At 36.3% G+C, this 144,179-nt stretch overlaps 2 protein-coding genes across 5 annotated transcripts; both read left to right on the top strand.

The window, feature by feature from the left end:
* Positions 1-34,896: 34,896 nt before the first annotated feature.
* CHD1 (chromodomain helicase DNA binding protein 1) lies at positions 34,897-115,165 on the top strand. 3 transcript variants are annotated; one of them, XM_060093195.1, is made up of 37 exons: positions 34,897-35,380; positions 37,441-37,639; positions 61,827-62,028; positions 63,059-63,163; positions 64,400-64,464; positions 66,401-66,550; positions 66,689-66,963; positions 68,334-68,559; positions 68,730-68,830; positions 69,280-69,458; positions 70,700-70,827; positions 71,513-71,729; positions 72,393-72,482; positions 73,355-73,545; positions 74,263-74,451; positions 75,768-75,930; positions 76,791-76,943; positions 78,648-78,719; positions 79,175-79,324; positions 81,907-82,055; positions 82,427-82,523; positions 82,643-82,738; positions 84,440-84,616; positions 87,128-87,288; positions 88,818-88,859; positions 89,774-89,904; positions 90,846-90,984; positions 91,213-91,363; positions 96,109-96,231; positions 97,282-97,410; positions 97,868-98,131; positions 98,497-98,637; positions 102,894-103,072; positions 110,259-110,355; positions 111,320-111,371; positions 111,887-112,097; positions 113,641-115,165. In XM_060093195.1, the coding sequence occupies exons 2-37, from the start codon at positions 37,587-37,589 to the stop codon at positions 113,984-113,986; spliced, it is 5,394 nt and encodes a 1,797-aa protein (XP_059949178.1). In that variant the 5' UTR covers positions 34,897-35,380; positions 37,441-37,586; the 3' UTR covers positions 113,987-115,165. The 3 variants fall into 3 exon arrangements, with proteins under 3 accessions (XP_059949178.1, XP_059949179.1, XP_059949180.1); XM_060093196.1 differs by lacking the exon at positions 97,868-98,131; XM_060093197.1 differs by lacking the exons at positions 97,282-97,410; positions 97,868-98,131.
* On the top strand, positions 91,636-93,196 carry LOC132486260 (heterogeneous nuclear ribonucleoprotein A3-like). Of its 2 annotated transcripts, XM_060093199.1 has the most exons (2): positions 91,636-91,674; positions 91,744-93,196. In XM_060093199.1, exons 1-2 carry the CDS (start codon positions 91,669-91,671, stop codon positions 92,806-92,808), a joined length of 1,071 nt encoding a protein of 356 aa, XP_059949182.1. In that variant the 5' UTR covers positions 91,636-91,668; the 3' UTR covers positions 92,809-93,196. The 2 variants fall into 2 exon arrangements, with proteins under 2 accessions (XP_059949182.1, XP_059949181.1); XM_060093198.1 differs by having other exon boundaries at positions 91,669-93,196.
* Positions 115,166-144,179: the final 29,014 nt, after the last annotated feature.

Genomic DNA, 144,179 nt, shown 5'->3' with positions numbered 1-144,179 from the left:
ATGGCATGTTATCTGAGAAAAACTTAGGAAATCAATGATGTCATAAGCATATGAACCATAGCATACAAACTATTCCTCCTTGTCCCCTGCAATAGTTCAAATGAAATCTACATTTCTCATTAACACTTCAGTGTGAGTTAATTTTTATGTGAAGGATCTGAGTCCTATATCTTGGATGAGACAAAATAACATAGGTTTTTGTTTTCAGAATAAATACTATTCCTAGCTGCGTAGCTTCAAACTAACTTCCCATTATATTATTCTTTATGTACAATATCCATTAGGAAAAAAAAGCTTCTAATGCTTCTTCCTTCTTAATGTCTCATGTATTATTCTTTTTTTCCTTTTTCTATTGACACATCCTAGTGGGCTAGGTACTGATACCTTTAGTATGACTAAAGTAGATTCCAAATTATTCTCTCTCTCTCAAAAACTCTAATATCTTCTGTACATACTGGCCTTACTACTTTTCCTAAAATTATTCCATTAGATCATTCTCTTATTCAATAACCTGCTATTTTTGGCCAAAATATTGATAGTAATTTCTTTTTCAATTATATCTTCCTCATTTTTGTAACCCCTGCTCCTATACTAAATCATTTTTTTAAATTAATGGCTTCAGGGACTTCCCTGGCGGTCTAGTGGTTAAGACTTAGTGCCTCCACTGCAGGGGGCACGGGTTCAATCCCTGGCCCGGGAATTAAGATCCTGCATGCCACACAGCAGGGAAAAATAATGAAATGAAATGAAATGACATGAAATAAAATAAATAAAATAGAATAAAGGCTTCAAAATTATTCCATGTGGGTGCTAGAGGAGTATATAACAGAAAACAATACTACAAGGAAAAAGGAAAGCCAAGAAAAATATGTGATGAACTCTTACCATATCATCTTATGTATTCCCCCAACAGCCTGTGAGTTCGATATCATTATTCTCATTTCACAGATGAGAAACTAAGGCTAAAAAGTTAAGTGATGACCAAGCATACACAGCTCGAAAGTGGCAAGTCAAGAGTTAATGACAAGTCTGAACTTTTTGCCTCTTTCTCTGGCCTCAGGTGGGTGCCATCTACTATGTTTTGAATCACGAGTACTGGTTTCACAGCTGGGAGAGAAGGGGGAATTCTATGATAGGCAGAGGAAACAGTATGAACAAATAGATACTCATATACGTGGGACATTCAGGAAAATTAGAGTTGTCAACAATTGTTGGAGCACAGTTTCACCACCACTTCCATTGCCAGGTTGGGTAGGCAGAATGGAGAACCTGCCAGTGGTCTGGAGCAAGACTTGGGGTAGAAGGTAGAATCACTCACTAAACAGTTAGCCATGAGAGTATGTGTGTTACTAGAGGTATTCTAGATCAAGATGGAGCTATCTGCTGTCCCATCCTCAAAACTAACCACTATTCTAACTTCTAAAATTTAGTTTCTGAAGCTTGTATTAATAGAATCATGCAGTTTTGTTATTTGATGTCTGGTTTCTTTCAGTCAGCATATTTGTGAGATACATCCACACTGTGTATGTAGCTATAGAATCTGTTCACTTTCACTGCTGAATGGGGTTCTATTTTATGACTATGCCACACACTATTTATTCATTTTTTATTATTATTTTATTGGTAAGAACACTTAACATGAGATCCACTCTCTTAACCAATTTTAAGTGGACAGTGTAGTATTGTTGACTATAAGTACAATGTTGTACAGCAGATCTCTAGAGCTTATTCATCTTACTTAACTGAAACGTTATGCCTGTTGATTAATAACTCCCCGTTTCCACTCTACCCAGCCACTGGTAACTACCATTCCAACCTTTGATTTTATGAATTCTACTACTTAAGAAGCTTCATATAGGTGGAATCACTTCTATACCTGATTTATGTCATTTAGCAAAATGTCCTCAAAATCCATCCATGTTGTCACATACTGCAGAATCTCCTTCTCTTTTTAAGGTTGAATAGTATTCATATATATATATACACACACACCATATTTTCTTTCTTTGGAATGACCTAAGGAAAAGCTGGCATGCATTCAGGGGCAGCCTTGGTATAGGAGGCTGGGTTGCAGCACACAAGGTCACCAGGGCACTGCTTCCGCTGTGTACTCTGATTCCCTACCTGAAGCTGCAGGCCCTAGATGTGGAGCAGTGTGTACGTCAGACAGACTTGGCATGAAGGAATTAAATATAGCATAGATGAGCATGAGTAAATATAGGAGGAAATACTAAAGGGTTGGTTAATTCAATGAATTATCTTAAAGAACCTTATCAGTTGTCCTCCAACAGGTGTAAATGTAAATGTCTATAAAGTAGGGAGAACTGTCCAGTGTTTCCCATATGGCCTGACTGCCGTGATGTTTAGTATAGGTTTCTATGTACTTTATATTGCTCCTTGCATATTGGCAGAGTATATTACTCAGTTTTCTCATTTTTAAGAGTCAAACTGTCTTCTGAAAAAAGACAGGAAGTGGAGAGAAATTTGTTTAATTGAAAAAATATCCTGAAGTTCATGATTTCAGGCATGACTACATCCAGGGACTCAAAAACAAAGTGGATCTCAGTCCTTCTCTCTCAATCTCTCTCTCTCTCTGAAGTTTGTGTATTTATTCCCAACAGCATATATTGAGGTAGTGTAACATACTGGTAATAAACACAGGTTCTACATCCAGACTGTGTAGGTTGAAATTCAGCTTTACCATTGGCTGTAAAACTTAGGGCAAGACAGTTAGCTTCATTTACCTCATCTCTAGAGTGGGGATGAAAAATGTCAACCCTGTCCCTAAGGGCTATTGTAGGATTAAATGATTAAATGCATGGTTAATTAATACATAGTAATTGCTCAACTAATCTTGATTCTAACCATACCTTGATTCTCTTTCTTTGCATTAACTTCAATCTCAGATAGGCTCTCCTCAGACAGGCTCTCCACAAATGGTAACAAAATTGCTATCATCAGCTCAAGATTTTTATTATTAGGTTTAAATCTGTTGTAAAGGAAGCTTTTTTGTACCCCGATTCCAACATATAGTTCAGAAATTATCTTCCTGTCTTCTATTGTGTAGTTATCCATGACCCAAGCACTGTGGCTAGGCTAATGTGATTCTCTGACTGGATCACATAATCACTCCTGGATCAAATTGGTGGCATCAGTCCCAACCTAACAATGTGGGTTGACAATAGAAGAGAGGCAATGCCCTAAAAAAAAAAAAAAAAAAGCTGATGCCTTTATTATAAGAAAGGAGAATGTGCTGTTCTGGCTAAGCTAAAACAACAAATGTCCAACAGCAGAGGGGATCCTGTAGGTTTCCTTGAGCAGCTCATCCAGGTATTAATCAGAGGCTTGTTAATGGAGGGGCAAAAAATGGGGAAGTAGGGATGGAAGCTGTGATGAAAATGAATGTTGTGATTAGCTGAATGGGTACAGCAATATACTCTTTGAAATTTCCACTGTAGTGGATTATTCCTTGGGCCTGTATGGTATGTACGTGGAAGTGATCTTCTATAAATGATCTTTTAGAACATGTTTGGTGAGTTAATTGGTCTAAGATGGTGGGTGTTGGACAAGTGGATATGAGGATTTAAAATTGTAAGCAGTGACCGCTGGAAGCATGAGGAGAAAAGGGCTCAATGGTAAGATATCAGTGCTAAGCAATTTTTCTTTAGTCATATGACAATGACAGGGGATTAGAGTTCAGTAAAGAGAATGAAGTCTGGAATTTTGGTGAGTGCATCTACCAAGACTGTGATGTGATCTTTGGAAAGATGCAAGTATTTTATGAAATCCACGGTGATGGTTTTTCAGAGGGGCTAGGGACTTGGAGTGAATGAAGAAAGTCTTCCAGGATCTCCTGATCCCAAAGAAGTACATGACTGGGTGGTGCAATAGTGTAGGGCATTGTGTTGGAAGAGGGAGCATGTGAAATTTCTATGAGCAACATTGCAGGAGGACACAATTAAGATTCATGTTTATGTTTCCTCATTTGAAACATGGGGCAAGGTGTTTTTGTCTAGTTTAGGACCTGATCGGGTCTGTGTCTGGCTCACTACCAGACACTTAAAGGTATCATCTCCACTTGTTGTTTCTGCCTAATTATCTCAGTTATTGCCAATTGTGGCCAACTAGTGGGCTCACGGTTTGGGCCAGCTTCTCAGTCAGTGCTCTCTTGTGGTCCTCCTGATCTAAGCCATAAGCATGGGCCAGTTTCAGATCACCTGCTGCTAGAAGAACCTTAATTCTATATCCATACTGTCCAAAAGAGATGTGCTAACTTGTTCTATTAGGGTAGGTTGGATACTTCAAACACAGACTAGGAGATGGCCAGAACCGCCCCCCATAATTCCCCAAAGGGGAACTGCCAGTTTATATAAATAAAATTAACCATTCATCTATCCCTCATTAGCAAGAGAATAAAAATGTTGCTTTTGTAGACTCCATATTTATTTATTAAAAATATTTATTGAGCACTTACTATGTGTCAGGAAACTTTTTAATAGCTGGGAATGTTTCTGTAAATGTAGCAGATAAAAATCACCGTCCTCATCTAGTGTACTTGCTAGTAAGATAAGACAGACAGTAAACAAAATAAGCAAAACACAGGAAGGAAATGCCAAAATGTCTGAGATTTGCTTTAAAATACAGTAGAAAAAAAGTAGTTGGAGTATAGGTTAAATAAAATTGGTAAAATATTGATAATTATTGAAGCTTGGTATTGGGAACATGGCATTCATTATACCATTCACACATGTGCACGCACACACACAATTGTTCATTTGTGATAAATGCTATATAAAAAAGTAAAGCAGAATAGGAGAATGAGTAGTAGGGGTACAATTACAAACAGAGTGGTCAGGGAAGGCCTGCTGAAAGGTGATATGTGAACAAAGATCATAAGGATAGGGTTACACATTTACTCACTACACCCAGATGTATGACAATGAGGGCTTTGCATTTTCTATAGCTTATCTGATCCTCCTTGTGAGACCCTACCATTTTGGGAAGGAAGAAAAAAATTTAAATTTAATCCAACTCAGGAAAATCTCACCCTAATGTACTTGTTGCCTCAAAAGTGTAGGATGGGGCACACTGATAAGGCAATGTAGAGACATAAACGTCTACCATCTATAGTGAATGCAACCTTGTCACTTAATTATAACAGGTCTAAGGCACCCAAGTATATTCTAAGTATGCAAGTCTGTACATTTTTATGTCTAACTCAAGTTTATAATTTTTACTTTCTCATCTTTCTTGGACTCCCCTCCCCCTCACCCCCTCAAATGCTCCTTAGTTTTTCCTTAAGGAGACACTAACTAGACCACAGGTTTAGCAATTCATTTATTTTATTTTCTTATTAAAATGTCAGTATCAAGAAGAGGGGTTTGATTGCCCAGGCCATCAGGAGTAGGGTCTATACATTGTAACATCAGTTACAGTCTGTCCTTCTTTTGCTCAAACTCCTGTGCTTATCATCATAAGAATGGAAACATTTTGCAGCTGCATCATCCTTATCTGTTTTTCTCAGTGTCTTGATGACCTTACAATTCTCTCTGAATTCAGGGACTTCATACATTCTGCTTTTTATAACCTACATTACTACAATTCCATTCTCCAATATAAGGTGTTTTCCCTCTGATCAATTCTACTCAACACCAGGAATTTGAACAATCCAGATCGTCAGATTCTCTCCCTCAGCGCTGGCCCCCAACCCCATCATCCCCTCCAGAAGCCGACTTAACCTCTCTCCTTTTTCTGACTCTTTGAATCCTCCCTTTCGAAAAACCCTAGGCAAGTTATTTTTTTTTTCAATGTATCATGAATAGTGGATTAAAAAGAAATGAAATTGTAATTTGTAATGGACATAGACTATATCAAAATGCACTGCAAGTAATAAAAGTAAGTTTTTTATGCGAAACTCTTGTTTCTGTAACATATATATATATATACACTGAATATTATACATATATGTGAACTGTGTCATAACACAATGTTTCCTATTATGGTTAGTGGTGCTTTGAAAGTCTGGTAGCTATCAGGCCTAGCTTTTGATATGTTAAATGCAAGTAAAAAAAAGATTGGGAAAACCTTTTCACCCTCCAGGTTTGCAAGACAATTATCTTCCGAGAGAGGTCAGGAAAGTCAGCTTTTGAGTCTAAAGCTCATCTGTGTCTTTTTTGGTATAGCTTCCTTTGTGTAATAGCCTTGGGATCCTTTTGTGTAATAAGCCTCAAACCCAGGGGGAGGAAGGATGCAAAGAAGCACTAAGTTTTAACAGTATAATATTATAAAATAAAATATCACCGTATTAAACGTGCCAATTTTAAGTCTTGGGTTTCCATATGGATTTGCAGTTGCTTAAGTAAGAAAGGCAGTTTTGGGAATTCCAAGGCGGTCCATTGGTTAGGACTCCATGCTGGTCGGGGAACTAAGATCCCACAAGTTGCTCAGCACAGCCAAAAAAAGGCAGTTTTTCTTAGTGACCCCAAGACATATTTGAGGAGAAGAAGCAGTGACGGCTTGCAGATCCCTTAGACAGCTGTGGGAGGAGCTGCTGATACCTGAAGGACAAGCAGTTTCTCTTTTTAAGCCAAGTGGGTGTGTATAACTATTGTGGTCAGCGTTCCCTTCCCTCATATCTGAGCTTCAACAGATGCACTTACCCCATTAGAATGTAAGGATTTTTGTTGACTGCTCTATCATTAGTAATCAGAATAGCATTTAGCATACAGTGTGGGTTCAAAAAATATTTGTTGAAAAAATTGCTGATTTAAAGTGTATTTTTTGCATATATCTTTTAAAAGACTATGTTCCTAGAATCAACAGTTAGCAGCAAAATATCCATTGTCTCCACACAGGGACTGGGAATTAGGCTTGCCTGGGCTGCAGACCACTGGGCATGAGCATGACTATGGTGACTAAATTACCTGCAAAGGTCCAGAATAGAGAAAGCCAACTCACAGTCCCAAATTCAAGATTAAGGGCCAGAACTTGCACATAAATGCCAAGGTTAGGAAGTAGAAGAGATAGAATGAGGGATCACAATATGTATAAGAAATGGACCAGAACCAAGGAAGTGGAGGCCAGAATGGTTTCTGCAAACACCAATGGGTAGTTTCTTTTATAGCCTACAGGTAAGTGGCATGGTGAGTAACACTCCTTAAGAGATGCAAGGTTGAAAGAGAAAATGGAGGATGATTAAAGAAATAAGATTAAAGAAATAAGATATGTAGGTATGGTTTGGGGCAATAAAAGAAAAAATAGTGAGAGCCTGAATAAAGCAGAGGGAAAAATAGATTTTAGATACTCTTCTGATTAGAATTTTCAAGACTTGGTGACCTGTACAATAGAGGGAATATAGCCAAAATTTTATAATAACTACAAATGGAGTAAAACCTTTAAAAATTGTGAATCAGTATATTTGTACAACTGTAACTTACATAATATCATACAACTGTACTTCAATTAAAAAAAAAACACTTGGTGACCAATTGTTAGTATGATATAAAGGAAGAATAACAATGATTAAGGTAATTTACTTGGGAAACTGGGAAGGTAGGGAACCTGGGAAGGTAGTGATTGTATAAGAAGAGATGGAGACTCTGTGAGGGAGCAGTTTTGTTCCTCCATAAACTCAGTACCTTTATGAGTTTAATTTTGAACATGATAAATTTGAAGTGCCTGTAGAAAATTCAAGTTGAGAGGTCAAAAAGGCCTTTGGAAATTTTCATCTAGATCTCAGAAAAAAGGTTAGAGTTGGCCAAAACAATCTTGAGAAGGAAGAACAGAGCTGAAGGTATCAGGCTCCCTGACTTAAGACTATACTACAAAGCTATAGTAATCAAGACAATATGGTACTGGCACAAAAACAGAAATATAGATCAATGGAACACGATAGAAAGCCCAGAGATAAAGCCACTCACATATGGTCAACTAATCTATGACACAGGAGGCAAGGATATTCAATGGAGAAAAGACAGTCTCTTCAATAAGTGGTGCTGGGAAAACTGGACAGCTATATGTAAAAGAATGAAATTAGAACATACCCTAACACCATATACAAAAATAAGCTCAAAATGGATTAAAGACCTAAATTTAAGACTGGAAACCATAAAAATCCTAGAAGAGAACATAGGCAGACACACTTTGACATATATCATAGCAATATATTTTTTGACCTGTCTCCTAAGGCAAAGGAAACAAAAGCAAAAATAAATAAGTGGGACCCAATTAAACTTAAAAGCTTCTGCTCAGCAAAGGAAACCACTGACAAAATGAAAAGTCAACCTACTGAATGGGAGAAAATACTTGCAAATGATCTGAGTGATAAGGGGTTAACATCCAAAATATATAAACAGCTCATACAACTCAATATCAAAAAAAAAACCCAATTAAAAAATGGGCAGAAGACTTGATAGACATTTTTCTGAAGAAGATACACAGATGGCCAACAGGTACATGAAAAGGTACATGAAAAGGCCAACAGGTACATCAGTATCACTAATGATCAGAAAAATGCAAATCAAAACCACAATGAGGTATCATCTCACACCAGTCAGAATTGTCATCATCAAAAAGTCTACAAATAATAAATGCTGGAGAGGGTGTGGAGAAAAGGGAACCCTCCTACACTGTTGGTGGGAATGTAAATTGGTGCAGCCACTATGGAGAACAGTATAGAGGTTCCTTAAAAAACTAAAAATAGAACTGTCATATGATCCAGCAATCCCACTACTAGGCATATATATAGAAAAGACAAAATCTCTCATTTGAAAAGATACATGCACCTCAGTGTTCATAGCAGCACTATTTACAATAGTCAAGACATGGAAGCAACCTAAGTGTCCAACAACAGATGAATGGATAAAGAAGATGTGGTATGTATATATACATATATAATGGAATATTACTCAACCATAAAAAATGAAATTTTGCCATTTGCAGCAACATGGACAGACCTAGAGACTATCACACTGAGTGAAGTAAGTCAGATGGAGAAAGATAAATCTTATATGATACCACTTATATGTAGAATTTAAGAAAGAATACAAATGAATTTATTAACAGAACAGAAGCAGACTCACAGACATGGAAAACAAATTTGTGTTTACCAAAGGGGATAGTGGTGGGGGTGGGATAGGCAGGGGAGGGAGGGAGGGATAAATTAGAAGTATGGGATTAATACATGCATACCACTATATATAAAATAGATAACCAACAAGAATTTACTGTAGAGCACAGGGAACTACATTCAGTTTCTTGTAATAGACTATAATGAAAAAGAATCTGAAATATATATATATATATATGTGTGTGTGTGTGTGTGTGTGTGTGTATAACTGAATTGCTCTGCTGTATACCTGAAACTGATACAATACTGTAAATCACCTATACTTCAATTTAAAAAAATGAGAGAGTTAGACAATTACTAAGGACCCCTCATGTCTAAGAAAGGCAACCAATGTATAAACGATTCATCAGCAATGAGTTTAGATAGCATGAAGCACCTGTTACTGAAGCAAGAGTTTTTAAAGCAGAATTACAGGATTTTGCCTCTGAAATATACATAAGCTATAGAATTTCTGAAAGTAGTCTATGACTGCCCTCTTCTGTTAATTATATGGTGAAGATAACAAACCAAATACACAGTGCTTTATTTTAAACTAACTTATAAGATTCCTACCACCCATCCTGACAAATACTCACTTACTCAGAAAGGAGGAAATATGTTAAAATACTACATTCATGTGGGTTTGATTGTAAAATTTTACAGTGAATGAGAAAGCCCATGGCTATCATTGCATTAAGAAATTTACCCAAGAAAATAATATGCAACATGTTAGGCATCATGAATTCATGTCATTAAATGTAAGTGTAATACTTACAAAGCATAAAAACATTTTTATGCCAAAAAAGGAGCAGAGTTGATCTAGTCACAATTTTGCCTCTGAAAAGGCAGCAAAGAAATTTGTATTTTATATATGCTTGCCAAATCTCAAAGTTTAAGGATGTATCCCACGTATCCTTAATGTCTCCTGACAACTAATTGTGCTATTTAGATATTTGATTTAAATTTCCTTCGTTTTTATCTTGTGTTATTTATTTGTTTTTTTGTTTTGGTTATTGCTATCGTTTTATTCCAAGCATCAGAAATCAGCATTTTAAAACTGCAATGAATTCTCTTACTTCTACATTCAAAATACAACTATTTTATTCATTCAACAACTTTTTTAAAAATTGAGGTTTAACTCACATATCATAAAATTCACTCTTTAAAAGTGTACAATTCAGTGGTTTTTAGCCACAAGGGACAGCAACTATTTATTGAAGGCCTATTATGTACTAGGTTTCTGTTCAATTTGATATTCATGTACTAGAATTCAGAATTTTCTAATTACAATATGAACATTTCATAGCTATGCCAGATAAACCAGGCAATGTTGGAATAATCACTGGTTCCTGACCAGAGATGAATTTAGCCAATGTGAAAAATAGAATAAGCTTCCAAAGTTAAAAACAATACAATGTGCAGAGTCAAGAACTGTTTCCCCTTTGCATAGCCTGGCCTGCTCGTGAGCATAGACTAAATCTCTGATATTAGCTGGACAGATGAGGAATGATTTGTCACCAGGTAGAAGAGAAGATCATAGAATTTTAGAACTGGGTGATGCCTTAGAGATAATTTATATCCTATATCTCCACTGTACAGATCAGGAAAGCAAAGACCATAAGAGAGTTAGTGTCCAGCTCAATTCTTACCTAATGCTTTCAGATTCTTACCTAATGCTTGTTCCTCTAGAATAGTTTGCAAACTATATTTCTCAGGGACCCAGGATTCTTGGAGAAACCTACAGGGCTTCTAGGATGATAGAGGGGTGGCTAAGTAGAAGAACCTCTGCATCTCTCCCTAACTTACTCTAACAGCTTTGACTTCATAAGATTCTAAGCAAGCTTGTTTTAAAATAGCTTCACTGCTAAAAAAAAAAAACACATTTAAAATTTTTGGCATTTGCTAAACTACTCCACAGTGTCCAGAGGAGGTACATACCTAGTACTGCACACACAGTTTAAATATCCTGCCTAGAAAACTGCTCAACACCACCTAAACACTAAACTGGTTTCTTAGTACATGGTATATGTTTTAGGAATTTCTGTTTTTTTCATGCAAGATTTTTTAAAATATATTGTCCATGTTTGAAAGCCCCCTGAAGAAAGCATTTTTCATTTACTGACCTCAAGTTCAGGTTCTGAAATTACAGAGAAAAAAACAAAAAACCCACACATGGGTAGATGACTATATTTATTAACTGAATGCAAATCTATCCACATTCAAAAATGTATTTCTGACATAGTTTCTGTAATATTAATCTGAATTGAAAATAGAATAGCATCTTCCCTAGAGTACTTCATTTTTAAAAACAAAGTATTTATAAAGTGTTTGAAGCCAAATTATGTCTAAAGAAGTAATAAAGATGCTTTGCTAAAAAGTCTATTCAAATACATATTCTAGTACTAGCATAGTTCTACTACTAGGATAGCAAGTATTTGTTTATTTCCTAAGGCAAGTGATAGCAAGTATTTGTTTATTTCCTAAGGCAAGTGGCCTTCAAGGAGTACGAAAGGCTGACTTGGCACCTGGAGTACCCAACATGTGTACTAAGTGTCACCAAAATGTGTTGGAGTAAAAAGAGTGGAGTGTAGACACTCACTAGATCAAAGCTCTTTGAAAGTCATCTCAATAAATTTACTTCTGTAGAAACTTTAATGCTTTCTTGGGTCACTCACTATATTCTAGGGCTGCCATTACTAAGTGCCACAGACTGGGTGGCTTAGACAAAAGAAATATATTTTCTCAGCGTCCTTTGATGCTAGAAGCCTGAGATCAGGGTGTCAGCAGGGTAGACTTCTGAAGCCTCTCTCCTAGGCTTGCTGATGGCCATCTTCTCCCCAACTCTTCACGTGGTCTTGCCTCTGTATCTGTTTCTAAATTTCTTCTTATAAGGACACCAGTTATATTGGAGTAGGGCCTACCCTAATGATTTCATTTTAACTGAATTACCTCTTTAAAGACCTTATCTCCAAATGCAGTCACATTCTGAGGTCCTGGGGGTTATGACTTCAATAAATGAATTTTGGGAAGACACAATTCAGTCCATAGTGCTCACCATGCAGCAATAAATGCTGCTGGTAAATGTTTAATAAGCAGCTCTCCAAAAAGAAAATGCCCTGAATTTTAGCATTTACTTATTTCTTTGGCAATAAGTCTCCTATTTCAGCCAATGTCAGCTACCAACATGATTCCTCTGAGTGCAGAGTTGGGAAGAGATAGGCGGCAGCACAGCATTTTATAGTATTTCTACCAAAGAAATAAAGCAGACTTAAAAAACTTAAGAACAGAGGTCAGGAGTCAGCAAACTTTTCTGTATATGGCCAGGTACTAAGTGTTTTCAATTTGCTCAACTCTGTGTCATAGCAAGAAAGCAGCCATAAATATGTAAATAGATGGGCATGGCTATGTTCCAATGAAACTTCAGTTTGCAGTTGGCCTTTGCCCAGTGATAAGAAGTTGGGGACATCTAGCATTCTCATTTTTTCTTCAGCAGCTTTCAACCAGCCTTCATGAAGGTCCATTCCCCCGATCAAGTTCTCTTGCTCCAGTTGCTGGTACCCGCTGAACCTTCTCAGGCTAGATCAATAGGGCAGCCATGAAAGTGCACTTCGTCGATCTCCCTTCAAGATATAACTTTGCCATTCAGCTGCCATGAATGCTAATAAGCTAACTGCCTCCAACTGCAGCAATTTTAAGATATGCTACAGACTTCCAGTTGAGGCCATCTCTTCCCTAGCAGCCCTCAGCCAGTGACTGAGCATGTGATGGTACTAGGGTCGAGCCATTTCTGCCCACTGTAGGATTTCCATGCCAGGCAATATTTGCTCCAGAGCTCCACATAGTGTTGACTGAGCTTTTGTCATATCTGTAGCACAATCTGAAGATGTTTCCCATTCCTGCCTTCTCCCTCTTTTTCTTTTTTACAGTAGACTTCTTGCACTCCTAACTTCATGTTATCTTCTATTTCTTAGAACACCCAGAGTGACATAGTGGGTAAAAGGAGTAGTCCAGGAAAGCAGGCAGTAAGATAGGGGTTGGGCTAGATCAGAACTGTCCCACTATCAATGAACCTCATTCCATATGGTGTTTGGGGCACAGATAGTCCCTGGAAGAATGTGGTGGCCTGATTACTAAAACTCTCACCAGTTATGACTTGGAAGATCATTCTGATATGGAGGAATGCCCTGGCTGGGGAAAAATGCAGGCAGTTCAAAACTTTGTGTATGTGTATGGAACAATGGATACAGGCTATTATTGGCTAGCCATTATTAACTTGCATTGAGGCCTACAGGAAGTTAATAAAAAACCTGAAAGCAGTTAACAAACAAGTGAAAACTCATTGCCTGATGGCTTCTTTAGTAGCTTCCAGAGAAGGCCTTATCTCTGGAAAAACAGAAAATTGAACACCAAACTCAGAACTTAATCATCAAGATGCTTTAAAGGTCATTAAAGCCAAGGATAGATAACTTGTTGGAAAACTTGGTACCCTGACACACAGAATGGGGACAGCTGGGTGGATGCCCCCAAAGATTCTGGGTCCTGAGACTCCTCTGAACACTCGGAGCCTGCAGAGGTCACCCACCTTCCTTATTAAAAGCTAGCACTCCCCCTAAGCAGAAAAGCCACTGCAGTTAGTGTTTCTGAGCAAGACAACAGAAGGCCTCTCAAAAAACTACCCCACCTCCTCTCAGGGCTGCCACACCAACAACTAGTGGCAAATCACAGCATAACCCACATAGGAATGTGCTAGGTCTGATCTATACCCCAAAGAAACTGCAAGAATTAGTCAGCATATACTGGCAGAAAACAGGGGAGTATTTGGGACTGGATTTTGAGGGTGCTTGATCAAGAGAGCTAGAAGGTGAGACTGGATAAGGGTGAACTTATTGAGTTGGAAGCATTTTTGGAATATGGGATTTATTACCCTGACACTAGGGGATGGTGCCAACTTCCTGTTAGGATGGTTCCTAAAAGTTTGCACAAAGTAATAGTCTGTGCTGAGATGCTGAAATGCTTGAATCGCAGACAGTGGAGAGTGGGATTAAAAAGCTCAGAGAAGTGGGCAGGCTGGACTGAATATATTATGGGAGGCCAGAAGCCCACAGGGAAGATTATGTTCTATGGGAGGGGCCAGAGGGTACACACTTCACCAAGGTCATCAGGAGTGCCCTGCTAAGAGAGATAACTACCCTCACTAAGAAGCTCAGTGACAGCTCACCTCTGAGGGTCAAGGCTCACAGTAGGAGATGCTATCACAGGCTTGGTGTATTAAATTGCAATGGAAATGATGGGGCCTAGAAGCATAGTAGATCCAGGAGGCAGAACTTAATGCCAAAAATCAGGACAGTCACAATTATCATAATGACTAACAAAACTGGACTGACAGTTAAGGGAGCTTGACCTGGAACTAGTTGAGATGTTTTGTAGACACCAGTATTAACGAGGAGAAAAACCGGTGGGCAGGCAACAAGAGTACTGCCTACCATTCATAACCAAAGAAAGCAAGAGTGGATGAGGAGACTGAAGGTAGTTACTACAATAAGAGAATGTCATGATCTGTTGCCCATTTCCCAGATCTGAGCCAAGGTTCAGACCCAGAACGTGCTGACTGTAGAAGTGGCCAGGTCCTGGAGGAAAGTACCCCACAAGACTACGGCAAGTGTATATTGTAATAATTCTTCTAGTCCTTCCCTAAAGGCATCTAGGCCATTTTCTCAGGTGACTGCATACTGAGAAACAGGGAATATCCAGACAGTTCATGGAAAATCAGACACAGGGTCTGAGTTGACATTGATACTTAAGAGATCTGGAGTATCATCATCTTGGCCTCCCCATTAAGGGTAGAACCAAGAACCACTCAGGGGCCAGGAAATAAATGTAGTCTTGGCTAAATCCTGGCTCACAGTGGGTACTGGGTCCATGGAAATAGCTAGTGGGTCATTTCCTCAGTCCCTGAAGGTTACAATTGTGATTGACACACTTGGCAGTTGGAGTAATCCCCACACTGGGTTTTAGCTCCTGAAGTAAGAGCTATCATAGTGGGGAAGGCCAAGCAGAAGTCTGGGAAACTTATACCCAGCCCACTTCAGACAAAATAAACCAAAAGCAACATATAGTTTAGGTGAGGATGGTGGAGATCAGTGCCACTCAAAAATCACAAGGGTCATCTGTGATGGTTAATTTTATGTGTCAACTTCAGTGGGTCACAGGGTGCCAAATATTTGGTTAAACATTCTGGGTGTGTTTATGAGGGTGTTTCTGAATGAGATTAACATTTGAATTGTTTGACTGAGCAAAATGCCCTCCCTGGTGTGGGTGAGACTTACGCAATCTGTTGAAGGCCTGAATAGAGCAAAAAGGCCGAGTAAGGGAGAATTTGCTCTCTCCCAGACTGTCTTTGAACTGGGACATCAGTCTTCTCCTGCCTTCAGACTCAGACTCTAACTAGAACTTACACCATCAGCGTTCCTGGTTCTCAGGTCTTGGGACTTGGACTGGAACTATACCATGGGCTCTCCTGGGTCTCCAGCTTGCCAACTGCAGATCTTGGGACACCTCAGTCTATACAATTGCATGAGCCAATTCCTTACAATATATCTCTATTTATAGATATCCTATTGTTTCTGTTTCTCTGGAGATTCCTGACTAGTATGGTCCCTATCATATCTCTATTTGTTTTTAATAAATTTATTTATTTATTTTTGGCTACGTTGGGTCTTTGTTGCTGTGTGCGGGCTTTCTCTAGTTGCGGCAAGTGGAGCTACTCTTCACTGCGGTGCGCGGGCTTCTCATTGCGGTGGCTTCTCTTGTTGCAGAGCACGGGCTCTAGGCGCACGGGGCTTCAGTAGGTGTGGCTCGCGGGCTCTAGAGTGCAGGCTCAGTAGTTGTGGTGCACGGGCTTTGTTGCTCCATGGCATGTGGAATCTTCCCGGACCAGGGCTCTCAAACCCGTGTCCCTTGCATTGGCAGGCGGATTCTTAACCGCTGTGCCAGCAGGGAAGTCCCTATCATACATATCCCTATTTAATTCACCTGTCTCCTACAAAAACTGGATGAATCCTGGAGAATGACCATAGACAACAGCAAGCCCAACCAAGTAGCAGCCCTAATTGTAGGTGGCAACCTTGAATTGTCTCTTTACTCAAGCATATTAACATGGCTTCAGGTATACAGTATGTGAAAAAGCAAACTGAGCACAGAACGTCCTGAATGTTTATGCTATTTTCCTGTTTTTGTTTCTTGTTGTTGTTGTTTTTATAGTTGTTTCATCCACACCTCACTTATCTGAATATTTTTCGTCAGTTGCCTTTGGTTTTTAAAAAGCATTCCACAAAAATTTCATGGAAAGAACCGTTTGCCTTCTTAGTTCATCAGTTTACATAATTTTTTTCAATTACATAATTGCAATAACAAGTACAAGTAGCAAAAATAGCCTTAAGAACAAAAACATAATCTCTTAAAATACACAATTCAATTTATAGGAGCAGAAATGTATGTGGTACTAGAGTAGTTTACCACCTGTAAGCATTTAGAAATTCAGCATTCCAGTGACAGCAGTGTGTTTTGCAGATGGAGAGGATCTGTTATTCATTCCAAGGAGTCAGAGTAGATTTAAAGATTAAGTGGAGCTCAGTTATGAGTGTATTTACATTCAGAAAGGACATGATTCTCATCTCTTTCTCCCTTCCCCCATGTGTGGGAGGAGCATGGAGAATAGTGGTAGGGGAATGTACTTTTGCTCTTTTTCAATGCTAAAAAGATCTGATCTTATCATTTGCCTGCTTCCAAACCACCATCAGTCCCCAATGCCTTCAAGAAAAATAAACTCCTTAAAAGCAGTGTATCAGGCCCATCACCGGCTCAGACTCCCTATCATTTCAGTCATTTCTACCTCATGCCATTTCCCCCCCCAACCTCCCTGTCATGCCAAACCAGAGAATATCATGCTTTTTCACTTACTCATGACTTTGCTGCTCTGTCTAGAATGACTTTTTTTCTTCTTTTTAGGGTGACTTACATAATTTACTGTCCAAACTGGTGCACATTTGAGAGTGAAAGGGGACATTAATCAGGTGGGACAATGAGAAAACAGGTATGAACTGGGGTAGCACTATGCAGACAGGTCTATGGTTCCCCTACTCATTATGGGCCCACCAATTGCTTCATTAATGTCATCTCAGTGCCTAACACTCAGCCTGTGCTCCAAAAAGCTTAGGTGAAATTGATTATATATTCTATGACCTTCTCCTATTGCTGTTTTTATTTCCCTCTCCAACCTTGTTCACCACTAATACATACAGAAACTTGGTGTGAATGACAAAATGTGCCCTTTCTTCCTGGAAGCAAAATCCAGACTGCACAGTGTGTGGACACAGGCTGGATTTCAGCCACTGCTTTCCCCTCATGTGGACACTTCTGTGTGTACTGAAAAAAATTACTCAATGTGTCTCCAACTATTTAGACTGCATAAAAATTAAGTGGTTGTGGAAGATACTGAAACACTCCACTAAAATATATGTCAGATGACATTTGAAATCTGGATGAGAAAAGACACAAAGTGAATTTGTAGTAGGAGGAGGAAAGTATCAAACATTATCTGAAATTTTATGTAGAGGGAACACGAGAGCACTGTGAACATCTACTGGGGAGTAATAAATTTGCTTTACATAAAAAAGTATTTTACAAGAGGAACATGGGCCATAATATTATGTAGGGAAAGTGTATTATCAATATCACCCTAAGAAAAAGAAAAGCTGATATTCTTACCAGTCAGAAACAGGCTATGATAACCATAAATATAAAATGTCCATTTCATTTTAAGAAATCTGTCTTAATAAACAAGCATTCAGTACTTTTTCGGTTGTTCAACACTTTCACAGCATAGTGCATATATTTAAAGATATTGGCCATTAGGCACTTAAACAAAGACAGCTTCAAACTTCTTTATCCTTTTTACATCTAGAACACCAAATATTTTAATCTTTAAACTGCCTTATTAAAATAGTAATTAAAGGGAATTCTCTGGTGGTCCAGTGGTTAGGACTCCACGCTTTCACTGCCGAGAGCCTGGGTTCAATCCCTAGTTCCCTGACTAGATTCCACAAGCCACGCGGCAGGACCAAAAAAAAAAAAAAAAAAAAAGTAATTAAAGAAATAATTTTTTAAATGGACTCAATTTAAAATTCTAAACTTCATTAGGTTCTTTTTGAAAAATCTAAATAATTAAGGTACATGTTTAAGAAATCAAATAGTTTTGTAAGGCGAACAATGAAAAAGAATAGCCTGGGGCTCATTTCCCTTCCCTCCATCTCTCTACCCTGTTTCCAAGAAGAAAACACTTCAACTATTTAAAGCTATTTCTTCTGTTAGCAGGCTCCACTTTTCTAAATAATGCATATTAACATATATACATATAATTTACATATTTTAAATCTCTTGACTTAAGAGAGAGTTGGATTTTGTCAGTTAGGATGCCTCAATTTCTAGTAATCCCAATCACACTTGGCTTAAGAAATTAAGAAATGCACTGATTTCCACAATTAGAAGCCCAGAGTTTGCAATGAACCTGAGTCAGCTTCATTCAGTGGCTCTAGCTCCAGTTCTCTGTCATTTCCTCAGTTCTATTCTCCTCTGGGTGACATCCCATCCTTAGACTGCTTCTCCTGTAGGGGCAAAGACCTATAACAGCTCCTGGTTTCACACTGACACACCCAAAATCCAGAGGAAGAGGTTCATTCTCTGATCTTTCACATTGGAATAAGGAAATCTCTTTTTTTCTGAATTCCTAGACAGCTTTATACTACAAACTGGGTCACAGCTCATTCCTGAATCATCCCCTATGGCCTAAGGAATGTCATGAATTTTTTGGCTTACACCTGCCCACCTATACATTTATTAGAGTGCCACGGGTATTGGATTACATGAGTCAATTAGGATTAATCAGGCCCACTTCTAAAGCTGAAGTACATGGCCACTATGCAGGGGGGAAAGGTGGAAGGGATGTTGAATGGCAATGCTGACTTCCACTGTGGTCATCTAGCACTCACACACCCCTCCCACCCCAACCACAGAGAGAATTACATCATCATATTTATCTAAAACAGTAACAGTGTTAACTTTATCATGACCATGGAAAAGATGGCCATAAGGTACTAGGATTTTATTTCCTTTCTGTAGAACTTTTACTTTACCTGTAACTTTTTAATTACTTTAAAGAAAATCCTACAAAATTTACTTTCCACATATCCTTTACTTTTCCAGATGTTTCACTGTAGCAGTCTATCAAGGAGCTCACCTTCTTGGTAAGAAGGGGAGAAAGCAATGGGCAAGTAAGACAAGTAAAATGAAGTCACTGTAAATCATGATCATTACTATGAAGAAAACAAAGTAACTAGAAAAGTCACTGAGGAAGGCCCCTTTAGAGTATGTTGTTTAGAAGACCTCTGTAAGGAAGTGACATCTGGCCTGAGACCCAAAGGATAACGAATAGCCTGCATGAGAAGAGCTGAAAGAAGCATTCCACGCCTAGAAACAACCAAAGCAAAAGCTAGTGAGTGGAAAACAATTTGGCAGGCATGAGGATAGAAAGGAGGCCAAGTAGCTGGAACATAATGAGTAGGGGGGAGAATGATGGGGGTAAGACTTTGGAGAGCTAGATTGAAGTGAGATCATGCAGGCTCTTGGAAGACCATGGAAAGGAGTTTGGCTTTTTCTGAAAGGGTGTTCAACAGTAGAGTGATATGATTTGCTTTATGTTTTTAAAAGACCCCTCTGGTTTCTATATTGAGAGTGGATGGAAGGTAGGGGGCAGGGTAAGGCAGAAATGGAAGTATGAAAATCAAGCAGGGTACTACCGCCACTCTCTTCCTCATAGCAATTCTACTGGACTGTACTTTTTGTCCTATAAATGCAGTTTTTAAAAAAGAGGGTTTTTAAACGTCTTTATTGGACTATAATTGCTTTACAATGGTGTTAGTTTCTGCTTTATAACAAAGTGAATCAGCTATAAATATACATATATCCCCATATCTCCTCCTTCTTGCATCTCCCTCCCACCCTCCTTATCCCACCCCTCTAGGTGGTCACAAAGCACCGAGCTGATCTCCTTGTGCTATGCAGCTGCTTCCCACTAGCTATCTATTTTATGTTTGGTAGTGTATATAAGCCCATGCCACTCTCTCACTTCGTCCCAGCTTACCCTTCCCCTTCCCCGAGTCCTCAAGTCCATTCTCTACATCTGCGTCTTTATTCCCGTCCTGCCCTTAGGTTCTTCAGAACTTTTTTTTTTTTTTTGGTTCCATATATATGTGTTAGCATACAGTATTTATTTTTCTCTTTCTGACTTACTTCACTCTGTATGACAGTCTCTAGGTCCATCTACCTCACTACAAATAACTCAATTTCGTTTCTTTTTAAGGCTGAGTAATATTCTATTGTATATATGTGCCACATCTTCTTTAACCATTCATCTATTGATGGACACTTAGGTTGCTTCCATGTCCTGGCTATTGTAAATAGAGCTGCAATGAAACATTGTGGTACATGACTCTTTTCGAATTATGGTTTTGAACAGTTTTGAAAATGTCTAATCAGCTTTATTTAATAAAGTATTGTCACTTTAAATTAAATGTTAATTTTAACTATGAAGACCCACAGGACATCAAACTTAAACAAGGTACTCACACTTATTTTTCCTTCCGTTCAAATATGTCTATTTGTCTTGGCTAATTATTTCAGATGAATCATGTAGGCTCACTTACTCTGAAAGTTTTGCTAGTGATACATATGAATTGATAGTTTCATGTAATTTTTACTTACATTTCTCTAATTAAACTGATATTAACTGAACAGAGGAAAAAATAGGTGATCCATAGTTACAAATAATACTAAGAAACCATAGAATCAAACTGATTTTTTTAAAATAAAGCATTTATGCTTTATTATAACTGTTATACCAAGTCTCCAAATACTTCAAATTTCAGGTTGAAAAATTAAAATCTATGGAAAATTTAAAATATGAAGAGAAGCTTCTAGCTAAATAAGCATTCTTACTTCCTAAAATTTGTCTTAACACAAAAATTAGTATAAATGCAAACAATTTTTTAAAATTAGTATGAGTGCTCATGCTACTGAAATCACATAAGATTCCTTGCTGTTCCATAAACATAATAAGCCCACTCTAGTCTATGGCTTTCTCTCACTCTTCTACATGATGGAATGCCCCTGCCCTTGCCCCTGCCCCTGAAATATATCTGCAAGTCTCTCTTCTTTATTCAGGTGTTGGCTCACATATTTATTACCTTTTCAGGGAAGCTCTCTGTGATTCTGTTTAAAATACCATCCCCATCTCTCTCTCTATATATATGTGTGTGTGTGTGTGTGTGTGTGTGTGTGTACACACACACACACACACACGCATATGATTCTTTTCTTCATAGCACTTACCACTATTAGGTATAACATATGTTTATTTTCTGGCTCCCCTCACAGGAATATAAGCCCCAAACAATGCAGGGACTATTTTTGGTTGTTGTTGATTGCTGTATCTCAAACACTTAAAACAAAAAGCACAACACACAGATGTTCAACACATAGTTGTTGAATAATAGTGTGTCCTTTTCAAATTAAGACCTATATTCTTAACATTAACTGAGTCTAGGCTGTCTTAAACTCATAATGATTCAACTATATCCTTTTCAAGTGAAGACTTTCTTTGCTCCTGTATTATGAATCTCAGGGTTAGGATCTGGGAACACTATTCTTTCTCCAAGAATATATGCTCCCTTGAAGCTAATGTTATCAGCTTTACCACTGATCAGTCCTCTGTAGCTGTCCATTCTGGTTACTCTCTTATTATCAACTTTAGTTCCTGGTTTACTATCATACTTTCCCTTTTCAAGACTATATACAGTCATTCCCAGTGACTTTCAAAAATATATGTAGATGGCCCATCCAACAGCACAGTCTCTTAATTTTCTTTTTTTAAAAATTTATTTATTTTTGGCTGCACTGGGTCTTCGTTGCTGCGTGCAGGCTTTCCCTAGTTGGGGTGAGCAGGCGTCTCATTGCAGTGGCTTCTCTTGTTGCGGAGCACGGGCTCTAGGCACACGGGCTTCAGTAGTTGTGGCTCACGGGCTTCAGCAGTTGTGGCTCACGGGCTTCAGCAGTTGTGGCACATGGGCTTAGTTGCTCTGCGGCATGTGGGATCTTCCTGGACCAGGGCTTGAACCCGTGTCCCCTGCATTGGCAGGTGGATTCTTAACCACTGCACCACCAGGGAAGCCCTTAATTCTTTTCTGTTTCACTGTTTTTGTTTTTGTTTTTTTGGTTTGGCTGTTTATCCCTAGCACTTCTTTTTGGTTTTCTTAGATTTTCCATCTCTCTGCTTACATTACCCATGTGTTCTTCCATGATGTCTACTTTATCCATTAGGGCCTTTAGGATACTAATAATGTTTTAAATTCCCAGTCTGATAATTCCAATATTCTTGCCATGTCTGGGTCTGATGCTTTCTCTTTCTCTTCAAATTATGTTTTTTGCCTCTTGATATAACTGGTAATTTTTTTTTATTGATAGCTAGATACGTTGTATCGGGTAAAAGAAACTGCTGGAAATGGTCTTCAGCAATGCGGCAGTGATGTGTGGGTACAGAGTAAGCATTCTCTAGTCCTGTGATTAGGTCTCAGTCTTTTAGTGAGTCTATGCCTATGGACTGTGTACTTCACAAGTGTTCCTCAGTTTTCTTTCTGCCCTCTTAGGTGGGACAGGATGGCTAGAGTGGGCTGGAGTTGGGTATTTCCCTTCCCCTAGGTCAGTTAGGCTCTGATAATATCCCAGCAGATTGGGCTCTGCTTAACTAGTTTCCCCCGAGAGCAGGCTCTCTTTAGAACAGAGTGCTCTTAGATATTTCAAAATGGGTCCTTTTCCCTTCCTCCTGCTGGAAGCCCAAGAAGATTTTTTGTGAGATATTTACTGTGGGAACCTAGTCGAGCTCCTGGAGGTAAACCTTACAATTTTGTCCTCCCCACCCACCCATGACTGAGTCCCCTGAAGTTTTTAACTCTTAGAGTTGTCTGAACTGGGCTTACAGCAATTCATAATTATAGTTCAGATTTTCTTACCCTGGACTGGTTCCCACAGTGGTTTATGCTCATCTCTGCTTAGGTAAACTGTGACTCCCAGTATTCTCCTGTCTCTCCAATCTTGGGGGCAGAGGTTTGTCCTGTGTCCTCCCCCGTCTTACAGATCCAAAAAGAGTTGTTGATTTTTCACTGTTAGGATGGAGTGGAAACTTGTAAGCTCCTTACATGCAGAACCAGAAAAAACTTAATTCCCTAACTTCATCACCTCCAAAGACTATTACACAACCTAAACTCATATCTTAGACTAACCCCAGACCACGTAAGCCCTAATAACTGCACTACCTGTGAAATGTCAATTCTGGGCATCTTATTCAGTCCACCATCTCACTTTAGGTTGGCAATAAGTGTTTGGCCTCTTAAGAGATGTCCAGTCCATAGACTCCCCCACCTCCCACCCTCACCCCACTACTTTTTAATTATCTGTATTTACTCCCACATTTACCCAGCTTGAATTTCATGGTTCATCATTATATTCATTCCTTTTTAAGCACAATCAACTGCCTTGGCTCCCATCTCTCTCTGTTGAACTCACTTAACAAAATCCCAGACCTGCTTGAACTCAGTTTGGTTCCTTGTGCAGAGAACCAAGCAACTTAATAAAGAAACAATACAATTAGCTGCCTTATTTTTTTTTGAAATTTATGACCACAGACTGCAAATGAACACTCAAGACAACCTGGCAGTCCTACTATGCTTCCCTAGGAAGTTCATGTTCACATTCTCTGAGGTAAAAATATCATATTTTTTTCCTGTTATGTCAAACTCCTTCACTCTACCCATTTTCAGCTGGTGATCCTACTCCATAATTCATTGTGAATACAGAAACCATCAGAGAGGATTTACTTCATTTTCATTCCAACCAATATTCACACCTCTCTGCATCTGTACTCACCTTCTCAGCCTCTTTTCTGTAAAAAATTGAAAGAGTGTCATTTTTCCTATCATGGGCAATTCTAACTCTTAACACCTATAGTTTCTTTTCTTCTCAGTATTTTGCTTCTTCAGTTACTCCATTTGTCTACTGCACTTCATCAAATTTTCATTCTCTGCTTATTATTCACGCAACATACATTAGTTATTATTCATGCAACATACATTAGTTATTATTCTGCCCACATACATTAGTATTTCCTACTTAAAAAAAAATCCTCTGACTTCCTCTACCTATCACTACACCTCTCTGAACTTTTCACAGCTAAGGTTACACATAAACACATTCACACATATACATACAATTTTTATAAGAAAATGATATTGAATATTTATAACAAAAAATAGCATTCTCTCCCCCACCCCTCTCCACTCCCAACTATCTTCAGCATTTCTAGCTCTTTGATATGCCTCCACATTTCCAAATAATGTTTGTATTGCTTTTTATCAATTAACATATTTAGATACTAATGAATGGCAAATGAGGACAACTCAAATGTTGTTACTTTAACATCCCCAATTTATCTTGATTCCATCTTGTCTACATCTCTAAAGCTACTCCTCTAATCCTAACAGGCCATTATACACTAAAGTAGGTCCCTAAGTGGAGAGCTAGAGAGTAGAGAGCCACTCTTGCTACTACTATTATCCATTTTCTACACAGCAGCTAGAACAATCTTATGGAAGGCAAATCAGATTATGCAATTCTCTGGTGTAAAAACTTCCAATGGCATCCTGCTGTGTTTGGAATTAAACCCCAAATGCTTTCCATAGCCCTCAAGGCTGTAGATCAAAGGAGGTTCCCTGGCCATCTCTTCAATCTCATGTCAACCCAGCTTCCCCCTCGCTATGCTTCAGCTATATTTGTCCCCTTCAGTTCTTCACACGTAACAAACCTTTTCTTACCTAGGGCCTTTGCACTTGTTCTCCTTCCTACTCTTCTTGTGGTTCTTGCCACAGTAGGCTCTACCTCACTCTTCCAGTTATAGCTCAAAAAGGCCTCCTCTGACCACCCCACTGCTCTTCCCATCTGAGTATGTCTTTTTTTTTTTTTTCGGTACGCTGGCCTCTCACTGTTGTGGCCTCTCCCATTGCGGAGCACAGGCTCCGGACGCGCAGGCTCAGAGGCCATGGCTCACGGGCCCAGCCGCTCTGCGGCATGTGAGATCTTCCCGGACTGGGGCCCTGCATCGGCAGGTGGACTCTCAACCACTGCGCCACCAGGGAAGCCCTGAGTATGTCTCTCTTTACTCTCTCTGACAGTACACTATCTCTCTCTCCTTTATAGAGCCCATTCCAACTTGTAAGCTTATTTCCTCATTCATCTCTCTTCTCCTTTCCCAAACTAGAATGTCAATTCCAAGTAAGAAAAACCCTTGTCCATCTTAACACTATTTTGAATGTAACTAGCCCTAGGATAGGTATATAAAGCCCATACAAGAAATACTTGGATTAATTCTGCCATCTGTGGACTAAATATAAATTTAACCAGCTCGCTAAAGTATATATTGTACCCAGCAGGAGTGGGATAGTAAATAATGGCCCTTGAAATCTCATAAGGCATGAGTTAACTGACCAACTTCCTAGTCAGTTATTAGAAAATCTGTCTATATCCAGTTTGGAAGACTTTAGTGGGTCTGGTTTCTCCTTGTCAATCTGGACTTGTTTCTTAGCAACAGTTGAGACTCTGTCCATCCCCGTTGTTCTCTGCTTTAGCCTCAAAGCAAACAAGAGAAAAAGTAGGCAAGGCAGTTTGCAGTTTGCCATTTAGTAATATTCCAGACACATACTGCATTCCAATCCTAGTGGCTATTGATAGACAATGTGAAGGATCATCACACTTTTGTGAAGCATGAGAGGGGATGGGAAGTGGAAAATATTTTGGAAGGAGCTGAGGAATTAGAGTCCTTAATATCATTTGTTCTTCCTTGAGAGTCCTATTCCTATTACTAAAATTTCACTTTCTGGTATTCAATGTCAAAACTTTAGTGTTAGAAACAGGTGGCAAAAAAACCAAAAAAATATTGTTGCCATTCAATGAGCCCCTTGAGTAATCTCTTGATCTAGTTGTATATTCTCAGCCCAAAGGCAAATTGGCTTCCAATAATTGCTAAATCAAATTTGCTAAATTTGGCGCAACCCGTTCCAATCTACCTTCACCTAGGAACTCTGTTTAGAATTCCTCTTTTCCAACATACTTTTCAAAACTCCACACATAGAAACCAATGCATTCAATATTTTTTATATTTGGCTACCAAGATCTCTAGGCCCTACCTCAATGACTACATTAGTCTGAGTTCTGAGACAATACTGGAGAAAGCCTGGGTAAAAGATTCACTACTGCACAACAGAAGCTAACAGGTTCCCATCTTAAGGCAGGAAAGTCTTTATTGCCGGCAGCCCCACCTCGATTCAGTCAGTTTTAGTTTCTCTGAGCTTTGTTATTTGCATTCCCATTCATAGTCAAACTAGCCCAGGACACTTTCAGTTGCAATTGGCTGATCCACTTAGTAAAAGACATGAAATTTTATTATAAGGATAAATTATGATAAATAATTCAAAGATAGGGAGCAGACTACCCTTCTCAAGGGACTGAGCTCAGGAACTAGAAAGCTATCAGGAACCAGGAACCAAGGCAGCTATTATACATGTGTCTGATATGTCAGCACTTCATGAAAATACAGACTGGATTCAAACTGCCCAGGTTTTATTTTAGCTTCCAAAAAGAAAAAGAGAAAGAAAAGAAAAATATTTTAGCTTCAGCGCTTCAGCACTTATTTTTAGTCAAGCTTCTCAGTTTCCTTACCTGTAGAGATAACAGTACCAATCTCATAGAGTTATAACATTTATAACACTGAGTGATACAGTAAGTAATCTGAGATTATTCTTGTTTTTGCAACACAACTCTGACTCTCCATGTGCTGCTTCCAAACAAAGTACCCTGGGCTAACTTTATGTTTCTCAGGAAAAGATCAGCTGTCTGATGAACTTTCCAATTTTAAATTCTCAGAACAATCTGATTGGTCCAGATAGGGTTCAGTTGTTCATCCTGGCTAAAGCTAGGATAGTGTTCCTATGAAACCTTTCGCAAACCTAAATGAGGTAAAGCAAAGAAGCAATTACCTTAGGACACATCTTGCTAATGGATGCACAAAATAAATGGAGATAAAGCACTGATGCTCACACAGTTCAAAGCATGATGGCTTGATGCTGAGAGGCTGAGTGTAGTTCCCAGGGAAGGAGCTTGGAAGTGCCACTCTTGCTGCTCAGGGCACATGCCACCTGTTACAACGGCTCACTGCAAAACAAATGCTGAATGCTATTTTCGCTTTTCATCTTATTTTGTAAAAGCAAAAGTCCTCTTCGGATTTCTTTTGTTTAGTGAAAACAGGTACTAAGGTATGTTTTTCATAAAAGTGAAGTGGCATAAAGTGAACTTTTGAAAAAGGGATACCTATACATATATAGCTGCTGAGGCCCACCCTAAATGTGTCTGGATATTCCTCAGTGGTGGGGGATCATTAATCAAGGCTGAATTTTTTTTTAAGAATTTTTTTATACTTCTCACAACTCACTGATCTTCTATTCTTCCATAATCACAAACATAAGGTCCCAATTTAAGGACTTGCCCCAAGTCATATGGTAATAATGGATGAAGGTGTGGTTCAAAACTAGGTCTGACTCCAAATCCAAAATTTACTTTCACTATACAATGCACTAGAGTTGTTTTTATCTGTTGAGAACATGTTAGGTAGCCAACCCTTTATTTAACCAAGTCCTTAAGATACAAGATTTCAAGTAGTTCAAAATTAGGTTTCCTGATTTTTTTCATAATTTTTAATTTTTAAAAATTGGGGTACGGCATATGTAAAGTTCACAAAATTTAAATCACATCTTATGGAAAAACCCAAACAAACTTTTTGGCCTACCCAATACAAAATGAATTGGTTTCTATTTCACTCAACAAATACCTATGAGATCCATCCATATTATTGTGTGTAGCAGTTTATTCATTTTTATCGCTGGGTAATATTCCATTGTAAGAATATATTTCACTTTGTTCCTATTTGAGGTCATAATGAATCAAACTACTATGGATATTTGTATACAAGACTTTTAGAAGACACCTGCACTCATTTTCTTGGATTTACACTCAGGAGAGAAACTGCTGAATTACAGGCCTGAATTCAGCTGTAATGGATACTATTAATTTCTCAAAGTGACTGCAATCAATGTATACCCCCACCAGCAATAAGAGTTTCAGTTGCACTATATTTTCTTAACTAGGAAAATAATGTAATCAGTCTATTGTGCTAGTCACACTTCGTAGTTCTACAAATTTATTTTATTTGAGGCTCTTTTGTTGCTGGTTGTAAGGCTAAGTTGTTACGTGGAGCTAAGTTGTTAGGTAGATCCTCATTCATTAGCACTCTTACTAAACTGTAAGCCCCACCCGTTAAGACTTTACTAAAAAATACTACTTAGCTTGCCATCCTATTTTATAGCAGGGTTTCTCAACAGTGACATTATTGTCATTTTGGGCCAGATAATTCTTTGATGTGGGGGGTTGTCCAGTGCACTGTAGTATCTTTAGCAGTATCCCTAGACTTTACCCACTGTATGTCAGCAGCTCCAACCCTTTCCCATTCATCGTGACTACCAAAAATGTTTCCATATTTTGTCAAATGTCCCAAGAGGCAAAATCTCCCCGTTAATAACCACCGTTTTCAAAATAAGTGACCTGGCCTCTCTCTACTTCATCTAAATGTTGAGTCAATGCAGTGTTAACATGATGATGTCCATAGCTTTTAAATGTCAGTGGCACATTAGAATCATCATTTAAAAAGCGTTTAAAGAATGCATATGCCCAGGCCCCTTCTCAGAACAATGGAATGGAATCCCTTGAAGTAGGGCTTCAGCATTTTTATCGTGAAGTTCCTCAGGTATTTCTAAATTTTGGCACAGTTCAGAACTACTTTCTTCACAGATTACTTTTCCCATGAATATATGCTTTAAAATATAGATTTCTACCAACAACTTTTCAAACATTAGTAGAGCATGAGGCATGTATTTGGGGAGTAGAAGGCTCACAGAAACTCTCAAATCACAGCAATTAAGTGGCCACCTATAGCCTATAACTATAAACAGTGGTTATCTAGTGTTCAGTTCCTGATTGAAAAAAAACATTCTATTTTTTCCCCAAATTACTTTGAAATGTTCATGTATTTTCTTTTTGAATGATTATTATGTGGTAATCCTTCCGGCTAATTCTTGTAGCTAACTCATATTCACTGTCTCTCTCATAATGACATTTTCCATTGTCTTTAAAACACTCTAAATCTTTCACCTAAATAAAAATCCACAAAAGCCAGCAATTAAAAAAAATATATATTCCCTCCCAAGTCAAAGTCAAATCACCTAAATGAGAAATTCAGACTCAGATTCCACTTTTTTCATTTATCACGTTCTACTCCAGTCTGGCTTCTAGCCCTATTATTCCAACAAAATAGTTCTTGCTAAGGTAACTGATGACCGTCATGTTACTAAATCCAGTGGCTATTATTCAGGCCTTATTTCACCATAGCACTGGACACTATTCACCACTCCTTCCTTGAAGCACTCAGACCTTTGTCCTCTATTGCACAACACCCTTCTGATATCGCAACTCCTTATCCAGCTAATCTTCCTCTACCTAGCCAAAAATTAATTGAATTTCTTCACTGTACACTCCTAGGCTGTCTTCCAAGCCTATTTCACATATACTAAAGATTTTAATTTCCCCCTACACACTTAACAGTTTTTATTTTCAGTCTAGATCTCCCTTCTCAGGTCCAGACTTCTATCCAAAAGCTTCTTGGATGACTCAATGACATGAGAAACTCTAAACTAAATTCTAAACTAAATCTATCATTTTCACACCTACCCATTTCCAAACATATTACCATTCAGTTCCATTCCATTGTATGTACAGCTTCCCTCCTTCTCCTAACCCTGAATCCAACTGCATCAACAAATCCTATGGACATTTCCTTCCAAATCTACTCTCTCTACTTCCATACTACTACCCTGGTTCATTAAAGTTATTTCTAATCTTTTAGCCTCCTAATTCAAGAATTTTGTGTCAACTTTGACCCACCTTTAATCCATTTTTGGAATTTACAGTTAAAATTTTCAATTTGTAAATCTCATCATTACCACCCAATTTAAAATCTGTCAAAGGTTTCCCTTTATTCCAGGCAAAGAACCTACTTCTTTACCTGGCCTTGGGTCCTGAATGGTCTGGCCACCATGCAGCTTCATCTTCCTCAGTTGTTGCTCCAGCAGTACTGTACTTCTTTTAGTCCCTTATAGAGTGACAATGTAATTTATCATCCAAACCAGAACACTTCTGAAAGTAAAAAAAGACCTATCCTTGGCAAACCGGATGTAAGATGATATTATCTCTCTGGCCCCCGAATTTTTGCCATGTTGTTACCGTTTACCTGTTATGAAGCTCTTCACTTCCCTTTTATCTAATCCATGTTAAATTCTTAGTTCTCATGGTTTGCAAGGCAAAAATAGAGACACAGATGTAGAGTACAAACGTATGGACACCAAGTGGGGAAAGCGGGGGTGGGGGGTGCAGTGGGATGAATTGGGAGATTGGGATCGATATGTATATACTGATGTGTATAAAATAGATAAATAAGAACCTGCTGTATAAAAAAATAAAATTCAAAAAAAAATTCTCAGTTCTCAGATGTCACTTCCTTTAGGGAGACTTTTGGGACTAGGGTTCTGAACTATGAATTCTCACGGCACTGTATGTTTCTTCATACCATTTTTCTCAGTTATGATTTCCAAGTGTGATTGTTTCTTGCACTAAACTTTAACTCTTGAACGTGTCTGTGTTTGCTCTATTATAACCCTCCCTCCCCCACCCCTGTAGAATGCCTGGTATGCAATGTATTGAATAAATGTGGATATAATGCAATGGGAAACAGAGTCTGCTCAAGGAGCTCACAATGTAATACGGAAACAAATGCTTTATTACACTATAACGATATGCTGCATTTGCAGAATACAAAATTTCCTAAAAGGGAAATGAGAGAGCTGCATGACATGTCTCGTAAGGTTTTGGCACAATTTGTCAGTGTACTCAACAGCTATTGATTTACTTACACCTAAAATAAAATGATTCATAAGACAGATGGTCTATATCCATTTACAGTGATACTGATACATTCCCAATGACCTGGAGAAATGTATGGCTGGAGTGTCAAGTGTCTGCTAGGAATGATGGGATGCAATGGTGGAATCAGATCGTGAATGAAGTAATTAAAATATTATGTACGCAAATATATGTGGTACACTTAAACATATGTATTTGAAGCAGGGGAGTGATATCACTAGATTTCAAATCTGAAGGAAGCCTATAGGGTGACCTGGAGGGAAAGGTGTAGGGAATAGAACCTAAGTAAACAAAGTAGTGGGGATTAAGGAGAAAGGCTGAAGACAACATACATGAGGTAAAGTGGACAGTAAACAAAGGATTTGGGGGAGAGGAAGGAATGATACAGCATCAAGGCACCAATCTGATATTTTGAGGTTAGCTACTTAAACAACATTCTTCCCCATCTGCACACTTAATTTTTAAGTGGAATCTTTGTATCCACTTCAATACCTATTAGATATTTTTTTTTGCTCTATAGTTTTTTATTTTTATTTTTTCCTATTAGATTTTATACACAGTTGCTTCTTAGTATCATCTCTAAGAGCTTTATATTTGAAATTTTACTTACTATGATTTAAGAATTTATCAGTAAAAATCTCCAAATACAGTGGCCATAAACAAGGTGGACGAGCTGTTGGTGGTTATCAGAACAATCTAGTTTTTCCAAACACTGCTTAGAACCTAGAAATTGTGCATTTCAGAAAGGGAGTGTCCAGCATGTGTAATTAGGAAAAACTTTCCAAGGTGACTGACTCCTGTCCCTGACCAACACTGGGAACCACAGCTACTCTCCTATAATTTTTAAGATCAAGAAAATAGAAAATGTACAGTAAATTTTCACTATAAGGTGACTTGGGATTTCATGGGTTCTGTTTATAGCAGACTTTGTAAATTTAACTATCATATTTGGAGGACTCTTTCTCTGTTTGGCAAAAACCCAGGAAATGATGTCATAGATTGAGATTCTAGAGTATTTTAACACTGTCCTGATTGTTTTAGCAGCTTTTTGTATACAAATCCTCTAGACAACAAGAACATAATTATGGAATTAAAATCCTAACTTGGCATCCAAAATGTTAACAGAAAAGCAAGAGTTGTTACTGTCTTTATGCTGCACATCTCACAATTCTGGGTAAGTGGTTTTCAATCTATTCCCACCTAAGGATACCCATTGGTAACTAGTCCTAGTAGAGCATGTCAGAATTAAGAACCTATAAAGTGCTGTCCCAGATTTTGTAAAAGTAATATTCTTTCCAAAGAATATGAAATTTCCCAAATGGAAAATCAGATAGTAATAAAGACCTCCTGGTTGATGTTAATTTTCAGGGATTTTTGCTATTCATGTGTTCAGATTATTTACTGTTTGTCTATTGTTTTCAGTAGACTTTTCAAAAAGTAGACATACAGTTTGTTTAAACAAAGTGAAACTGAGAATTTAACTATGCAGATAAAATATGGTCAAAAAATATTTTTGTCTTATTTATCAACTGACTTTTAAAAAACTGAACTGGTAAGATTTTTCAGTTTTCCACTTACCTTGTATTTCTCCACAGTCTCAATAGTCATTCTAAAATCCTGTGAAGTCATAAAGTATATTATAATTTTACCAGAAATATAAGTCTCCAAGGTTCAATACATTATTACAAATTTGGCAAGTTTTTTTTTTTGTCTGCAAAAAAAGTGTCTCAAAATTATACGTAGCATATCACAACCAAACAGCAACTCAGTTTAAAAAGGTGCTTTCAAAACACATATAAAACATTAAGTCAATACAGTAATCATTCTTTGGTGAGGTAACAAAATGCAATATGGTTATAATTGAAGTCTTTATTATCTGAATCACACTTCTGATTACAAAATTCTTTACCTGCCATGTTTTCCTCGGGTTTTTAATTTTTACTTACCACTCTAGTAATCCAAGAAATAATTAGTCCGAGGAACAGGAAGTTCCTATTATCAAGGCACCTTATCATAATTTTAAAGCACAGTATTAAAAATTAGCACTTAGTTTCTAAGGACTTCAGAGATGGATATTTGAGTGATCTTTTTATTCCTCACAACACAGAATTATAGCTAGTTAATAACTAGGATAAAAAAAGAGGCTGAGCATAGATCATTTTGCAAACTATGGTGGTGTTTCATTTTGTTTCACTATTCATTGACCACAGACATACACATAGTTTTCGAGAGACTGTGTCTACCTGTTTGCCTTCCCCTACTCCCCAAGGGTGAGTATACCTTTCCATATAATAAATACGTATTTGGTGTTATGTTTGGAGATCTTTTTGAGGGCTCGGAACAAACTGTTTAAACAGACATTAGACTAAAACTTGAATATTTCCCACATGTGAAAATAATTATTTTGGGAATGAAGCTACCGCATTCAAACTCATTTGACTTGGAAGGCAGTCCTTTACATCAGATCAAATAACTGAAGAATGGGATTAGAAAGTTTCAGAAATTATCATTAACCTGGGCTGACTCAAGACTGATCTGTGGAAGAGAAAAATGATGAAGTGTAAAATAATTCTGACTTTAAAAAATGGTTTAAAGGAGAGAAGCGGAACACTCCCGTTCTTGAAAAGATAGTGTTTCTTTGGACAGATCTAAAAGGTTGTAATTGAGGCCCGCAGTTACAGTTATGAAAGAAACCGTCAACTAAATTGCAGTACGTTAACCTGCGACAGTTACTAACGTCTCTCGCGTTGCATTTTTTGTAGTGATTTGGCACCGCACCCTCCATCAGCCCTTCAGGAAGCGACCTGGAAACGTTCTACACGTTTTTTTCCTGAACCGGTCACGGGCTACCCACAAATGAATCAAGAAGGGTCACAGGGTGTCAACAACTCGGTCTCTGTTTTCTCTCCGCCTCCTCGGGTGCCCGGCTCGCACCTCCCTTAGGGAGCCTTTGTCTCAGGTCGCCTAAGCGTAGGAGGCGGGAGGTGACCACAGTGGCCCAACAGTTGGGTTCCCAGGCTGCCTGGTGTGACGCAGCATCCCCCTCCCCGCCTCTCCAGACAGGCGCTCAGACCCGGCGCGGGGCCGAGGCCTGGGCTACCGACCCCACGTTCGACCCCGCCCCCTCGGCTTATCCAACACAGCCCTTCCGCGGCTCTCCAAGCCCCATCAGTCCTCAATACTCCCCACCTCCCTGTTTCCCTAGTTCCTTCTCGGGCTCTCGGTCGTGACGTCCTTACGCAACCGTCCCGAGTGACAGTAGCGTCCATACCCGCAAGGAGCGAGCCTGCAGCTCCCACTTCCCGGAATTCTACTCCGGGCCGCTAAGGGAGGGAGCCCGAGCAAGGCTCAACGGCCCACAACGGTAGCCAGAGTCCAGCAGTCTCTGCGCGGCCGGCGTGCGCGTTCCCATCAATGCGCGTGCGCGCACTCGCCCTCCGCCCCGCCACAGCACCAATCGTTTTCTTCCTACGCCCCACGACTCCACAACGTAGCCCCTCCCACTGTCCGCGCGACAGTTGGTGGAGCTCGGCGTGCGCGCGCCCGCTTGCCCGCCTCGCGCCCAGTGGGGAAGGGGAGTGAGCCGAGAAGCTTACGTCGCGCGGGAGGCGGAGGCGACGGCTACCTCTGTGGCGGCGGCGGCGGCGGAGGCGCCTACGACGGAGACGGTTGCGCTCGCTCTCTCAGCGTCATGGCGGCTGCCGGGAGCCGATAAGCGGCGGGAGCGGGAGCGCGCGCGCGGCCGCGGTGAAGACGACGACTCGTTACTTCTTGCTTTTGCTGACCTCGCCGTTGGTGCTTTAATAATGTATTGATTGTTGGATCCGCTCCGCAGGGGATAGCGCGTTGGAGCCGTGGGCCGGGGCTTCCCCTTCTCCTCCGCGTCCTTCCCCCTCGCCCTCACGGACTCCTGCTTACCCCGAAACGCCCGGAGCCCGAGGACTCTCGGCGGCGGAGACCGCGGGCCCGGGCACAGGGGAGGCCGCCGATCGAGTTGGCTCTCTCCGCCCCGCGAAGCCTGCACGCCCGCTGGTAAGAAAGGGGTCGGCGGGTGGGTCAGGATGTGGCGGGGAGGACGGGAGCTGGCCAGGCGGAGGGCGGGGGCGGCGCGGTGCCCGGGCGGCGGCCCAGCGGCCGGGCGCCGGGCATAGGCCGGGGCGGTCTGAGAGGGCCGGCGGCGGCGGATGGGCTCGCCGCTCAGGGGGCGTGTGAGTGGCGAGAGCAGGCCGGCGCTGAAGAGCGCATCCTCTCTCCGGACGGGCGTGCAGCTGGCGGTCGAGCCCGGGCTTCCTCGGCCTGGGGCCGGCCGGGCCGCGAGGGGAAAGCTGCGAGACGCGAGCGGTGCGCTTGGCCGGTGCGTGGGTCCCGCCGCCACCCGGGCTCCCAGCACGTGGGGAGCGGCGGGGAGGGGGAGGGGGCAGCAGCCCGGGCGAGCCCGGGAGGGCGCGGGTTGGGTCTGTAGGAAGTTTGAGGCGGGAAGGGAGACTCCGGGACCGGGATGGAGGCCCTGGGAGGGATGGGGGGGGGGGGGGTGCGTCCGGGTGGCAGGCTGATTGGAGCGAAGCTGCGACGGACGGGGGAGGAAGGTTTCCAGCCTCCTTTCGAGAACCGCTTGAAAACTTAGCAGGAGGAAAGCAACTGATAAAAGACGGGGCAAAGAAAAGGCGAAATGAAGAGGTTTAACGACTTAGGGAAGAATCATTGTTAAGACGCGTGAAAGGCAGGAGAGAGCTACGGGTGCTTGGAGCTTCAGAACTTACGGTTGTAAGAAGGGGCTTAGAAAGAGCACTTAACTCTGAGAAGGAAAATGAGGAGAAAGGAAGTTACAAACTACAGAGAAAGCCATTTTGAGGGGCGAAAGGGAGGTGAAAAGGAAAGAACGAAAAGAGGAGTGAACTTTCTCAATGAAGAGAGACTTTCGGGAGAGGCAGTTTGTTAGAGTACCTAGATTTTTAAGATCTAATTGTTTAATAGTTAATCTCTTTGGCTAGTTGGAATTAATATTTAACATTAGGAATAAATGTTGCGTGAAATAATTTTTAGATAACAGTTCTTGCTAAGTCTACTGGGCTGTAGTTTTTGGAGAATTAAAATCCCGATCTAGATGCAGAGTTTGCTATGATTAAGTTGGCAGCAGCCTATTCCCCCCCCCCCTTTTTTTTGTGGAATGGAAATAATCGTAGGAGTAAATTCTCTTTGCTGAGGTCGGAGGACAGCTCTGCTCTCAGTCGTCTGTCTCGGTACTTTCTGGCTGGGGAAGGATCTGACGTCTCCTTCCCCCGCTTCTTCCTCTCCCTCCCCTGCCAGAGATCTCCTTTGTTTATTAGTGGGTGGCTTGTAGGTGACTCTCCAGTGTTGTGCTGATATGTTGAAAGGTGGAAATGTTGTGTCTTGGTCCATGATTTCTGCCCCAAACCCCTTACTTAGAAGATCATAGTGTATATTCTGTTATCTTTTTCCCCCAGAGGAATCTGTGCATGTCCAAACTGGATATATATACTGTATTATTTAAACTTAAAACTGCGCTATTGGTTTACCTGTGAAAGGATACATTTATTTTGACCTGTACATTTTTTTGGCTAAGATTATATGATACACTTTTACTCTCCTCTTCTCATGTGAGCATTTTCAACACTTCCCCTTGCTCTGGTATACGAAGTCCTTCGTGATAGGAATTAGTGCTTGGTTAAGGTAACCTTTTTCCTCCTTAATTCATTTGTTTGGCCAAGTATCTAATAAGACTCTATTTTCTATTCTTGGAACGTATGTATATGTTATATACTACCATTTTGCTTTAGTTTTTTGTCTATATTGTGTGGTATATACACACGGTTGCAATTAGTCTAAAAGTTCTATCACTCCACAAATATTTTAATTTTTTCGGTCAAAAATAAGCAGTGGTGTGCTAAATTCTAGTAAGTAGTCAAGAATGTAGTTAATAGAAGCCTAGGTATTTTGAGAAAAAGACCCCTACCCCTTCCTTACCACCTCTAATCTAACTGGCCTAGATAGATTTGTATAAGTTCCAAATAGACTTATTTATTTTTGTCTACAGGAAATTTTCTCACTTTCTTAATTTTTCTTTTTTTTAGGTGAGTCAGAAGGGTCCCAGGAAACCTGTGAATGTTGAAGAAAATTCATCTGTGAATTTTTGATATTCAAAGAGGAGTCAGTATTTATATTCATCTTTTAAACTGGGAAGATTTATATTTTATTTTAAAACTTCTTGATATTTACAATGAATGGACACAGTGATGAAGAAAGTGTTAGAAACAGTAGTGGAGAGTCAAGGTAAGTACTTTATTATCAAGTTTTAATTATGAAAACAGTTGAAAACTTATGTGACTCTTTTTAGTTTTTCTAATAGGTGGCAGAGTTTTCAGATTCAGATTCACTGTTAGCTCTCCAAACATTAAAAAGTTTCTAATAAATAAAGCTTTGTTGAAAATACAGAGTTTAATTATTTTTTTCCATTGAGATGCACAAAGAGAAATTTAAATATAGAAAGTTTGGGATACTTAAATCTCTTTGGAGGTTTATATTGTTTGGGTTAATAATTGAAACTAGAGCAAGTAAAGAAAAACATTTAAATTGATTTGACTGTTACTGCACTCTCCAAATAAAGGCAATAAGAATTTCTTTACTCATTTTTTTCTGGCATTTTGTCTTCTATACCTGTGCTGTGCTGTCCAGTGTAGTAGTTAGTAGCCACATGTGGCTATTTAAATTTAAATTAGTTAAAATTACAAAATATTCAAAATTCAGTACTCAGTCACATTAGACACATTTCAAGTGCCGAATAGTCACATGTGGCTAGTGGCTACCGTGATGAATAGAGAAAAATTGAAAACATTTCTATCATGGCAAAGGTTCTTTTGGACACTGCTGATCTGGACATTTGTGTTAGAGTATTGCTGCAACACTTTTTTCCCCCATTACCTTTTCAAATTTGAGTTTTAATTATATATGACTGAGTTAAGAGTTCTTACGTGGGCCATGTCTTTGCAAAGAAGATATGGTTTATGGGAGTAAGCCATGTTAAGCTATTTTAATGTGTAAGAAACTTCTTCAAATACAAAGACTTTTAAAATTCTTCTGTAGCCCCCCAGTTTTAAGTTACCAGCCACGTTAATAATGCAATCCCATGTAGTTACATACGCTTATCATATAGAGAGGTCAGGAATATGGACATTGGGGTCAGACTGCCTGATTACTTACCCAGTTGTTCTTATTAGCTGTGTGAATTAGGGAAAACTTTTTAACCTCTGAGACTTTGATTTTTATATTTATAAAATGGGGATTATAGTATTATTTAAAGTTGAGGATTAAATGAAATGCTACCTGTAAAGGTCTTAAAATAGTTCCTGATATAATGAGCACTCTATATTATTATAATTAGCATCATATTTTATATAACATAGAATATTACATAACTGAAACATTAATTACAGTGATGGAGAAATGTGAAGGACAAGGAACAGGAGAGTTTTGGCAGTTAAGAGGGCTTCAGGAAAATGTTGGATAGAAAATGAAGCAGTGGGATATGTATTTGACCTGAGGCTTGGGATTTTCTGGTTATGCTAGGTATACTTTAGTTTATCAGTTTCACAGGCAGACTGTTTGGATAACAAGAACATCATAGAAAACAAGGAGCAGTTATGGGAAGCAAAATGATTTAGTAGAACAAGTATTGGTGTAGGAGTTACAAAACCTGAGTTGACCTGTCTCTGCACTAACTAGTTCTCTTAATGACTTCTGAACTGTAAAATAAGGAGAGTTGAATTAAATGATTTTGAAGTTTCATCCTACTACTTAATATACAAAGTATTTAACAACAGAGTTTAACTGGAAGTGCCAAAGTTGAAGGGCTAAACTAGAAGACCTTTGAATTTCAGCTTTGATTCCAATCTCTACAGGTATATTGACTGGAGTAAGTGAATAGGAGAGTCACATTGTCCACATTCTCTTGTTCATTAGTGAACAATGAAATGGTTAATAGGTAGAAATATCTAGGGGAAACGCAGGAGCCTAACTACCCACGAAATAGGAAATAAGACTCTTGAGAGTAAATCTTCTGGTTGAGCATGTAGAGAGATCACATGCTGTTATATTCTGACCCCTTACCTTTTCCAGTAATCTTTTATGTATTTTGCTGCCATATGTAAAGCAAAGGGGGAGTCATAAATCAAATTTGATATAGTAGAGATGAAAAAAATTAAACCCTGTGAAATCAAATTTACTTGAATCTTTTACAATGCATACTCATTTTAAATAAATGCAATGTATATTCTCTAATTATTCTGAGTCATTATTTCTACCATTTAGGTTTTATGTACTTCTTAGAATTGTGGCTGTCAGGTTATCTAGTTCTTGCAACTGCCTTGGTGTTTATCTGAAGAAGGGAGACCTGCTTCTGTTTTCCTTTCAGTTTCTTCCTTTCTGCTGTTAACGCTGTCCTTTTCCTTTGCTCTACCGTAGTTACTAAGCCTCAGTGCCCCCATACCAGAAGCTTTCATAAGAAGGCAGTACAGAGAAGGGAGATTGTGCCTAGTTAAAAGAGTGAGGTGAACTTTATAGATACAGGGATTTTCTTGCAAAAACCAAAAGTCACCATAACTATGAATATTAATATAGAGTGATGAGGGGAGAAATATGCTTTTTATTTTAATAAAGCACACATCTTTTTTAATTAATTAATTTTTTTTTTTTGGCTGTGTTGGGTCTTCGTTGGCTTTCTCTAGTTGTGGCAAGCAGGGGCTACTCTTCCTTGCAGTGCGCAGGCTTCTCACAGCGGTGGCTTCTCTTGTTGCAGAGCACGGGCTCTAGGCGCCCGGGCTTCAGTAGTTGTGGCGTGTGGGCTCAGTAGTTGTGGCTAGCGTGCTCTAGAGTGCGGGCTCAGTAGTTATGGTGCACAGGCTTAGTTGCTCCGTGGCATATGGGACCTTCCCGGGCCAGGGATTGAACCCGTGTCCCCTGCATTGGCAGGTGGATTCTTAACCACTGGGCCCCCAGGGAAGCCCTATGCTTGTTTTTAAAATTGATATATGCTGTAGAATTTGATTGTTATTGGCTAGAATTTTTACATATATTTTTGCTTCAGATTTCCTTTTTTTCCTTCATGGAAATTTATGAAATGAAGTAGAATTAAGCAAGAAGTCATTTGGCATTTTTAGTTGGTATGATTAGCTTTCTACTCTAAACTGTCTGTTTTGATTCTTCTGATGTGAAAACCTTTCCATAACCATTAATAGCAAGGAAGAAGAATACACAGGAGAATGTCTCTTTGGCTATGTTATAACTGACAATTTTGAAACTTATTTAGTAAGAAACATGTGTCAGGATGCACCTGTACCTCAGTTTCAAGTTGGCACAAAGTTTATTATATAACTGAAGTTAAGCTTTCTGAAGATACTATTGGAAGATTTCAAAGCATCAGTTCCCAGCTGTGTAGATTTCTGTTGTTATTTGTAATGAAGTTTTTCAAAGCCTGGTTAGACATTTTTTATTTTAAAGTTAACTTGAATGATGATTTTCTCCAGAAATAGATTTGTGGGTAAAGACCAGAAATACATGATTACATTTTACTAATTTTTGGATGATTGATAAATGCTTAATACTCAGAAGTAATTTCTCTGCTTGCCTGTAGATTAAATTTTCAATAATGCAAATTTGTCCATGTAAATTTGAGCATTTATTTTAATTGCTTTGATTAGTCTATATAGTACGCTTATGAAAAATTATTACAGAGTGAAGGAAATTTTGGTGATGTGTTATAACAGTCTTACCTACTTAGAATTGATCTAGAGCTGGCAACTGAGCTATATTGACCTGGTTCTAAAAGAATTAAAAAAAATTTTTTTTAATTTATTTATTTGGCTGCATCGGGTCTTAGTCACGGTATGTGGGATCTTCATTGCGGTACGAGGGCTTCTCTCTGGCTGTGACATGCGGGCTCTAGAGTGCATGGACTCAGTAGTTCTGGCACAGGCTCTCTAGTTGTGGTGCACGGGCTCAGTAGTTGTGGCACACAGGCTTAGTTGCCCTGTGGCATGTGGGACCGTAGTTCCCTGACACGTATCGAACCCATGTCCCCTGCACTGGGAGGTGGACTGTTAACCACTGGATCACCAGGGAAGTCCCTAAAAGAATTCTTTTCCTTGATATATTATAGCTTTTTATAGCATTAACAGTGCTTGACCTAATATACTTATAAATATGTTTTAAATATATGTGTGTGTAAATTTTATATTTACTTAGAGGAACTCTGTTGAAATTAAATTTCCTTGGCTTACTGAAAATATTTTAATTGTTTTATGCTTCAAGAATCTTTGGGTCTCAATTTTTGAAGTGTTTTGAGTAGGCAGTGAGCAGGAAATATGATCAATGGAAATGTTCTAAATGAAAATCTCATTTTTAGAAATTCAGAGTTACTAAAACACTTTTAAAGGCTTTGAGAAAAAAGCCAGATAGTCGAAATGACCTGTTAAATTTAAGGAACACCAAATCAAAGTTAATTTGAAGACAGGACTGCATATTTCACCATATATCTGTTAGTATCCTATCAAAGGCTTCTATGGTATACCATTTTTGGAAACATTGCTTTTATGTATACACATACCAGCAAGATTTCTTACCATCAAAATCAGTTTCTTTTAAGAAATGAATTTGAACATTTTTTAAAGGCAATAGAATGGTATTTCCTGAGCTTACTTTGATGTTATCTCAGAGTTTTTTTAATTAATTAATTAATTTTTATTTTTGGCTGCATTGGGTCTTCGTTGCTGCGCACGGGCTTTCTCTAGTTGCGGTGAGCGGGGGCTACTCTTCATTGTGGTGTGCAGGCTTCTCATTGCGGTGTCTTCTCTTGTTGCGGAGCATAGGCTATATATAGGCGTGCGGGCTTCAGTAGTTGTGGCGCATGGGTTCAGTAGTTGTGGCACATGGGCTCTAGAGCGCAGGCTCAACAGTTGTGGTTCACGGGCTTAGTTGCTCCGTGGCATGTGGGATCTTTCCAGACCAGGGACCGAACCCATGTCTTCTGCATTGGCAGGCGGATTCTAACCACTGCGCCACCAGGGAAGTCCTCAGAGTGTTTTTAAAAAGGTTCAATTTATTCTTAAATTTCAAAAGTTTTTGCAAAGAAGCATTTTAAGGAAGACAGGAAAATGTGAAATCACAAAGCCAGAATGGCTAGAAATCATTGAGTTAAAGAAACTGGTTTTTAAAATTAACTGTGATGTCATTAATTGTAGGAAAGTATGACTGTTTTACCTCTCATTATTTTGTTAATCCCTATTTCTTGATTCAGTGTGTACTTTCTTCATCTTTTCCTACTAGTTTTTTCTTTCCTCAAATATCTTGTACATGCTACTGAATCTCAGATCACTTATTAAGATCATTTTTTATGCTTTGAAAACTCAATAAACTGTGAATCAGGAGCCTTGGTAATAGGTTACTCTCTCCAAACAGAATTCACAGAATTAAAATTTTCCCGGGACTTTTGAAAATTGTGGTTAATCTAAATTACTGTAATGTATTTAGACTAATTTTTAATTGGTAGAGATAAGAGAATTGTATGTGATTTGACTTTCAAAGACATTATTTTTATCTTCACAGGTGTGAGATAATGTGGGGGCAAATATTAATGTATAGTTGCCCCTTTTTTATACTGATTAAGTCATTGCTTATTTAAGATATTGATGACTTGTGGGTTATAGCTGGTACAGTTCTGTGTTTAAAAATATGAGTATTTGTGGCGAAGACATAAAGTTTGATTCAGAAAACTTTTTTTTTTTGTATTTTTTATGAAAAATTTAAAAACATTACAGAAGTAGAAAAGTTATAGCTCCAGCTGTGGTACTTGGTCTAGCAGCATTGGCATCACCTGGGAGCTTGTTTGTAATGTTCAACCTTGGACCTCACACCAGACCTCCTGAATCAGAATCTTCTTTCTAACAAGATTCCCAAGTGATATATATTCATAATAAATTCATATGCATTATATATGAAGCTATTTGCATGGAGTCATTCACCACCTTGCTACTTGTTGTTATTGACGTTATTACACATGCTTTTTATTTTCTGGGAACCCCCCAGAGAACTGTGTCATAGGCCATGCAAGCAAGAAGCTGGGTACGTTTCATTTCTCAGTAATAATGGCAACCAGTAATTATTGAGCTCTTACTCTGACTGAGCCATGGTGTATATGGTGCATTACATTAATTTATTGTAGCTATTCCTTCCAAAATTCCTGTGATGTATTTAGTACTATGTTTCCAATTCTCCAGAAGGGGAAACCAGATTTATAGCCTTTTTAAACGTCTTAAAAAAACCCCAAACAACTATTAACCAAATTTCAGATTTTACTTGGATTTTATTGTTTTTCCATTAATGCCCTCTTTCTATTCCAGGATTCAGTCCATGGTACCATGTTGCATTCAGTTGTTAACTCTCCCCAGGGTCCTCTGATCTGTGAGAGTTTCTAAGTCTTTCCTTAATTTCTTTAACAGTCTTGAGAAGTACTGGCCAGGTATCCTATAAAACGTCCCCCAATTTGGATTTGTCTGATTTTTTTTGCTAGGATAAACTAGGGTTATCAGTTACCAGTTTTTAGAAAGAGTATCACAGAGATGAAGTGCTCTACTGGTCACATGATATGGGGAGCAGAATATCCACTTGACATTACTGAGGACGTTAACCTTTATCATTTGACCAAGATAGTATTTGCCAGGTTTCTCCACTATAAAGTTACTGTTTTTCTCTTTCCATACTGTACTCTTTGGAAGTAAGTCACTATGTCTAGCCCACTTTCAAGGGATGTGGTGAGTGGTGGCATGGGTGGGAATTAAATTCTATCTCCTGCTGGGAGGGAGTAACTACATAATATTAAATGGAATTCTTCTATAAAGAAATAATTTCTCCCTCATTAATTCCATCATTCACTTATATAAGCATGGACTTATGTATATTTTATTCTTTGGGTTATAATCCAGTAGGTTAATTTTTTTTTTTTTTTTTTTTTTTTTTTTTTCTTTTTGCGGTATGTGGGCCTCTCACTGTTGTGGCCTCTCCCGTTGCGGAGCACAGGCTCCGGATGCGCAGGCCCAGCGGCCATGGCTCACGGGCCCAGCCGCTCCGCGGCATATGGGATCCTCCCAGACCGGGGCACGAACCCGTATCCCCTGCATCGGCAGGCGGACTCTTAACCACTTGCGCCACCAGGGAGGCCCCAGTAGGTTAATTTTATTGTTCACATTGTTTTAGTCTTGCCCATTGGGAACTCTTTCAAGTTGGCTTCTGTGTTCTTTTTACACCCTCCTATTCTTTTGCCCTAGAATCAACCATTTCTCCAAAGAGCCCTGGCTGGTTTCTTTTATTGGAGAAAAGGGTATTAGAAACCAAGTTTTGGGTTCTGGGTTGCTACTCAGGTGTCACTGCTTCGAGGCCCTCTCAGTAGACAAAGCAGAGTTATATCAATCTACAGATGTTTATATATACTAAACCATGTGTATCTATAGTTGTTTCTGTGTCTGTCCATCTGTTCATTTTTTAAATTTTTATTTATTTATTTGTTTGTTTGTTTATTTTTGGCTGCGTTGGGTCCTCGTCGCTGCACGCGGGCTTTCTTCAGCTGCGGTGAGCAGGGACTACTCTTCGTTGTGGTGCGCGGGCTTCTCATTGCAGTGCATGGGCTCTAGGCACGCGGGCTTCAGTAGTTGCAGTGCATGGGCTCAGTAGTTGTGGCTCGTGGGCTCTACAGCACAGGCTCAGTAGTTATGGCTCACGGGCTTAGTTGCTCCACGGCATGTGGGATCTTCCCGGACCCATGTCCCCTGCATTGGCAGGCAGATTCTTAACCACTGTGCCACCAGGGAAGCCCCCATCTGTGTACATATTAGGGTAAACATGAGTTAGTACTGTTGTCTCCAATTATAATCCTATACTACAAGATTCATCCTAATCTTCCTTTCTTGTACCTTCATAACTTCCATCTCTAATAGAGAGAAACCTGGCTCCCACCATCTGCCATCCACTATGCATGCACTCCAACCTCAGTATACAAGTAAAGTAGTTTCAGAATTTTTAGGCTATACTCCCAGAAGAAACAGATTTACCAACTAAAATACAGTGTTTATGTACAGTGTACAGTTCCTATTGTATTTAGCCTTACGGTTTCTAGTCAGAACACTGATTTCCAAAGTTACTCAAGGTAGCTTTCTTCCCCTCATCCCCTTCAGTGTGGTTATGTCATAAATTTGTAATAGTTAGATTCATATATCAGTTTGCATTCCATCCTGGGATCCTCAGTCACATGGGTTTATGTTTTAAACTTACATATATTACATTTACTCTGTGATATACAGTTTCATGGGTTTTGACAAATGCATAGAATCATTTATTCTCCACCCCAGTACTGTACAGAATGATTCCTTTACCCTAAAACTTGCCCTCTGTGTCCCAGATCTACTGAATCAGAATTTTCATTTTAACAAAATTCCCAAGGAAATGTATAGGCATATTAAATTTATATGCATATATATGAAACTATTTACCTGGAGTCATTCAGTATCTTGCCATGTTTTGAAATTATAAATTAAGTTGCAGAAAGATTACTTTGATCTAGAGGTGATAATGGGATAGCCAAGTTTAAATACACAATCAAGTGACTGTACTCAAACTCATGGGGTCATATAGGCATTCAGGTGAGGTGAAAGAAAATGGAATTGGGCAAATTACTGGAGTGAGGTAATGGGCTATATGGGAAGTCTTCATCGAGCTTTTGAACTTTTGTAATCTTAGTGATCAGAAATGATGTGGTTTGGAAAGAAAAGAAGAACAAATGGTGTATATCGAGAAACATGATGGAGAAGAAGGTTTTCACGGGATTCATAGTCCCCCAGTAAAAGAAGTACAAGTTCCCTATTGCAGAGAATATGTTGGACATCTTAGTTTCGCAGTTCTTTACCCTGAGGTTTGTTTAGTGTCACGCTGAAGTTTTTGTATGTTTAGTCCTAGGTGGAGGAAGGAGGAAAAAAGAAAGCATAGCTGAATAAACACTACGTGTATTAAGAGATACCCATGGGAGAATATATTACCCATGTGAATGGACTGGTCAGACCCACTGGTTTCAGAGAGAGACTCTAGGAATCTCTTGTACCAGAATTAAGTTCTTGTATATTAATGACTGAGAAAATTGCTGTTTATAATTAGGAGTATATTATTTGTCGTTGTGATATGAGGTGACTGCTTAGAAGTCAACTTTAAATAAATGTTAAACTGAATTTGAAAGTTTCTTTGGTGTGGATAGATTGAGGTTTCAGTTATTGAGGTTAAAATACAGAGACACACAAAGTTCTGGCTAAACAGTACTGGCTTATGGGATCCACTGTCTACAGTATCTATCAGAGCTGTGGCATAAGGCACAAAAATAGTGGGGAGCAGTTTTCTAAATGAAAACCATTCCCATTAGCTGTTTCACATCTCTCCTGTTACTGCTTTTAGAAATACACTTCTCTGTCCTCAGATGGTTATTTAGATGATTGAGCAACTACTATGTGATGAATATCATAAGATGCTAAAATTTGAGATTATTCTCTAAAACTTAAAATCAAGAAAGAGACAGACTTAAACGTTTAATGTCTGAGTATCAGGTAGGTATGGTAAATACAGAGAGATACAGTGTGCAGCAGTTCAAAGGTTAGGAGACAAGGAAGTTTGATCATAAGACAGATGGTTAATCTCTGTATCAAACCCAATATCAGAATGAAATTTTGTGCTTTTGTTTGTTTTTGAGAGATCATTTAAAACCTCTGGTAGCCTTAAATTTTACGCATGTTAAAAGTCCTTGTAATGTGGCTTTTATGGTGGTGAGGCGTTTTGACAGGCTTAGGCAAAAAGCAAAGAATAATTTTTTATACTGAAGAAAAATGATGTTAGAAGGCAATACATTATGCTGAAGAGTTTTTATGTAAAGGATTGGGGCCATTGGAAAAGAGTGGAGTTAATCTAAATTCCCTCAAAAAAAGCTGTTCTTGTTTTTTGTGCTTGAGGTAGATTATAATATGATGATTGCCATCTGATGCAAATACTACAGTATTTCCAGTTCTAAATTACTAAATCCTGAATTACATTAATAAAAGGAAGAAGTTTGATCTGAAAGGAAATTTTATAAGAAAAGAATTACAATTAGGGTACATGAGAGCTGAAAATGTAAATAATCTCCTTATTCCAGTTTTAGCATGTATTTTATACCAAAGGTTTGACCTAGTGTGCAGTAGTTTTATCTCAGTCATACTGTACTACATTGATCATTTCACTTTTTTTTTCACTAAATGACACAGTAGATGAAGGTTCTTATGTGCAGCACACTCTCATGGGTATCTGCAGACTGTGATGAAATACCAAATTACAAATAATTTTGTTAGAAAGTAAAATATATAGTGCTGGGAACTTTGTTTTCTTGTGAGAGTATTCATTAAAGTAATTTAAAAGCATATAAGTATTTTAAAAACCTTTTTAAAAAAGCAAATTAATCAAATGATTTATCTTTTAAAGATTGAACTTTTAAATGTAGACATTTATTTTATTCTTTGTGCTAATTTTAAAATTGTGGATAATTTCAAACATATGCAAAAGTAGTGACAATAATAAAGTGAACCCTCATGTATACATCATCTAGTTTCAACATATTTCATCTCATGTTCAATCTAGTTTAATCTGTAAATCCTACCTACTACTCCTCCCCTCAATTACTTTGTGGATTGTTTTGAAACATATAATTTCTACACGTGTTAGACTTCCGCGTGATAGGTAATACTAATGGGGAAAAAATATAAACGTTAAATTTTGCCTACTTGTTATAATTATAAATAATAGAATTAGAGGGTTTTATCATATCATTGATATTATAACAAATTTCATACATGTTTTATGAAACTTGTTAAGTGACTTTGAAGTGTATGTATACATAGTCCTTATTTCTCATCTGATTCCCTGAATGCTTATTAGAGAAACTTTTGAGTTTACTGTCTTTACCTCAGATTCAGCATGACTAAACCCAGTCATCTTTGAAATTAGTCTTGCTAAATGTTACCTTTCTTAGCATCTATTTCTAGCAGTTTTATTCTCATTTATTCAGTTAGAGACTTTAAGAATAATACTGTACTTTAAGAAGAGTTTATGATAGAATTTTGCATTGGATTGGTAATTTAGAATGCTAAAAGGAGCTGTTGTGTGTGTTCTTTAGTTCCTAACAAAGGCAGTAACTGGTTTTCAGACCCATGAGGATGAATACTTTCCAGATTTTCTCAAACCTTTGATAGTTACTTTATAGCCTGTAGTGAAAGATAGGATAACAAATTTTAATACAATGTAATTTTATAGAATTTGAAGGTGATCTGATCTTAGTTATCATCTAGCTGAACCCTTCTCATTTTCTAAGTGACTGCTTCTATGCTAATATATTTTAAATAGTGAGTTGCAACACCTTAGAGGACCATAACTGAATTTTTTTTAATGAAAGAGAATAATGTAAACTAATAGTGTTCCTTTTGTAGAGTATTACTTCATCAAACTTTTGTTACGTTTCATGTGTGCATGTGTATACTACATCATGATATAAAATGTATTTATTATTTAAGTCATGATCCAAAAAGTTTAAAAGCCATTGCCTTTGACCACTAATTTGTTTTTTTTTTTAATTGTAAGTACTCAATACCTGCTAATTTCCATATTGTTTCTCTAGCCCTGTTGAAGTGGATAATGGTCTATAAAAATAACTAAAGGCCCCAACTTAATGAATTCCAGGATGTAGTTAGAAGAGAGATACATGTATAAGCATAATTTGTAATATTGTGAAGGAATTATTAGTAACATATGAGCAAAATATTGTGAACACATGGGCTGGAACAATGACCTGTCCCTAGAGAAATTGGAGAAAGTTACGTGAAGGATAGGATATTTTTGAGTAATCTTAAAGAGTGAGAAGTTTTATCAGTTGCCTCAGAGAAGAAGTGTTTTCTAGAGGTAAAGTGTGGGGAATACACCAATACCCAGCTCTAAAATTACTCCCTCCATGAGCCTTGTGCCTAATTTCACTTGCCCTACCTCCGGTTCCTCAATCAACAACCGATCCATCCTTATATCTTTTTTTCCTTTTTTTTATCATCATCCTTATATCATTGATTCTCACAAGTTTTACTTTTCCATGGCATTTTGTCCCTGCTAGAAACTCTTGTTCAATATTTGTTAGTTGAAGAGATGAGCAAACGAATTCAAATTACAAATGTATACAACTTGTTATTTCAAAAGTGTTTATTGCTAAAACATTATTATAGCATATCAGTTAGAGAACCAATTAAGGTGCCATATATACTAGAGTCCTCAAAACACAGGGTCTCAAAAATAGTTACTTCTTTTCATTATCAGGTAAGTGAGCTCTAGCTCTTGAGGTTATCCAGGTACTCTGGCTAGTAGGACAGCTTTGTTATCTGTAACATGTGGCTTCTATTGCTCCAGTGGTTGCCATCTTCAGTCAACAGGAAGAAAATGGGAATGGGGAGGATTTAAGGCAAGCCAGTTAATGTTTAAGGCTAAGATGTAGAAATTTTACATCACTTCTAGCCATAATCCATTGGCCAAAACCTGTTCACATGGCCACACCTAGCTGAAAGAGATGCTGGGAAATCTAATCTTTAGCTGTGTGGGCATGTGCCATTTAAAACTGGAGTGCCAGTTATGTAATACCAAAGGGCAAGCACAGTGGATACTGGGTGAGTGGGGAGGGGCAAGTAGACAACATTCATATGGCACAACATAAAGGGATATTAAAAATAAATCACTCCTATCATCCTAAGAAATTAGTGGCTTTCATTTTTCTGAATTTTCTTTCAGTTCTTCATAATATTAGTATTTGTTTTCTTCACTTAGCCTTCTCTGAACCTCAGTTTGTTTATTTGTTTATTATATGAAAATGAAAGGATTAGATGAGAGCCCAGTGTTTGGCACATAGCACCAATTAGTAATCACCATGTCTTCCTTTTTTTATTAGTTTGTTTTGAAAATGTTAGTATTTCTACAGGTTTTATTCATACACATTTTATATATTTATACTTATAATTATGACAGTCCAAAGAACACCTAACACAAATTTTGAAGTAATGATTCTGATCTTGAACTCAGGGGAAAAAAATCAATTTTTAAAATTCTAATAGCTATTAATATTGAGCTCCTAGTATATGTCAGATAATATGCTTTACATTTTTTTAAATCTTCACAGTAATCCTTAAGTATGTTTATTATTTCCATGTGGTAGAAACCTGAGGCTTATCTAATGGGTGTAAATATATACATATAATGAGACAAAAGGGCTAGGAGGCAAGGAGAAAATAAGTCATTTGAATTTCAGAACACCATCAAGTTAGTCCCGAATTTCCCCACAAATGTCTGTCAAAAAATTCTTTCAAAAACTCCCTCAAAGGGCTTCCCTGGTGGCGCAGTCATTGAGAGTCTGCCTGCCGATGCAGGGGACATGGGTTCGTGCCCCAGTCTGGGAAGATCCCACATGCCGCGGAGCGGCTGGGCCCGTGAGCCATGGCCGCTGAGCCTGCACGTCCGGAAGCCTGTGCTCCGCAACGGGAGAGGCCACAACAGGAGGAAGGGAGCAAGGCGTAAAGTGAGAATTTAGTGCATTATGCTTGTTCTTTAGAACAATAAGTACAGTTCTTTGATTGCAAATTGCAAATACAGTTCTATTTATTGTAATATAATAACTAAATTATTACTGTAATTGTCAGGTACACAAGCCTCTATTATAATATCTGTGTAAAATCAGTTTACCTTTTATCAATGTATCCTATAACTTCTCTTACCCTCTTCCTCCCCAGAGTCTAATTCATCTAAATTCTAACAGTTTAAAAAAAGGAAAGAAAAATTACGGAAATGTGATATATTAGAAAGAAAATCTTTACATATTAGGAAGGAAAGAAGTAAACAAATGGATACATTTTTTAAGTTAAATGGTCGATTTAAGCCTTTGATAAAGGTAGTCTAATTTACATATGATGTTTAAATACACAGTGTTTTTTTCTTCTTCATTAGTGCTACTGTTTTGAGATGTTCTTTTCATTCCTCCTCAGTACTTCTACACCCACTTCAGTATTACTTTCTTTTGACTTTTCAATCTATTCCAAGATTTATCAGGGCCAGTTTCTTATGTTGGCGATCTGGTGGTAAGGAAAGCAGCTGTCCATTGCTACCACTTTCTTAGAAGGTCATTATTTTATTCATTCTTTCTTTATGTTCCATTGCAGGCTAGTTTCCAATTCCTGTGATAAAAAAGCATGTTTTTCCTGTAACATAGAAGAATCTTTGTTTATTCACTTGAGAGTACATCATTTTCAAGTACTCAGTATAGGTAGTAGTGTTTTCTTTAGTCCAAAGGACTGATAAGAGTGGAAAGATGAGTATAGAGAAAAGAGGTCTTGCAATTGTGTTATAGGCTGGGCTGAGCTAACATAGACTCTCACTCTGAAGCACTTCCTACCCACAAACACATGAAAATGCTAAATAATATAGAGCAAAGGAAAAAAAAGTAGATGTGCAGCTGAACTTTAGAGAAAACTTTGATGCGCCAGGAACAGAACGGAACTCAAAGTCAGAGCAGTAAGCTCTGAGCAAACAGGGCAACGCAGGATATTTGGAAGGATACAGGCCCTCTGGACAGGGTGCTGGGATTGGGACTGGAACTTAGTATTTGACTACAGAATTGTCTCCTTAAAGCTGGGACCTTAGGAGGGTTGTCTTCTCTGAAAACAGTTTATAAAGTCTCCCTATACGTGCCTCCAAGGACATTTTTTGGTGGTGAGGATAAAATGGAATTCATTTTACCAAAATATTTTGAAAGCTATAAAGAGATTTTTAAAATTTTGTCTTAATTGGAGTATAAGTGAGAAAAGGAGCCATAAGGGCCAAACATAACATAAATGAATGAAGCTGTCCAGGTATAAGACATTTGTTTAGGGGAGGTGACTGGTGAATTGGAGGTCATATCCTTCATCAAAAGGAACCAGTGTGAGGGCTTCCCTGGTGGCGCAGTGGTTGAGAGTCCGCCTGCCAGTGCAGGGGACATGGCTTCGTGCCCGGGTCTGGGAAGATCCCACATGCCGCGGAGTGGCTGGGCCCGTGAGCCATGGCCGCTGAGCCTGCGCGTCCGGAGCCTGTGCTCCACAACGGGAGAGGCCACAACAGTGAGAGGCCCGCGGACCAAAAAAAAAAAAAAGGAACCAGTGCTACTTAGATATAGACAATTGTGACCGTGTGGGAAGTGGACCTGGTGTTTTCAGATCATCTGATTCTTCAAAATAAAAAAAAAAAAAAAGGAAGAAAAAATTTCTTCTTAAAATTATTTTCTCCAAAACAGTTTTAAGTTAGATAACTTGGAGGAAGAAAAAACCCAAAAGAGAAAAGTAGAGGCAGATAAACCAGGAGTAAGAACAAGAAAATTTCTGTGGAAAACTTAGGCTTATGGTGTTTTTGAATAAAAGTAATGAGGTAGTATTAGCCATTTATTAATTCACAAATATATTTTCAGAATATGTCAGGTAGAGTGCTAGAAAGTAGGGATACAGTTGTTAAGTAAAACACCCCTGTGCTCATACTAGTTTATGTTAAGCATACACTAAGTGCCAGATACCATGCTAGATGTCTAATGTAGTCTGGGGGAAGAGGTCTAGAACTAGGGAAGAAGGTGGGATGAAGATTAACAAGTTTTCCAGGTAGGGAGAATTGCTTTATACCAAGGCTATGAGGTGAGAAAGCATGGCAAATTCAAAGGCTAAAGGATAGGTTAGTGAGACTAGGGTGCAGAATAGAGATATTTAAGATAAATTGGAGAGGTAGGCAGAGATCAGATTTTAGTCATTTTATCCCAAAAACAAAAGTGAGTCATTAAAACTCCTCAAGGTGCTAGCTTCACCAGAGGCTATGAGATGGGGCCAAGGCATATGTAATTGAAAACTTGGAGAGGGATGGTCATCTTCATGTTTGTTAGAGTTTGAAAAGCATTTCTCACAGCCAATCCATAGATACAGAATCATAACATTTTAGTTATGTGGAACTCATGAGGAAGTAAACCATTGACGATAGCTGCACTAAAGCTTCTAAAAACTTAGCTTGAATAAAACAATTTAAAAATGGATTTAATGTCTTACTGAACAGAATATTAATTTTTCATGGTCACTCAAGTTATTAAGAACATTCACTTACCATAACCTTGGGAATATTGGAAAAGAATATTGGCTTTTATATTAAAAGAACCTGTGCAGATGTGAATCTTGAGCACTTTTCCTACTGTCAGACAGCTGGAAATTTTGAAGGCAAATCAGAAGGGCCAAAAAAGGGAGCATCTCCTAGCTGAGTCAGCCCGGTTGAGTAGCCTTCTGGGAAGTACAACCCAACATTTCTGCTTATGTTTCATTTGTCAGAACTTTTAGCTAATAGCCATACTTAGCTGCAAGGAGTTTTTGCTGTACACTTTTTTATACTTTGTAGACCATAACATTGGGATTTCTGTTACTAAGGAAAAGAAGACATGCTGAGTTGGGTGACCAGCAGTTTCTGAGGCAGCTGTTGTATACAGCTGGTCTTTAATTTCCCTTCCTTAGTGTTTTTATCTTTCCATATCTCTTAAGGAAAACCTTTATGCAGTTGTTATATTTTTACCTATTCAGCTTGGCCATTTTATTGGCTGAATATTAGATACTTTTATTTTTCATGCCACTGAATGTTTAGTTACTTGCCTGTTTCATATGCATTTGACTTCTGCAGCTTTAAAATTTCCTCATCTTTGTACTTTTTACTACTTGAATATGAGATACCACAATATTGAATATTAGTGACAAAATCTTGTGGTGTTGGAAAAAATTATTTTTGTTTATTAACATTTTAATTTTGAATTAATTTCAAATTAAAGAAAAGTTGTAAGAATTTCAAATTACAGAAGAGTTGCAAGAATAGTTCCTGTAATATGCTTCTGCCTGGATGCACTGATTTTTAGCTTTTTGCCACATTTCCCTTTTCTTCTTTCTTTTTATACATATATGTTTATATACATGATATTTATGTAATATGTATTTATTTTTCCTGAATAATTTGAGAGTAGGTTGCAAAAATCATATCCATTTATGCTTTTAAAACTTCAGTATAGGGCTTCCCTGGTGGCGCAGTGGTTGAGAGTCCGCCTGCCGATGCAGGGGACACGGGTTCGTGCCCCGGTCCGGGAAGATCCCACATGCCGCGGAGCAGCTAAGCCCGTGCGCCATGGCCGCTGAGCCTGCGCGTCCGGAGCCTGTGCTCTGCAACGGGAGAGGCCACAAAGGTGAGAGGCCCGCGTACCGCAAAAAAACTTCAGTATATATATTTTTAAGAACCAAGGAGTTCCCTTATATAAGCCCTGTATAGTTATTATATTCAGGAAAATTTACGTTAATATACTACTTTAATCTTTATTCTGTATTCCAGTTTGGTCAATCATCCCAGTCATCTTTCAGTACAGGGTTCAGTCTAAAATTGGATTTGGCTGTCATGTCTCTTTAATCTCCTTTAATCTGAAACAATTCCTCTTTCTTTGTCTTTCATGACATTAGCATTTTGAAGGCTATAGGCTAGTTATTTTATAGAATATATTTCTCAATTTAGGTTTGTCTTATGTTTACTTACGATTTGATGCAGTTTATATATCCCCTGCACTCTGCATCCCCTGGCTGGAGGACTGTGTGAGTGATGATATGTCTTTCACAAAAGTATCAAATCTGTAGGCTCATAATGTCTGTCTGTCCCTATTGGTGATATTAGTTTTGATCACCCGGACAGGGTGATATCTGGTTTTTCCACTGTAGTTTCTAACTTATCCATTAATACAGCTAATAAGCAATTTGTGAGAAGATACTTTGAGACTATGTAAATATCTTACTCATCAAACTCTCCCCCTAGATTTAGCATCTTTTGACGATTTTTGCCTGAACCAGTGTTTTCTATGATGATTGCAAAATGGTAGTTTTCTAACACTGCCACCCTGTCCACATTTACCAGTTGGCATTCGGAATTCTTTCAACCTGTCATCTGCCATCTGTCTGTCTGTCTTTCTACCTACCTACCTATCATCAGCATGGACTTGAGGATTCCTGTTTTATTTACTAGGTAATAATCCTTTACTGTCTGTTTTGATGCTCAAATCAGATTGAGCTGATGGAAACCCCTTCAAGTTGGCTCCCATATCCTGTTTTTTCTTCTTTTCTCTTTAGTATTTTGCTTTTTGGCACAGCAAGCTTGTTTAGGTTCATCTGGTGCCTTCCCTGTCCCAGCCTTAGAATCTGCCATTTCTCATAGGACTTCTAGTTTACTTAAGTGTGGATTTGTATTTAGGAATCAAGACCTGGGTGCTAGGTGATTGTAAATTTAAAACTTCAAAGGGGATATATTTACATTGGTTGATAAATAGCAAATAAGAAGATACACTGCCATAAATACAAAAAAGATATATGCAGAGGGTCATTTCTTTGTATCATTGTTTGTGGTATCAAAAGACTGGTTCATCTTTGAGGGACAGGTTGAAACTATGGTGTATCTACAAAATGGAGTATATGCAGTTGCATAAAGGAAAGGGGACTATATCCCTACACTGCTATGGAATGACCTCCAGGATACAATGTGTGTATAATATGACATTTATATAAGATTGTAAATATGTTAATAATCATTTGTGAAAAGGGAATATAAATATACTCTTATTCATAATTTGCTTATATTGAAAAAGGGAAAATAAGTGAAAAACTTAAAAAAATAATTTCTGAAGGGCGAGAGAGGTCATCGTGTAGAGGATACAAGGATGGAAGCTGGATTTTGATGATAACTTTGGTAGCTCTCAAGTTGGATCCAAGTAAATAATAAAGCAACATTAGATCAAAGTGAATAAAAAGCAGTTCCTAAAAATGAAAAAAAAAGCAAATGACCCTAATTAAACAAAATTAGTGACCATACAGAAGTTTGGTGATCAAAACTAATATCACTAATAAAATATCACTATTTTAGTTGGCTTCAAAGCAGTAATTTGATAGTAGGGGTGAGTATTCCTGAAGGCCAAGAAGAATTGTGAAGAAATCTTAACTTGTAGTTAAAACGTCTTAACTAAAAGTTAAGACATCTTAACTTTTAGTTAACACTGTTAATCAATGTTATTGCTATTTTGAAACTGTTATGTATATTCTAAGATAAAGCAAATAAATAATTTTATTAGTGTCATTTGGAACCAAGAAACTCAACCCAAGTGATGGTATAAATATAAAATCAGAGAAGTAAAAAACCTACAAATTTGACTTGGAATTACAGTGTAAATAAATTCTTAATTCATTGTCTCTAAAACTACACGTATCCTAGCTCATCTTATTAAAAAAAAAAATCTTAAAAACAATGACCAATCCAGTAGTAATAGGCTCACCTAGTACTCAGATTGCAATTTAATTTCCAGCTTAAATAGAAACAGGGCTTTTTGATGAAATGCCTGAATTACAGTCTGAGGCAAGAAATATACAAGATGAGCTGGTTCATCTCATCAGACCAGAAAGTGAGGAAGCTATCAAAGACGACTTGAGGTCTTGTGAAAAGGATTCAGGAAGTAGTAAAGGGTTTCCTGTTTGCTAAAGAGGGGACAATTTGCGCATTAACAATGATAATGGATTGTTAAAACTCATCAAATAACTTCAAATCCATGAGTTCATAATGAGACTTAGAAAATTACTGGTCTGCTTACACTGAAAGGATGCTAGCAATTTAACTCATTTTGAAAGCTGGAAAAGAAGGAAAAGAAATGTAAGTGCATTTCCTGTATGAACTGTACCTCAAAGTTAACAAATATGGTGAGGGAAATTTTCTCCTTATAGAAGAAGTATTCCACCTACTGGTGAAGAAATGATATAATGGGTAAATAAAGAATGATATAATATCACCATTTTACTGCCTCTAAATAAATAGTGGATGAATTCCCTGTAGGGGTTATGAGGAACTGTATAATGGAAGGATAAGGCTGAAAATAACCTGCACACACAGATCAAACAACCTCATACAAAAAGAGACAACCAAACATTGTTTTTTCTAATAGAAGTCCACAACAACTCTTAAAATACATTCTTGCCAAGAAGAACTGAATTTAAATCTGAGCCTCTAGATCTAACAGTTTACAAGAAATACAAGGGACAGAAAAATCTGTCAAATAATACCACAGAGATGCAGTCAGTAAAATCTGGAAAGCAGGAAATGTCTGCAGGAAAAACTGCCTAATTTATTCCACAAAATAAATTGCAAGGGGAAAAAAAAGAGGGAGAGGGAACTGTCAGATTAATGAAAGAGACTTAAGAAATACGTGATTCGGGCTTCCCTGGTGGCGCAGTGGTTGAGAGTCCGCCTGCCGATGCAGGGGACACGGGTTTATGCCCCGGTCCGGGAGGAATACCACATGCCGCGGAGCGGCTGGGCCCGTGAGCCATGGCCGCTGAGCCTGCGCGTCCGGAGCCTGTGCTCCGCAACGAGAGGGGCCACAACAGTGAGAGGCCCGTGTACCACAAAAAAAAAAAAAAAGAAATACGTGATTCAGTTGCAGTGTATGAACTGTGTTTGGATTTCCAGTCCATGAAGAAACAAAATCAACTAAAGAGATAAACTAAACTGGATATTTAATACTATTTAATAATAATATCATATTTAACATTAAGGAATAAGTGATTTTGTTTTAAAAATGATACTCATTTTGTGGATGTTTAAAAATAGTAGGAGTTTTTTTGTTGTTTGTTTTTACACATGAGTACTAAAGTATTTGTGGATGAAATTTTAACATGTTTGAGATTGTGTGTGGGAAGCTGGATTATTTGGAACAAGATTGGTATGAGTTGTTAATTGTGAAGCTGGTTGTTAGGTAAATGGTAATTCATTATATTGCTCTCTTGTTTATATTTGAAATTGAGCATAGAAACAAGCTTGAAAAGAAACTTTAATTTGAATTGCAATTTTATGTTTAGATGTTGTATTTCTACTTAATTTAGCCTAAGAAAACTATAATTTTATCAAAGTACCCATAAACATGATGGTGGGTTTTTTTTTTTTTTTTGGTAAATTGAGAAAGGTGAGGAAAATAATTCAGTGTTTTTAATAATCTACCACCTTATTACTGTTGGGCTAGTGAGATTTAAAATAAGTAATAACTCTTTAAGTGGTATACAGATACTTATGTTGTATTAAAAAATCAGTGCTATTGATTACTACCTAAATAAATAAAATGTTAATTGGAGCTTAGAAATATTTTTTATAGTCAAACTTGATTTGTGAATTTTATGCAAGACATTGTATCCATATGTATCTTTGATTTGTTTGCTTATGTATACATCTATCCACCCACCAAACATATATTGAGCCCTTCATTTAGTGCTCAGCATACAAAGAACAAGTAAGAATTCCAGCACTCCAGGAACATATGGTAGAATACCAAAGGTAGGATACCAAAAAACAAAAGAAAACAGAAAACTACAGTGATTATTATATAATGTGTGTATGGGCAAGATAGTAATAGGTACAGGATGCTGTGGGTATGCTGAGGTAAGCCTGATTTAATGTTCAGGTGATTTAATGTTGGAGTCAAGAGAGATTTGTTGGAGAAGTACCCATGAAGTGAGGCTCAAGTAGAAATTATATAGTGGGGAAAAAAAGGGAAGTAATTATGCAAAAGCAGGAAGTGGGAAGAGAAACTCGCTCTCAGAGAATTACAAGTAGTTTGCCATCACTAAAACTAAGGGTTTAGGTGGGAAAGTGGCTGGAGATAGGTTGGCAGAGACAAATTCCTGCACCTCATAGGTGTTTGACCTTTGTTACAGAAACACTGAAAACTTATCACGTTAGGCCATGTTTAATTTTTATTCTAGAAAGAGCATATGCAGCAGTGGCTGTCTAGAAAGAGCATATGCAGCAGTGGGCTGAAATAGAATTACTTCATTAGGGAGAGGCTTTTCACCTATTTTCGCTCAGAATTTTATGTCTGAATATAGATTCCCCCCCCAACCTATATATATTTTCTCTCAATTGTTAGGATTTCCTTTTAAAATAAATTAAGTAAAGCATTTACATGGTTTAGAAACTGACAACTCATTTCAATCCTTGTTCCCTCTACTTTCTTCCTCCCCTCCCTTTGTAGGTAACCATTTTTAATTTAATTGTTGTTTTATGCTGCCATTATTGCTTTTTTCAGAAGCATAAGCAACTATGTGTAAACATTTCCCCCTTCATATACAAAGGAAGCATACTATTAACACTTTTGTATCTTGCTCTTTTTACCTAACTATATCCTGTAGTTCACTATATGGCAGTATGTAAAATATTCCTTACTAATTCTTTGTCTATTCTTAATCTTGCTATAAACAACTAAATAAAATAAATACTTTGTACTTTTAATACCTAAGGTGAAGACATTCTAATAATAAACTTATGCCTTTAGAGTAGTCTAGGCTCAGGCTGTTAGCTTTTATCTCCAGCCAACTTTTGCCTAGAGAGTATGAAAGGAAGACTCCTACATTCACTTAAGAATTTTGATTTATTAACAAGGAATTTTGACTAGCTACTTTATGACTAATCAAGATATAATTAACAATATAGGCTCATGATAGTTCCCAAATTCAGTCATCCGTCCATTTACTTTTCAGGTATTTACTGAGCGCCCACCTGTGTAAGGTATGCTGGGAAAAATAAACAGTACCCTCAAGAAGCTTGTAAGCAGTTAAAATGATACCTGTCTGCTTAATTCGTCTTTCCTAAGGGATTAGTTTATCTTCACTTTCTTCTAAATGTTCCCCGATTACTGTACCTGACTTGTTTGTATCTTCAGTGCTCCGCATACTCCTAGATCAGTTATCTTAAATATGCCTAGAGTGGTATTTATTGGTTGACATGACTGTCTCTCCATAACAGGTTAGAAGTTCTTTTAATGGTAAGGACCTTATCTCATCTCAGTCTTCCCAGTGCCTAACGAATGAAAGTTCTCAGTATGGTTTATTGAATAAATGAAAAACGTCTCTTGCCTAGTGGGTTAAAGGAAAAATAAAATTGTGTGTCAGGAAAAATATCTTCTCTGATATTCTTGTTGAAATTTCAAGGGATCCAAGTAAAATACAGTATGGTAAATTTTGGTTTTGTTTTTTAGTTAAAAGACACTATGCTGTTCTTGAACCAGGTGTCTAGAGGGTAAAAATTGTGGGAGAAATGTAGAAAAACATATATTCCACTAGATTCCCAGATTTTAAAAATAGACATATGTTTGTTCACACCTTAAGCATTTTAATTTATATCTAACTTTTGGAATCAAAAGTCTTCTTGAAAACTTTTATGTCTGTGTTCCCATTGTAGAAACTTCTTGCTCTTGAAAAGGAGAAATTACTTTTAGAAAGGGATTACTTTTTGATATTGCAGGATTTTCTTAGCGTAATACCTCCATCTGGTGGTATTTCTGAAGATTACAGCAAGAGAACATGAAGCTTGAGTTTTGCTGTGTGTTGGTGTATATTACATTACCTATTGTTTCTCATGAAGCCAGATGAAATTACATCAAAAGCTGAGTCTACCATGTATTTCAAAAATTTAATGCCCTGGTTTTCAACAATTCAAATGTAAACAACAAGTGAACAAATGGCCTTTGGGATAATAGTAATTTATACAACCATTTATTTAGTACAGACCATCTCTAGACTACTTTGGACTGAAAATCAGTACTGGAGAATGAGATATTCTCATTGAACTATTAATTGCTTTCACATGTGTGTGTATAGAGGCTAGGAAAGATATGAGAATTTTCTATTTCAGATATATTACTAAGGAACCATAAAAGATTCAATGATTTTCTCAGAGAAGCAATTACTGATCTTATTTTTTAGTAAATTGTATTTTATCATAGTTTAGTGGTAATAATTTACATTCCCCTGAGATGATAGAACATAAAGTGTAAACTTGAAAACAAGTTGAAACTGTAAATTAATTTGTTTTCTACCTTTTGCTATGAGAATTTTTAACACATTTAACCTTTTCTTCACAGAATTCATTCTTTATGTTTACTACATCAAATAGCCTTTTAAAGATAGGGACCGCGGCTTAATTAAACTTTTTGTTTTCCCAACTTTATAGCCCAGGATTCTGTACTTGGTAGGTTTTGTTCATTATCTTGGAGGAAGATTGTGATCTGATTGCTTGTGTTTTATCCCAAACTATACTAAATCTATCTAGTATGTCAGTTATTACCAGAGATTAACATTACTTCCTTTTTCTATTTGTTTGGTTATAGACAGTTGACATATGAACTAAACAAGGTTTAATGATTTGGGGCTTTTTGCTGAGTTAAGAAAAACTAAATTTTTTAATGAATTTTGTTTGAAATCTGTTTATTTTCAAATTGTAGCCAGTCGGATGATGATTCTGGGTCAGCGTCAGGCTCTGGATCTGGTTCAAGTTCTGGAAGCAGTAGTGATGGAAGCAGTAGCCAGTCAGGTAGCAGTGACTCTGACTCTGGATCCGAATCGGGCAGTCAGTCAGAGTCTGAGTCAGACAATTCCCGAGAAAATAAAGTTCAAGCAAAACCACCGAAAGTTGATGGAGCTGAGGTAATAAATAAACTATCCAATGAAAGGTAGATTTCTTGTATTACTTTGGGAAAACTTATAGCTTTGGTTTAGAGCATTCTTAATCTAGCTTTTAGAAAATGTTAATATCAAATATTAAAATACACTTTAAGTGATTCTCAAACTTGTGGTTCAGTATCTGTGGACTGATTGGCTTGGAAGAGAAGCAGTGTGTAACTATATGAACACATACAAAACTTTGTAAGTATACAAAACTTTGTAACAATACAAAAATGAACACATACAAAACTTTCTCTTTTTGAGGCAGAAATTGTTGCATAAACATTCATTGTCTCATGGATAAAAATTAAAGGCTTTGTGAGGTCTTTTTGTTAATCTTACAGTGTGATCTCTACTTTCAAGATCTTCAGAGGAGATACTTTATAGGAGACTTTAATAGAACTCTGCTTCCTTGAAGATACATGGTAGAATCGGCTAAGGGCCATTCTGTTTAAAAAAGGCTATCACAAGATTTACTAAAACTTGTCTATACCTCAGAATAGTATACAGTAGTGTTACTTAGAGTATCAGTAATGATAAGATGCTTGGGCCAGAATATACATACAGCTTCCTTCATTCAGGTAGTCTTACTACCAAAAACAAACAAAAACAAAAAGTCAGTTGAACTAAAACTGTGCTTAGTTGATTTGCATTCTGACTCAAGCTCCTCTTCTTCACCTCACACCAATTAAAAAAATAGCAGCCGCACTTTGAGTAGCACTGGTGTCATATATTATCACATCGTTTTTGAAAATAATTGTCTTAATACCAAAGAACATATTGATTGATTGTCTGTGAAACTCAAAACACCATAAATTATTTATATATAACTAAAGCTCAGCATTTTATTTTAATTATATTGCAATAATATTGTATTACATATAATGTAACAAAAATAGTCTTAATTTATTATTTGGAGGCAGTGAAAATGTTGGTACTACTTTTCAATAAATTAACCTTTTTCCGGTTTTCTCAAAACTTTGTTCTTCACTTGTTTATATTTCTATTATAGTTTTGGAAATCTAGCCCTAGTATTCTGGCTGTTCAGAGATCTGCAATGCTCAAGAAGCAGCAGCAGCAGCAACATCAAGCTTCATCTAATAGTGGATCAGAAGAGGTGAGTTTTCATTGTGAAAACTCTTATCTGAAAAGTAGACATGATATGTAATCATTTAGGTAGCTATTTATGAAATTACTAGAAACAGGAAGGGTTTTAAAAGGATAGGAAAATAACTACATTTAAATATGTGTATCAATAGCCTTGAAATGTAGACATATTTTTATCCAAATTCCTTCTTGTTTCTAAAACAAACAACAGAAATTTGTGTGCATTTGCTCATCACAGCAAAACTAGAATAAACTAAATATGAATACTAGGAAAATACACATACACAAACACACACATGTATGCACTCACATATATGAATGAAGAAATACCGTACTGTTAAATCATATTTGTACAGAACATTAATTAGAGAATTTTCAACATGTTTTTAAAAGAATAGGCTGCAACTGTAAACAGTGTAGTTCCTGTGTGCACATGAGCAAACATACCTGCATGTGTGCTATCCGAAGGTAGAGTGTTCCTTCCCTAAGCCAAATGGTGTAAAGCAAAGAAACTATTTCCTTAGGACACATCTTGCTAACTGTTGTGCAGAATAAACGGAGATAAAGCACAGATGCTCACAGACACAGTTCAGAATTATGGCAGCTAGTGCTGAGATGCAGAGTGTAGTTCCCAGGGAAGGAGCTTGGAGGTGCTGTTCTCACTGCTCCGCATCCTTGCCGCCTCTATAACAGCTCTCTGCAAAATAAATGCTGAACGCTGTTTTTGCTTTTTGCTGGTTTTTGTAAAAGTAAAATTTCTCTTTGGATTTTTTTTAGTTAGTGAAAACAGGTACCAATGAAGTTTTTTTGTAAAAGTGAAGTGGTAGAAATTGAACTTTCAAAGAGTGGGGGATATTTGTATATCAAAAACTGCCTGATGAGGAAGAAAAATATTAAATGATAATTTGACGTACCAACAATTAGGATTCCTTTTTGAGGCCATACTAGGCAACAGTAATAGTCTCCAGAGACCGTAGATTATAAGATTTTATACAAAATGCTGGCATTGTGATGTTTACCTAATTTCACTGGCTGTTATATATTTGAAATAAAAATGTTATTACTTTATGTGCTAATTAATGGTATAAACATAACATGGAAAAAAAGAGCTTTTATTATTAAAGTGAATGTTAATAAAAAGTAATAAAAGTAGTAAAGTAATAAAAAGTTAATAAAAGTAATAAAAATGTATTATGGTTAAATTCTAATCATTAATAACACTAACTTTACATATTTTTCTCTACAGGATTCTTCTAGCAGTGAAGATTCCGATGATTCATCGAGTGAGGTCAAAAGGAAAAAGCATAAAGAGTATGCCATTTTGTTCAACTGATTACTTTTATATCAAGAAAATCCTAATGATTTTGTATTTCTTCCTTTATGAACAATTGTTGCCAAAAGTGAACTTCTTGGTTCATGGCATTTTATTAGGTTAATTTAAACCATTAATTTTTAACTTTTATCTTTCTGTGACAACCTGAGTTTTTTGTGCCATTTGTTTATCTCCTATAACCCCTCTCCCCTATATATTTTTAAACTTCAAAGATCTTAGTCACAATATCAGAAAATCTTGATAACTTGAGAAACCTATATAGGAGTGTAGGGACCAACAGATGATAGATTTTAGGTGATTCTGATGTTAATAGCTATCCTTACTATTTATCTGCACATGAAATTTACTTCTTCTGTAGAACTCATTTAGAAACTCACTGTAATTTCTTAAAGATCTTGACCCAGGAAGTGTTAAGAGTACCTCAGATCTCAGTTCCAATATTTTAGATGGTCTGAGTTATTTTTCTTCTCGTTTCTCATTGTTCCATTGTCTTGTCTCTTAATTTTCTCTTTGTCTTGGGTATTCTGCACTTTCACTTTGGTGCATCCAGCTTTGGATTTGTTATTTATTTATCCCACTTTATGCACTTTATTTTATGCATCTTTAATGTGAAGATTCATGAGTTTTACTAGTTTCTGAAAATTCAGTCATTGTATCTCTAGGCATTTTCTCTTTCCCATTCTGTAAATCTTCTCTGTTACTACAGTTAATAGATAGATATTGTATTTGTCTTACTGGACCATATCTATTGTATATATTTGTTGGATCATCCATCCTATCCATGAATCTTACTGTATCATGTTTTTTATCCTTTTATTGCTATGCTACATTCTGGCTGATTTCTTCAGATCTGTCTTCTGTTTTACTAAGTGTATTTTCAACTACTGTGTCTCATCAACTGTTTAACTCTTCCACTGAGTTAGTAATTTCTGAACTTAGCATGGGTGCAAGCAAAGAATATTTTAAAACAAAAGTAATTTGGGATGATGGATAGATTTGGTTGGATATAAAAATCATAATATTTATTATAAAAGTGTAAAACGGAGACTTTTTCATATATCCTGCCTCTTGCTATTGTCTAATGTGCTAACTCTGAAAAAAAATCTCAAGATAAAAAAATTAGCATCTCTATTATGTTTTTTATCATAAACCACATTTTATTATGTGTGCTTGCTTGTGTAACCCTTAACACAGTCATAATTGATGCAAGCCATGCAGAGCAATGGAGTAGCAACAGCAGCTGTGAGACAGGATGTAGTGTATACATAAGAACTTAATGTGTATCTTTCATTTGAAGTTTATATTATAGCAGAATATTAACAGTGCATCCAATATTTTTTCTTTACATGTTAATTGGAATTAAATAGACTAAAAATAGTAATAAAGGTAATAACTGAATGTTGGTTAAGATGGAATTTTTTGTTTGTTTATTTTTCCATTTTCTGATACCTTATTTTAAGCTTCTTAATGAACGTGTTGTATTTTAAAAATCATTTTTGAAGGCTATGTTTTTAAAAAATCACAATTTCCAGAAAATTAAAATGAAAGGGATTAGAATCTCTTTTTGAAATGGCAAGTATAATAATTATAAAAGGTTTTCAAAGTTAAACACTGTGACTCTTCAAATTAACATACTGTGTTTTCATCTATACTAATAATCAAAACATCCACTTAATTTGCCTTTCATTGAGGTATAACTAAATAATAGAAACTATGGAGTTGGAGAAATCTATGAAGAATATTTTCTAGCATTTTTCTTATTCTATAGACATTTGAATATTTTTATAATGGGTGAAAGCAATATTTTTGATATCAGCTGGAATGTAATTTAGCCTGATTATTTTTATATCTTATCAGACATAATTTGCTATATGATAAGTATGAATAAACATCCTTTATATATTTTACACACAGTGAAGATTGGCAGATGTCTGGGTCAGGATCTCCATCTCAGTCTGGTTCAGATTCAGAATCTGAAGAAGAAAGAGATAAAAGTAGTTGTGATGAGACAGAATCTGATTATGAGCCAAAAAACAAAGTTAAAAGTAGAAAACCTCAAAATAGGTAAGTATAGTATGTTCTTGGTTTGATTCTGAAAATTGTTGGTTATAGAAGGTATTCGTTCTTTTTTCTCACAGTTTCTCAAATCTTGTTTTATGCCAGTATTTCTGTAAAACACCTCTCTCCCCTGGTCTTCCCTAGATCTAAGTCAAAAAATGGAAAAAAGATTATTGGACAAAAAAAGAGACAGATTGATTCATCTGAGGAGGAGGAGGAGGATGAAGAAGACTATGATAATGATAAAAGAAGCTCTCGTCGACAAGCAACTGTCAATGTTAGCTATAAGGAGGATGAAGAAATGAAAACAGATTCTGATGACCTACTTGAAGTCTGTGGAGAGGATGTTCCTCAACCCGAGGAAGAGGAATTTGAAACAATAGAACGGTTTATGGATTGTCGGATTGGGAGAAAAGGAGGTATTTTTTTTAAAAAACATTTATTTTTTGGTTGTTTCAGTAATATTCACTAGAGTAAAGTATTTCTTGAAGATTTTTCAACTTTGAAAGCCAAGAGGATAGATTTTTTTCTTTTTACTTATTTGCTATAAAATGTACTTTGCTTAGCCTGAATATTTTATTCCCAGGAAGTATCCATTTGATCTCATCATACGTTGCTGATATTAGGGAATTTTTAACCTGTGCATTTGAGTTTTTCTGTTACCATGCCTAAATAAATAGTTGTTTTTTAAGTATTTTCAGTTTGACATATGGTTTGGTTTAAAACTTCTTTCTTCCATCTCAAATATGTAAGTTATTTTTTAGTTACCTTGACATATTTTTTTCTTCCAGTTTTTTTAAGACATAATTGACAATGCAGCACTGTATAAGTTTCAAGGTGGGCAGTATAATGACTTGACTTACATATATTGTGAAATGATTACCATAATAAGTTAACATCTGTCATCTCAATATAGATAGAATTTTTTAAAAAATTTCCCTTGTAACGAGAACCTTTAGAATCTACTCTCTTAGCAGCTTTCAGATATACCATACAGGAGTGTTTACTATAGTCATTATGTTGTACATTACATACCCAGTACTTATTTATCTTATAATTGGAAGTTTGTACTTTTTGACCACCTTCATCATACTTTCCCTACCTCTGGTAACTGAATCTGATCTCTCATTCTATGAATTCTTCCCTTTCCTCCCTCCCTTTTCCATATATGTGTGATCACACAGCATGTCTTTCTTTGACTTATTTCATTTAGCATGATGCCTTCAAGGTCCATCCATGTTGTCACAAATAGCAGATTTCCTCCTTTTTATGGCTGAATAGTATTCCATTGTATATGTACATGTATATGTATATGTATACGTATGTATCATGTTTTTTTTAATCCAGTTATCTGTCAATGGACACTTAATGCTCTTTCCAAAGTGTCTTAGCTATTATAAGTAATGCTACAGTGAACAGGGGGGTACAGGTATCTTTTCCACATAGTGATTTTGGGCATGTAGTTTTTAAAGATGATTTTTAGTTATTTTAATTTCCAATTATTAATGTTTCAATCGTCAGTTATCATATATTGCTGTATGATCTCATGTGAGCTGCTGTCTTTTTGACCTTTTTTTTCTAATTTTAAAACCGAGGGGATTAAATTAGATAATCTTTCTGTTCTAAAATTCAGTTTCTTTTATAAATGTGAAATATAATTTCCCGTAAATTCTTACACCCTGTTACTTAAAAGAGCATATATTTTTCTATTTATATTCTTGAATTTTTGAGTTGAAATGCTTCTATAACAGAATTATATGGAATGTATTGTGCTTTTTTTTTTTTCCAGCTACTGGTGCTACTACAACCATCTATGCAGTTGAAGCAGATGGTGACCCAAATGCAGGATTTGAAAAAAACAAGGAACCAGGAGAGATCCAGTACTTAATTAAATGGAAAGGATGGTCACATATCCACAATACTTGGGAGACAGAAGAAACCCTTAAGCAGCAGAATGTTAGAGGAATGAAAAAATTAGATAATTATAAGAAAAAAGATCAGGAAACAAAAAGATGGTATGTTTTATATTAGAGTTAAAAATTAATGATGCTTAACTTTATTTCTTTTTCAGTTTCTTCATTATTCAAACTGATTCACATGATGAGTGGCAAAATGGGAGATTTTGTGCTACAGATGGTGTTTGGGGGAGATTTTTAAGTCTCTTCTTGGATTAATAATCTTTCAGGTTGAAAAATGCTTCTCCAGAAGATGTGGAATATTATAATTGCCAGCAAGAACTTACAGATGATCTCCATAAGCAGTATCAAATAGTGGAGCGAATAATTGGTTAGTAATAAATGATTCTAATTAAACATTTATCTTTCCATGCTTGAAGTCATCTGAAAAAAATCTTAAATTTACTGCTTACACATCAAGTACAGTAGCTTGCTCTTACTGTAATAATAGGGGCTTCCCTGGTGGCACAGTGGTTGAGAGTCCGCCTGCCGATGCAGGGGACCACGGGTTCGTGCCCCGGTCCTGGAAGATCCCACATGCCACGGAGCGGCTGGGCCTGTGAGCTATGGCCGCTGAACCGGTGTATCCGGAGCCTGTGCTCCACAACAGGAGGGGCCACAACAGTGAGAGGCCCGTGTGCCGCAAAAAATAATAATAATAATAATAATAATAGAGTATCGTAAATCAGATGGCTTATTTTTACGTGTATAGTTTTTAACCAAGAATTATTCCTTGGATAAAATTCAGTGTAAAAAGTAAATACCTGATTTATCTCACAGCTCATTCCAATCAAAAGTCAGCTGCTGGCTATCCTGATTATTATTGCAAATGGCAGGGCCTTCCATACTCAGAGTGCAGCTGGGAAGATGGAGCGCTCATTTCCAAAAAGTTTCAAGCGTGCATAGATGAGTATTTCAGCAGGAATCAATCAAAAACCACTCCTTTTAAAGACTGCAAAGTGAGTATTGTTTGCCATTTTAAATTACTGAAAATATATTTATGTATCATAAATATTACAAGCCTACATAGAGAGTTGGATCCTGATTTCACATAGGCTAAAGGAGAGAACTGCTTGGATGGTAGGTCTTACAGGAAATGATGTTCCTGTAATTGCTATGCTATCTTACATGTGGCACTGTCTTTTAGCCTTGGTGAATAAATCTGTGTCAGAAAGATAATAAATTGGTGGTGGTAGTTGTGGGGAGTGGGTTAGGGATATCAAAAAGGGAAAATTACTTGGAAACTAGATGTATATGCTTGATTTAAAAGGTAGTGAAGGACTTCTCTAGTGGCGCAGTGGTTAAGAATCCGCCTGCCAATGCAGGGGACACAGGTTCGAGCCCTGGACCAGGAGGATCCCACATGCCGCGGAGCAGCTAAGCCCGTGCGCCGCAACTACTGAGCCTGTGCTCTAGAGCCCGCAAGCCACAACTACTGAGCCCACCTGCCACAACTACTAAAGCCTGTGTGCCTAGAGCCCGCGCTCCACAACAAGAGAAGCCACTGCAATGAGAAGTCTGTGCACCGCAACGAAGAGTAGCCCCCGCTCGCCACAAGTAGAGAAAGCCCACACACAGCAATGAAGACCCAATGCAGCCATAAATAAATAAATTTATTTATTTGTTTATTTATTTATTTTTTTTAAGTAGTTAATATTTTCTGTGATAGTAGGAAAAGAAGGATGTCCCCATAAGAAAGTATCCAGGACTACCTTGCCTAATATAATATCTTTGTACTTAAAATTAATATTAGTAATAGTTTTGGGTCTGTACTACTAGAATTTGTTTTCTTATTACAAGATGGAATTAAATTCATAATGGTAATTTAGAAATCAGAAATCAAATGGGAAGTTAAACCAGTTTTATGGTTTATTTCTAGGTCAGGGCTGGAGCAATGGTTAAATGAATGAGTTTAACATAGCTTTTGCTTGTGAAACATGTGAGACCCAAGTATTTCAGTAAGAACTTATCTATCATTTTATTCACAAAAGAGCAAAATATTTTACTGTACATTGTTACAGTAATAGAAAACAGTCTACTTTGACTGAATCCTCAGATATATTTTGAGTCATGAAATTTCTGGGCTTGATGATTTGAAATGAAATTTTAAAATTTATGGTAAAAGATAGAAGATCTTCATCTTTTTATATGATTTCTTATGTTTAAGAATTCTTCATATTAACATTTATTTCTACTAAAGGTTTTAAAACAAAGGCCAAGATTTGTAGCCCTAAAGAAGCAGCCATCCTATATTGGAGGACATGAGGGATTAGAATTAAGAGATTATCAACTGAATGGTTTAAATTGGCTTGCTCACTCTTGGTGCAAGTAAGTATATTTTGAATTGTCTATTTTAGAGGGTAAAAATTTTACAAATACAGGGTTTGGAAAAGATTTCTACCAACGTAAAGAATAAGACCCTTTGGTGTTTATATGCAGGTCTTTGAATTTCCAATTATGTAAACAGTACTTATTACATATTAAGAAGAAAGAACCTTTTGATCATTGCAGTATTTAAATAAGTTTTTATTGAAATTGAAATCAGAATATATACATTCTGTTTCACAGTAGTCCTGGACTATTTCTCTTCCAGTTATTTCAATATCCATTTAGGCCTCTATTTTTCTTTCCTCTCTCCTATGTCCCCTACTCTGTTCTTGGCAATATAGGTGACTGAGGTGCAATTTTTTTTTTTAAACTTTACCATAGCTATAGTTTTATCTGGGCTCTACCACTTGTAGATGGGTTGTGTTCTTGTCTACGTATCTGATTATAGGTAATGCTGTTAATGTTTTAGCTGCTTCTGGTCTAAAATGATAAACTCTTCTCTTACACTATTATAATGGCCTTGACATTTATTATTTATAGTTAATAAAAGTGACATATTATACATAATACAAAATCAGATTCATCTTATTTAACTTCATATAAACTTGTACGTGGATTATGTAAAAAGGTTTCTTGTAAATTTGAATCTTTATTGCATACATGATTTTTGTTTTTAACTTTGTAGAGGAAATAGTTGCATACTCGCTGATGAAATGGGCCTTGGAAAAACAATACAGACGATCTCATTTCTGAACTATTTGTTTCATGAACACCAATTATATGGACCTTTTCTATTAGTAGTACCACTCTCCACTCTCACTTCCTGGCAAAGGGAGATTCAAACATGGGCTTCTCAAATGAATGCTGTGGTTTATTTAGGTGACATCAACAGCAGAAACATGGTAAGTTGTTTCGCCACAAATTTAGAAATTTAGACAAACTTGTCTTTGAGGACACATCTTGATTTGTCTTTATAAAGACATTTATAGCATTAAACTTGCCACACAGTAAGATTCAATACGTGTTTCATTGGCTTAATAAAAATTAATTTTTGGCTTAGTGTTACTTTATATATATTTTTTCCTGCCTTATTGAAAGTTTCAAATATACATGAAAGCCTACAGAAGAGTGTAATAAATTTCTAGGTGCATAGGTCCAACTTTACAATTTTAACTCTTGCCAGTTTGGTTTCATCTGTACCTCTACATGGTACTTTCCCCCAGTTATTCTGAAGCAAACTCCAGACATAATATTTCATCCTCAAAAAAAAAAAATCACTTGTGTTTCATCAAATGAGAACTTCCTTCAGTAAAAAGTGTATATTAAAAATGTGTCTTTTTTTATAGAAGGTTTTCATATGCTGGAGTATTTATATTTTATTTATGATAAGTAAGATCAATGTAGCTTGTTGGACTATATAAAGAATAGTTAAAATTATTTTATTACCAAAACATATAGACATAGTTTTTTGTGTATTTTGAATGGATTTTATTTTAGATATTCAAGTAACAGTATACTTTTTTTTTACTGTTTGTCTTAAAATTGTCTTTGAAATTTCTTGATAGATAAGAACTCATGAATGGATGCATCCTCAGACCAAACGGTTAAAATTTAATATACTGTTAACAACTTATGAAATCTTATTGAAGGATAAGGTGTGTATTATCTGTGTTTCTCTGTTTGGTGTACATCAGTTTTTCCTTTACCATATGTTGTGGATAGGATGAGAAGATAACTTAAATCAAGGGTCAGCAAATTAAAGCCTGTGAGTCAAATCTGGCTTATCTGTTTATTTTTTTTATGATCCTTGAAGTAAGAATGATTTTTACATTTTTAAAGTGTTGTAAAAACAAGCCAAAGAATATGAAACTAGTTTGGTGTAGTGTCTGTTGATTTGTGAAGTCTTTAAAGAGGAGGATGATACTTAACAGGATTATGCTACCACTGGGTAAAATGCTTTATACCTATTGTCTTATTTAATTCTTCATAAATATTTTATAATATACTGCTGTCCCTATTGTGAAGAAAAGTCAAGTCTCAAGAAAGTTAGTGAACTTGCCTAAGGTCATGCAACTATTAAGTAGCAGAATCAGGTTTGTCTCTGAGACCCACGTTTATATATTGGAGATATACAATTCATAAAAATTATACAGTAAATTATAACTACACTTGGAGTAAGACACTGTTCCAAGTTTATTTTCTCCAAATTAACATTAATAGAGGTTTCTACTGGGCTTAGGCTTAAAAATCTTCTGTAAAATGTTTAAATGATACTATAGTTTTTATTTTTAATATGTAAGCTGGTAAAAAAAACTTTCATTTTATTATATTATACTTTGTTTTTCTAATGGCTCAATTAGTCATGGAAGGAACTTTATTTTGCATGTTGAGTTTACTTGAAGATTCCAGTAAATCTTAGAATAATACATAATTTTTATCTGAATATTAGACATAGGTTTGTTTTTAAATTTGCCCCATTTTAATGTTTCTCTCGAAATATTAACTATGTTTTTCTGTTTATTTTAAGGCATTCCTTGGAGGTCTAAATTGGGCATTTATAGGTGTAGATGAAGCACATCGATTAAAGAATGATGATTCTCTTCTGTATAAAACTTTAATAGATTTTAAGTCCAATCACCGTCTTCTTATCACTGGAACTCCTCTGCAAAACTCCCTCAAAGAGCTCTGGTCTTTGCTACATTTCATTATGCCAGAAAAGTAAGATAAATTGAGATACACAATGTTAGTGTTAGTTTTGTATGCTAAGCTTAGCAGGAAAATAATTAGTGTAGGTAATAAGGTCAGAAGGAGGTTTTATTGTCCCAAACATTGGACCAGGGATTATTAAGAAGAAAAGAAATGGAAATGGGATGGAATATTTCATGTTTGAAATAATACTTTAATTTTTCAATTTTGTAAATAAGCTTGAGCCACGTATAATAAATTACAACAGTTGATTTTGCCTGGGTTCAAAATATACCTTGCTTAAAAAATGCAAATAGTATCATTCTTAGTACTTAACAGTAGCAGTAACAACAGTAACAAGGTGCTCTTAGAAAATTCCATTTTCTAAATGAGGAAAACCAGACTAAATAAGGATAAACAACTCATCCAAGTGCACATACATATTTTCTTTGAATAGATTCAGAACTTTCTTTGAGAAATATTTTATTGATAATTACTCCCGTATTTGAAAATATTTCATCTTTATTTAACTCAAGGAAAGTCAAAAGTTATTTATAAAACAACTCCTTATATTTTACCTCTATATAGATATACAATAGATTTCTTGGAAGGATAGTTATTAGAAGTGATTAATTTTAGCTAATTTTTTTTTCTAAAAATCTGTACTTTGTTTACATCTGACTATCCTGAAAAATCTCAAATGCAATTTGACTTCTTTTAGTGATTCTTCCATTTGCTTAATTTTTTAAGGTTTTCTTCCTGGGAAGATTTTGAAGAAGAACATGGCAAAGGCAGAGAATATGGTTATGCAAGCCTCCACAAGGAGCTTGAGCCATTTCTGTTACGCAGGGTTAAGAAAGATGTGGAAAAATCTCTTCCTGCCAAGGTTGAGCAGATTTTAAGAATGGAAATGAGTGCTTTACAAAAACAATATTACAAGTAAGCTGTAAACAGAGCACATGTTCTGAACATTTAATTGTACATAACCCCTGTCCTTGTCTCATCCAGGTGCCCCCCAGCCCCATTTGGGTCTTAGAGCAGTAACAATTCTTGAATTTTAGAATGGGTTTATTCCATGGCGTATTGATTGAGGCAGAGAGATTTAATGGCATGTCCAAGATCACGGGTGACATAAGACTAAATAATTCATCTTATAACACATCATTAATTGTTTTTCTCTATTTCATACTGTTACATTATGGAGGGTTTCTTTTTAAGTATTAGGATTGCCATGATACCAAGGCATTATTATGTAATTATGATGACTATATAATTGACAGATAGAAGAAGCCAGAAAAACAAACTTAGAACAAAATTTTAGGCCTCCCCTGCTTTTTGAAGAATGTTAATAATCATATTTTGTATAAATTATGTATGTTGGATCTATATAGTAACACTTCAAAGAATCAAAAAGAAATATCTGTCCTAATATCTGTTTAAACATTTAATTGCATAAAATGCACTGCTACATGCATTTGAATTATCAGAAACATATTTTATGACAAATCTGTGTCATCCACTTAAAAAATATATTTATTATATAAATTTTACATTTTTATTATGGAAAATTTCAGACATATGCAAAATAGGGTAATATATTAAACTCCATCACTCAGCTTGGTTTTCAGCTCATAGCCAGTCTTATTTTATCTCTAGCCACCCCCACTTCCCCTATTTTCTGTCATTTTGAGGCAAATCATATGTAATTGTTTCAAGTCCCTTCGAAGACTAACTTTGTAAAAAGGAAGAAAATAAAAGATATTAGTCAAGTTAGATCATGGTGAGAGGAAATGTTATATATAATTTGCAGTAATAAAATAACCACTTACAATTTTTCTCTAAGTTGCATGTGTATTGTGTAACTAATTTAGAGAAGGCAATGGGGCTAAACCAGATATCCTCATGAGGTATTAGGTGCCCAGTGTAGTGAAATTTGTGGGAAGGTTAAGATAGATAATACAGTTTACCATTTTAAAAATAAATTTTTGGGGTAAGGGATTAATACACTATATTCATTGTGTTATGTTAAGCCTTTACTTTGTATAGTTAATGGTTCGGATAACAAGTTATGTGTTCTCATGAGTCTTATGAATGAGGTTCATAAGTCTTGTGAACAAAGTTTGGTCCATTGTATATGCAGCTGAACTTCTTAATGGTGCAGTTTTGCTTTGATACTTAATTGATTTTTTATGGTTTTAGAATTCATCCTGATAATTGTTCTGCTACATCATTTTCATAATCATTTTTCTAAACAGATGGATATTAACTAGGAATTACAAAGCCCTCAGCAAAGGTTCCAAGGGCAGTACCTCAGGCTTTTTGAATATTATGATGGAGCTAAAGAAATGTTGTAACCATTGCTACCTCATTAAACCACCAGATAATAATGAATTCTATAATAAACAGGAGGCCTTACAAGTAAGAATTTTAAAATTTTATAACTTTATGGTAAAGCAGAATTCTAGGAAGGTTTATTTCAGTTTTAACTGAAAATGGCACAATGCTTTAATATATTGGCTAGAAGTTCTCTTTGGTTACTGGTATATTTAAATAACGGTGCTGCTTATTTTTTAGTCTTTATAAAAAGATTTTAAAATCATAATTTATCCATTTAATCATTTTGATCATTTTTCTAAAAACAGATCTCTCTAACCATGGGCTGTCACACTTTATCCAGCAAAAACCCCTTAATGTATTTTTCATTGTGGAAAAAATTCACTAATAGTGATTGTGCTGAATTCGTGACATGGCAAATGGTAGTCTTAAGAAGGGCATCTGGACTTTAGATCTTACCTTTCCTATCACTTCTGGAAGACAAATGAAGAGTGTGAAGAAGGCACAGTTGTCATCCAGCCATAGTAGTGCTTTGAAGTGCTATCAGTGACTTACATATATAAATTAGAATACATTTTCTCACTCTTTCAAGACCTTTGATTACTTAGTTGTTGCTTCTTTCAGTGTATTGTTTTTCAGCTAAGATTTTTGGAGAAATGGTATAATAACTGGCAAATAGAGTGAAACAGTGCTTTTGGTTTTTTGTCTCCAGAAAATACAGCAAAAACCTAGGTGCTAAACGGCAAGCAAAATTTAGCTTAAGTCATAGAGCAAATTGATAAAGCTTCTAGAAAATTTCAAAAACTGAAATAAACTATTTCCAACATTACGAAAATTTTAAATCTCAATTTAAAATAATTAAACAGGTGTTGTGGGGCATTCGTTTAATTTGATATAGTTCTTTTAACGTGTCATAACAGTTGTAATTTATTGTTTCTTTATAGCACTTAATCCGTAGTAGCGGAAAATTAATTCTTCTTGACAAACTGTTAATTCGCCTAAGAGAGCGAGGCAATAGAGTTCTTATTTTTTCTCAAATGGTGCGGATGTTAGATATACTTGCAGAATATTTGAAGTATCGTCAATTCCCCTTTCAAGTAAGCATTTCATTTTGTCTTTTTGGTTGATTTAAATTTCATCTAATTCCTGGGCGTGTTCTACAAAATTACCTTTGAAATTCTTTTGTAAATGAAGAATAGATTTTATATAAATCATACTCTTTTTAAGAAAATAGATCTGTTAAAAAAATTTTTGTCATTCTTTTTTTTTTTTTCTTCTTGACCTTACAGCAAAGCAGTCTTTTAAGTTTGTATTCCTCTCCTGTGTTCAGATCCTAAGGGGCAGCCTTATGTATTAGGCTTTAGTCTTAGGAAGGACAAGAGAGAGCAGTTCTTGTGAATGTTGCCAGGACTGTTGCAGATTCTGAAGATTATGAGCTCATAGTTATTCTAATGCATAGTTTGCTGAATAAAACTTACATGACTTTAGAAAATATACCAAAGACCAAAATGGGCTTATATTCCATCTATTCAATATTTATTTTGAAATTCATTCAATATAATTACAGCTAATATGAATGAGTGTTTAATATTAGAGTCAGTCTTAGCACTTTACATCTAATTTATTTAATCCTTAGAGCAATTTTATGAATAGTACCTGGAACATCGCAGACACTCAGCATATACAGCTAATAAATGATGTATATTTAGTACAGGCAGTAAAATAGAAGTAGAATCATAATGATGAACCTCAATACACATAATCCCTACTCTGTTGGAGCTTACAATCTGGTGTGGGAGATAGCCATTAAGTAGGTAATTACAAATAAATGTAATGTTACGACTCTGGTAAGTGCTATGAAGAGCAGGTGTTGGATGATATAAACTTGATTGAGATACATGTAGTCATTTAGGGGAAAAAGTAAAAAGAATGAAAGGTTTTACTAATTGTAATTTTTAGTGAAAAAGAAACAGTACTTTAAAAACTTTTGATTTTGGACATTCTTGTTTAGGTAATACTTAGTAAACACTCAATATGTCAGACACTGTGCTAAGTGTTTTACTGTGTTCTCTAACTGAATCCTCTGTATGAAGGAAGTACACTACTTCCTATGTCCATTTATTGAGAAGGAAACTTACAAGGAGAAAAAAGCAAATTACTTGCTCAAGCCACCCATGAATATTCAGTATAATCAAATGTGGGCTATTCATCTAGAGCCATGGTGCCCCAAGTCAGTGATTCTCATGCTTTAAAACAGAGGGCTTTTGCTGGATCCCTCTCTCACAGTTTTTGATTCTGTAGGTCTGAAATGGGTCTCAGTAATTTGCATTTCTAAGTTCTCAGGCGACATCAATGTGTTGGTCCATAAGCGCACTGGACTCTGTTTTTTAAACTGTGGGCTGTAACCCATTAATGGAACTGGGAATCAGTTTAATGGGTTGTACCAACTTTTTTTTTTTTTAATCATAAAACAATGAGGGTATATCACAGTACATTGTGTCATGAAACTTGCTTTGGGCATATAGCTGTATACTTCATTCACATGTAAAATGTATTCTTACGGTGGGTCTCAGGTAAAATGACAGCCAGTGCTATTATTTACTCTTAGCGAAAGTAGTTCCAGTGGTTAAGAGCACAGATTCTGGAGACAGAATTCCTGGGCGTTGCTTTCCTACCTATAAGTACCTTCTAGTGTTAGCAAAAGCGATGCTGCATTTTCATACTTAATTTCATAATTGATTTTAATTCTTTTTTAAAGTTTTGATTCTGTTACAATGCAGTATTTTAATGTTTTATTCCAGAGATTAGATGGATCAATAAAAGGGGAGCTGAGGAAACAAGCTCTAGATCATTTTAATGCTGAAGGATCAGAGGTATGAATGCTTTCAAAATTGTAAATAAATTGTTTTAGTCATTATTTTAGTCATACATAACTTGCAGGTTTTTATTGGTGGTAGCCAGTTTCGATTTGCAAGTGAGGTTTTTAAATCAGTATTCTGTGTTAAATCTGAGGAATTTTACCCTTTCGTATCAATACTGTTACGATACAGGACAGTTAGATTTGCTTCAAAATAAATTAGCCCACTTTGATTTAGAATTCTTTTTGAATTGTTTATTATTCCCATATATATATTTGTATTTTGGAGTCTTGTTGATTAGTTTTGCTCTATGTTTATATATTTTATTAGTAATTTTTAAAGCTACCTTTCAGTTTTATTGGTAAAATACTTTTTAAATTCAGAAATTCAATTGTAAAATTCTCACATTGATTATTCACAGTCCCAGTTTAGAAAAATTTAAAATTGTGCCTATTTGTAATTCCTTACAGGATTTCTGCTTTTTGCTTTCCACAAGAGCTGGAGGTTTAGGAATTAACTTAGCGTCAGCTGACACTGTTGTTATATTTGATTCTGATTGGAATCCACAAAATGATCTTCAGGCACAGGCTAGAGCTCATCGAATTGGGCAAAAGAAACAGGTATTTTTATTTTCCTTATTTTACTCTTTTATTTTTATTTTTTTTAAGTTTTTAAAAAATAAATTTTTTTTATTTATTTACTTTCGGCTGTGTTGGGTCCTCGTTGCTGCACGCAGGCTTTCTCTAGTTGTGGCAAGCGGGGGCTACTCTTCATTGCAGTGCGCGGGCTTCTCATTGCAGTGGCTTCTCTTGCTGCGGAGCACAGGCTCTAGGCACACAGACTTCAGTAGTTGTGGCTCGCAGGCTCTAGAGCACAGGCTCGGTAGTTGTGGCTCGCAGGCTCTAGAGCACAGGCTCGGTAGTTGTGGCGCACGGGCTTAGTTGCTCCGTGGCATGTGGGATCTTCCCGGACCAGCGATTGAACCCGTTTCCCCTGCGGTGGCAGGTGGATTCTTGCACCACCAGGGAAGCCCTATTTTATATTTTACTCTTTTAGAATCTTTTTTATGATCAGTGTTTAGAAGTGATTTTGCTTTATCCTTCTGGTAAGATTGTTGGAACAGTCATATTGCTATTGAACAGATAGGGTACTGAGGAACTCAAATTTACCAGAATCACCTGGAAATTCTGACAGAACTGAGAAAACTATGCCTAAATAAGATCATGTACTCTCTTTTGATCATAATTCTGTTTACAGCTATAGAATACAACGTTCTTCATTCAGTATATAAAATGTCTTCATATACTTATTTTAATTATTGAAAGAGTTTTGCTTAGTACATTGCTTCCTTTTTGTTAGGCTGTGTTTTATCCATGTGCCCACAAGATTCTCCATGCAAAAAAGCCATTCTCATAAGTTTTGTACAACTGTCTGGCACAGTTGTAATAGCCCTTGAGAAAAACCATCTGTCATCCTTTTGATGTCTTGGTCCTTGTAATTTTAATTCATTTACCTCCATCTACCGTAGTGTTCTGAAACTTCTTCAAAGCAGGAGATATGAGCAAGTAGCACAAAAAGGCATGTTTTATTTACTTTTTAAACATTCGTATTTTCTACTGAATAATAAATCCATAATATAAAACTAAAAAAATGTTTTACTCAGATAATTCTTATAAAAGAGAGGGAAACTTGAAGTAGGGATAACAACGTGCCAAGACAAATTATAGACCGTCAAAGATGAGAAGTGAGGAAATAGGATATTCTCACAGGTGAGCTGGGCCTAATGTATATGTGAAAAAACAGCATATTCCTGTATTCTGAATGAGATGGAGAAAAGTGATTAATTGCAATGAACAGATACCTCCTATATTGAAATCCTCAACACGTGGCTAGACTAAACATTCCACTTATACTACTTAAAGACCTTGGCTACCACATTTTCTAATACAGGATAGAAAATAGAGGATACGTATTAGGAAAAGAACCAGTAAGACAAGATACTATAGAAAGCTGTGTGGTAGAACTCTGGGATGAATACCTAAATAAGATCACAAAATAATGCAATACAGATTGCTTACCATTGTGTTAACAAAAATTTTTAAACATAGGTATGTATATGAAATATGTTTTTATTATTAATGAGGTAACTTCTTTATTATTTCATTATTGGTGACATATAAGATTCCTGTGCTTCATGTACTTGCTATTTTAGTAGTAGTTGGTTCTAAATCTGATCAAAGGAGTCTTAAGATCTCCATTTAAATATTTGTATGCAGCAACTACAAAGTGAGTAGTTGTAGGTTACTAATACAGGTGAGTTTTATTGGTGACCCAATACTATAAATGTTTAGAAATAACTTTTGATAAAGATGCAAATAATACAATATCCAGTTATCTACTGATTTACACAGTAGTTCCAATCCTGAAAAAATTAGTGTGTATTGTAACTTTGTAAAAGCGCTTCATGTTTATATTAAAATAGTTATAATTTAGACTCATAATAATTTAGAACAGTTTTTAAAAATCATTTGGAAGACTCAAAAGGCACAGGATAATTTTTCATTGAGCCAAAATGTCCAGTTTAATGAAGAATGCCTGGTATCCCAGGTCCCTGTGCTCTAAATGCTGGTAAGCCCACCTAATCACTGAAAACTAAAAATGTTTCCATAAATTTTCAAAATATCCCTATATGGTGGTATTGTTTGATATAGAACCACTGACCTTGAGAAATAGGGCAGAATTACTACACATCAATTTTTGTCTATTTTGGAAAACTTTTTCTTTTTTTTTTTTTTTAATGGCAGGGCTTCATCATTAACTTGGCAAGTGATTTGTGGAATTTTGGATTATTGGAATGATGAAACATTAATCAGAATTAAGGGAACTGGTATAAGGTTGTCATAAGTTTATTACCATACCCCCTCCTTCCCAGCTAAAAGATAATTTAAAAATTACTGTCATTCCTTTAAAAAAAGAAAAAGAAACAAAGTCTATTAACCAAAATGTAAGAAGGAAGGACATACTCTCAGTCTTTAAACTGAAGAAACTTAGTTTTATATTTTTAAATTTTCATATAGCTTTTGAACAGTGAAAATTTCACGTTGGATGAACATCAGTCTGTGTACCAATATTTGGGCATTTAACATTAGCAAAACGAATCCTTTTTACTGCACTTTAAGTTTCATTGTGTGTATCTTTACAGGTGAACATTTATCGTCTAGTTACAAAGGGATCAGTTGAAGAGGATATTCTTGAAAGGGCCAAAAAGAAGATGGTTTTAGATCATCTTGTGATTCAAAGAATGGACACAACTGGGAAGACAGTATTACACACAGGTTCTGCTCCCTCAAGGTAGTTACTTTACTTTAAAAAAAAGTCCTTTTAGAATCATACTATACTTACTTTTCTGAAATGTTACATAGTGTAAACAGGTCATTGAAGTACTATATTTAGTGTTATTTTATTTTTTAAAGCACTGAGCTAATTTCTAGTCAATGGCATACATTCAGTACATGGTTTCACCACTCTAGTTTTGTAATCTTGGGGGAAAACCCTAAGCTTCAAGTTCTTTAGTTTTAAAATAAGTATACTAGTAATGCTTCACTTATCTATGTCATATTAACTGTTGTAAAGGTGACTATGTCAATAATTCATAGAAGTGCTATGTAAATGTTAAATTTGTGACTGTTAGTGGTAAGTATTTTTGTTTGTCCTGATTTTAGTTCTACTCCTTTCAATAAAGAAGAGTTATCAGCCATTTTAAAGTTTGGTGCTGAGGAACTTTTTAAGGAGCCCGAGGGAGAAGAACAAGAGCCCCAGGTAAAACAAACAAAAACAAACTTGTCTCAAAACGTGTCATTTTTTAAGCTATAAATGTAAAGTATATTTATTTTAAAACATAAAGCATATTTAAAATAAAGATTTCTTTCTTATTTTAGGAAATGGATATAGATGAAATCTTGAAGAGGGCTGAAACTCATGAAAATGAACCAGGACCTTTAACTGTAGGAGATGAATTACTTTCTCAGTTCAAGGTAGTTTTCTTTTTTAATTTTTCTTTATAATTATATTAATTGATAAGGGATGATTTTTTTGGTCATTTAGTGTTTTATTCATTTTTTCTTTAAGCAGGATCAGCATGATAATCTAAAAAGTTAAAAACATCTTTGTCTTAAAATTTGCTATGGTATATAAAAATTTTTCTTTCTTATTCTGACAAACCAGTAGTGACCTGATTTGAAAGGGACCAAATCATTTATGAACAGTTACGTTTTCATGACTGAAGACTTTAGCTAATCTTTATTGGAGCAGTTTTTGACATCAGATTAGTTTAAGCATTATCACAACTAAGAAAACTCAAGTTTTCAAGTTTGACTCAAATCAATCAGACAAAGTAAGCAAAGTAAGCAGTAACACTGACAAATACCCTGGTTAGGTGAGGGCTGAAAGGTTGCAAGGAGTCCTAAAGTCAACCAGCCTCATAAAGTGTGTGCCAATTGTTTAGCATAAAGAAGCAGGTTCCTCTATATCCTAGCCATTTCTTACAACCTGAGGTTTTTAAGGGTCAATTAATGTCATTCATTCATTTCACACATATTTATTTTGCACCTACAATGTGCCACACACAGACACAGCAGTGAATAGAAACTTTTGCAATTTTAATGGATCACCCTGGCTGCAATGCAGAGGATCATTCTGGCTGCAGTGCAGAGGATTTACTGTAGTGGGCAAGAATTGAAGCAGGAAGAAAAGTTAGAAGACTATTTCAGTAATCCTGGTGAGAGGTAAAGTTTTCTGGAACTGGCACTCACTCTGGGTATTGTCTAATGAGCTTTTGTTTTTTAAAACATTGTTATACTATTTGCTTTTAATTTGACTAATTGGCAATTTGAAAAAGTCACTGATAAGTTAACTTGAATAAATACAGATTATGTTTATACCAGTGAGTTGCTACTCATATGCAGCTGGCTTTAAGGCTATCATCAACATTTAGATAGCATACATGAGAGAATAAGCACTATATTTTCAGCCCCATTCCTTGTATAGCATGAGCATAGTTTTCTTGTCTTTTCAGTTATCTGTAAGCTTTAATGTACTAGTATTGGCAGTTAGCTTTAATGAGTGCTTTCTGTGTACCAGACTCTGCACAGTTCTTTAAATGCATTATCTTACTTAATCCTCACAAAAGTTAGTGAGCTCTTACTAGCCCCCTGTTTTCAGAGTTGAATAAACTAGGGCTTAGGGTACCTAAATAAATTTATCTATGGTCTCAGAGCTCCTTGTGTCTTGTCATTAGCTCTTTAGGTACTTCATTTATGATCATAAAAATAACAATCTTGGGTTGTTCTATAGCACTTTGTAGTTAATGGACTGGTGTGGTAATTTCTGCAGAAGGTGATTTAGCATATTACTCTATAAATTACTTTGTTGTTACTCTGTTAACTTCCTTTAGTTCTGTTATTAGTAATAATTTTGTTGATAAGCAAGGCAAAAGAGAATCATTCCTGGAAGAGAATTCTTAGAAGTCATTTGGTTTGATCTACTTTGACCTCATGAAGAAATAAACTTAGCAGTCATATTTGGTTTAACCCATAGTCATATTCATTATCCTGAGGCTATTTAAGTTATATTATCTTATTCTGGTATGCCTCTTCCTTCCCGCTAAAAAAGAAAAATATAATTTAAGGATGAGTTCTTCTTTAATCTTATTCTGCTAAAATTCTGGAATTTATCAGGTTGCCAACTTTTCAAATATGGATGAGGATGACATTGAGTTGGAACCTGAAAGAAATTCAAAGAATTGGGAAGAAATCATTCCAGAAGATCAAAGAAGACGATTAGAAGAGGAAGAAAGACAAAAGGAACTTGAAGAAATTTATATGCTCCCCAGAATGAGAAACTGTGCAAAACAGGTGACTTTTTAATTTAAAAGATATTTCTGTATTGTAAGAGTATTTACATCTGGACTGTCTTTTTTGTTTAGAGAAATATTGATTCTTAGCTTTTTTTTTCCTAGTAATAACTTCATCTGATTTAATAATGCCTGTCTCATAAAATGAGTTGGAAAGTGTTCCCTCCTTTTCTATTTTTGTGAAGAGTTTGTGTAGGATAGGTTATTATTTTCTCATTATATGTTTGGCAGTGTTAGGGAAACCATCTAAGCCTTCAAGTGTCTAAAGGTGTAAGCTTGGATCATTAAATCAAGACTTTCCTTTTCTAATATTAGCATTTAATGCTGCAAGTTTCCCACTAAGCACTGCCTTTTCTGAATCTCCTAAATTCTGATTTTTGTTGTGTGCTCATTTTCATTTATTTCAAAATATTTTCCGATATCTTCCTCTGTGACTTCCTCTGTGACCCATAGGGTTTTTTTTAGAAGTGTGTTGTTTAATTTTAAAATATTTGGGAGATTTGTCAAGTATCTTTGCTATTGATTTCTAGTTTAATTCTTTTATGGTCAGAGAGCATACCTTGTGTGATTTGAATTTTTAGAAATTTGTTGGTGTTTATTTTATGGCCCAAATGAACAAAATGGTAGATTTTTAAATAATGGTAGCAGCGCCATGCCAAGCTATATTGGGTCCTGTGGCAAAAGGAAACACTTTAATATTAGAGCTCTTTGCGTTAACTTCTGTTTTTAGACTACTGTTGCATTACAAGATTATTTGTCCTGATTACTGAATTTTTTGGTATCTCCTTAAATTTTGAGTCTGAGGGAAATGAGGAACCCACCCTACCCTAATCCTTGCCCTGCTAGTTTTTTGTTTTCGTTTTCTTTTCCTACAACCATATTAGGTCTTCTTCTGTGTCCTCGGTTCAGTAGGTGAGAAGGGTCTGGCCAGGCTTTCTGCCTGTCCCCTCAAAGGTGACTACTCTCTTTATCTAGGCCTTCACCATGAAGGAAAGTTTTCTGTAATCTCCAGCCCTGTTTCCAGTCTGTCTCATGAGCAGCTGGTGGAGGTTTGTGGAGAAGCGCCTGAGAGTGGGTACAGGTTCTCCCTGTGTCTTTGGTTCCCAGGGATCCTCTGCTCTCATGGTAGCTCACACTCAGTCTTTAGCAAATGTTAGCTGACTTTCCTCTTTCCTGCTTGAATGGTACTTGATGTCTGCCATTCATGATCTTCCCAAGTGAGCCAGTGTCCAAGTTCCATCTCTTCTTATAATCTGCTTTTATTTCCTTATATTTTAGACTACTAGATTGCCTTGTGATTTTGATGTGTGTAATAAAAGTTATGATTTTGTAGATTAGATTTGTTGTTAGGGCGGGAGCAGCCTACCAACTTTTGCATCCCAGGCAGAAATGGAGCCAAGTAATTTGTGTTTGGCCTGAGAGTAATTGTATGTGTAGTTTCTTGTTTGTGTTTATTTCTGCAAACCCCTTAGTGGTTTCTTTTTATAGTGCAAGGGAAGCACAGAATTATATTAGATCTAGTGAAAGGATGGGAGAAGGTTAGAATAAGAACTAAATACCATCATTGACTTTCAATTAGCTTTCAGCGTATTAGGGATTCAGAATATGTACTGAGGCTTTGGAAGAACTCCAAAGACTTGCAGGAAAAATGTCTGTCCACTCAGAGATATCATAGTAATAATATTATTACAGTATACAGTATACACAATTCTAGTATTTTTTTAAATACATATCATTTGCCAGGTTTAATTGGAGTCATTAATTTGGGACTTGCTTTCTTCCTTTTGACAGTATATAATGAATGTTAGTCATTCTACAAAATTTTTAATGGCTTCTCAGCTTTCTATTGTATAGATTATTTGTCTGATCTTTTTTTTGATGAACATTTAGATTGTTTGCAATTTTTTTTATTTTTATGATAAAAATGACTTGGCCAGTGTGCCTTTACATTTCTGATATCAAGAAAAATGCCTAGTAGGGATGTTGCTGGGTCAGCAGAATGATAAATTTTAAGACGTTTGATACAATATTGCCAAACTGCCCTCTGTCCCAGTTTAAATACACACCAGAGGTGTTTGACTGTTATTCTATACCAGTACCAGTATTGGCTGTTATTGCTTAGTTAGTATTGGTCAAGTTGATGGATTAAAGAAAGACTTACATTTCATTGTAACTTTAATTCACATTTTAAGAAATATACCAATGCGGTTGTATAATTCTGTGTTTATGTTATTTGATTAATTGCTTTTTAATAACCTTTCATATATTTTTACAAAAGGACAGTGGGTATTTTCCTGCTGATTTATGAGAATGTTTTAAGTGTTAAGGGTGTTAATAACTCTGTCATTAATGTGCTATATTTTTTCTGTTTTGTTTGCTTTTTAATTTTGTTTATAGAATATTTTTGATACATATTTGTTAATTTTGTCAATCTTTTATAATGTTTTCTTTGCCCTTAACATAGAAGTCTGCTTTACCTAAACTTGGGCAAAATTTTATTTTCAAATTCCAGATTAGTTTCAATGGAAGTGAAGGGAGGCGCAGTAGAAGTAGGAGATACTCTGGATCTGATAGTGATTCAGTCTCAGAAAGGAAAAGGCCAAAGAAACGTGGAAGACCGCGAACTATCCCTCGGGAAAATATTAAAGGATTTAGTGATGCAGAAATTCGGCGGTAAGATGACATAGGACCATTTTTACTTCAACTTGCTTTTAGTAGGGGGTGAAATTAAAACAAATTCCATAAATTTTAAAGATTAAGATGAAAGTTTTAGAGGAGGCAAATATATGATAATTGTGTAGGGATTGGGTGCTTCTGCTTTTAGTTGTTCTTTATAACTATGGGTAAAAAAATGAGTTTGGGGGCTTCCCTGGTGGCGCAGTGGTTGAGAGTCTGCCTGCCGCTGCAGGGGACACGGGTTCGTGCCCCGGTCTGGGAAGATCCCACATGCCGCGGAGCAGCTGGGCCCGTGAGCCATGGCTGCTGAGCCTGCGCGTCCGGAGCCTGTGCTCCGCAACGGGAGAGGCCACAACAGTGAGAGGCCCGTGTACCAAAAAAAAAAAAAAAAAAAAAAAAAAAAAAAAAAAAGTTTGGCATTAATCTTTGCTGTGTTATTTATTGGTACTCTATTTAGACTGCTAAATTATTTTGGTTTTATTAATGTGGTTCAGAATAGTGGCCCTTTTGAATAATGAATGTATATTTCAGTACATTAGATTATTAAAAATTCTGACTGTATTTATGACTCCCAACATTACTCTTTACGTGGGCGTAATTTAGTTCCATATTTTTCTAGTTCTTTTACACTGAGGTGATTGGTTTTTTGAAACTAACCATATTAAAAGTGTTTCTGATATGTCCAAATAGGAGTTGAGGTTAGATTAGCCAGGCAGGATAAATTGTAGTTTTCTTTCAAAATATGTTTGTTCGTATATACAGATTTATTTAAGGGGAATGGTATAGCAGCTTACTTTGTTTATGTAATATTTTTGCATATGAAATTTGTGAAAGGTTGTTCATTGTTGTATTTTGAGAGTTTGTTGTTTCTTTCAAGCTGTTGTAATTCTTTTCTTTTAAATCATAGATCTGCCTGATAAAGTTCTTCCTCATTTTTTTCTACTAGAAAACTAAATATATTGTTAGATTTTGTTTAGGGTACTTTTATGACCACCTGATTTGCTGGACTTTGTGTCTCTAGTTGAAGAGGCATTTCAACTTCTACTTTTCCTGGATATTTTCCCTCATCCATCAACCACTTGGGTAGCTTTGTTCTTAAGTAGTATTTATTTTTCCATTGTTGGTATAATACCATACATCTGAATTAAAGCTATATTCAGTAAACTTTTAGCTACACTTGAAATGTGAGGAGGTGTAATATGATTGATAATTCTAGAGACACTTCCTCTGGTAGCCTTGAACCTTTTTTGTCTTGTGAAAAAAATAATTTCTAAAATAAAATTCAGCTTCTGTTTTATTTATATTGGTTTCTAAACATCATCCTGGGTGTTAAAAAAATATATCTTGTCTTACTTGGTTTATCTTACTGTTTTAATGTTTTGATTCTAGCATAGTTTATTCATTTTTGTTAGTAACAGTGCCTTGAATTAATTTTTACACTAACAAGTATTATTTCTATATGTTTCTATCTATTTTTTAACAAATAGTGAAGCCCACATTTAAACCAAACAATTATTTTCTGTTAGGTTTATCAAGAGTTACAAGAAATTTGGTGGCCCTCTGGAAAGGTAAATACATCTGTCATTCTCAATAGAACTATAGAATGTATCACATGCTGTCAGCTTTATATATACTATTGTTAAATTTGCTGTAAAAGGTTTTTACAAAGTTAACCTGTAGAAAGCAAATTTCAGATTGATTTTTTTTTTTTTTTTTTTTCTTTTTGCGGTATGCGGGCCTCTCACTGTTGTGGCCTCTCCCGTTGCGGAGCACAGGCTCCGGATGCGCAGGCCTAGCGGCCATGGCTCACGGGCCCAGCCGCTCCGCGGCATGTGGGATCCTCCCAGACCGGGGCACGAACCCGTATCCCCTGCATCGGCAGGCGGACTCTTAACCACTGCGCCACCAGGGAGGCCCCTCAGATTGATTTTTGAAAGCTTTTTGTACTATCCTTAATCCTTTCTAGTCTCTGAAGTTTTGTCTACAAATGAAGTTTTCTATAAAATACATGGCCTGTAAAACATTTGCATTTTTATAATTGTAAGCTACTTTTCAAATGCTTTTTCTTACCTTTTCATCACAAGCTTATAGCAGATTCATCTGTAGAGAAGCTAAGTTGCTAACCTAGCCTCTGACTTAAAGACCAATTTTGTTTAACGGTTATTCTCAATAACTGCTATAACCACTATCTTAATTATAGAGTAGCAGAGACTCAAATTGGTTTAATTCTATTTTTCTCCCCAAAACTCCATCTTAAAATAGAGATATTTTCTGTTTTATTTTGAGATGACTTGCATGAAGTTACAATGAAATACTTATATAATTATTTTAGGTGATGAAAAAAATGTTTTGAACATTTATTATTCATATTTTCTCATGTATAGTAATAAAAAATTATAGAACTTTACTCTTATAATATCTGTCTTAAATGGCTCCATTTTATTCTGCATATTTACCTGAAAATTGTATTATTTTATTACAGATTAGATGCAATTGCTCGAGATGCTGAATTAGTTGATAAGTCAGAGACAGACCTCAGACGACTAGGAGAATTGGTACATAATGGTTGTATTAAAGCTTTAAAGGACAATTCTTCAGGAACAGAACGAACAGGTAATACTAAAATGAAAGTGATTTAAAGAGGTAAATGGAATTTTCAAAATATGCTTTTATTGAGTTAGTTAGGTATTATATCTTAAGTTACCTATTCATTAGTCTTAAAAGATGCTTTATACAACAAAGCAAGGCCATTTCTGGGTAATAGAAAATGGGCAGCAGAATTGTATTATTGAAGGCAGTGGAATCCATTTGCCTGGTATATTTTCTGGCTGGGAGGTAACATCAGGAGTTATTGTTAGTTGTACTATATTTTTAGTATAGATGAGATAGTATAAGTATACACATGTGATAATGGTTTTAGCATAGTTACTTCATTATACTTATTTTGTAATTCATCTATCTAAATAAAAATAGATAAGATTCAGTAATTAGATGTACTGAAAAAAATCATACTGGAACTCTTATTTAGAAAGGCTGACATATTAATAGATTGGTGTATCTTATGCATTTGCTAAAGTATATGAAATGCTTTTTGTGAATATTCATGTGCTATATTATAATCAGTAGTATGTACTGAAAAATCTCGAGTGAAATTTAGGGTTTGCCAGCAAGCCTCCCCTTAACACAAATAAGTAATACTTTAAAATATAGGTAGGGGCTTCCCTGGTGGCACAGTGGTTGAGAGTCCGCCTGCCGATGCAGGGGACACAGATTCATGCCCCAGTCTGGGAAGATCCCACATGCCTCGGAGTGGCTAGGCCCGTAAGCCATGGCCACTGAGCCTGCGCATCTGGAGCCTGTGCTCCACAACGGGAGAGGCCAGAACAGTGAGAGGCCAGTGTACTGCAAAAACAAATTTGAAAAATAAATAAATAAATAAAGTAAAATATAGGTAAATAAGTAATAGTACTTATTTATATAAGTAATAACATTTTGCTTTGTGTTTTGTAGTATATATTTTATACTTTTTAATATTCTTTTCCAAATAAATTAAGGTGGTAGACTTGGAAAAGTAAAGGGTCCAACATTCCGAATATCAGGAGTACAGGTGAATGCCAAGCTAGTCATCTCCCATGAAGAAGAATTAATACCGTTGCACAAATCCATTCCTTCAGATCCAGAAGAAAGAAAGCAGTGAGTTGTTTACTTTTACCATTGTAAAATATTTGTTGTTATTCAATAATTTGGATATGAATGTATGTTAAAAATGTTTTTTATGCCATTGGCCAATTTGAGTAAAATGTTTTTAAAAATAAAATAAAGCATAGTATTTTGAAGTTGTAATGACTCATATATGTTTTTCAAAATTAATTTTTAATAAGGCAATTATAACTTGACAGTGGCTGTTAACTTTAATGATAGGTATATCATCCCATGCCACACGAAGGCAGCTCATTTTGATATAGACTGGGGCAAAGAAGATGATTCCAATTTGTTAATTGGTATCTACGAATACGGATATGGAAGCTGGGAAATGATTAAAATGGATCCTGACCTCAGTCTGACACACAAGGTACTTAAATATTTCTTGATTCTGTTGACCACTGATGTTAAATTGAATTTTTTGCTTTTAAATTATGTTAGAAATAAACTCAACTGGGAGTCAGGAAACCATGGCTCTAGTTAGCTGTGTGACCTTGGCTTCTTTGGAATCTGGTTTTCATGAAGGGATTGAATTTAAATGATCTCTAGATTCTGCTTTACCTCTGAAATTACATTTTTGTTATTAAGGCATAGGTATATTTTTCTTCATAGTATCAGGTTAAAAGTAAACCTGTCGATTGAACTCGAGTTGGAAGAGGCGAGTCCGGTCTCAAAATGGAGGTAAAACCGCCGCCCGGCCGCCCCCAGCCCGACTCCGGCCGTCGCCGCCGCCGCCGCCGGGGGGAGGAGGGCCATGATCCAAAGGAACCAGAACAGTTGAGAAAACTGTTTATTGGTGGTCTGAGCTTTGAAACTACAGATGATAGCTTAAGAGAACATTTTGAGAAATGGGGCACACTTACAGATTGTGTGGTGATGAGAGACCCCCAAACAAAACGTTCCAGGGGCTTTGGTTTTGTTACTTACTCTTGTGTTGAAGAGGTGGATGCAGCAATGTGTGCTCGACCACACAAGGTTGATGGGCGTGTAGTGGAACCAAAGAGAGCTGTTTCTAGAGAGGATTCTGTAAAGCCTGGTGCCCATCTAACAGTGAAGAAAATTTTTGTTGGTGGTATTAAAGAAGATACAGAAGAATATAATTTGAGAGACTACTTTGAAAAGTATGGCAAGATTGAAACCATAGAAGTTATGGAAGACAGGCAGAGTGGAAAAAAGAGAGGATTTGCTTTTGTAACTTTTGATGATCATGATACCGTTGATAAAATTGTTGTTCAGAAATACCACACTATTAATGGGCATAATTGTGAAGTGAAAAAGGCCCTTTCTAAACAAGAAATGCAATCTGCTGGATCACAAAGAGGTCGTGGAGGTGGATCTGGCAACTTTATGGGTCGTGGAGGAAACTTTGGAGGTGGTGGAGGTAACTTTGGCCGTGGTGGAAACTTTGGTGGAAGAGGAGGCTATGGTGGTGGAGGTGGTGGCAGCAGAGGTAGTTACGGAGGAGGTGACGGTGGATATAATGGGTTTGGAGGCGACGGTGGTAACTATGGCGGTGGTCCTGGTTACAGTAGTAGAGGAGGCTATGGTGGTGGTGGACCAGGATATGGAAACCAAGGTGGTGGATATGGTGGCGGTGGTGGCGGATATGACGGTTACAATGAAGGAGGAAATTTTGGAGGTAACTATGGTGGTGGTGGGAGCTATAATGATTTTGGAAATTATAGTGGACAACAGCAATCAAATTACGGACCCATGAAGGGGGGCAGTTTTGGTGGAAGAAGCTCGGGAAGCCCCTATGGTGGTGGTTATGGATCTGGTGGTGGAAGTGGTGGATATGGTAGCAGAAGGTTCTAAAAACTCAGAAGAAAAGGGCTACAGTTCTTAGCAGGAGAGAGAGCGAGGAGTTGTCAGGAAAGCTGCAGGTTACTTTGAGACAGTCGTCCCAAATGCATTAGAGGAACTGTAAAAATCTGCCACAGAAGGAACGATGATCCATAGTCAGAAAAGTTACTGCAGCTTAAACAGGAAACCCTTCTTGTTCAGGACTGTCATAGCCACAGTTTGCAAAAAGTGCAGCTATTGATTAATGCAATGTAGTGTCAATTAGATGTACATTCCTGAGGTCTTTTATCTGTTGTAGCTTTGTCTTTTTCTTTTTCTTTTCATTACATCAGGTATATTGCCCTGTAAATTGTGGTAGTGGTACCAGGAATAAAAAATTAAGGAATTTTTAACTTTTCAATATTTGTGTAGTTCAGTTTTTCTACATTTTAGTACAGAAACTTTAACAAAATGCAGTTTTGAAGGTGTTTCCTTGTGAGTTAACAAGTAAAGAAGATCATTGTTAATTACTATTTTGTATGAATTTTGCTAAAGTTAACTGTAAAGAAACACCTGCTGACTTGCAGTTTAAGGGGATCTATTCTCCCCATTTCCAAACCATGAAATGAATGGGCTCTGACATGTGGAGAGAATAGATATTTGTATGTTTGCAATGTGTGTTTTAGATAATAGAATTGGGTATTTAAATTAGCATATTTGTGAATTTAATAGCATTAAGATTTACTTCAAATGAAAAATCTCAAAATTCCTATTTGGTTTTTGTGCATTTTCTTTCAAAATGTAATCATATGATTTTAGTGTATTAGCTTTGCTGAGAGTCCTAGCTGTGTTTAGAACATCTCCATTCTACATTCACCTTGGTCACATGTGAACTGCCATAGTTTTATTTGGGTGTAAAGAATGTCTCCTGCCCTCTGTTTAAATTCTGGAAAGGGATAGTGAATGTTTTCCGTTTCCTCCTACCTTAAGAAACATTCTTAAAGTCTTCAAAATATAGGACCACTAAGCCTGCTCTATCTGAGCGAATTAGTGGCTACCTTTTTTTTTTTTTCCTTTTTAAAGCACAAGAGGCCCATAAATCTTCAGTTATTTTCCTTGGTTTAATATATATTTTTTTGATACAAGCTCTCAGAGCAAGAGAATAAAAATCATGCATTGTTGAACCCTTGCTGGCATGCTTTTTTGTTTGTACCCTCTGCATTTTACTGGATGAAACCAAGGATAGTCTAGATATAATCATCCCAAGTGACTACTGCAGTAGAAGTGTAGCACAGTTGCTTAGTACAAACAAGCTTTTCACTTCAAGACCTGAATTCAAATTTGGATAGTTAAGAGTTTGTACTCACTAAAAATCCCAAAGAACACACTGTTATTTCCATGTGTATGCTTGAACCTAAATCATGTTGGTATGAGTTTACAATTTGTTTGGAAGACCCTGGTTGAGAAGAGTCTTAGATAACAAGGTCATATATATATATATATATATATATAAACCAATGTCTACTGTTTTGCGCCAGCTAGTGCTTAAAATTTCATTCGAGCCCTAAGTATGTGCCCTGCTGTTATTATTTCTTCGGTAGTTGAACGTTAAATTTGAGATTCTTATTTTTGTTTTAAGAAGTACTAAGCAAAACAAGCAATAAAAGGGGGGATGGGGTGTGCTAGTGTTTGAATATGCTCTCGTTGCTCTAATTCTGTGCCTCTGTGCATTAATATTTGGATGCATGCAATGCCAGCATGGAAATCGGTCTTCACAGACACTGCAGTTTTCCAGAAAACACTCACAAACCAATAAATGTAACAGACAACATTCCATTTGTTAATGGACATATGTGAATAAGCAGTGTAGAAAATAGGCTAATTATTAGAAAATGGTTAAGTCTTTAACAACTTCAAGTGTTGGTTATATAAATGGACACTGTCAATGTTCATAACTTAAACCTGGGTACCTGGTCAAAATAATGCTTGGGAAACATTTTATTAAAATTAACCTAAATTGTCAAAAAAAAAAAAAAAAAAGTAAACCTGTCTGTCATTATATTATTCAAGAGCAAAAAAGGATTTTTTTATGTGTGTGTGTTTATATATTTTTTTTAAATAACAAACAGTGTTTAGGAGTTTTGGTGATTTGATGCCACCACACTAGTTATAATCATTTCTTTGCCTAGAATGGAAAACATTGGAAGCATTGCCCTATGCTTTTCATTTATCTTTTTATATTTTACTTCTTCATGGACAAGTGGGAACCTTCAAATATTTGTCATTTGCTACTGTGAAACAAAATTAGTTTATGTTTTCATTGTAAGAGTTTCCTCACAGTACATGCTTTGGGTCATCGTCTACATGAACGATACTTTTTTTTTTAATTTTTAATTTTTGGCTGTGTTGGGTCTTCATTGCTGCACGCAGGCTTTCTCTAGTTGCTGCGAGCGGGGGCTACTCTTCATTGTGGTGCGCGGGCTTCTCATTGTGGTGGCTTCTCGTGTTGTGGAGCACGGGCTCTAGGCACATGGGCTTCAGTAGTTGTGTCACGCAGGCTCAGTAGTTGCGGTGCATGGGCTTAGTTGCTCCTCAGCATGTGGGATCTTACTGGACCAGGGATCAAAACCTATGTCCCCTGCACTGGCAGGCGGGTTTTTTTTTTTTTTTTTTTGCGGTATGCGGGCCTCCCACTGCCGTGGCCTCCCCCGCCGCGGAGCACAGGCTCCGGACGCGCAGGCTCCGGACGCGCAGGCTCAGCGGCCACGGCTCACGGGCCCAGCCGCTCCGCGGCACATGGGATCCTCCCAGACCGGGGCACGAACCCGTATCCCCTGCATCGGCAGGCGGACTCCCAACCACTTGCGCCACCAGGGAGGCCCAAGCAGGCGGGTTTTTAACCACTGCGCCACCCTGGACGTCCTGACAGATGATACTTTATATTCTAGGAATTTTTGTATGCTTTATAGTTAAAATATACTGTTGAGAAGGAAGGAAATCTAAGAATACTATGATGTTTAATAATACTGAATGCCAATACACCATTACATATTTGAAAGAAATTTCTAACTTCATACTGTATAGTCTCATTTTGAATAGAGGGATATTTTTCTCGTGTACTTAGAATTCATTCCCAGAGAAACTGAATCTTTGTGGCATAGCTATAAAAAATGTATTTTGCATTCTAAGCTGTTTATTCCTACAGATTTTAAGAGTTGTAACTTGTTAGTGAATTATACATATTTTTTAAATGAGTAAGCCTTTTTTAAACGATGATTATTATTTCTCATGTTATTTATTAAAGACAAGATGAAAAAATTAATTGCTTTTCAGATTCTTCCAGATGATCCTGATAAAAAACCACAAGCAAAACAGTTACAGACTCGTGCGGACTACCTCATCAAATTACTTAGTAAAGATCTTGCAAGAAAAGAAGCTCAGAGGCTTTCTGGTGCAGTAAGTTAACATATGCTTAAGAGCAGTTTACTTTTAAATAAGATAAATCTAGTTTTCTGATCACCCTAGACACCCATGGTTAGCATGGGCTCATTATGTTTATCTGTAATTTAGCTTTATTTGAATATGGTAATATTTTGCCTTAAATGATCTCAGCATTCATGTTAAAACTCTAGTGAGTCCTATCTTTGGGATCTGTTTTTTCCTAGTATTTAGAAAGAGTGGGAGCAACTTTTGGAGTGGAGTGGAGTGCTTTTTTGAGAGGACAGGCTTCCATTATTGTTTCATTTGGAGACATTGGGCAGCTTAAGGAATAGCATTAAAGATCACCAAGCTTATTTATGAGGGTGTTTCACAAAAGAAGGAAAAAGACACTAAAAGAGAGGTGATTGGAAACTAAAGCAACCCTTGAAAGTTTACCTGTGACCACAGTGTCAATAACTACCTATGTACTATTAAAAAGAATTTCTGGGCTTCCCTGGTGGTGCAGTGGTTGAGAGTCCGCCTGCCGATGCAGGTGACATGGGTTCGTGCCCTGGTCTGGGAAGATCCCACATGCCGCAGAGCAGCTAGGCCCGTGAGCCATGGCTGCTGAGCCTGTGCGTCCGGAGCCTGTGGTCCGCAACGGGAGAGGCCACAACAGTGAGAGGCCCACGTACCGCAAAAATAAATAAATAAATAAATAAATAAATAAATAAATAAATAAATAAATAAATAAGAATAATAATTTCTAAGGCTATCTCTGGTGACATTGGATTTAGTTGAAGATAATAATAATTTAGGAAGGTGAACAACCCTCCTATTTCTCTCTACTCTTTTTTTTTTAAGAAATAATTACAGTTGGTTAGCATTTATTCACATTAATTTGTACTTGATTCATTATGTTATATCACTTTTGTTGATAATAACTTTCTAAGATTGGTGTAGCTTAGTGCCAGCAGATTAAGGATTGGGTTGGAGTGTGTGTTCTTTAGCTTTATAGATGCGGTATTTAAGATTTTTTTTAATGGAATCTGTGGGGTTGGTTAGAATAAAAATAATTATTTTTAGGGAGGTTCAAAAAGGAGGAAAGTAAGAGCTAAGAAGAATAAAGCAATGAAGTCTATAAAAATGAAAGAGGAAATAAAGAGCGATTCTTCTCCCCTGCCCTCAGAAAAGTCTGATGAAGATGATGATAAGGTAAGAATGTGTTTTAGAAAAGCAACCTGTTACATAGAAAGGGAACATGGCATATTTTTAGTATGCTTTACATTTGAAGTTTGAAGTAAGGCTTGAAACTTTAAAGATGCTGAAGTTCTTTTTTTTAGTTTGTTATGTAGTCTCATTTACAGAACAGAATTCTACCCATCCAATAGATATTATATTTCACTAGAGGGATAGAGCAAAGGTCCTTCCTTTTCAAACATTTGCCATTTGAAGACATTCTGTCTCCTTTAATTTTGTTATGAATTTTGAATGGGATTGGCTTACCTTAATTTTTATAGGAAGGTAAATATTGCATGTATCATTACTAATGGGATTCTGAGTTACTTCTCTCAGAATCCACATACATGCAATCCGTAGTCATGCAAAGAAAAGAAATTAGTCTTTGTTGAGATTTGGTTAGTAATACATTGGCCATACTTGCACTTTTCAGGATGAGATCACTTCTGTGAAACATCCAAATAAAAAAGTTAAAACAGAAAGAGACAGTGAAGAAAAACCTGAGCCAGATGTTTGTATAAAGAAGGAACCAGAAGAAAAGAGGGAAGCGAAAGAAAAGGAAAATAAAAGAGAACTTAAAAGGGAGATAAAAGAAAAAGAGGATAAGAAAGATATAAAGGAAAAAGATTTTAAAGAGAAAAGAGAAAACAAAGTAAAAGAAGCTATACAGAAAGAAAAAGACATAAAGGAGGAAAAGGTATGCAAATCATAATATAAAATTTAGAAAGTGACACAACAGCATATTTACAGTTTAGGAGAATAAATTGCCTGTCGGCCCAATTAGTCTCAATAACTGAGTTCTTTAAAAATGCATATGGGTATCTAGTAGAGGAGAAGAACAGGTTTGAATCCTTTTTTAGATGCCTTACCTAATAAGTAATGTTACAGAATAGCTTTATTTTTGGTTTTCCCAAATAAAATGGGGGAAAGGTAAAATAGATAAGAATGTTAAATGTGAGTAAACTTTATAGAATAAAATGAGACCATAATTCTTCTGGAAGTGTTAATCATTTTTGCCTTTGTTGTTGTTGTGTTTTTGTTTTATTTTCTCTTTTTCATCAGTTGAGTGAATCCAAGTCTGATAGCAGGGAAAGATCTAAGAAATCTTCAGTGTTGGATGCTCCAGTTCATATCACTGCAAGTGGTGAACCAGTTCCCATATCTGAAGAATCTGAAGAGCTAGATCAGAAGACATTCAGCATAGTAAGTAGTAAAGTTTCTGGTTATTAGGAATAATTCATATAACATTTTATTTAATTTATATTGATCTTTTAAAACTTGAACTTTAGAAATGTGTTTGAATTTGATAGCATTGCAGTTCAAGTTGACAAAAGCAATAGATTTAAATTTTGAAAGGTATCATAAATTTAGAATCAACCTAGAAAAACTTCTTCATAAATTAAAGATTTTAAGAAGAGGTATTTAGGGAATAAACTTTTTTTCCTCCAACTTTAGAATTTTAAACTTTTCAATTCCTGAGCCTGTTATCCATATAACAGTGCTTTTTATCTACAGTGAAGGACCCTTCTTTTCTAATCTTTTACAGACCACTGTTTTTAGAAAATAAAAATGAAAATAGGAATAAAAGAATATAAAATATAAGCCCCGGTGTTGTATTACTAGATTCAGTAGGTATAAATTTGCACTGTCAAACTGATAAAGGTTTCTAAAATTTCTGTACCTATCCTGCTTTGGACTAACACAGGTTCATAGACCACACTTTGAGTAACACTCGTCTAAAATATTACTGGTTTTACATGCTACCATGCTTTTATTTTCATCAAAGTCAGGGAGAATCTATCTTGGCCTTTCTCCAAAGGGTTTATTTCCTGTATATATTCAGGAACCCAAATAATCATGAGTGTAATCTTAAGTCAGTTTTATCACTGATACTAATCAAATGCTATACTTGAAAGATGGAAATTTTCACCTTCTAAAATTATATTTGTGTTTGACCTACTACGTCCTTTTAGATCCCCAGCTCAACTTCATGTCCCATTTTCTCCTATTGTGTACTCTGACTAGATGATATTAAGACTGAGAACGCATTTATTCATTTCCTACTGATTCCATTACATGCCCTAATATAGTTCCAGATATGCTCTTTAAATAACATAGTTCCTACCACAATTTTCTTGTCCTCCTCACTTTTGACTGTTTACATCCCTCTAATCTCTGAGAATACTGGGGACATTCCCAAGTAAGCTGTTGCAGCTCCTGTCTTCCATCTTACTTACTTGAATGAACATATATCTTATCTCTTGACTTTCTTTTTTTTTTTTTTTTTTTTCCGGTACGCGGGCCTCTCACTGTTGTGGCCTCTCCCGTTGGGGCACTGGACGCGCAGGCTCAGCGGCCATGGCTCACGGGCCCAGCCGCTCCACGGCATGTGGGATCTTCCCGGACAGGGGCATGAACCCGTGTCCCCTGCATCAGCAGGCGGACTCTCAACCACTGCCCCACCAGGGAAGCCCTTGACTTTCATTTTTATCTTTTCTCCAGGTTCACATGTTGTGATTCCTTAGCAACTTTTAAGGCTAACCTTTCTATTTATGGCCTAGATCTTAATCGAGCCTCTCTATCCATTTCCTATTGGTTTTGTTGTTTTTTTTTTACCCCCTCTGTATTGGGTGGGAATGGGTGATGGTGTGTTTTTGCTTTTCTGAGGTGAAAACACTGAAATCTTCTGAACTGCTTCCCCTACACTACCTGCTCCATTACTGAGGTAGGTGAAATTGCACCTCTTTCCTCTTTGCCACATTTCCTCCTTAGCCATCTGACTTGTTCATATAACCAGTGAAATGGAAAGTTTCCTTTTGTGCCCAGTGCATGAATTTCTTCTTCATTAACCTTCATAAATGATTTAAAATCTCTTGTATTATGGAAAGGAATAATGGAATAGTTTTAAACATGGACTCCAGAGCCAGATTTTCTGAGCTTGTATGATTAAGATTTTCTTGGGGGCTTCCCTGGTGGCGCAGTCGTTGAGAGTCCGCCTGCCGATGCAGGGGACGTGGGTTTGTGCCCCGATCCGGGAGGATCCCACATGCCGCAGAGCGGCTGGGCCCGTGGGCCATGGCTGCTGAGCCTGCGCGTCTGGAGCCTGTGCTCTGCAGCCGGAGAGGCCACGGCAGTGAGAGGCCTGCGTACCGCAAAAAAAAAAAAAAGATTTTTCTTGGTATATACATTTTATTGTATTCGGGAATATCTCTGATTATTAAGAAATTCACTGGTCTTTTCTCAGTCTTCATTTTCCTTGACATCTTTGCCTCATTTAGCATCTCTTGATTTTCTTGTGTCTTATTGATCTGTCTTCCTAGATAGCAGTATAATTTAGCAGTCAAGAAAGTGAGGTCAAAACTGGGTTTCACAGATGTCATTTCATTCTAAGCTTCAGTTTCTTTTTCTATAAAATAGAGTGAATGGTATTGTGAAGGTCTATTGTCAAAATCAAATTTAAAGCAACGAACACACAGCCTCTGGTACCTAATAAGTGCTTTATAAATATTAGTTATCATTGCTCCAGTTCCCATCTTCAGGCCTTGACCTTAGCATAGATTTTAGTCATCAATTCCTCTTTTTCCTCCACTCACATTCAGTCAATGAGTAAATCATATTGGCTCTAACACACTGGTTCAAGCCACAGCCATCTCTTTCCTAGATTATTTCAATAGCTTCATAGCTGTTCTCACTGCTTTCACCCTTCCCATCTCACCCTATACCCTTTTCATACCCCGGTTTGTACTCCACACAGCAACCCAGACTGACAATAACTGTTATAGGGATAATAAAGTCACCCCGTGTTACTTTTCTGTTTAAAACCCTTGAATGGCTTTCCCTCTCATTCAGGATAAAAGATTCATAACAGTAGTCTAAAAGATACAGCATCTGGTTTACTCCCATCATCTCCTGCTGTTTGCCTGACTCACTTGGTTCTAGCAACACTGGAATTCATCCTGTTCCCTTGAACATGTCAGACAAGTTATAGGACATTTTTACTTGCTCTTCCCTCTGCTTGAAATGGCTTACTCCTTCATTTTCTTTAGATACCTGCTCAAGCATCACCCTTCTCTGAAATCTTAACTAAGGTAGAAAGCTCCCTGTTCTTTCTTGCTTTCTTTATTTTTTTATCATAGTTGTCACCATCTTAAACACTATGTCTTGTTTACTTATTGGCTCTATTCTCCTACTAGACTACAGGTTCTATAGAAGCAGGGTCTCCGTTTTATTTACCACTCTGTTTTCTGGGTCTAGAACAACGCCTAGAATATAGTATGTATTCAGCCTACATATGTTGAATAAATAATTTTCTAGCAGAATATAAACTAGAAAATTGAACAAGAAACAGAAAATGTAGAGAACAAACATGAGTAACACTAAAACTTAGAAAGGAAATTAAAAATTTCCCTTTTTTAAAAAAGACATTAGGCTTGGCTGAGTTCTAATTTTAACTAAAGAATAAATGATTCCAGTGTTATTTAAATTATTCCTGACAAAAGATGGAAAGTTTCCCAACTGATTTGGAGAAATAGGTCAATAAAACAATAAAGTACTCATAAACAAATTCTCATGTATAATATAGACACTTAATTGATAATAAGAAAGGCCCTTCACAGCAGTGATGTAAGGGTTTCTTTTTCCAAATAAATGGTGGCATTGGGTCAACTAAATATATTGATCCATCCTTACATTCCCCAAACTAACCCAACTTGCTACTCATGGATATAATTACTATAAAGTTGTTTTTGCATTTGTATACAATAAAATTTATCTGCAGTTTGTTTTTTTAGTAATATTTTAATTCTGGTTTTGGTATAAGATTAACAGTTTTTATTACACAAATTGGACTTTACTGAATGGTACAGTTTGGGTGTGTTGTCCTTTTACTAGCATGCTAGTGCTCTGTAGGCCAAGGAAGAGGTTGGTTTCCATCAACCACCCCCACGTCCCTGACTGCCCAAATATGATAGAAGCAAAATTCATCATTAGCTACTTTGGCCCCAAGAATAGACAGTTTATACTTGTAGCTATATTGATGTTAATAGCTTTGCCAATATATTATATAAAGATCCTTTTTACATTTTATTCTATATTATAGTCAATACATAATATTGTTATACTCTGAAATATTTTGTTATCTTTTAACATTCTTTAAGTCTGTTTAGAATGGTGTTCTAGAGTGTAAAAAGTAACCATTTTTATAAAAAGTAAGTAAAATCCAAGGCTTTTACTTAGGCAAAGACTGATTTTAAGTGATAATGGAAAGCCTTGCTTTCTGAATAAAGTCTGAAGGAAAAATGCTTGATGTTTAAGAGCTGTGAGGTGAGAGTTAATGCTCATTTTAGCATTAGACAATGCTATATTTACTCAGGTAAGTAAGTATCATTGAAAGAAGTAGATCTCTGTTGAATTCATGGTTTTAATACATGTATTTGTGTTCTTATTTTCCTGTTTTAAAGTGTAAAGAAAGAATGAGGCCTGTCAAAGCAGCTTTGAAGCAACTTGATAGGCCCGAGAAAGGCCTTTCAGAAAGAGAACAACTGGAACATACTAGACAGTGCTTAATAAAAATTGGAGACCATATCACGGAATGTCTGAAAGAGTATACAAATCCTGAACAAATCAAGCAGTGGAGAAAGTAAGTGATGTATTTTTCTTTTGTAATTTTGTAACCATCTATTTGTCTCTTGTATTTCAATTTTTTTTCTACTTCTGAAGTTTTTTAAACAAAAAGTTTAAAAAGGTAACCTGAGGATGATTGCTTTCACTTTTTCCTTTAACTTTAAAGCGTTTTATAAATAAGTGATTACTTAATTGTGCATCATGATAAACCACAGGTGGCATCTCTGCCTTTAAATAGTGAAAGGCATTTCATTAAAATTCAAGTTGCATTTTATTTTTAAAAATCTCCGCAATTTACCAAATTATTCTCAGTAATATCTTCAGAGGTTGGTGTACCAATTTGTTACATAAATTTAGCAATTCATCTTCTAAGTATGATTGTAAAGCCTTGTAAAACTCAATGTCCTCAAGCAATGTAAAATGTAGACTTCTGTTTTCCTCTTCATCTTAGAAGTGGCAGCAATTTGATTGATTTTAAAATTACAGTTGATTTTAAAATTATAAATTATAAATCTGAACTGCTATAATATGATACTAATCACTTAATGATTACCAAATCCAGGACACTCTTAAGCTAGACAGGATAGGAAAGAAATAAAATGAGCATAAACCAGTCATTGACATCTGTTTATTAGCCTCCTTCTGATTTCTTTGCTACATGTAGTGCAGCTACATATCAAAACAAAAAACTTCAATGACACATTTCTGGAGGAGGCATGATGATTACACAAAAGTTAAAAAAAAAATTCTATCCTTGTCCCTTTTCTTCTTAAACTCAACCAGGACCCCCATTTTAGAAAGAGGAGATAGAAGTTGATTGTGATCACTAGGCTTTTGAAAACAAGTGAAACTGAGCTCATGTCTAAAGAAACTGAAGCCATTCATAGACATGAAGAAGAGCCTAAAGTCATGTGCCTATAATGACATGGAATGATCACTGGAGTTGGCATCACAAGACATGCATGCTTAGTTCCATCCTGGCTAATTTTTGGCTTTGTGACCTTAAACAGTTACCAGTATCTATGAGCCCCCCAGTATTATCATCTGTAAAATGATAAGGCACTGCATATTTTTCAGTTATTGAAGGATAATGATAAGATATATTATGCAGAATGAGAGGCAATAATTCTCAAGGACTATTCATAGTGTCTAGTTGAATCTTTTATTTATGGTTGGAATATATATACACTGGAGCTTAATGCTTTCCTTAAATACCATAAAATAGAATTACTCCATCCTTCTCAAGCTCTTATCAACTCATACAGGGACCCCTAAAGTACAGAACCACAGGACATGAATACAGTAGAGTCTAATTATATATACTAGGATTAAATGAGAATATAGCGGAATTCCTCTATCTTTTTATATTCAAGATCCAAAATTAAATAAATGTTCTCTGTCAGTGGCTCCCGGACATATTCTTAATTGTTGCTTGTCTGTGATAAAATTAGGGAAAAAAAGGAAATGCAATGAGTTATTTTTAAAGCTAAATTTAGTTAACTTAAAGGATTATATTAAAGTTATTTTCTGCTTTTTAGTGTAAAGGAGCTTATTTTCTCTCTGACAAAACTTAATTGTGTACTGCATACCAGTTTTTAAACCTTAATATAATTAGAGTTTAGCTTTTTGAGGTTGTGAAGAAGGCAGAATATCTATTTTACCTGCTTTCTAGATTAGAAATAAGCAGCATCTCGTTGAAATTACATGTCGACTAATACAACTGGGTGTTATTTCAGGTTTAGGTTGTTATTAGGAAATGGGGGAGGGGGGTAAAAAAACCTTTAAAAGAAGAGAGACCAAATAGCCAGGAGACATTTTTCTTTGTGTTCACCCTTACCTCCCAAGGTTTTATTCCTCTTTTTACCCAGCTGGGCAAATTAGCTTTTGTTTTTCTCCCAATCTACCTTGATTTCATATTCCTTGGTACTTATTCCTGCTGCCACTGTCTCTGGTTATACCAGATTCCTTTAAACGGGAAAGGAGAACAGAAAGACCCCAACTGAAAAATATTTCAAAAACAAATTAGTTTTTGCTCTGGTTTGAGTGCTGTCTTTAGAGAAAGATTGGAGAAAAATGTAGAAGCAAGGGAGAGTCCCTTGTGTTAAGGTTGAACTTCTGACCACCCTGCCCTACTCCACTCCAACCCACAGAACACAGCTACAGTTACTGATTCTACAAAAGGAAAGATCAAGCAAGACCTTACCTGTAATTTTAAAGATAGGGACTTCACCCATAATTATACAGCAGTTGACGTTAAGCAAATTTTTACGGTAACCATAATTATCTGCTTTATTTCTTGCTTATAGATGTTTATATATAAATATTTTGGCCAAATAGTTGGTGAGGAAATGCAACACTAGTTTTTATTTAAAAATCACTTACAATCAAGTGATAACCATAATAATGTGTATTTGTGTTTTGTTTGTATATCAGAGTACTTTCATATGCTTCATTCTAATTGATCCTTTTAAAAATGCTGTATTTAGGAAATCTTAATAGTTAATACTTCCATTTTTACAGAAGAAAAAAATGGACTCAGGTGAACAGCTTTGTAGGTCTGGGATTGGGGTATGGCCAAGGAGGCACATAGGGCATGAACTTTAACAACAAGGCGCTCACTCTTACGCTAGTTCCAGGTCTGGAGTTTTGCCCAAGATTACACAATTAAGCAGGTGATATAATTAGGACCAGAATCTAATTTCAACTAGATTTTTTCTAGGGAAAAAGTATTCTTAAAAAGAAATTTAATTACTAACAAAAACACAGTTTATTAATTCCTACCTCTTTACTCTTTTGAGTTAACTATAGAATGTAGATAGTCTAGAGATAGTCTATAAATTCATTTAAAGGCGATGAATTTTCTCAGCTGCTGTGGATTTCACTTCACTCAGGTATCATTTAATTAATTTTCTCTAAGTTTGCTTATAAATTTTATTTCAAGGTTAATGTCATACCTATAGTGAAAGTTTTAATATCTTCTGGTGACCACTGCCTTAACACAGTATTCTTAACAATTTAAAGACATGCTGATTCTTTTTAGCTTTTTGTTGTAGTAACAAAATGAAAACCAGATTACACTCATTTATCTTTAATAAATAACTCAAGTATTTTATAAATTAATAGAACCCCATGAACATTAGTCATAATTTTTTTTTTTTTTTTTTCTGTACGCGGGCCTCTCACCGTTGTGGCCTCTCCCGCTGCGGAGCACAGCCTCCGGATGCGCAGGCTCAGCGGCCATGGCTCACAAGCCCAGCCGCTCCGCGGCATGTGGGATCTTCCCAGACTGGGGCACGAACCTGTGTCCCCTGCATCGGCAGGCGGACTCTCAACCACTGTGCCACCAGGGAAGCCCTAGTCATAATTTTAATTTCATTTATTTTTAAACAGGACCAAACTTGCATTTTACTTTATTGTTATTAAAATAGTTGACTTACCCTATTAATTTCAGGTATATAACTATTTCAGGTATATAACATAGTGATTTGTAAATATACAGAGTTGTTGTATTTATTGACTATACTCCCTGTGCTGTATGTTACATCACTGTGACTTATTTATTTTCTTACTGGTAGTTTGTACCTCTTAATCCCCTTTACCTGTTTTGCCCAGGCACCTATGCACCTTCCCTCTGGCAAGCACTAGTTTGTTCTCTGTATCCGTGAGTCTGTTTCTGTTTGTTACGTGTTCATTTGTTTTTTTAGATTCCACGTATAAGTGAAATATATAGTATTTGTCTTTGTCTGGTGTATTTCATTTAGCATAATACCCTCTGGGTCCATCCATGTTGTTGCAAATGGCAAGATTTTATTCTTTTTTATGGCAGTGTAATATTTGTGCGTGTGTGTGTGTGTGAGAGAGAGAGAGAGAGAGATCCATTTCTTTATCCATTCATCTATGTTTGGACACTTAGGTTGCTTCCATGTCTTGGCTATTGTAAAAATAATGCTACAGTGAACATGGGGGGTGCATATATCTTTCCGAATTAGTGTTTTTATTTCCTTCAGAAAAGTACGGAGGAGTGGAATTGCTGGATCATACGGTAGCTCTATTTTTAATTTTTGAGGAACCTCCATGCTGATTTCCATAGTGGCTGCACCAATTTACATTACCACCAACAGTGCATGAGGGCTCCATGTCCTCCACATCCTGGTCAACACTTGTTTTTCCTTTTTTATGATAGCCATTCTGACAGGTGTGAAGTGATATATCTCATTTTGGTTCTGATTTGCATTTCCCTGATGTTGAGCATCTTTTCATGTGCCTGTCAGCCATCTGTATGTCTTCTTTAGAAAAATACCTACTCGGGTCCTCTGCCCATTTTTAATCAGCATTTTGATACTTTAATTTTAAATAAGCTGTTCTAATTTAATGTCAAACAATGGATAATAATAGGATTTGGCTAATTAAGTTAGATGTAAATTACAGAGATTTTTACTATATTTAGTATTGAAGTTGTTGAATGATTTCATTTTCCCAACTGCCATCTGATAAACTTTTATCAAATTTGTTGAAAGAATTATCTTTCTTGACTCAGTATTAGCTATTTCTTCATTCTTTCGTTTCACTGATAATTGATTACCGAGAGTAATATAATCTAAAGAGCGTTTCAAAAGAAAAAACTAAATAATATTGACTCCAGTTAATGATATGCATGCTGAAGTATTTAGGGGGGAGATATACTAATACCTATAATTTTTCTTTGAAATGTATCAAACAAAAACTAGAGGGATTTACAGAGGGATGGACATAATGGAATCATATGTGATAAAGCAAGCACAGTAAAATGCTAATAAGAGAATCTAGGTATTAGGTATATGGGTGGGTGATCATTGTAAAGTTCTTTTATCTTTGATGTATGAAGGTTTTCATGATATTGAAAATTAAGAAACAAAATAGTCTATGCATATGTATTATGAAAATGTCCCGTTAGTTTAAAATAGCCTGCTAATATTAGTCTTTATAACTTGATATTCCTGTTAATATGCCATAATATTTTAATAGCCCAATTTTACAGGCTATATGAAGTATCACTATAGAAGCAAATTTTGAGAGTATTACACACACATATGCACATTAAATATAAGGGTTTGGGTGACTGCTCTTTAAACTGCAGTACAATTTTATAGTCTAGTTTTTGTAAAATTATAGATCAAAATATTGATAAGGAATAGGTATCATATACACAGTTAAGCAAAGAGCTGTCACAAACTAAATTAATTATAAATGGTAATTTATAATTAATAAAAAGGAAAGAAAACACTTGAGAAAGCCACAACTATCTTAACAACACTGGTAAGAATTCTTTTAGAAAATCACCAGATATCCATCTCTGTATGCACATATGCTGGGATAATTTTGCAGTTATTGTATGACTCACAGATTTCTGATTTCCAAAATTTATTAACACTTAGGAGTTTACTAGCAAGCAGCTCTTCACACATATCAGTGTCCAAAATCAAAAGGCTGGGAATTACTCATCTTAGTGGAAAGAGAATTAGGAGCCAGAGCCCTGCCTTCTAGCCTTACCTAGCTATATGAGGTTAGGCAAGTCACTTAGCCTCATTACCCCATTTGTTCATTTATTTTAAAAATTGTCTGCTACGTTGACTGTGCCTACCTAAAGGCTGGTTATTTGTGGAATTAAGTAATAGAAAAGAGCTTTGAAAATACGAAAACTGTATAAAGTACCTAGCCAGACACAGGTTAGGTACTTTATACAGTTATCTCATTCAAGCCTTTGTAACAATGTATGTTTTGTAGTCATAGGCAATTGATGCTTGGTATTTGAGAGAAATATGTCTCAGCTGTTTAGGAATCCCCAAATTGGGACTTCCCTGGTGGTCCAGTGGTAAAGAATCTGCCTTACAATGCAGGGGACGCAGGTTCGATCCCTGGTCAGGGAACAAAGATCCCATATGCTGTGGGGCAACTAAGCCCACGCACCACAACTACTGAGCTCGCACACCTCAACTAGACAGCCTGCGTGCCGCAAACTACAGAGCCCACGTGCTCCGGAACCCGCACACCACAACTACAGAGCCCATGCACCCTGGAGCCTGTACACCACAACTAGAGAAGAGGAAACCCACACGCCGCAACGAAAGATCCCACGTGCCACAACTAAGACCTGACGCAACCATAAATAAATAAATAAATCTTTTTAAAAAATCCCCCAATTAAGTGCTCCTGTATAACTTTATTTCTCCCATAAAAAAGAATGAGAATAGTTATTTTCTAGCTAAGAATTTTTGCTTCCTTAGGCCTTCTTTCTTCCATTAATATCCTGAGAGATGGCTTTCTTTTGGGAAGTCATTCACACACACAGAGTTTTATTATTTTTTAAAAATCACTTAAAATCTATTGCTTGACTCAGCAAAGGTGTTGATATTGGGTAGTCCACTAAACCTCCATCATTGGCTAATTAGTAATTTCTTTCCTCTGGTTATATAAGCAAGATTCAAAATCTTTAACATACCTACTGTAAAGCTAGTGGTTCAAGAAAAAATTGTAAATATATGAAGCTGTTACTTTTTCAGTGATGATGGCAAATAGACTTCAACTCAAGTGTCACTGATTATTAGTGGCTCTGAGGAAGCTGCGTTGAGAAGGATTCAGAGACTGCATCTGAATTTATCATGAAGGAGTACCATGATCAATTACTGATCCCAGCCTTGGGATGGGAAGAGAGACCTAAAGATACAATACTGTCCTTGGTTTGTAGTGTCTGATCATGTTACTCTCATGATGATTACATCACAATTGTGAAATGACAGTTGCTTTTTAATGCATTATTCAGGACCTTTCATTCACAGGCTTAATCCATATTATCTGATGGTATCTTTACTCAAACTATTAACACAGTTTATTCCTTTTGTATCTAATCTGAACCACAATGTGAGTCCCTTCCTGATTTGTAAGTAAGTTTACTTCCCTTTGATTTCAAATTAGGATTGATTACTACTTTTCAAATCCAAAGATTGTAAAATGAAGGAATTTGAAAGAGAAGTAAAAGTTAACAATGTCCAGTTTTATTTGGAATCTTATCCATATATGAAGTTTAAAAAAAAAATGCTAGAAATAATCTCCTGAGACCTTGTTCCATAGAGGGCTAAGATGTGTGTATTTCTGTGTAGAGGGAAGGGATTTCATTAAAAAGCTAAATATTTTCCACCAGACTAACTTGCCTTTTCTTCTTCTAGAAACCTGTGGATTTTTGTATCTAAGTTTACTGAGTTTGATGCAAGAAAATTACATAAATTATATAAGCATGCTATTAAAAAACGGCAGGAATCTCAGGTAAATTAATGCATCGTTTTTTCTTTATGTTATTGAAATATTTTTCCTTACAGAAGAATTCAGTTAATAAATGTAGAAGGAATGAAGGAAATAGAAAATCTCACAATAAAAATTGTTGCAGGTAAGATCCTCCAAGGGAAGCTAAAATTAGTGGGCAAGAAAACAAGATATTGGCATAGTCTAAAAGTGTCTCCTCCAAGATGTTTATTGATTACAAAGAGAAAAATAATAGCTCTGTAGAGGAGAAACCTGCCTCACGCCACCTTAAACAAGCAATCAAAGTTAATGTTACCAGTAATAAGACATTGACATCATGAACCCCCTGCACTGTGTACTGAAAAAGGTACATCACTTCTGTGGAATTCCTGGCAAAAAAGCATCACTTCAGTCCAATCATGAAAAAATATCAGACAAACCCCAATTGAGAAATACTCTATAAAATAGCTGCCTAGTATTCTTCAAAAGTGTCAAGGTCATGGAAGACAAGAAAAACCTAAAGAGCTGTCCCAGTTTGGAGGAAACTAAGAAGACATGAAAACTGAGTGTAATGGAGTACCAGATTGGATTCTGGAGGAGAAGGATCTCAGTGGAAAAATGTGAAATCTGAATAAAGTCTGTAGTTCAGTTAATAGTACTGTACCAGTATTAATTATTTACTTTTGATCATTATACCATGCTTATATAAGATATTAACAGTAGGAGAAGCTGGTAAAAAGCATATGGGGACCCTCAGTACTATTTTTGCAGCTTTTCTGTAAGTCTAAAATTATTTCAAAGTCAAACTTTTTTAAAAGTCATGGGACAAATAGTTTATGCTTTTAAAAAGTATCTGCAAATATTACATTTATACATTCTAATATCTTAAGTGAGAACTTCTTTTAGCATAAGGATTTTCTGTATCCTGTTTTTTATAAGGGTGTTTGAAGCCACTTAAAAGATTCTTACATATGTGCGTTTATTTTAGCAAAATAATGACCAGAACAGCAACTTGAATACTCAAGTGATTAGAAATCCAGGTAAGTAAGTCTTGCTAATTGTTTTGGAAAGTAAATTTTAAAATTGGGGAGGTTTTTTGGCAGGGGGTGTTTTAGATGATATATACCCATGTTATTATATCGAATCTAGTATCTTAATAATCCTTTTTAGCTTATTATTAACTTTCCCATAAATCAACCTATTACCAGTTTCTAGAAATTATAGAATAATTGTTTAACATATTTCTAAAAAAACATTATTTGGAATAATAATGTATTCTTTCTGTGTAAGAGTCACAAAAGTATAGTCTGAGAAGGAAAAGGGCCTTATACTTTCGGTTGTGATTTTTCACATTTCAGATTAAAGTAACCTATTTGTAAGCCTTAGTATGGCTTTTATAAAGCCATTTCTAAATGCTGTAACTGCCTGTATTTGAGAACTGGTTTTGTTAGTTGGAGTTGAAACAGGAGTTCTTATAATCTAGCAGTGAAGTTACTTTTGTTTACCATGTATTTTTTAAAGTCATTAACAAAAGTTGGACACTTCTATCTAACAGATGTGGAAAGATTAAAAGAGAATACAAATCATGATGATAGCAGCAGGGACAGTTATTCATCTGATAGACACTTATCTCAATATCATGATCATCATAAAGACCGACATCAGGGAGATTCTTATAAAAAGAGTGACTCTAGGAAAAGACCCTATTCTTCTTTTAGTAATGGTAAAGATCATCGTGACTGGGATCACTACAAGCAAGACAGCAGGTAAACTTGACAGTTTTAAAATTTTGCTTATTGATGTCTTCTTTATTTTATTTGTTGTATTTGACTTTATCGGCCAATTCAGTATTCAGGTAATCAAAATAAGTCTTATGTAAGGTAAAGGTTTTGTTTGTAAATAAGAAAAACTGAAATATAGTTCTTTTGGTCAAGAGCTGAATTTCTCTATAAAAATGGATTTTTAATTATAAATTTAAGATCAAAGTATACAATAAGAGAAAAAGTTTAGTATAGGGAGTTCTGTAAGTCATGGGATTCATTATTGCTGGTTTTGGAGAATATTGGCTCAAATACTCTTCAAAATATAGTAAGTAAGGGAAAATAAAAGATTGATGGACTGTGGCTGAAGTGAGGTGGTGGTGAATTCTACATTCTATTCCATTAAAAAAAAACTCCTAATATTTATGTGAATAACTGATTTATGTGAAAACAATTTATTGAGGTTAAACTTAAAGCAATCTGAGATAGTCCTGAAATCAGGAAGTTTTCTCCATATATTATTATTTTTTTGAAGCCTTTAAGTAGTAAAGAACTGGAATATAATAACAATATATTTTACTCCTTTGTTGGTAAGGGAATATTTTCATTATAGTGATCATTACTGTAAGCCAAACAAAAATACTGAGAAGAGTAAAAGTAAAGATCAGAAATAAGGAAATTAGTAGGGTTTTTTGTATTTTAGTTGTGCTCACTGCAGTAATTTCTTCTGAGAAACACAGCCACATTATAAACTTGTCAATTGTATAATGGCTCTTAAAATTGGAAAAAGGCACACAATGAAAAGGGAAAGCCATATTTGTAGTGGTAAATGTTTGTAATTTCACAGACTTACATAACAATTTATATTGTTTATAATGACCTTTTGTGAACCAAAACCCATTAAATTAAATATATTTGGTGTATTTTATTTGAAAAGGCACACATTTTAGAGATTACTCTTCATTAAACTGCCATAATTTTTTTTAGCCAACTGCCACATTTATGTATGGAGTAAATTTCACAATGACTTATATATCAAGTCTTACTATATAAGTAATCAAATTAAGGAAGCTTTTAATAGGCATCACCAACCAATAAAAATTCTCTTTTACAAATTTATTTCATAGACTGTTTTAGAGGTTTTTATTTTTTTTCCTGCTTACAGGTTCATAAAAGGCTCTGATTTCAGGGGTATTTTAGATTCATGTAGTTATCTTAATTCCAACTTTCAGATAGTTAAGATGTATTAAGACAAATGATGCATAGAATAAAAAGTAGCAACCAATCTAAAATGAGCATGAGAAATTAGATGCTACCTGAAGTGCTTTGTATGGTTTCACTTCAGTTTAATGAATGGAATAGTTTTTCCAAAGGCATGCAGAGATATTTCCAGTGATTTTTAAGCTCACTTATAAAGTTTTGTGATTAAACACTGAATTTGTATACAATTCTTTAAAGTAATTTTGTTTGATTTTTAATAAGATTTTATTTGGAAACATTTAATTAGCATTATTAATTTAACTAAAATTCCTAATTTCTCTTTTGTTAGATACTATAATGATAGAGAGAAACACAGAAAACTGGATGATCACAGGAGTAGAGACCACAGGTCAAATTTGGAAGGAAGTTTAAAAGACAGAACTCATTCTGATCATCGTTCTCATTCAGATCATCGGTTGCATTCAGACCATCGGTCAAGTTCTGAATATACACACCATAAATCTTCCAGGGATTATAGGTATCACTCAGATTGGCAATTGGACCATAGAGCTTCCAGTAGTGGCTCTAGATCACCACTAGATCAGAGGTCTCCTTATGGCTCCAGATCTCCATTTGAACACTCAATTGAACACAGAAGTACACCTGAGCATACCTGGAGTAGTCGGAAAACATAACAAAAACTGATAGTGTCTTTCTGGACTTTTCTTTTAGCCATATATCATAAACCAACACAGTAATTGCCTTACATGACTTGAAAGATATAAACAGATCTATCAGTAGCAGTATTGTTACTTCTTTCCAGGATGCAAGGTCTATTATCCCAACAGAAGAGAAAATATTTTTATATTTAAGGATTATGCTGCACTGTACTACAAATATTGTAGTACTTTTTCTTTTCTTTTTTAAAGAAATGGAAAATGTTTACTATTACAGGGACCTCAACACTGCCCTTCCATATAGGCTGGATAAAACTGTTTTTAAGTCAGTGGTTTTAGACTGACATCCATTTAAATTATGTTTGTATATGAACCTTACTCTGACCTGTGATCATGTTTCAGGAAGGAATGAAAGAGAGTTCTTTTCTTAATAAAGAAAACACACTCAAGGACTTTATTCACTTTCCAAAGCTACTTGTTTACATGTACACTGCGACCACCTTGCCGCTTTTCATCACAAGCTTGAATATTTAAATTCTGTACTTATATCTGTAAAATAGCCAGGAATTTCCTGTTTGTGATCTATTATTATGCCTTTTTACACACACAAACAATGGCTGTAAATTACTGTAAATGGATTAAATGAGCTTTCCTTACTTCCTTCCCCTTCTCAGGCTTTTTTTGACTGTTCCTTTCCCTACCAACTCAGGCCTTCTTATCATTTAAAAATATATATATCAATCAGTGTAATAACACTTTTTAATGATTTGTCTTGATGGAATCATTGTTTAGAATGTAAAAAAATGGGGAAAGGGGCCACTTAATTCCATTAGTCCTTTTTATATTGACTATTTTATTAGATACATGTTACTTCTTTCCTTTCCCTTTTTTAGTCAATATTGTGTAACAAAATGGTGAGATGATAATGTAAAATCTAAACTGCATGCTCTGGAAACATTTTTTTCAGATGCATTTGGTTTAAAAGGGTAGGTGTATGAACACTTTCAGAATCCAAATGGCCAAAAGTTATTGTAAATCCATTTGTTTTCCTTTTCATGTGGGCAATAATGTCAAATGTGCTATGCAGCCAGGTAACATTTTAGATAAACTTGATTGACTTTTAATAAAAACTGTTACAATGCACACTGATTGTATATAAAAACCTTATATATGACAAATTAAATTTAAGAAAAAGGATATGTGGGCTCCTGTAATTTTCTGCTGCATTCTTATTCCCTCAAGCACTTAACTTTTTTTTAAGTAGTAACATTTAGCTTATAGAAAAGGATATTTTGATAAGCAGTTGAATATTGTTAATGTGTAGCACTATAATTAAATCTATTTTGAAGAATATATGAATCTATGAAGTAAAATTTAGATCATAGAAATCTCTGTTGGACTCCTGATTTTCTGCAGATATTATTTTAGAATGCCTTGTATTTATTTACAGATTTTTTTATTTTGTTATATTCAGTGGGAACTTTTTAATCATGTGGCATACATTCTTGGATGTGTGCTGTGATGTAATAAATTTGAACCTTAACTTTAACAAATATAAGTATATTGATATATTCCTATAATATTCTTAAATGTATCTCTTGATTAGCTATGGGAGTGATGTACAGAAATTTGTCCATAGATATATTTTTTAATATTTTCCTTTTATCCAATTAGGTCTAAAATTTACACTACGTGTACAAAACAGAGCTTCTTTATCCCCCACCTCCCACCCCCGACCCAGAGTTACCCTGAATGTCTTTTCCTGGTATGTCAGGTAACAAGAGGAATAACTCAAATTTTTAAACATCTGATTATAATTACATATAAAAGTGATAAAACAGTTTAGTGCTGGTACACATTTTTTAAGCTTTTTCACTTTTTCCCACTATATTAGTATAAATGATTACTTTATTCTACAAGATAGCATTAATAAAAAATTATAATGCTTAATAAAATCATAATATTAACATAGCAAACAGATCAGGGTTGGCATTTTTAATTCATCACTTTGTAGCTGGGACATTTGCATTATATTCTATTGTGAAAATTTCATAAAACAGTATTACATTTTTGAGACAATGGAATGGGCTCTAACTTTCTTAATAATGCTACGTTTAGTTGAATATTTCAGTCAACTAATAGCTGAGTTGAATGAAAAATCTAAAACTATAACATTTATTAATTGATGGAAAATATGTTCATTATTTTTAAGAATCAGCAATTATGTAGAAAAGGAACAAGCCATAAATTTTTTAAGACACATGGAGAAGAATATTAGTACATAGATATAACGGGAAAAATTCTCTATAAAATATGCTTAATTTTTGTCTTTTTACATGCTCATTCTGATTGCCATTTTTATCCATTTGTGTTTAATTTTTTGAGAATGAGAGATTATGCATAGTACTGTACCAATTAACCCTCCACCTTAATAATATACAATAAATGATTCTTACTAAAAGCAATGGCCTGTTTGCGTATAAAGAAAATATTATTTGCTTAGGGTATGTTAGAAGATAATTTTCAGACTGGAAAGCTGTGGAAAATGAGGGTGAATGATTCATTAACTTCACAGTGAGTGGGCTTAATAAAATTAGAACCTTAAAGTTGCATAAAACATAGATTACCTATGTAATTTCCCTTTTGTGATCTGTTTTTGAGGTTAAGTAATGAAAGTTTTGTGTAGATTATAGGCTGGTTTACACAGATTTCATTTCCTTGAAATTTATCAAGAGTATGCACAAAGGGTAAACGGCATAATTCTGTCTTTGCACCACATTACTGTTTCTGACTAGAAAATGATCATTGGACTATAAATAACTTTATGAGGGTTTTTAAGGTGGAGGGATTTGAAAAAGCAACTAATCATTAAACAGGATTTTTTTCCTAGACTTTCCCAGCTTTATCTGAAAGTTAAATGTAAACTGCTTAATGTGGCTTAACTGTTAAAATTTTGAGTAGCTCATTACTTAGCAAATAATGCAAAAAATATTTTTAAATGTTTCTGAATTGATACATTCAAGCATATTAACATAGATACCTCTATCAAACAGATTATTTACATTCAAGACTCAATTCAAAAATACAAACAAAACCTATTACATATTATTGCAGCACTTTATGCAAGATTGATGGATGGAACATGTTTAAAAGGAAGCAACTAGGCAATAGTGCAACAACAAAAATATCGAGACAGTGTCAAAACGTCTGTGTTAAATTCTTAAGGCATTTATTTTAGACATTTAAAAGAAAATAATTCAACTGAAATTACATTTTCTCCTGGAAATGACTATATATTGATAGTGAGTGATTTTGCAGAACGCTTTATGCTAATTTTGTTTCTTTTTTCTTTTTTTTTTTAGCACCTACCTAAAAGGTAGATTTTATTACAGAAAATCTTTGGATTCTTTATAAAGAAAGACCTAGATTTAGGAAATAGTACCTATGTTAAATAATGAAAGATGAGATTACTTGGTAAAGTAGAATTTTAAAAATACTTTTCAGATTTTTTTCAAGTATCCATACAAGTTCTCCAGTGGGGCTTCATGTGCCAGATTTTCTATTGTAAAAGGCCATCTTGTCCTTCAGTTAAAAAGAAAAACAAAACACCCAACCTTTACTTGAAATGGGATTGGTAGTTCAAACTCCCAAATGAAGGAGATGCTTAATTTAATTCCAAATTCTATTCTACATTTGAGTTTTGATCTAAATATTAAATTGAAGAGGTATAAACAGTTTCAAGAAGCTCCCTAGCTTATAATGATTCTATTAAATGAGCTAAGGATAATCGATTGTATTGATGACATACACACTTCACATGCAGAAATGTGGGTTGCATTGTAATTTCATTATTGTAGGCTGCCATTAGGTTTCCAATCTGTAGAATGAGCTATGGAATTGAATTGGCACTTACTGCTTTATTCTCTTTTTACTTTTAAAACCTTTGCTTTGTCTCTGGTGTTGTGCAGTTTCACTGTGCTAAGTCTAGGTGTGGTTTTATTATTTATTTGCTCACGTCTTGCCTCTTGCCCAGTTCTTTTTACTTTTTGGAATTCCTATGGTATTGCTAGCGTACGACTTTTGAATTTCTTTTCTCTGTCTCAACAGCTTTACTGTTTTTCCTTCTCCTTCCATTTCTGTGCTGAGTATCTTCAGCTTCAACCACTCCCCATGAAGTCATCTCCACTTAGATATCTAATAGATACCTAATTTTAAAATAATAAAACTTGATTCAACTCTTCTCCATCACTGACAGTTAAAAAAAAAAAAAAGAAAGAAAAAAACCAACTTCCAGATGTTCCATAATTTTTGATGAATGGACCCAGCATTCACAGCTCTCTAATCTATGACACCTTCTCCCTAGCTATTTCTGTTTGTTTTGCCTCACTCATGTTACTTCCATTGTTTTTAGAATACACCCGAGAATACTCTTGGGTCTTTGGATTGTTGTTTCCTCTATTAAGAATATTTTTATCCCTGATTTGCAAAAAACTTGTTCCCTCACCCAATTCAGGTCTCAGCTCAAATGTCATCTCAGGTCTCCAGATTAGTATTGTGCCCTTATTTTTACATTCCTTATCTTACTTTCTCTTCTAACGCTTAACCATTACTTGACTTTTTTATTATTATTATTTTCATTTGTCGTTGTCTCTTCACTAGAATGTAGTTCTAGTAGGGCAGGGCCTTTATTTTGTTCATTGCTGTATCCCCAGCACCTAAAACAGTGCCTCACATATCTGTTTTTTTTATTATTTTGATGTCTCCCAGAAATGCTATGTTCCATAAATGGCTAGCATTACCAAACTTTTCTTTCTTGTCATTGTTACGTGATCTTTTAGTATTATTGGAAACTTTTGTATGCCTTATCAGCATCTCTATTACTAGAGTCTGTTTACTATCTTCCAGTTTTTAAACCTGACAAATCACCTGAGACACTTGAGAAATAGAGAAACACGTAAGTGTCATTTCCATAAATTAAAATTGGCAGAGAAGGGCCCAAGTAATATTTTTAGGGATTTTAATATTTATTGACTTGAATAATAGAGGTTAATTCCACTGTTACAAATAATATGCATGTGCTTACATATAAATGAAAAATTGGTTTCTGTTATTTATGATTACTTAAGAAATTTAATGATACTTTGTGAAAAGATATTCAGAGATGGGGTATGTAGTAGGAAAATATAAAACATTTTGATTTGTCTATTTTATTTATCTTTTGAGAGGAATTATGTTTTTAGATGGCATGCCACTATCTTTTCCTACTCACAAGTAAAGAACACAACTTGTAAAGACACTATAATGCAAGAGAAATAGGTTGCATTTGCAATATTTTTCAAGTGAAATAGCAAAAATCCCCTCCTTTTTATTACTGAGTAGCATTTCTCATATTGGATGTACTACAGTTTGTTTCTAACCATTCACCAACTGGGTTTCCAGTCTTCGGGTTATGAATAAAGATGCTATAAACATTTCATGTAAGGGTCTCTGGATAGACATATTCTCATTTTTCTTTGGTAAATACCTTGGAGCAGGATTGCTGGGTGGTATGGTAAATCATATGTTTTACTTTATAAAAAACTGCCAAACCATTTTCCAAAGTGGATGTACCATTTTATGTTCCCACCAGATATAGATGAGAGTTCTTATTACTCCCTACTCATGTGAGCATTTAGCATCTTAGCCATTCTGATAAGTGTGCAGTGGTAACTTAATCTGCATTTCCCTAGTGACTAGTGATAACATCTTTTAGTGTATTTATTTGTCATCCTTATCTCTTTGGTAAAGTATGTTCACATTTTTTCCAACTTCATAAAACAGGATTGTTGATACAAGTCATCTATCAGAAAAGCTGCAAAGATTTTCTCCTAATCTGTGGCTTGTGTTTTCATTTTCTTAACAGTCTTTTGAAATGCAGAATTTAAAAAATTTTGATAAAGTCCTGTTTATCCATTTTTTCTCTAAAGATTCGTTCTTTGTGTGTAGAAATCTTTGCCTAACGTGACGTCACAAAGATTTTTTCTCCTGTGATTTCTTCTAGAAGGATTATACTTTTAGGAACTGCTTTTAAGTCTACGATTCATTTCAAGTTGATTTTTGTATGTAGTATGAGATATGGATCAAAACTGCGGGTCGGTTTTTCGTATTTTGTTTTTGGAATATGTATATCCCATTTTTCCAGCACCATTTATTGAAAAGACTGTCCTCTTCCACTGAATTTTTATTTCACCTTGTTGAAAATCAGTTGTCCACATACGTGTGGGTCTGTTTCTGGGCTCCCTATTCTGGCCTATTTATATTTCTGCCCTTATGCTAACACCACACTGTCTTGACTACTGTACTTTATAGTAAATCATGAAATCAAGTGGTATGAATTCTAAATTTTGTTCTTTTTCAAAATTGTTTTGGCATTCTAAATTCCTTTGCTTTTTCACATACATTTTAGGATTAACTTCTCAATTTCTACTAAAAAGCCTGCTGGGATCTTTATTGAGATTATATTAAATCTATAATCAATTTGGAGAATATTGACAATTTAACAATATTGAGACTTCTGACTTATGAACCCAGTATATATGTCCATTGTTAGGTCTTTAATTTCATCAGGTGCTGTGGTTTTTCAGTGTACAAATCTTACACATATATTGTTAAATGTACCCCTTAGTAGTTCATATTTTTCTACTATTATGTTTTTTTTAATTTCAATTTTTAAATGTTCATTGTTCTTTGGATTTGACCTTATTTTGTGACCTTGCTATACTCACTAATTAGTTCTAATTCCAGATTCTTTGAGATTTTCTACGTAAACACATCTGTGAAAAGAAAAAAATTGTATCTTCACAATCTTGATGCCTTTTCTTCTTCCCTTAATGTCCTTTCAATGACCTCTAGTATAATGTTGGTAAAAATGGGCATCTTTACCTTATTCCCATGTGGGTTGGAAAAGGTAAGAATTCAGTCTTTCACTGCTGAGTATGGTATGAGCCATAGGTTTTTTGTATATGACCTTTGTCATGTTAAGGAAGTTCCCTTCTAATCTTAGTTTTTGGAGTATTAAAAGAATTTATTTTTCTTTTTTTTTTTTTTTGCGGTACACGGGCCTCTCACTGTTGTGGCCTCTCCCGTTGCGGAGCACAGGCTCCGGACGCGCAGGCTCAGCGGCCATGGCTCACGGGGCCAGCCGCTCCGCGGCATGTGGGACCTTCCCGGACCGGGGCACGAACCCGTGTCCCCTGCACCGGCAGGCGAACTCTCAACAACTGCGCCACCAGGGAAGCCCCTGTTTTTTATTCTTAAAATAACCTTAAGTACTTTTTCATGGGATATGTGTACCTGTTGTACAACTTCTCAGATCATGGAATCAGATTGGAGACAGCCACCCTTATCACCTGTTTCATACTGATTTTCTCCCAGTACTTGTTTATCAAAGAAACCATCAAAAAACAGCTTTGCAATGTAATGGGATATAATGATGAAACTGAACCATCTCAAGCTGGTAGTTAGTGTTGTTTGGGGCCAGTAGATATTTGTCACTGTGTTTCCCTTGAAAATTTAAAATTTCCTGAAGCATCCCTGTGTTTTTGCTGCATTTGCAAACCACAGCAGTAGCCCACACACAGTCTTTAAGAATTCATTCAAACTGAACTGATTTATTCTTACCTGCTTTATAAACTCTCTTCCTGTCATAATATGTCAAATACAGTATACAGTTAATGTATATTAGCTCCTCTTGGAGAGTCTTGCCATTCTTTATAATTCGGCTCACTTGGTTGCCTGGTGACCTCTGCTCTCTAATGGGTTCAAGAAAAACTATGATTTTTTTTTTTTAGATTAACCATCTTTTTTCTTGTTAGGACAGGAGGAATGTTCTCTTGGAGCTATTTACATCCTGAGAAGAGAAACTCTCAAATGAGAGTTTTTTTGAGTCAACTTTACTGGGGTGTAATATACGTAAAATAAGTTGCATGATCTGTAACTGTACAGTTCGGTGAGGTTTGAGAAACATATACTCATGACATAGAATATTTTCGTCACTCCAAAAGTTTTCATTGCCCCTTTCCAGTCAATCTCCATACTTAAACAGTAGCCCAGGAAACTACTTACTGGTCTGCTTTAAAATACTACATATTAGATTTGTCTAACAAGTTTAATACGTAAATTAATAAAAATCATACAGTGTATGCACTTTGTCTTTTCCTCCGCATAGTGTTTTTGAGATTAGTTCATGTTGTTGCATATATCGTGGTTCGTTCCTTTTTATGGCTTTGTAAAATTCCATTGTATGGATATACTGCTCACCTCACAAATGGGTTTCCAGTGTTTAGCTAATATGAATAAAATTTCTCTGAACATTCCTTTACAAGTCGTTTTTTGCATGTTTTCATTTCTTAATTAAATACCTTGGAAAAGAGTTGGTAAGTCATATGGTAAGTACTTAATGAACTTTTAGAGAAACTACCAAACTTACATAAAACAGCTGTGTCACTTTGCAATGTATGAAAGTCCAGTTGTTCTGCATCCTTGTCAGCATGAGCTATTGTCAGTTTTTTTAAGCTATTGTAATAGTTGTGTAATGCAGTCATATTATGGTTTTAATTTGCATTTTATTGATAACTGATGATATTGATCTCTTTTCATGTGCTTTTTGGCCATTTGTATGTCTTATGTAAAGTACCTGCCAAATCTTTTGCCTGTTTTGTAGTTTGTTTTCTTGCTAGTGAGTTGTAAGCTTTTTTTTCTGTTGTAGTTTTAAATACATTTTATTTTTTAGAGCAATTTTAGGTTAACAAAATGGAGCAGAAGCTACAGAGATTTACCATATACCTTCTGCTCCCACACACGAATAGCGTCTCCCATTATCAACATCCTCCATAAGCACCTTTAATATATTATGAACACCAGTTCTTCATCAGATATATATATTGTAAATATTTCCTCCAAATCTATGGTCTGCCTTTTTTTTTCCCAACAGTAATTTGCAAAGAATAGAAGTTTTAAATCTTTACGAAGTCCATTTTCTAATTTTTCTCCTTAATATTTTATACATTTTGTATCCCATGTAAGAAATCTTTGTCTAACCTAAAATCTCAAAGCTTTTTTTTTCTAGAAGAATTTTCGCTGTTCTGTTAGGTCACTGTTTCAGTTCAAGTTAATTTTTTCTGTGCAATGTGAAGAGTTGAGATTCATTTTTTCCCCTCCATATGGATGTCCAGTTTCTGTAGCATCATTTATTGAAAAGAGTAACCTTTCCTCATTGAATTTTTTGACTCCTTTATTAAAAAAAAAAAAATTGACCACGTGTGTGTCTATTTCTGGACATTCTCTTCTTTTCTATTGACTATATATCTAATATCCCTGGGCCAAAATAAAATGATCTTGATTACTGTAGCTTTATAAATAATTCTTGAAGTCAGGTACTAAGAGTAGTACTCCAACTTTGTACATTTTCCAAATTGTTTTGGCTACTCTAGGTCCTTTGTATTTCTTTATACATTTAGTCAGCTTGTAAATTTCTACCAAAAAAATCTTAGGATTTTATTGAAATTCTGTTGAATCTACAGATAAATTTGGAGAGACTTTGCATCTTAATAAAACACTGAATCTTCTAGTTTACAAACATGCTTTCTCTCTCCAATTATTTATGTATTTAATTTCTCTCAGCAGTGTTTTTTTAGTTGTCAGTGAATTGGATTTACATTTATTTTGTTAAAGTTATCTCTACAAATTTAGTATTTTTTTTAGATGACTTTTGATAGGATTTTTTTTTTTTTTTTTTTTTTTTTTTTTTGGCTGCGTCAGGTCTTACTTGCAGCACGCGGGATCTTCGTTGAGGTGTGCAGGCTTCTTTCTAGTTGTGGCGTGTGGGTTTTCTCTTCTCTAGTTGTGGCGCACAGGCTCCAGGGCACGTGGGCTTTGTAGTTGTGGTGCGGGGGTTCCAGAGTGCTTGGGCTCTGTAGTTTGCGGCATGCGGGCTCTAGTTGTGGTGCGCCTGAGCTCAGTAGTTGTCGTGCGCGGGCTTAGTTGCCCCACAGCATGTGGGATCTTAGTTCCCTGACCAGGGATGGAACCCGCATCCCCTGCATTGTAAGACAGATGCTTTACCACTGGACCACCAGGGAAGTCCCAAATTTATTTATTTTTGGATGCTATTGTAAGTACTTTATTTCAATTACCAATTTTTTGATTCCAGTGTATAGTTATACTGTTGATTTTTGTGTTGACCTTGCATCCTGCCAATGTGCTAAACTATTAATTCCAGTAGATTGCAGGGGAGGGGGAGGATAATTTCCGTAGGTATTTCTATGTACATGATCCTGTTTGCAAATAAAAACAGCTGTAATTCCTTCATTCCTAACTGTATACTTTTTTCCTTTCCTTACCACCAGTACAGTGTTGATATGGGAGAGGGGGTGGGAGTGGACATCCTTGGCTTATCCCTTATCTCAGCATTTGTCTTGCTCTGTGAAGTATGATCATAGCTGTAAGTTTTTCATAGATGCCTTTTATCAGGCTTAGTAAGTTAACCTCTTATTGGTTTGTGGAGACATTTTATCATAAATATCTGTTGAGATGTGTTCTTTGTTCTTTCTTATTAATATGAATTACATTGGTTTTTAAATGTCAGACCAACCTGGCATTCCTCAGATAAGCCCTATTTTATCAAGGTATATTTCCCTTCTCCATATACTGTTGGATTCAATTTGCTAATATTTTATTTAAATTTTTTACATCTATATTCATGGTGATATTTGTCAGTAGTTTTGTTGTACTATTTTATAACTTTTTCTAGTTTGAGTAGGATAATGCTGATCTTGTAGGTTGAGGTGAGAAGTATATTCCTTTTCTCTATTTTTTTTTTTGAGCTATTAATGTTTATTTGGGATCAAAAATAAAGGGCAAAAGTTGTGAAAATAAGACATAGTGAAAATGACAAAGTTCATACTCCCAGAAAAAAAAGTATCTTTTCCCATGGTAGAAAATCTGGAAAATGTGGAAAATACAAAGAAGAGTAAGAAAATTCCAGCACTGTCCCCACTGTCTATAGGTAACCGCTGTTAATATTTTTTAAAATATTTTAAATATAATGTTTAAAATATTGTGGTCACACATGTATGTGTATTTATATGTTCGATGTGTATTAATTTATAGCCTGCTTTCCACTTAATAATGTGATATTACAATGTGATATAACAGCAATATGATATAAAATGGGTTTTATATATTTTTTAATAACTGCATAACACAAGTTTGTTTAACCAATCCCCACTGTTGGGCATATAGACTCTATTTTTCCTTATTATAAATAAAACTTTAATAAATATACCTGGCACATCACTATTTCCTTACTATAAGTTTTTAGAAGTGGAATTTGTGGGTCTTAAGATTTGGGGCAAATATTTCCAAATTGCCTTTCTGAGAGATCATTTTCCACTCCCACCAGCAGATCCCTGTTTCCTTTTTTGATGACTGAAAATAGTGAAGGTGAAAATTTTTTAAAATATGTTGGCTAATTTTTTAATTGCCCATTTTGATTTTGAATATTTTGTCATTTTCTTACAGGTTTATAAGGGATCTTACATATTTGGGGTATTAACCGTTTGTCATTTTGTTTATGGTGTTGTGTAATTTTTAGTTTTTTTTAAATTGAAGTATAGTTGCTGTACAATATTATATAAGTTACAGGTGTACAATATAGTGATTTAAAATTTTAAAGGTTATACACCACTTATAGTTAATATGGGTTATATTCCCTGTGTTATACAATGTATCCTTGTAGCTTATTTCATATCTAATAGTTTGTACCTCTTAATCCCCTACTCCTGTATTGCCCCTCCCTCTTCCCACTGGTAACCACTAGTTTGTTCCCTGTATCTGTGAATCTGCTTCTTTTTTGTTTTATTCACTAGTTTGTTGTATTTTTTAGATTCTACATATAAGTGATATCATACAGTATTTGTCTTTCTCTGACTTATTTCACTTAGCATAATGCACCCCAAGTCCATCCATATATATACACCACAACCTCTTTATCCATTCATCTGTTAATGGACACTTAGGTTGCATCTATATCTTGGCAATTACAGTTTACAAATATTGTTGCTATGAGCATTGGGGTGTACATATCTTTTCAAATTAATGTCTTTGTTTTTTTTCAGATCTATACCCAGGAGTGGAATTGCTGGGTTATATAGTAGTTCTATCTTTAGTTTTTTCAGAAATCTTCATACTGTTTTCCACAGTGGCTGCACCAATTTACATTCCCATCTATAGTGTACAAAGGTTCCCTTTTCTCCACATTCTCACCAACATTTGCTGTTTGTGTTCTTTTTGATGATAGCAGATGTGATGATAGATTCTGACAGATGTGAGGTGGTATCTCAGTGTGATTTTGATTTGCATTTCCCTATGATTAGCAATATTGAGCAACTTTTCATGTGCCTGTTGGCCATCTGCATTTCCTCTTTAGAAAAATGTCTATTCAATTCTTCTGCCCATTTTTTAACTGGGTTGTTTGTTTTGTTTGTTTGTTTGGTTGGTTGGTTTTTTTGCGGTACGCGGGCCTCTCACTGTTGCGGCCTCTCCAGTTGCGGAGCACAGGCTCCGGACACGCAGGCTCAGCGGCCATGGCTCACGGGCCCAGCCGCTCCGCGGCAAGTGGGATCTTCCCGGACCAGGGCACGAACCCGTGTCCCCTGCATTGGCAGGCGGACTCTCAACCACTGCGCCACCAGGGAAGCCCGGGTTGTTTGTCTTTTTGATGTTGAGTTGTATGAGCTGTTTATATATGCTGGATATTAATCCCTTACCAGTCATATCATTTGCAAATATTTTCTCCCATTCAGTAGGTTGTCTTTTCATTTTGTTGATGGTTTCCTTTGCTGTGCCTTTTCTCTGTTTTCTAAAACAGTTTGTGTAGGCATATTATTTCTTCTTTAAATGTTTGATAGAACTTTACCAGCGAAGCCATGTGGACTGGTTTTAGTAGATATAGTACTATTCAGATTTTCTACTTTTTCAGTTTTGACAATTTGTGTCTTTCAAGGAATTTGTACATTTTCTCTAAATTTTAAATTTTTTGGCCTATAGTTATTATCTTTTAAATTTCTGTAGGATCTGCAGTAATGTTTTCCTTTTCTTTTGTTCCTGATATTAATCAGGAACATTGTAGCTTCTTCTTTTCTTCTTCAGTCTAGCTAGAGGTTTACCATTTTTGTTGCTCTTTAAAAAATAAAAATCAGCTTTTGGTTTTATTGATTTTTTTTTTTTTTTTGCTTCTGTCTTTAAAAAAAATAGATTTTGTTTTATAGAGCCATTTTAGTTTCACAGCAAAACTGATTGGAGGGTATAGAGATTTCCCATATACTCCCTACCCCTACATATGCACAGTCTCCCCTACTACCAGAATCCCTCACTAGAGTGGTAAATTTGTTATAATCAATGAACTTATATTGACACATCTGTTATCACCCAATGTCCATAGTTCACATTAGGGTTCACTCTTGGTTGTTTACATTCTATGGGTTTTGACAAATGTATAATAAAATGTATCCACCATTATAATATACAGAATAGTTTCACTGCCCTAAAAATACCCTATGCTCTGCCTACTCATCCCTTCCTCCCCCCAACCCTTGGCAACCACAGATCCTTTTACTCTCTCCATAGTTTCACCATCTCTAGAGCATCATACAGTTGGAATCTTATGAATGTAGACTTTTCACATTGGCTTCTTTCACTTTGTAATATACATTTAAGTTTCCTCCATCTTCTCATGACTTGATAATTTTTTGTTTGTTTTTAGTACTGAAGTATAATCTATTTTCTAGAAGTAACAGTTTACTTATCCCTTGATAGATTGAAGGACATCTTGGTTGCTTCCAAGTTTGGGCAATTATGAATGAAGCATTCATATAAACATTCATGTGCAGGTTTTGGTGTGGACCTAAGTTTCAACTCATTTGAGTAAATACCAAAGAGATTGTATAGTAAGAGTATGTTTAGTTTTGTAAGAAACTACCAAACGGTCTTCCAAAGTGGCTACCATTTTGTATTCTCACCAGCAGTGAATGAGAGTTCCTGCTGCTTTGCATCCTTTCCAGCATTTGGTGGTGTCAGTGTTTTGGATTTTGGTCACACTAATAAGGGTGTAGTAATATCTCATCGTTATTTTTATTTGCAATTCCTTAATGATACATGATGATGAACGTCTTTCCATATGTTATTTTTTTAATTCTCATTTTTGTTTTGCATTTCTCTGGATTAGCAGTGAACTTGAGCATCCTCTTCACATATCTTCATATATCTCATATTCATTTATGTTTCTTCTGTGAATTGCCTGATCATATATTTTGACCATTTTTTTCTATTGCTTTTCTTTTCTCTTGTTGATTCTTAATTCCTTTGGGATGCCAGAAAATTAGTCCCTTATTGGTTTAAAATATTGTAAATATCACCTCCCAATTTATTATCATTAACTTTTTCATGGCATTTTTTATTGAATAAAAATTCTTAATGATAATCAAGTCCATTATCTTTTCCTTGCCTTATGGTTTGTACTTTTGGCACAAAAGTCCTTTATCTGCACATTGGTCACAAAATGTTTTCCTACATTATCTTCTATTCACTTTTTATAGTTTTTAGATTTCACATTTAACTTTTTAATTCATTTAGAAGCTACTTTGTTCATAGTTTTAGGTGAGAATATAGGTTTACTTTTCTCCATATTGTGAACCAGTTCCTCTAACACTATCAGGTAACAGTCCTTCCTATTCCCATTGATCTGTGGTGTAAACTTTGCGATATATCAAGTTCCTACGTATACATGACGTGAGTCTAAGTTTGTGCTTCCTATTTTTTTTTGCATCATCCACTTGTCTGACCACTTTATTATTATATCACAGAGTTGTTATTATGTAGCAGGGCAAATCTACCCTCTTTGCTGTTCTCAAAGCTGATGTGGTCACATAAGTATCTTTAAGCAATATATATTTTCTTTGCATATTGTCTATTTATTTGGGACTAAACGTTTCTAATTAATTTGTACAAATAAAAATGTGTAAGGAAAAATGTGTGATACAATTGATGCAAAATTTCTCTGGCTGGATTTATGTTTTTTGGTCTATGCAAATAAAACAAAATAGTTAATACCTCTTTTAATGATATGCTTATACTATATATATGCCAGTGTCAGAGGAATTAGTAGAAGTATTTTTATGTTTTAAATTGTTTTATTCTATACTCCCTAAATATTTTAGAATGAAATATATGGATACATCTAAAGGTTTTTATTTATATAGAATCAGAGTCAGAGATTAATCTTAGACTTTGCTTCATGTGTTTCAATTAATAAATAAGAGAGACACAAAGAGGTCAACTGACCTGCCTAAGTGGATATAGGCTAATTAATTGTGAAATCAGAGAAAATACATACTTCTTGACTTTGCCTTTTATATAGTTCTGAACATATCTATGATTTATTTGCCACTGAGACTTTAGTTCGACTATAACATAGAAAAACATGTTTGGCAAAATAGGTTTTTCAGATATTAAATAATATCCTTTTTACATTTACTTTGTTCCCACATGACCTTCATTATGGGGTTAAATCTTCTGTGTGGGGACAACAGTACTTTTGATAAATTTGGGCAAAATTAAGACTAGAGGATGGAAGTTTGATAGAAGTTTCTTGCCATCAGAGCAAGGAATATATGTCTGTAAAAGCAAGTGCTTTCAGAATATATATTCTTACTATCTGCATATTCACCAAGTTTAGTGGTGATAAATGCTCTCTTATTTATAACTTCTAATTGAAATAGTAGGATGCCTGAGCAGGTGCAAGTATTTTTCAAAACAGATGCTACTAAAAGGCTCTGGTAAGGATGCATGTTAATATTTAAATGTTCTTTCCAAAGGCCATCTTATTAGATTACAAAAAGTAACACAATGATATTATTGACTCTTTCTTTCATAAGAGACAGGCAAGTTTCGATGACTTTGTAATGTGCCACCTTGGCTAGGCTACATTACATTCCCCTAAATTCCTTTACCTGTTTGTTGCCAGTTAGGGTGGGCCACAAGGAATATTTCTGTGGGGTATTTGGAGAGCAGAGGTGAAGAAGCAGCCATATGTGTGTTAGATATCTTGTTCCTTATCTGCTGGCTCACCTAGGGTGAGGAAGTGGCCAGGACTGCACCCCTGGAGGCTGCCACCCCTGGAGTTAGTGTCTCTGTCTCCTTGACTTGATGAAGGGCCCTGGTTCCCACAGGACAGTCATTCCATTAAGGTGAGAGGCAACAAGAACAGACACATTTGTCAGACTGTTCTCATGGGCTCTAGCTCATGCTTGTGAGTTTGAGATTGTTTTTGCTCTTCCTCACTTTATATCCATTTTCCCTTCCCAACTGTCTGCTATGTGGACTTCAAGCTACAGCATCAGATGCAAAGTCAACAACCTTATAGAGACTACTTAACCAGCTCTCACAATCAATAAGGTCAAATCCTTGTACCAAATGCCCTTATTTTATCTATCTACCTACCTATTCATCATTCATCCATCCATCCATCATCTACCTCTTAGTCATTCTTCTTCTAATTAAACTCTGACTGATATATTTTTCATTTATTCACACAAGTATGATTAAAATGTACTTCTAACCTGCATTCATTTAATATAGCACATGTGTATTTTACAAAATTAGATTTTTGTTTTGAGTTTCAACCTAGACCAATGACTTTTTTTCCTTATTCTTGAATTATCAGAAACATTTGACACTATTGATCCTTACTCACCTTGACTTGAAGGCTCTGACTGTAATTCATGTATTTGCATTTTTGGCTGCAAATACAATAATAGAAAATCTTACTCAACTGATTTAAAAACGTTGGGGAGAAGTTACCTCCCATAGTTCTGAAATATTTTGTCTCTAGGGTAAACAACAATTCAGTGATGTGATCAAGAGCCAAGATTCCTTCCACTTTCTACTCTGCCATCCTTGGGCTAGTTTCCTTCATTGCTACAAGGTTGTTGCAGCAGTTCAAAGAGGCACAACAACCACAGGAGAAGGGGACCTCCTCTTCACATGTGTTTTTTATTAGTAGTAAATATATCTTTCCTGGCAGTCTCCACAGCAGGTTTCCCCTCATAATCCATTGGCCAGACTTGTGTATATGTATACATGTATGTGTATGTGTATATATGTATGTGTATGTGCCTAAATCTATCTACAGCAAGAGGAATGGAGCATGATGATCAGCATAGGTCACTTAGAATTTACCCCTGGAGCTGGCAGTAGCTCACCATTCCCTGAGTGAAGTACGGCAACATGGAATAAACTGGGACTTGGACAGCAAAAATGAAAGAGGAAAAATGTGCCTGAGAGGCAAACAATAGTGCCTGCTACATAGTGCATGTTTTATCTCCCTTATCTCAGACCTCTTTCCCTGTTTGAAATCCATAAAAATGTACAAAGCTCTCCTTTTTCACTTGACACATTCTCCCTTGGCAATCCCATCAACTTTCCTATCTTTAAGTACTATGTTTCAGAGCATGGTTTCCACAGCATTGTAATGGTAACCTCTCCCAAACTCTAGAGTGCTGTTTTTAGAAGCTCATGGGAAATTTTCATCTAGCTATGTCACCAACAAAGCCCATTAACAGTTCCTGGGAAATGAAAATAGAATCTGCACTTAGTCTACTTTCACTTGCTCATAGGGTGCTGTGTGCAGAAGCTTTGCACTCAGTGCTTCAGACTGGAGTTTCTAGTGCAAAATGGTTACATGCATTTCAGTTCAGTGGGCCATGTGCACAAGCCCTGCTCAGGACACTTCAAGATGGCAGCAGCTTACTGTGTGAAGAATCTGGCACTTTGATCTGGAGTGCTGGGAGCAGCACACCTATGCCAGACAAAGATACCACAAAAAAAGAAAATTACAGGCCAATATCACTGATGAAAATAGATGCAAAAATCCTCAACAAAACACTAGCAAACTGAATCCAACAATACATTAAAAGGGTCATACACCATGGTCAAGTAAGATTTATCCCAGGGATGCAAGGATTTTTCAATATCCGCAAAACAGTGTGATACACCACATTAACAAATTGAAGAATAAAAAATATATGATCATCTCAATAGATGCAGAAAAAGCTTTTGACAAAATTCAACACCCATTTATGATAAAACCTCTCCAGAAAGTGGGCATAGAGGGAAACTACCTCAATGTAACAAAGGCCATATATGACAAACCACAGCTGACATTGTACTCAATGGTGAAAAGCTGAAACCATTTCCTCTAAGATCAGGAACAAGACAAGGATGTCCACTCTCACCACTTCTATTCAACATAGTTTTAGAAGTCCTAGACATGGCAAAAATAGAAGAAAAAGAAATAAAAGAAATATAAATTGGAAAAGAAGTAAAACTGTTACTGTTCACAGATGACATGATACTATACATAGAAATCCTAAAGATTCCACCAGAAAACTACTGGAGCTAGTCAATGAATTTGGTAAAGTTGCAGGATAAAAAAATTAATACACAGAAATCTCTTGCATTCAAATACACGAACAACAAAAGATCAGAAAGAGAAATTAAACAATCCCATTTACCTTCGCATCAAAAAGAATAAAATACCTAGGAATAAACCTACCTAAGGAGACAAAAGACCTGTACTCTGAAAGCTATATGACGCTGATGAAAGAAACTGAAGATGACACAGATGGAAAGATATACCATATTCTTGGATTGGAAGAATCAATATTGTCAAAATGACTATACTACCCAAAGCAATCTACAGATTCAATTCAATCACTATCAAATTACCAATGACATTTTTCACAGAACTAGAACAAAACATTTTGTAATTTTTATGGAACACAAAAGACCCCAAATAGCCTAAGCAGTCTTGAGAAAGAAAAACGGAGCTGGAGGAATCAGACTCCCTGACATCGAACTATGGTATAAAGCTACAGTAATCAAAACAGTATGATACTAGCACAAAGACAGACTTACACATCAATGAAATAGGATAGAAAGCCCAGAAATAAACCCAAGCACCTATGGTCAATTAATCTATGACAAAAAAGGCAAGAGTATACAATGGAGAAAAGACAGTCTCTTCAATAAGTGATGCTGGGAAAACTGGACAGCTACATGTAAAAGAATGAAATTAGAATATTCTCTAACACCATACACAAAAATAAACTCAAAATGGATTAAAGACCTAAATGTAAGACTGGATACTATAAAACTCTTAAAGGAAAACATAGGCAGAATGCTCTTTGACATAAATTGCAGCAATATCTTTTTAGATCCACCTAGAGTAATGAAAATAAAAACAAAAATAAACAAATGGGACCTAATTAAACTTAAAATCTTTTGCACAGCCAAGGAAAACATAAACAAAATGAAAAGACAACCCAGAGACCTGTCCGAGGGGGTGAGCAGACAAGTCTCTTGGGCTGATTTTGCCTTGTCCTGCTTATGCTAATTTCTATCTAGGAGAATTTACATGTGTATCTCACTATATCTGTGTCACATAGTGTCCGAGAATGGCTGACTCCAGAGGTGAGGTAAATTAAACTAGCAAGTGAGCCGTTTGCTCCTAAAACAGGATGCATTTCTGGGAAAGTCCTCTAGATGTCTGACCTGCACATGTATTCCGAGGTTGTGCCATTTACACACTCACTCTGAGAGCACACAATTTCAAGCTAACAATTCCCTTTTGAAGGAAAACATTTCCATTAACAACATTCATCCATCTATCAAAGTTATTTTCCTTCTGAGATGCACGACAGTCCAAAAAATATGTCATGAGTCTCTCATTGCTCTTAAAATGACATTGGATATACTATAGGAAAGCATTTCAAATCAAGTCATGGAACAGCTCACATAAAATAGCAGCTGTTTGCGGACCCCAGAGACGGGCACGAGATGCTGAGGCTGCTGCTGCCACCACCAAGAAGCATGTGTGCGAGCACAGATCACTCTCCACACATCCCTTCTGGGGAGCCTGTGCAGCCCGCCACTGCCAGGGTCCTGGGATCCAGGCACAACTTCCCCAGGAGAACGCATGGCACATCTCAGGCTGCTGCAATGTCACACCGGCCTCTGCCACCGCAGGCTCGCCACGCACTCCATACCCCTACCACCCCCCGGCCTGAGTGAGCCTGAGCCCCTGAATTAGCGGCTCCTTTAACCCCGTCCTGTCTGAGCGAAGAACAGACGCTCTCCGGCGACCTACACGCAGAGGCGGGGCCAAATCCAAAGCTGAACCCCGGGAGCTGTGCAAACAAAGAAGAGAAAGGGAAATCTCTCCCAGCAGCCTCAGGAGTAACGGATTAAATCTCCACAATCAACTTGATGTACCCTGCATCTATGGAATACCTGAATAGACAACGAATGACCCCAAATTGAGGAGGTGGACTTTGAGAGCAAGATTTATTATTTTTTGCCCTTTTCTTTTTTTGTGAGTGTGTATGCTTCTGTGTGAGATTTTGTCTGTATAGCTTTGCTTTCACCATTTGTCCTAGGGTTCTATTCATCCATTTTTTTGGTTTGTTTTACTTAAGAAATTTTTTTTCTTAATAATCATTTTTTTATTTTAATAACTTTATTTTATTTTACCTTACTTTATTTTCTTTTATCCTCTTTCTTTCTTTCATTCTTTCTATTTTTCTCCCTTTTATTCTGAGCCGTGTGGATGAAAGGCTCTTGGTGCTTCAGCCAAGAGTCAGTGCTGTGCCTCTGAGGTGGGAGAGCCAACTTCAGGACACTGGTCCACAAGAGACCTCCCAGCTCCATGTAATATCAAACAGTGAAAATCTCCCAGAGATCTCCAGCTCAACACCAGCACCCAGCTTCACTCAAAGACCAGCAAGCTACACTGCTGGACACCCTATGCCAAACAACTAGCAAGACAGGAACACAAACCCACCTATTAGCAGAGTGGCTGCCTAAAAACATAATAAGTCCACAGACACCCCAAAACACACCACCAGACGTGGACCTGCCCACCAGAAAGACAAGATCCAGCCTCATCCACCAGAACACAGGCACTAGTCCCCTCCACCAGGAAGCCTACACAACCCACTGAACCAACCTTAGCCAATGGGGACAGACACCAAAAACAACGGGAACTACAAACCTGTAGCCTGCAAAAAGGAGACCCCAAACACAGTAAGATAAACAAAATGAGAAGACAGAAAAACACACAGCAGATGGAGGAGCAAGATAAAAACCCAACACACCTAACAAATGAAGAGGAAATAGGTAGTCTACCGGAAAAAGAATTCAGAATAATGACAGTAAATATGATCCCAAATCTTGGAAATAGAATAGAGGAAATGCAAGAAACATTTAACAAGGACCTAGAAGAACTAAAGATGAAACAAGCAATGATGAACAACACAATAAACGAAATAAAAAATACTCTACAAGGGATCAATAGCAGAATAACTGAGGCAGAAGAACAGATAAGTGACCTGGAAGATAAAGTAGTGGAAATAACTACTGCAGAGCAGAAAAAAGAAAAAAGAATGAAAAGAACTGAGGATAGTCTCAGAAACCTCTGGGACAACATTAAACACACCAACATTCGAATTATAGGGGTTCCAGAAGAAGAAGAGAAAAAGAAAGGGACTGAGAAAATAATTGAAGAGATTAAAGTTGAAAACTTCCCTAATATGGGAAAGGAAATGTTAATCAAGTCCAGGAAACACAGAGAGTCCCATACAGGAAAAATCCAAGGAGAAACACGCCAAGATACATATTAATCAAACTGTCAAAAATTAAATACAAAGAAAACATATTAAAAGCAGCAAGGGAAAAACAACACAAGGGAATCCCCATGAGGTAAACAGCCAATCTTTCGGCAGAAACTCTGCAAGCCAGAAGGGACTGGCAGGACATATTTAAAGTGATGAAGGAGAAGAATCTACAACCAAGACTACTCTACCCAGCAAGGATCTCATTCAGATTTGATGGAGAAATTAAAACCTTTACAGACAAGCAAAAGCTGAGAGAGTTCAGCACCACCAAAACAGCTTTACAACAAATGTTAAAGGATCTTCTCTAGGCAAAAAACGCAAGAGAAGGAAAAGACCTACAATAACAAACCCAAAACAATTAAGAAAATGGGAATAGGAACATACATATCGATAATTACCTTAAATGTAAATGGATTAAATGCTCCCACCAAAAGACACAGATTGGCGGAATGGATACAAAAACAAGACCCATATATATGCTGTCTACAAGAGACCCACTTCAGACCTAGAGACACATACAGACTGAAAGGGAGGGGATGGAAAAGGATACTCCACACAAATGGAAACAAAAGAGAGCTAGAGTAGCAATTCTCATATCAGACAAAATAGACTTTAAAATAAAGACTATTAGAAGAGACAAAGAAGGACACTACATAATGATGAAGGGATCGATCTAAGAAGAAGATAAAACAATTGTAAATATTTATGCACCCAACATAGGAGCACCTCAATACATAAGGCAAATACTAACAGCCATAAAAGGGGAAATCAACAGTAACACATTCATAGTAGGGGACTTGAACACCCCACTTTCACCAATGGACAGATCATCCAAAATGAAAATAAATAAGGAAACACAAGCTTTAAATGATACATTAAACAAGATGGACTTAATTGATATTTATAGGACATTCCATCCAAAAACAACAGAATACACATTCTTCTCAAGTGCTCATGGAACATTCTCCAGGATAGATCATATCTTGGGTCACAAATCAAGCCTTGGTAAATTTATGAAAATTGAAATTGTATCAAGTATCCTTTCCGACCACAACGCTATGAGACTAGATATCAATTACAGGAAAATATCTGTAAAAACTACAAACACATGGAGGCTAAACAATACACTACTTAATAACGAAGTGATCACTGAAGAAATCAAAGAGGAAATTAAAAAATACCTAGAAACAAAAGACAATGGAGACACGACGACCCAAAACCTATGGGATGCAGGAAAAGCAGTTCTAAGAGGGAAGTTTATAGCAATAAAATCCTATCTTAAGAAACAGGAAACATCTCGAATAAACAACCTAACATTGCAACTAAAGCAATTAGAGAAAGAATTTTTAAAAACCCAAAGTTAGCAGAAGGAAAGAAATCATAAAGATCAGATCAGAAATAAATGAAAAAATGAAGGAAACGAGAGCAAAGATCAATAAAACTAAAAGCTGGTTCTTTGAGAAGATAAACAAAATTGATAAACCATTAGCCAGACTCATCAAGAAAAAAAGGGAGAAGACTCAAATCAATAGAATTAGAAATGAAAAAGGAGAAGTAACAACTGACAGTGCACAAATACAAAAGATCATGAGAGATTACCACAAGCAACACTATGCCAATAAAATGGACAACTTGGAAGAAATGGACAAATTCTTAGAAATGCACAACCTGCCAACACTGAATCAGGAAGAAATAGAAAATATGAACAGACCAATCACAAGCACTGAAATTGAAACTGTGATTTAAAATCTTCCAACAAACAAAAGCCCAGAACCAGATAGCTTCACAGGCGAATTCTATCAAACATTTAGAGAAGAGGTAACACCTATCCTTCTCAAACTCTTCGAAAATATAGCAGAGGAAGGAACACTGCCAAACTCATTCTACGAGGCCACTGTCACCCTGATACCAAAACCAGACAAGGATGTCACAAAGAAAGAAAACTACAGGCCAATATCACTGATGAACATAGATGCAAAAATCCTCAACAAAATACTAGCAAACAGAATCCAACAGCACATTAAAACTGTCATACACCATGATCAACTGGGGTTTATCCCAGGAATGCAAGGATTCTTCAATATATGCAAATCAATCAATGTGATACACCATATTAACAAACTGAAGGAGAAAAACCATATGGTCATCTGAATAGATGCATAGAAAGCTTTCAAGAAAATTCAACACCCATTTATGAAAAAAATCCTCCAGAAAGTAGGCATAGAGGGAACTTTCCTCAACATAATAAAGGCCATATATGACAAACCCACAGCCAACATCGTCCTCAATGGTGAAAAACTGAAACCATTTCCACTAAGATCAGGAACAAGACAAGGTTGCCCACTCTCACCATTCTTATTCAACATAGTTTTGGATGTTTTAGCCACAGCAATCAGAGAACAAAAGGAAATAAAAGGAATCCAAATTGGAAAAGAAGAAGTAAAGCTGTCACTGTTTGCAGATGACATGATACTATACATAGAGAATCCTAAAGATGCTACCAGAAAACTACTAGTGCTAATCAATGAATTTGGTAAAGTAGCAGGATACAAAATTAATGCACAGAAATCTCTGGCATTCCTATACACTGATGATGTAAAATTTGAAAGTGAAATCAAGGAAATACTCCCATTTACCACTGCAACAAAAAGAATAAAATATCTAGGAATAAACCTACCTAATGAGACAAAAGACCTGTATGCAGAAAATTATAAGACACTGATGAAAGAAATTAAAGATGATACAAATAGATGGGGAGATATACCATGTTCTTGGATTGGAAGAATCAACATTGTGAAAAGGACTCTACTATCCAAAGCAATCTACAGATTCAATGCAATCCCTATCAAACTACCACTGGCATTTTTCACAGAACTAGAGCAAAAAATTTCACAATTTGTATGGAAACACAAAAGACCCCGAATGGCCAAAGCAATCTTGAGAACAAAAAATTGAGCTGGATGAATCAGGCTCCCTGACTTCAGACTATACTAGAAAGCTACAGTAATCAAGACAGTATGGTACTGGCACAAAAACAGAAATATAGATCAATGGAACAGGATAGAAAGCCCAGAGATAAACTCATGCACATATGGTCACCTTATGCTCATGCAGCTCAATAACAAAAAACAAACAACCCAATCCAAAAATGGGCAGAAGATCTAAATAGACATTTCTCCAAAGAAGATATACAAACTGCCACCAAACACATGAAAGAATGCTCAACATCATTAATCATTAGAGAAATGCAAATCAAAACTACATCTCACACCGGTCAGAATGGCCATCATCCAAATATCTAGAAACAATAAATGCTGGAGAGGGTGTGGAGAAAAGGGAACACTCTTGCACTGCTGGTGGGAATGTGAATTGGTACAGCCACTATGGAGAACAGTATGGAGGTTTCTTAACAAACTACAAATAGAACTACCATATGACCCAGCAATCCCACTACTGAGCATATACCCTGAGAAAACCATAATTCAAAAAGGGTCATGTACCAAAATCTTCATTGCAGCTCTATTTACAATAGCCCGGAGATGGAAACAACCTAAGTGTCCATCATCGGATGAATGGGTAAAGAAGATGTGGCACATATATACAATGGAATATTACTCAGCCATAAAAAGAAACAAAATTGAGCTATTTGTAATGAGTTGGATGGACCTAGAGTCTGCCATACAGAGTGAAGTAAGTCAGAAAGAGAAAGACAAATACCATATGCTAACACATATATATGGAATTTAAGAAAAAAAAATGTCATGAAGAACTTATGGGTAAGACGGGAATAAAGACACAGACGTACTAGAGAATGGACTTGACGATATGGGGAGGGGGAAGTGTAAGCTGGGACAAAGTGAGAGAGTGGCATGGACATATATACACTACCAAACGTAAGGTAGATAGCTAGTGGGAAGCAGTTGCATAGCACAGGGAGATCAGCTCGGTGCTTTGTGACCACCTAGAGGGGTGGGATAGGGAGGGTGGGAGGGAGGAAGATGCAAGAGGGAAGAGATATGGAAACATATGTATATGTATAACTGATTCACTTTTGTTATAAAGCAGAAATTAACACACCATTGTAAAGCATTTATAGTACAATAAAGATGTAAAAAAAAAAAAGACAACCCAGAGAATGGGAGAATATATTTGCAAAGGATGCTATTGACAAGGGATTAATCTCCAAAGTATACAAACAGCTCATGTAGCTCTATCTCAAAAAAAACAGAATCCAATCAAACAGGCAGAAGATCTAAAAAGGTGTTTCTCCAAAGAAGACATACAGATAGCCAAAAAGCACATGAAAATATGCTCAACATCGCTAATTATTAGAGAAATGCTACTCAAAACTACAATGAGGTATCCCCTCACGCCAGTCAGAATGACCATCATCAAAAAGTCTACAAACAATAAATACTGGAGAAGGTGTGGAGAAAAGGGAACCCTCCTACACTGTTGGTGGGAATGTAAATTGGTACAACCACTATGGAGAACACTTTGGAGGTTTCTTAAAAAACTGAAAATATTGGATTTCCCTGGTGGCGCAGTGGTTAAGAATCTGCCTGCCAATGCAGGGGGTATGCGTTCAATCCCTGGTCTGGGAGGATCCCTCATGCTGCAGAGCAACTAAGCCTGGGCACCACAACTACTGAGCCCGCAAGCCCCAACTACTGAAGCCTGCGTGCCTAGAGCCCATGCTCCACAACAAGAGAAGCCACCACAATGAGAAGCCTGTGCACCACGACAAAGAGTAGCCCCGGTCACCACAACTGGAGAAAGCCCACGCGCAGCAATGAAGACCCAACACAGCCAAAAATAATTAGAAAAGAAAAAAACCCCTAAAAATAGAGCTACCATATGATCTAGCAATCCCACTCCTGGGCAAATATCTGGAGAAAACCATAATTCGAAAAGATAGTTGTACCCCAGTGTTCATTACAGTACTATTTACAATAGCCCAGACATGGAAGCAACATAAATACCCACTGACAGACGAATGGATAAAGAAGATGTGGTATGTATATACAACAGAATATTACTCAGCCATAAAAAATGAAATAATGCCATTGGCAGCAACGTGGATGGACCTAGAGATTATCATACTAAGTGAAGTAAGTCAGAGAAAGTCAAATATCATATGACATCACTTACATGTGGAATCTAAAAAAATGATACAAGTGAACTTATTTACCAAACAGAAACAGACTCACAGATATAGAAAACAAACTTACGGTTACCAAAGGGGAAACATAGAGGGGAGGGATAAGTTAGGAGTTTAGGATTAACATATACCCACTACTATATATAAAATAGATGATCAACAAGGATTTACTGTATAGCACATAAACCTCTACTCAATATTCTGTAATAACCTTTATAGGAAAAAATCTGAAAAAGAATATATATATATGTATAACTGAATCACTTTGCTGTATATTTGAAACCAACACAACATTGTAAATCAACTATACTCCAATATAAAATAAAAATTAAAAAAAAATAAAGTGCAAGATGTCAGAGGAAAAAAACAATAAGAAAAAGAAAAAGCAATTACTAGAGACCCCTGCCCTGGCCCTTCCAGATTTAACTAAACCCTTTGACCTTAACTAAACCCTTCATGAGAGACGGGGAATCGCCCTTTGGGCATCAGCTCAAAAACTGGGGCCCCTTGCTCAGGTGATTGCTTATTCCTCTAAACAGTTAGATCAAACTGCTGAGGGATGGCCTCCTTGCCTAGGGGCAGTAGCAGCTACTACAACCCTGCTAAAGGAGGCTGAAAAGTTAACATTTGGCCAGCCAGTCACTATATGGACCCCACACCACGTTCAGGCTTTAGTAAGTTCTAAGGGAACAGAGTGGATATCCCCTGGAAGGTCGATTCAAGTTCAGGCTATGCTTTTAGGCAACCCAGTGGCTAGCATAGAAACCTGTCACACGCTAAATTCTGCCAGCCAGCCACCCACAGAAACGGGGTCCCTGGAGCATGACTGTATAGAAACTATAGACATGATCTATTACAGTCACCCCAACCTAGGAAGTTAGGAAGTGAGCCTCTCCTAAACGCCAGAGAGGAATGGTTCACAGACAGGAGTGATTTTATGAGAGAGAGAAAAAGCCTGGTGGGATACACAGTAACCTCCCAGACTCAAGTCATAGAGGCAAGAAGCCTACCCCCAGGGACTTCTTCCCAAAGGCTGAGCTGATAGCCCTCACCTGGGCCGTAGAGCTCGGGACAGGGAAGATCTTAAATGTTTACAGATTCCCGGAAGACATATGCCATCCTACATGCACACAGAGCTATTTTTTTTAAAAAGGGGGTGTGCTTACTGCATAGAATAAGCAGGTGAAACATGGATTAAACATATTGAGACTCCTAGATGCAGTACAGCTTCCAAAAGAGGTGGCAGTGATTCATTGCAGGGGTCACCAAAAGGAGATGCAGAGACAAGAAAGGGAAACAAAAAAGTGGATGCAACTGCCAAAAGGGTGGCCCTAGAACCACTAACTTGGCAACTACCTTTTATACCTTGAAGGCCAGATCCACCCAATTACTCCCCAATCTACACAAAGTAAGAATTAGACAAAGCCCAGAAATGGGGCTTCAACAGAAATCTAGGAAGCCACGTGTGGCTAGTTAAGGATCATGAGCAATACTTCTTCTCCCAAACTGCAGCTTGTCAAGCCATCAGGGAGGCTCATCAAAGAACTGACTATGGGAGGGAAGCCCTATATAATTGATTAGTGGAGCTCATGGTAACTCCTGGCATGAAAAGTATAATCAGTCGAATAGTCGAGACATGCCCCATATGCACAATAAATAACACAAATACCAGACCACCTTCCCCTGTCCCCCATGAGGAGGCTCCCACATAAGGCCTTTTCAGCCAGAGCGGCATACCCTGGGGAAGACTGGCAGATTGATTTCCCTGTCAGGTATTTCAGACTACTGGAAAAAGCAACTTGACTAGCAGAAACCAGTCAGCCGAATTTGACCAAACAAATGTGGAGCAACGTAAAACGAGTCCTCCCTGGCATCATTTGGTTTTTACTTTTCCTGGGCCCCTAATGACCATGATTCCCTTGCTAATACTTGGGCCATGCATCCTAAATTGTCTGGTGTCCTTCATGTTCAAAAGTTTTATAAAAGGGAGCAGAAGCCTATGGGGCCTTTCTGGGACAGACGCCCCCTCTGCCCCATGTCCTCCACCTGCCTCTTGTTTGTAGAAAATCTTTAGCCTCCTAGGCCTTCCCGGAGTTCCAAAGAATAAATTCAATCAGAGAAGTGAGAAAATACAGAAACAAAGGAAAAGAATCAAGCAAGACAAAATAATAATACTTTAGCCATTAAACAAAGTCAAGGACCCTTAGTTCCTCCTCAAGGGCCATAGGTAACATTCTGAGACAATTCCTTGAGCCGTTTCACAGACACTAAAAGCCCGATCAGGTGGAAGATGTTAACTGCATACTGCCCACAAGCACGTAGACCCCAGACCGGTTGGAACCAGCAGGTTGATGATGTTGATTCCCAAAATACCACCCTGTTACCTCACCACCAACCAATCAGAAGAACATCTATGAGCTGATCGTGCACCGTGCAACCTTCTCCCTCACCCTGTCTTTAAAAACCAGGGACACCTGAAAGCCATCAGGGAGTTCAGGTCTCTTTACCATTAGCCACCAGTACTTGCTTGGCCTTGCAATAAACACTGCGCTTTTCTTCACCACAACCCGAGGTGGGTAATTTAGCTTTACTGCACAAGGGCGAGCGGTAGACCCAAGTTTGGTTCAGTAACAGAATCTATAAAACTCCAAATCCTGGTCACTCAGGAACGCGAACAGTCAGGGCTAAGGCCTGGTGACCATCAAACGCATCTAAAGGCACTGGGGAGAAGCTCTTCTCCTCCACCCAAGGTTATGACAACACACAGACTCAGCAGGAAGCAGTTTCAGAAGATGCAGCTGCGCCCCGCAGCACCCCTCAAGAACGAAGACCAGGACGAAAGACAGAGGACGGACTTGTCACTGGCAAAGCGTGTTAACAATTCCCAGGAAATAAACATGGAATCTGGGTAATAAAATAAAGTCTAACCTTTTTTTTTCCTTCGTGCGTCATATAATTTCACTTGCTCAAAGGATGGCGCGTGCAGAGCCTCCTACCCGGAGCTGCAGACTGGAGCTCCTAGCGCGAAATGGCTGCGCCTGACACCTCAGCTCAGCGGAGCGCGGGCACAGGCCTCTGCCACCAGGAGCCAGAGCAGCTCAGCTGCCCCCAGCCCTCGAGAACTCCGCCCCTCCCCGCTGAGGAGACCACAGTGAAGCAGATCCTTCACAGCTGTGCCCCTTCTGCTGTGGACCAGAGCCCTACAGAGCAGCCCCGCCCACGGGCTTTGGAGACCACGTGTGCTAGAGAGCTTGCTTGTTCTCTGACCAAAGCAGAAAGCTTT

This window comes from Mesoplodon densirostris, chromosome 3, assembly GCF_025265405.1.
Source record: "Mesoplodon densirostris isolate mMesDen1 chromosome 3, mMesDen1 primary haplotype, whole genome shotgun sequence".
Classification (NCBI taxonomy): Eukaryota; Metazoa; Chordata; class Mammalia; order Artiodactyla; family Ziphiidae; genus Mesoplodon; species Mesoplodon densirostris.
Note: the sequence above shows the minus strand (reverse complement) of the source record. Positions and strands in the feature narration are given on the sequence as shown.

Excerpts from the sequence above, each read along its gene's own strand:
- CHD1 (XM_060093195.1), top strand. The coding sequence starts at position 37,587 with ATGAATGGACACAGTGATGAAGAAAGTGTTAGAAACAGTAGTGGAGAG. Across the intron at positions 97,411-97,867 it reads CTGATGAAGATGATGATAAG|GATGAGATCACTTCTGTGAA; the intron begins GTAAGAATGTGT and ends TGCACTTTTCAG. Across the intron at positions 98,638-102,893 it reads ATCAGAAGACATTCAGCATA|TGTAAAGAAAGAATGAGGCC; the intron begins GTAAGTAGTAAA and ends CCTGTTTTAAAG.
- LOC132486260 (XM_060093198.1), top strand. The coding sequence starts at position 91,669 with ATGGAGGTAAAACCGCCGCCCGGCCGCCCCCAGCCCGACTCCGGCCGT.